General features: G+C 45.3%; 4 protein-coding genes across 8 annotated transcripts in view; 1 reads left to right on the forward strand and 3 right to left on the reverse strand.

Moving 5' to 3' along the window:
- Positions 1 to 23,424: 23,424 nt before the first annotated feature.
- LOC115129198 (potassium channel subfamily K member 4-like) lies at positions 23,425 to 43,425 on the forward strand. The gene is made up of 8 exons (XM_029659300.2): positions 23,425 to 23,758; positions 24,893 to 25,012; positions 32,778 to 33,061; positions 33,782 to 33,899; positions 34,194 to 34,354; positions 34,696 to 34,882; positions 35,072 to 35,208; positions 42,308 to 43,425. Exons 3-8 carry the CDS (start codon positions 32,873 to 32,875, stop codon positions 43,310 to 43,312), a joined length of 1,797 nt encoding a protein of 598 aa, XP_029515160.1. The 5' UTR covers positions 23,425 to 23,758; positions 24,893 to 25,012; positions 32,778 to 32,872; the 3' UTR covers positions 43,313 to 43,425.
- Positions 43,426 to 45,918: 2,493 nt separating this feature from the next.
- LOC115129220 (transforming growth factor beta-2 proprotein-like) lies at positions 45,919 to 62,971 on the reverse strand. Of its 4 annotated transcripts, none has more exons than XM_065018451.1 (5): positions 59,547 to 59,650; positions 59,315 to 59,407; positions 56,087 to 58,721; positions 48,115 to 48,687; positions 45,919 to 46,369 (listed from the first exon to the last, which is right to left on the reverse strand). In XM_065018451.1, the coding sequence occupies exons 4-5, from the start codon at positions 48,316 to 48,318 to the stop codon at positions 46,211 to 46,213; spliced, it is 363 nt and encodes a 120-aa protein (XP_064874523.1). In that variant the 5' UTR covers positions 48,319 to 48,687; positions 56,087 to 58,721; positions 59,315 to 59,407; positions 59,547 to 59,650; the 3' UTR covers positions 45,919 to 46,210. The 4 variants fall into 4 exon arrangements, with proteins under 4 accessions (XP_064874523.1, XP_064874524.1, XP_029515195.2 ...); XM_065018452.1 differs by lacking the exon at positions 45,919 to 46,369 and having other exon boundaries at positions 48,319 to 48,687; positions 56,087 to 56,214; positions 58,679 to 58,721; positions 59,547 to 62,971; XM_029659335.2 differs by lacking the exon at positions 45,919 to 46,369 and having other exon boundaries at positions 48,319 to 48,687; positions 56,087 to 56,214; positions 57,248 to 58,721; positions 59,547 to 60,488.
- A 94-nt stretch (positions 62,972 to 63,065) lies between these two features.
- Positions 63,066 to 107,944, reverse strand: LOC115129192 (autophagy-related protein 2 homolog A-like). Of its 2 annotated transcripts, XM_029659286.2 has the most exons (40): positions 107,360 to 107,939; positions 106,782 to 106,944; positions 106,269 to 106,418; positions 105,932 to 106,034; positions 105,485 to 105,623; positions 105,024 to 105,218; positions 104,781 to 104,880; positions 102,691 to 102,861; positions 102,333 to 102,524; positions 101,978 to 102,221; positions 101,729 to 101,870; positions 101,502 to 101,600; positions 101,207 to 101,365; positions 100,011 to 100,284; positions 99,848 to 99,920; positions 99,518 to 99,686; positions 95,499 to 95,641; positions 92,212 to 92,336; positions 91,822 to 91,976; positions 91,416 to 91,566; positions 91,055 to 91,239; positions 90,843 to 90,923; positions 90,615 to 90,721; positions 90,409 to 90,501; positions 87,008 to 87,078; positions 86,823 to 86,899; positions 81,156 to 81,326; positions 80,833 to 80,959; positions 80,428 to 80,654; positions 71,173 to 71,405; positions 70,893 to 71,028; positions 67,837 to 68,061; positions 67,491 to 67,677; positions 67,153 to 67,318; positions 66,991 to 67,060; positions 66,804 to 66,886; positions 66,597 to 66,718; positions 66,261 to 66,415; positions 65,824 to 65,979; positions 63,066 to 65,685 (listed from the first exon to the last, which is right to left on the reverse strand). In XM_029659286.2, the coding sequence occupies exons 1-40, from the start codon at positions 107,528 to 107,530 to the stop codon at positions 65,449 to 65,451; spliced, it is 6,027 nt and encodes a 2,008-aa protein (XP_029515146.2). In that variant the 5' UTR covers positions 107,531 to 107,939; the 3' UTR covers positions 63,066 to 65,448. The 2 variants fall into 2 exon arrangements, with proteins under 2 accessions (XP_029515146.2, XP_029515148.2); XM_029659288.2 differs by lacking the exons at positions 63,066 to 65,685; positions 65,824 to 65,979; positions 66,261 to 66,415; positions 66,991 to 67,060 and having other exon boundaries at positions 66,629 to 66,718; positions 107,360 to 107,944.
- A 23,008-nt stretch (positions 107,945 to 130,952) lies between these two features.
- The window catches only part of LOC115129209 (inositol-trisphosphate 3-kinase B-like), a 4,093-nt gene continuing 1,541 nt past the window's right edge, over positions 130,953 to 133,504 (reverse strand). Inside the window, exons 3-5 of the mRNA XM_029659317.2 lie at positions 131,733 to 131,831; positions 131,571 to 131,642; positions 130,953 to 131,463 (exon numbers count right to left, since the gene is read on the reverse strand). Coding sequence (XP_029515177.1) covers positions 131,125 to 131,463; positions 131,571 to 131,642; positions 131,733 to 131,831 — 510 coding nt within the window. The 3' untranslated portion in view covers positions 130,953 to 131,124. The remainder of the gene's footprint in view (positions 131,464 to 131,570; positions 131,643 to 131,732; positions 131,832 to 133,504) is intronic.

Genomic DNA, 133,504 nt, shown 5'->3' on the forward strand with positions numbered 1-133,504 from the left:
CAGCGTCAGGCAGGGACAGGAACTGCAGCACTGTAGAGATGAACTGGCCTTGCTCAGAGAGGAGAAGGAGAGACTGGAGGAAGAGAGACAGAAGGAGGGCAGGGACAGGAACTGCAGCACTGTAGAGATGAACTGGCCTTGCTCAGAGAGGAGAAGGAGAGCCTGGAGGAAGAGAGACAGAAGGAGGGCAGCGGCGTCAGACAGGGACAGGAACTGCAGCACTGTAGAGATGAACTGGCCTTGCTCAGAGAGGAGAAGGAGAGACTGGAGGAAGAGAGACAGAAGGAGGGCAGGGACAGGAACTGCAGCACTGTAGAGATGAACTGGCCATGCTCAGGAAGAGAGGAGGGCAGGGACAGGAACTGCAGCACTGTAGAGATGAACTGGCCATGCTCAGAGAGAAAGGGCAGCGGCGTCAGAGAGACTGGAGGAAGAGAGACAGAAGGAGGGCAGCGGCGTCAGACAGGGACAGGACTGCAGCACTGTAGAGATGAACTGGCCTTGCTCAGAGAGGAGAAGGAGAGACTGGAGGAAGAGAGACAGAAGGAGGGCAGCAGCATCAGACAGGGACAGGAACTGCAGCACTGTAGAGATGAACTGGCCTTGCTCAGAGAGGAGAAGGAGAGACTGGAGGAAGAGAGACAGAAGGAGGGCAGCGGCGTCAGACAGGGACAGGAACTGCAGCACTGTAGAGATGAACTGGCCTTGCTCAGAGAGGAGAAGGGGAGACTGGAGGAAGAGAGACAGAAGGAGGGCAGCGGCGTCAGACAGGGACAGGAACTGCAGCACTGTAGAGATGAACTGGCCTTGCTCAGAGAGGAGAAGGAGAGACTGGAGGAAGAGAGACAGAAGGAGGGCAGCAGCGTCAGACAGGGACAGGAACTGCAGCACTGTAGAGATGAACTGGCCTTGCTCAGAGAGGAGAAAGAGAGACTGGAGGAAGAGAGACAGAAGGAGGGCAGCGGCGTCAGGCAGGGACAGGAACTGCAGCACTGTAGAGATGAACTGGCCTTTTTTATTTATTTATTTTTATTTCACCTTTATTTAACCAGGTAGGCTAGTTGAGAACAAGTTCTCATTTGCAACTGCGACCTGGCCAAGATAAAGCATAGCAGTGTGAACAGACAACACAGAGTTACACATGGAGTAAGCAATTAACAAGTCAATAACACAGTAGAAAAAAAATGGGCAGTCTATATACAATGTGTGCAAAAGGCATGAGGAGGTAGGCGAATAATACAATTTTGCAGATTAACACTGGGGTGATAAATGATCAGATGGTCATGTACAGGTAGAGATATTGGTGTGCAAAAGAGCAGAAAAGTAAATAAATAAATAAAAAAAACAGTATAAAAACAGTATGGGGATGAGGTAGGTGAAAATGGGTGGGCTATTTACCAATAGACTATGTACAGCTGCAGCGATCGGTTAGCTGCTCGGATAGCTGATGTTTGAAGTTGGTGAGGGAGATAAAAGTCTCCAACTTCAGCGATTTTTGCAGTTCGTTCCAGTCACAGGCAGCAGAGTACTGGAACGAAAGGCGGCCAAATGAGGTGTTGGCTTTAGGGATGATCAGTGAGATACACCTGCTGGAGCGTGTGCTACGGATGGGTGTTGCCATCGTGACCAGTGAACTGAGATAAGGCGGAGCTTTACCTAGCATGGACTTGTAGATGACCTGGAGCCAGTGGGTCTGGCGACGAATATGTAGCGAGGGCCAGCCGACTAGAGCATACAAGTCGCAGTGGTGGGTGGTATAAGGTGCTTTGGTGACAAAACGGATGGCACTATGATAGACTGCATCCAGTTTGCTGAGTAGAGTGTTGGAAGCCATTTTGTAGATGACATCGCCGAAATCGAGGATCGGTAGGATAGTCAGTTTTACTAGGGTAAGCTTGGCGGCGTGAGTGAAGGAGGCTTTGTTGCGGAATAGAAAGCCGACTCTTGATTTGATTTTCGATTGGAGATGTTTGATGTGAGTCTGGAAGGAGAGTTTGCAGTCTAGCCAGACACCTAGGTACTTATAGATGTCCACATATTCAAGGTCGGAACCATCCAGGGTGGTGATGCTAGTCGGGCATGCGGGTGCAGGCAGCGATCGGTTGAAAAGCATGCATTTGGTTTTACTCGCGTTTAAGAGCAGTTGGAGGCCACGGAAGGAGTGCTGTATGGCATTGAAGCTCGTTTGGAGGTTAGATAGCACAGTGTCCAATGACGGGCCGAAAGTATATAGAATGGTGTCGTCTGCGTAGAGGTGGATCAGGGAATCGCCCGCAGCAAGAGCAACATCATTGATATATACAGAGAAAAGAGTCGGCCCGAGAATTGAACCCTGTGGCACCCCCATAGAGACTGCCAGAGGACCGGACAGCATGCCCTCCGATTTGACACACTGAACTCTGTCTGCAAAGTAATTGGTGAACCAGGCAAGGCAGTCATCCGAGAAACCGAGGCTATTGAGTCTGCCGATAAGAATATGGTGATTGACAGAGTCGAAAGCCTTGGCGAGGTCGATGAAGACGGCTGCACAGTACTGTCTTTTATCGATGGCGGTTATGATATCGTTTAGTACCTTGAGCGTGGCTGAGGTGCACCCGTGACCGGCTCGGAAACCAGATTGCACAGCGGAGAAGGTACGGTGGGATTCGAGATGGTCATTGACCTGTTTGTTGACTTGGCTTTCAAGACCTTAGATAGGCAGGGCAGGATGGATATAGGTCTATAGCAGTTTGGGTCCAGGGTGTCTCCCCCTTTGAAGAGGGGGATGACTGCGGCAGCTTTCAATCCTTGGGGATCTCAGACGATATGAAAGAGAGGTTGAACAGGCTGGTAATAGGGGTTGCGACAATGGCGGCAGATAGTTTCAGAAATAGAGGGTCCAGATTGTCAAGCCCAGCTGATTTGTACGGGTCTAGGTTTTGCAGCTCTTTCAGAACATCTGCTATCTGGATTTGGGGAAAGGAGAACCTGGAGAGGCTTGGGCGAGGAGCTGCGGGGGGCGGAGCTGTTGGCCGAGGTTGGAGTAGCCAGGCGGAAGGCATGGCCAGCCGTTGAGAAGTGCTTATTGAAGCTTTCGATAATCGTGGATTTATCGGTGGAGACCGTGTTACCTAGCCTCAGTGCAGTGGGCAGCTGGGAGGAGGTACTCTTGTTCTCCATGGACTTCACAGTGTCCCAGAACTTTTTGGAGTTGGAGCTACAGGATGCAAACTTCTGCCTGAAGAAGCTGGCCTTAGCTTTCCTGACTGACTGCGTGTATTGGTTCCTGACTTCCCTGAACAGTTGCATATCACGGGGGCTATTCGATGCTATTGCAGTCCGCCACAGGATGTTTTTGTGCTGGTCGAGGGCAGTCAGGTCTGGAGTGAACCAAGGGCTGTATCTGTTCTTGGTTCTGCATTTTTGAACGGAGCATGCTTATCTAAAATGGTGAGGAAGTTACTTTTAAAGAATGACCAGGCATCCTCAACTGACGGGATGAGGTCAATGTCCTTCCAGGATACCCGGGCCAGGTCGATTAGAAAGGCCTGCTCACAGAAGTGTTTTAGGGAGCGTTTGACAGTGATGAGGGGTGGTCGTTTGACTGCGGCTCCGTAGCGGATACAGGCAATGAGGCAGTGATCGCTGAGATCCTGGTTGAAGACAGCGGAGGTGTATTTGGAGGGCCAGTTGGTCAGGATGACGTCTATGAGGGTGCCCTTGTTTACAGAGTTAGGGTTGTACCTGGTGGGTTCCTTGATGATTTGAGTGAGATTGAGGGCATCTAGCTTACATTGTAGGACTGCCGGGGTGTTAAGCATATCCCAGTTTAGGTCACCTAACAGAACAAACTCTGAAGCTAGATGGGGGGCGATCAATTCACAAATGGTGTCCAGGGCACAGCTGGGAGCTGAGGGTGGCCGGTAGCAGGCGGCAACAGTGAGAGACTTATTTCTGGAGAGGGTAATTTTCAAAATTAGTAGTTCGAACTGTTTGGGTATGGACCTGGAAAGTATGACATTACTTTGCAGGCTATCTCTGCAGTAGACTGCAACTCCGCCCCCTTTGGTAGTTCTATCTTGACGGAAGATATAGTTGGGTATGGAAATCTCTGAATTTTTGGTGGCCTTCCTGAGCCAGGATTCAGACACGGCAAGGACATCAGGGTTAGCAGAGTGTGCTAAAGCAGTGAGTAAAACAAACTTAGGGAGGAGGCTTCTGATGTTGACATGCATAAAACCAAGGCCTTGCTCAGAGAGGAGAAGGAGAGACTGGAGGAAGAGAGACAGAAGGAGGAGCTCAAGGAAAGTAGGGTCACAATAACCCCTCAGCAGGTTGACCATTACACAGATGTACATCAGATCCCCCATAACACTCAGAATGAGTCTGCCTTTGGGATAGAAGAGAGTACAGACATAACAATAAAACCACTGAACACTACCCAGGCTTCCTCTGCACTTTGTGATGAGGGAGGTCAGCTGCCCACTCCACAGAAAAATTGTGTCACATAATTATATCATGTAAATGACAGCACTACCACTCTGAGCAACCATCCTGTTGAAAATGAGGCCGCGAAGATGGTGGATTCTAAGGCTTCTGCTCAGCCAAGCAGGAGTGAAGAGAGAGTTGAAAACACAGAGAAATTCAAATCGGACCATTTAACTGTCACACGTTCTGAGGAGCAGCTGGAACATCCTAAGGTTTCTGGGCTCCAACAGCAACACGTCCGTAGTGACTGACACACCATGTACAGCCCTGCCTTCAGGAGAGCTACTGAAGAGTTCCAGCTATCCCAGAGAGACCTGAGTCTAACCAGGACTGAGAACACACATCTTACTGTAGAGCTGGAGAAAGCTTCCGGTCCTACCAACAAACGACAGTACACCAGTGGACAGGGTCGAGAAGAGAGTCTGGCTGAAGAGCTGCGGTCTCTAAAACAGAAGAACGAACAACTGGAACTCAAACTTCAAGATGTTGCAACCACAGACAGAGAAATTAGTTTTGTTAGTAACACAACACTACCAGCCACCTGTGAAGACCAGGCTGAAAGAGAAGGAAAAGAAAGACCCAGAGAGGAGGACAGGAAGTTATCTCCACCTCTGGAGAGCTAGAGCAAATCAGTGACATCATCACCTCAGGACTGGAGGCCACACTGCAGGATGGAGGGAAACCCAAAGACGAGGAGAGAGGGGAAGTAAAGTCTGAAGGAAAGAGAGGAGCTAGGGATGAGGGGAGAGGGGAAGGAGAGGGTGAGAGAGGAGCTAGGGGTGATGGGAGCGGGGGAGTAGAGAGGGAGAGAGGAGCTGGATATGAGACTCTATTAGACACTACTCCACTGGCTCCACTGCAGATCACCTGCCTAGAGAAGCAGGTAGGTTTCTATACTCTACATCTTACTGTGAATGTAGTTATCAAAGTTACCATAAATACTTGAACAATTTCCCCCCATATCTTAAGCATGTGGTTGTTCAAAAACCCTACTACAGAAGGCTTTATTCGAGCTAGCTATTTTGAATAAATGTATTTTGAAAAAATCCTGAATGTTATTTTGTCTCTCTCGCTCTCTCTCCTCCTGTCCAGGTGGTGGCGCTGCAGGCTGAACTGCAGTCTCTCTCTGAGGAGAACCAGAGACGGGCTGAGGAGCTGGCAGTGTGGAGGCTGACGGCCCAGAACCCCTGTCTGGACCCAGAGGACCCCATCGCTGCTACCCTCAGCCCTGCTCCCCTCAGCCTGGTACACAACACTGCTCCCCTCAGGCCTGGACACAACACTGCTCCCCTCAGCCCTGGACACAACACTGCTCCCCTCAGGCCTGGACACAACACTGCTCCCCTCAGCCCTGGACACAACACTGCTCCCCTCAGGCCTGGACACAACACTGCTCCCCTCAGGCCTGAACACAACACTGCTCCCCTCAGCCCTGGACACAACACTGCTCCCCTCAGCCCTGGACACAACACTGCTCCCCTCAGGCCTGAACACAACACTGCTCCCCTCAGGCCTGGACACAACACTGCTCCCCTCAGGCCTGGACACAACACTGCTCCCCTCAGGCCTGGACACAACACTGCTCCCCTCAGGCCTGAACACAACACTGCTCCCCTCAGGCCTGGACACAACACTGCTCCCCTCAGCCCTGGACACAACACTGCTCCCCTCAGCCCTGGACACAACACTGCTCCCCTCAGGCCTGGACACAACACTGCTCCCCTCAGGCCTGAACACAACACTGCTCCCCTCAGCCCTGGACACAACACTGCTCCCCTCAGCCCTGGACACAACACTGCTCCCCTCAGCCCTGGACACAACACTGCTCCCCTCAGCCCTGGACACAACACTGCTCCCCTCAGCCCTGGACACAACACTGCTCCCCTCAGCCCTGGACACAACACTGCTCCCCTCAGCCCTGGACACAACACTGCTCCCCTCAGCCCTGGACACAACACTGCTCCCCTCAGGCCTGGACACAACACTGCTCCCCTCAGCCCTGTACACAACACTGCTCTCCTCAGGCCCGGACACAACACTGCTCCCCTCAGGCCCGGACACAACACTGCTCCCCTCAGGCCTGGACACAACACTGCTCCCCTCAGCCCTGTACACAACACTGCTCTCCTCAGGCCTGGACACAACACTGCTCCCCTCAGGCCTGAACACAACACTGCTCCCCTCAGGCCTGGACACAACACTGCTCCCCTCAGGCCTGGACACAACACTGCTCCCCTCAGGCCTGGACACAACACTGCTCCCCTCAGGCCTGGACACAACACTGCTCCCCTCAGGCCTGGACACAACACTGCTCTCCTCAGCCCTGGACACAACACTGCTCCCCTCAGCCCGGTACACAACACTGCTCTCCTCAGCCCGGTACACAACACTGCTCCCCTCAGCCCTGGACACAACACTGCTCTCCTCAGCCCGGTACACAACACTGCTCTCCTCAGCCCGGTACACAACACTGCTCTCCTCAGCCCGGTACACAACACTGCTCCCCTCAGGCCTGGACACAACACTGCTCCCCTCAGGCCTGGACACAACACTGCTCTCCTCAGCCCGGTACACAACACTGCTCTCCTCAGCCCTGGACACAACACTGCTCCCCTCAGCCCGGTACACAACACTGCTCCCCTCAGCCCGGTACACAACACTGCTCCCCTCAGGCCTGGACACAACACTGCTCCCCTCAGGCCTGGACACAGGCCTGGACACAACACTGCTCTCCTCAGCCCGGTACACAACACTGCTCTCCTCAGCCCTGGACACAACACTGCTCCCCTCAGCCCTGGACACAACACTGCTCCCCTCAGCCCTGGCTCCCCTCACACAACACTGCTCCCCTCAGGCCTGGACACCCCTCAGGCCTGGACACTGCTCCCCTCAGGCCTGGACACAACACTGCTCCCCTCAGGCCTGGACACAACACTGCTCCCCTCAGGCCTGGACACAACACTGCTCTCCCTGGACACAACACAGCCCTGGACACAACACTGCTCCCCTCAGGCCTGGACACAACACTGGCCTGGACACAACACTGCTCCCCTCAGGCCTGAACACAACACTGCTCCCCTCAGGCCTGGACACAACACTGCTCCCCTCAGGCCTGGACACAACACTGCTCCCCTCAGGCCTGGACACAACACTGCTCCCCTCAGGCCTGGACACAACACTGCTCCCCTCAGGCCTGGACACAACACTGCTCCCCTCAGGCCTGGACACAACACTGCTCCCCTCAGGCCTGGACACAACACTGCTCCCCTCAGGCCTGGACACAACACTGCTCCCCTCAGGCCTGGATGCCCTGTACACAACACTGCTCCCCTCAGGCCTGGACACAACACTGCTCCCCTCAGGCCTGGACACAACACTGCTCCCCTCAGGCCTGGACACAACACTGCTCCCCTCAGGCCTGGACACAACACTGCTCCCCTCAGGCCTGGACACAACACTGCTCCCCTCAGGCCTGGACACAACACTGCTCCCCTCAGGCCTGGACACAACACTGCTCCCCTCAGGCCTGGACACAACACTGTGACTGTGATCAGGGAGGATGAGCTGCTTCTCCTATAGACTCTATGGGAGGACCCTGGCCTCAAAGTAATGGTACACTTAACACTTGTAGGAAACATGTGGTGACAATAATGCTTTTCATATGCTGCTTATATATAAAATATAAACAGTGCATTCGGAAAGTATTCAGACCCCTTGACTTTTTCCACATTTTGTTACGTTACAGTCTTATTCTAAAATGGATTAAATAAAAAAGTCCTCATTAATCTACACACAATAGCCCATAATAACAAAGTCAACAGGTTTTTATAAATGTTTGCAACTGTATTAAAAATGAAAAACCGATGTCTTATTTACATAACTATTCAGACCCTTTATGAGACTCGAAATTGAGTTCAAGTACATCCTGTTTCCATTGACCGTCCTTAATATGTTTCTACAACTTGATTGGAGTCCACCTGTGGTAAACTCAATTGATTGGACATGATTCGGAAAAGCACATACCTGTTTGTATAAGGTCCCACAGATGATAGTGCATGTCAGAGCAGAAACCAAGCCATGAGGTCGAAGGAATTGTCCATAGAGACAGGATTGTGTCGAGGCACAGATCTGGGGAAGGGTACCAATCATTTTCTGCAGCATTGAAGGTCCCCAAGAACACAGTGGCCTCCATCATTCTTAAATGGAAGATGTTTGGAACCACCAAGACTCTTCCTGTAGCGTCATACCCAAGAAGACTTGGCTGTAATTGCTGCCAAAGGTGCGGAGGCAGGTGGCCTAGTGGTTAGAGTGTATAGGCGGCAGGTAGCCTAGTGGTTAGAGTGTAGAGGCGGCAGGTATCCTGGTGGTTAGAGCGTTGGGCCAGTAACCGGAAGATTTCTGGATCGAATCCCTGAGCTGACAAGGTAAAAATCTGTCTTTCTGCCCCTGAGCAAGGCAGTTAACCCACTGTTCACCGGGCCTCGAAGACATTGATGTCGATTAAAGGCAGCCCCCCGCATCGGTCTGATTCAGAGGGGTGGGTTAAATGCCCTCAGCCCGTATTCAGTTGAATACATTGTTGGACAACTGACAACTTCGTTCACTGGACTTTATCCCCTTTCCCTTTTCAACAAAGTACTGAATGCCTAATGTAAAATGTGGTGGGTACTCTCTTCGTTCACTGGACTTTATCCTGCTAACTGTTCCAAATGTCCGAACTGAATTTGGTAAAAGGGCATTTATGTACTCTGCGCCATCGTCTTGGAACACCTTACAAAATACTTTTAAACTGGAAGAACTTGTCCCGATTGGTGTTTTTAAATCACCGATGAAGGATTTTGAGGCTGATTGCCTGACCTGTCAATGTTTTTAATTGATGTTCTTGTGAATTCAATGGTTTTTACTAGATTACTTGTAGTTTTTCATGTTGTCTGTCTGTAATTTTTTTGTATTGACTTGGTGCTGCCTATCTTGACCAGGGCGCTCTTGAAAAATAGATTTTAATCTCAATGAGCCCTTCCTGGTTAAATAAAGGTTATATAAAATAATGGGGGTTGTTACTGTTGGCCAGAGGTAAAGCCAATGTCTTTTATGATCCTAAAATACTGTTACAATCATTTCATCATTCAAATAAAAATGTTTTGATCGTTTACATATACACTGCTCAAAAAAATAAAGGGAACACTAAAATAACACATCCTAGATCTGAATGAATGAAATATTCTTATGAAATACTTTTTTCTTTACATAGTTGAATGTGCTGACAACAAAATCACACAAAAATTATCAATGGAAATAAAATTTATCAACCCATGGAGGTCTGGATTTGGAGTCGCACTCAAAATTAAAGTGGAAAAACACACTACAGGCTGATCCAACTTTGATGTAATGTCCTTAAAACAAGTCCAAATGAGGCTCAGTAGTGTGTGTGGCCTCCACGTGCCTGTATGACCTCCCTACAACGCCTGGGCATGCTCCTGATGAGGTGGCGGATGGTCTCCTGAGGGATCTCCTCCCAGACCTAGACTAAAGCATCCGCCAACTCCTGGACAGTCTGTGGTGCAACGTGGCGTTGGTGGATGGAGCGAGACATGATGTCCCAGATGTGCTCAATTGGATTCAGGTCTGGGGAACGGGCGGGCCAGTCCATAGCATCAATGCCTTACTCTTGCAGGAACTGCTGACATACTCCAGCCACATGAGGTCTAGCATTGTCTTGCATTAGGAGGAACCCAGGGCCAACCGCACCAGCATATGGTCTCACAAGGGGTCTGAGGATCTCATCTCGGTACCTAATGGCAGTCAGGCTACTTCTGGCGAGCACATGGAGGGCTGTGCGGCCCCCCAAAGAAATGCCACCCCACACCATGACTGATCCACCGCCAAACCGGTCATGCTGGAGTATGTTGCAGCCAGCAGAACGCTCTCCACGGCATCTCCAGACTCTGTCACGTCTGTCACATGTGCTCAGTGTGAACCTGCTTTCATCTGTGAAGAGCACAGGGCGCCAGTGGCGAATTTGCCAATCTTGGTGTTCTCTGGCAAATGCCAAACGTCCTGCACGGTGTTGGGCTGTAAGCACAACCCCCACCTGTGGACGTCGTGCCCTCATACATACCCTCATGGAGTCTGTTTCTGAACGTTTGAGCAGACACATGCACATTTGTGGCCTGCTGGAGGTCATTTTGCAGGACTCTGGCAGTGCTCCTCCTGCTCCTCCTTGCACAAAGGTGGAGGTAGGGGTCCTGCTGCTGGATTGTTGCACTCCTACGGCCTCCTCCACGTCTCTGATGTACTGGCCTGTCTCCTGGTAGCGCCTCCATGCTCTGGACACTACGCTGACAGACACAGCAAACCTTCTTGCCACAGCTCGCATTGATGTTTCATCCTGGATGAGCTGCGCTACCTGAGCCATTTGTGTGGGTTGTAGACTCCGTCTCATGCTACCACTAGAGTGAAAGCATTCTAAAGTGACCAAAACATCAGCCAGGAAGCATAGGAACTGACAAGTGGTCTGTGGCCACCACCTGCAGAACCACTCCTTTATTGAGGGTGTCTTGCTAATTGCCTATAATTTCCACCTGTTGTCTATTCCATTTGCACAACAGCATGTGAAATTTATTGTCAATCAGTGTTGCTTCCTAAGTGGACAGTTTGATTTCACAGAAGTGGGAGTTACATTGTGTTGTTTAAGTGTTCCCTTTATTTTTTTGAGCAGTGTATTTTGCAGATGTTATGCTACTGTGAAATAACAGTAATACCTAACATTACAAAGCAATACATACAAATCCAAAGAAATTAAAAGAAAGAAATTCAGGAATATCAGTTCGGAGTATGAATACAGTGCCTTCGGAAAGTGTTCAGACCCCTTGACTTTTTCCACATTTTGTTATGTTACAGCCTTATTCTAAAATGGATTTTAAAAATTCCCCTCATCAATCTACACACAATACCCCATAGTGACAAAATAACGTTTTATTTTATTTTTTATTTTCACATATGTATAAAAAAATTACAAACGGAAATATTACATTTACATAAGTATTCAGACCCTTAACTCAGTACTTTGTTGAAGCACCTTTGTCAGTGATTACAGCCTCGAGTCTTCTTGCGTATGACGCCACAAGCTAAGCACACCTGTATGTGGCGAGTTTCTCCCATTCTTCTCTGCAGATCCTTTCAAGCTCTGTCAGGTTGGATGAGGAGCGTCACTGCATCGCTATTTTCAAGTCTCTTCCAAGATGTTCAGGTTCAAGTCTGGGCTCTGGCTGGGCCACTCAAGGACATTCAGAGACTTTTCCGAAAGCCACTCCTGCGTCTTGTCTTGGTTGTGTGCTTAGGGTCGTTTTCCTGTTGGAAGGTGAACCTTAGCCCCAGTCTGAGGATCTGAGCGCTCTCGAGCAGGTTTTCATCAAGAATCTCATTCATTTTTGCTTCGATCCTGACTAGTCTCCCCTTCCCTGCCACTGAAAAACATCCCCACAGCATTAACCTGCCACCACCATGCTTCACCGTAGGGATGGTGCCAGGTTTCCTCCAGACCTGGCACCATTCCTCCAGTTGGTTTCATCAGACCAGAGAATCGTGTTTCTCATGGTCTGAGAGTCTTTATGTCTGGTCACTCTTCCATAAAGGCCTGATTGGTGGAGTGCTGCAGAGTTGGTTGTGCTTCTGGAAGGTTCTCCAATCTCCACAGCGGAACTCCAGAGCTCTGTCAGAGTGACCAATGGGTTCTTGGTCACCTCCCTGATCAAGGCCCTTCTCTCCTGATTGCTCAGTTTGTCTGGGCGGCCAGCTCTAGGAAGAGTCTTGATGGTTCCCAGCTTCTTCCATTTAGGAATGATGGAGGCCACTGTGTTCTTGTGGATCTTCAATGCTGGAGACATTTTTTGGTACCCTTCCCCAGATCTGCCTCGACACCATCCTGTCTCGTAGCTCTACGGACAATTCCTTTGCCCTCATGGCTTGGTTTTTGCTCTGACATGCACTGTCAACTGTGGGACCTTATATAGACAGGTGTGTGCCTTTCCAAGTCATGTCCAATCAATTGAATTTACCACAGGCTGACTCCAATCAAGTTGTAGAAACATCTCAAGGATGATAAATGAAAACAGGATGCACCTGAGATCAATTTTGAGTCTCGTAGCAAAGAGTCAGAATACTTGTGTAAATAAACTATTTCTGTTTTCATTTTTAATACATTTGCAAAAATGTCTAAATCTGTTTTTGCTTTATCATTATGGGCTATTGTCTGTAGATAGTTCAGGATTTTTTTCATTGTATCCATTTTAGAATAAGGCTGTAATGTAACAAAATGTGGAAATAGTCATGGAGTCTTCAACAAAGTACTGAGTAAAGGGTCTGAATACTTACAGTACCAGTCAAAAGTTTGGACACACCTACTCGTTATTTTTCTATTTTCTACATTGTAGAATAGTAGTGAAGACATCAAAACTATGAAATATCACATGTGGAATCATGTAGTAACCAAAAAACTGTTAAACAAATCAAAATATATTATTATATTTGAGATTCTTAAAAGTAGCCACCCTTTGCCTTGATGACAAATTCGCACACTTCATAAGGTAGTCACCTGGAATGCATTTCAATGAACAGGTGTCCCTTGTCAAAAGTATATTTGTGGATTTTGTTTTCTTAATGTGTTTGAGCCAATCATCAGTTCTGTTGTGACAAGGTAAGGGTGGTACACAGAAGATAGCCCCATTTGGTAAAAGACCAAGTCCATATTATGGCAAGAACAGCTCAAATATGCAAAGAGAAACGACAGTCCATCATTACTTTAAGATATGAAGGTCAGTCAGTCTGGAAAATTTCAGGAACTTTGAACGTTTCTTCAAATGCAGTCGCAAAAACCATCAAGCACTTTGATGAAACTGGCTCTCATGAGGACCGTCACAGGAAAGGAAGACCGAGTTACCACTGCTGCAGAGGACAAGTTTATTAGAGTTAACTGCACCTCAGATTGCAGCTCAAATAAATGCTTCACAAAGTTCAAGTAACAGACACATTTCAACATCAACTGTTCAGAGGAGACTGCATGAACCGGGTCTTCATGGTCAAATTCCTGCAAAGAAACCACTACTAAAGGACACCAATAATAAGAAGAGACTTTCTTGGGCCAAGAAACACGACCAATGGACATTAGACCGGTAGAAATCTGTCCTTTGTTCTGATGAGTCCAAACTTTCGATTTTTGTGTCTTTGTGAGACGCAGAGTAGGGGAATGGATGATCTCTGCATGTGTGGTTCCCACCGTGAAGCATGGAGGAGGTGTAATGGCGTGGGGATGCTTTGCTGGTGACACTGTTAGCGATTTATTTAGAATTCAAGGCACACTTAACCAGCATGGCTACCACAGCATTATGCAGTGATACACCATCCCATCTGGTTTGTGCTTAGTGGGACTATCATTTGTTTTTCAACAGGACAATGACCGAGGACACCTCCAGGCTGTGTAAGGCCTATTTGACCAAGAATGAGAGTGATGGAGGGCTGCATCAGATGACCCGGCCTCCGCAATCACCTGACCTCAACCCAATTGAGATGGTTTTGGATGAGTTGGACCGCAGAGTGAAGGAAAAGCAGCCAACAAGTGCTCAGTATATATGGGAGCTCCTTCAGGACTTTTGGAAAAGCATTCCAGGTGAAGCTGGTTGTAAGAATTCCAAGAGTGTGCAAAAATGTCAAGGCAAAAGGTGGCTACTTTGAAGAATCTAAAATAGAAAGAAAAACCCTTGAATGAGTAGGTGTGTCCAAACTTTTCACTGGTACTGTATTTCAAATGTGATCAAATGTTATCAATTTGCCAAAAGTATTGTCAGCCACCAATTGTGCAAGTTCTCCCACTTAAAAAGATGAGAGAGGCCTGTAATTTTCATCATAGGTACACTTCAACTATGACAGACAAAATGAGGGGGGAAAATCCACTATGGCCAAGACCAAAGAGCTGTCAAAGGACACAAGAAACACAATTGTAGACCTGCACCAGGCTGGGAAGACTGAATCTGCAATAGGTAAGCAGCTTGGTTTGAAGAAATCAATTGTGGGAGAAATTATTAGGAAATGGAAGACATACAAGACCACTGATAATCTCCCTCGATCTGGGGCTCCACGCAAGATCTCACCCCGTGGGGTCAAAATGATCACAAGAACGGTGAGCAAAAATCCCAGAACCACACGGGGGCACCTAGTGAATGACCTGCAGAGAGCTGGGACCAAAGTAACAAAGCCTACCATCAGTAACACACTACGCCGCCAGGGACTCAAATCCTGCAGTGCCAGATGTGTCCCCCTGCTTAAGCCAGTACATGTCCAGGCCTGTCTGAAGTTTGCTAGAGAAGAAGATTGGGAGAATGTCATATGGTCAGATGAAACCAAAATATAACTTTTTGGTAAAAACTCAACTCGTCGTGTTTGGAGGACAAAGAATGCTGAGTTGCATCCAAAAAACACCATACCTACTGTGAAGCATGTGGGTGGAAACATCATGCTTTGGGGCTGTTTTTCTGCAAAGGGACCAGGACGACTGATCCGTGTAAAGGAAAGAATGAATGGGGCCATGTATCGTGAGATTTTGAGTGAAAACCTCCTTCCATCAGCAAGGGCATTGAAGATGAAACGTGGCTGGGTCTTTCAGCATGACAATGATCCCAAACACACCGCCTGGGCAACGAAGGAGTGGCTTCGTAAGAAGCATTTCAAGGTCCTGGAGTTGCCTAGCTAGTCTCCAGATCTCAACCCCATAGAAAATCTTTGGAGGGAGTTGAAAGTCCGTGTTGCCCAGCAACAGCCCCAAAACATCACTGCTCTAGAGGAGATCTGCATGGAGGAATGGGCCAAAATACCAGCAACAGTGTGTGAAAACCTTGTGAAGACTTACAGAAAACGTTTGACCTCTGTCATTGCCAACAAAGGGTATATAACGAAGTATTGAGATAAACTTTTGTTATTGACCAAATACTTATTTTCCACCATAATTTGCAAATAAATTCATTAAAAATCCAACGATGTGATTTTCTGGATTTTTCTTTCTCATTTTGTCTGTCCATAGTTGAAGTGTACCTATGTTGAAAATTGCAGGCCTTTCTCATCTTTTTAAGTGGGAGAACTTGCACAATCGGTGGATGACTAAATACTTTTTTGCCCCACTGTATTTGGCTAAGGTGTATGTAAACTTCCGACTTCAACTGTAGGTTAGTATTGTGGAGTAACTACAATGTTGTTGATCCATCTTCAGTTTTCTCCCATCACAGCCATTACACTCTAACTGTTTTAAAGTCACCATTGGCCTCGTGGTGATATCTCTGAGCGGTTTCTTTCCTCTCGGAAACTGAGTTAGGAAGGTCCCTTTGTAGTGACTGAGTGATACACCATCGAAAGTGTAAAAAAGTGTATTGATACGCCATCAAAAGTGTAATTAATAACTTCACCATGCTCAAAGGGATATTCACTGTCTGCTTTTTATTTTTACCCTACCAATAGGTGCCCTTTGCGAGGCATTGGAAAACCTCCCTGGTCTTTGTAGTTGAATCTGTGTTTGAAATTCACTGCTCGACTGAGGGACCTTATGTGTGGGTACATTCAAAAAATAATGTTAAGAACTGTTATTGTCCATACAACTTATTATGTGACTTGTTAAGCAAATATTTACTCCAAAACTTATTTGGGCTTGCCATAGCAAAGGGGTTGAATTCTTATTGACTCAAGACATTTCAGCTTTTCATTTTTCATTAATTAGTAAACATGTCTAAACATAATTCCGCTTTGACATTATGGGGTATTTTGTGTAGGCCAGTGACACATCTCAATCTATTTTAAATTCAGACTGTAACTCAACAAAATGTGGAAAAAGTCAAGGGGTGTGAATACTTTCTGTAGGCTCTGTATGGACAGTAATACAAGTTTACATAGCTTCTTCCCCCCCCACCCATCTTCAGGTTTTGCTGACATCTCCAGTGGTACAGCCTGTCTGTACATCGTGAGGAGGGGGCTCCTGGGTACTGATGCTATGCCCCTCCCTCGGAGAGACCCTGGCCAGAGGGAGGAGGAGGGGGGGGGGGCAGGAGGATTCTGTGTCATCACACACATGACCTCTGCGTCATCACACACATGACCTCTGCGTCATCACACACATGACCTCTGCGTCATCACACACATGACCTCTGCGTCATCACACACATGACCTCTGCATCATCACACACATGACCTCTGCGTCATCGCACACATGACCTCTGCGTCATCACTCACATGACCTCTGCGTCATCGCACACATGACCTCTGCGTCATCACACACATGACCTCTGCGTCATCACACACATGACCTCTGCGTCATCACACACATGACCTCTGCGTCATCACACACATGACCTCTGCGTCATCACACACATGACCGCTGCGTCATCATTACGTTCGGCGCATATTTCACGTCTATCACAGAGTCTGTATAGTCATAATGTATAGTCATATGTAGCTACTGAACGTGATAGTGGATACAAATTCTGTTCCAATTCAGGAGAACAAAAGGACTGTGTCGCCTTAAGGACTTGATTTTATCCTCTTGGCCTCCTTGCGAGCGTAGGGGTCCACAATGGATCTCCACCTTACGCTCTTCTTAATATTCGTTGTGTGTGTGTGTGTGTGTGTGTGTGTGTGTGTGTTTGTACAGATCCACTGGGAGACCGTCAGAGAGAGTCCATTTCACTGGACCTACTGCATACCACCTCCTGACCTGATGTACTGACCCGTGGTACTGGAACATAGAGATCAAACAAAACTCCTTTCATCTCTGTCTACTGAAACACCTAGACCTGAAGAGGGACACCAACTTTCACCTACTGACGTTTCAGAAGAGGCCTTTTATTGAGTTTAACCACGGGTCATTGGTTTCTCAGCACCTACCACAGTACTGTTCTTAACAAATCTGTTTAACCACGGGTCATTGGTTTCTCAGCACCTACCACAGTACTGTTCTTAACAAATCTGTTTAACCACGGGTCATTGGTTTCTCAGCACCTACCACAGTACTGTTCTTAACAAATCTGTTTAACCACGGGTCATTGGTTTCTCAGCACCTACCACAGTACTGTTCTTAACAAATCTATTTAACCACGGGTCATTGGTTTCTCAGCACCTACCACAGTACTGTTCTTAACAAATCTGTTTAACCACGGGTCATTGGTTTCTCAGCACCTACCACAGTACTGTTCTTAACAAATCTGTGTAACCACGGGTCATTGGTTTCTCAGCACCTACCACAGTACTGTTCTTAACAAATCTGTTTAACCACGGGTCATTGGTTTCTCAGCACCTACCACAGTACTGTTCTTAACAAATCTGTTTAACCACGGGTCATTGGTTTCTCAGCACCTACCACAGTACTGTTCTTAACAAATCTGTTTAACCACGGGTCATTGGTTTCTCAGCACCTACCACAGTACTGTTCTTAACAAATCTGTGTAACCACGGGTCATTGGTTTCTCAGCACCTACCACAGTACTGTTCTTAACAAATCTGTTTAACCACGGGTCATTGGTTTCTCAGCACCTACCACAGTACTGTTCTTAACAAATCTGTTTAACCACGGGTCATTGGTTTCTCAGCACCTACAGTACTGTTCTTAACAAATCTGTGTAACCACGGGTCATTGGTTTCTCAGCACCTACCACAGTACTGTTCTTAACAAATCTGTTTAACCACGGGTCATTGGTTTCTCAGCACCTACCACAGTACTGTTCTTAACAAATCTGTGTAACCACGGGTCATTGGTTTCTCAGCACCTACCACAGTACTGTTCTTAACAAATCTGTTTAACCACGGGTCATTGGTTTCTCAGCACCTACCACAGTACTGTTCTTAACAAATCTGTTTAACCACGGGTCATTGGTTTCTCAGCACCTACCACAGTACTGTTCTTAACAAATCTACTGATAAAGATTTCCTTGATGTGCTGTTAATTAGAAATAGTGCTTGACGCCAAGGTTATGAGTTATGTTATGGGTTACGCCATGGTCAGTGGTAAGTTGTAAAAAAAAACTAAAAACATGAATTTTTGTTTGAGTTGCCTTATTTATAGTCTGTTGAATGTGTCAGTGTGTATGTGCTGCTTTTATAAGCAGTGGGTGTGTTGGTTTGTACAAAACTGTGTGTACAAGGCTGAGTACGTACTGCATGTGTAGGATGATGTGTGGGTCGTTATGTTTTCTCAATGTTAGCGTGTGCCTGTGTATGACTCAACCTAACCTGAGCTTGTTTCCTCTCCTTGTATGGCAATCCACTGGGAGCGCTCCCTCTCTTCCCCTTCCTCCCTTCCCCTCCCTTTCTCCCTCCCCTTTTCTTTCCTTCCACTTAGAAACCTTTTAAAACTCGCACCCTCACACCGTGTTCTTAAATTTACGCAAGTGCCAGACACTTATGAGGGCTATTTTCTTTTGTTGATACGCTTTATTTAAATTGTGCAGTTTTAGTCTTTAAAAAGAAAAATGTTTTTATATTTGAACTTTTTGATAGATATTTTTGCACACGTTAATTATTGTGCCTTAGGCTTCTAGATTTTCAGTTGGAACAAACTGCCCTGGTTTGAAACAATATTCAGTTAAGAGATTGTGTATCAGAACAATTTATAACATCTTAAATGTATTTCTGGTTCTGCCACCCTCGATGTACAAGTGTGTACTTGTATATGTGAGTGTTTAGTGTGAATGAAACCTTCCTCCATTACAAATCCACTATACTCCAACCACCTTTCAGAGCTGAGGTTTATTACAATGTTACTTAGATCAATCTGAGTTGTCATTTGTTTTTGTTGTGATCTAAAAATCTCAAAACCACTCCTGTTTGTTTTTAACACAGCTAAATAAATTAACAGGCATTGGAGCTGATAGAAGTAGATTCATTAGTTGTGGAATTATTTTTAATTTCTCTCACATTTTGAACTTGATGTACACTGCATTTGGAAAGTATTCAGACCCCTTTAATTTTTTCCACATTTTGTTCTGGAAGGTTCTCCCATCTCCACAGAGGGACTCTGGAGCTTCCTCTGGAGCTTCCATTTTAAGAATGCTGCAGACATTTTTTGGTGCCCTTCCCCAGATCTGTGCCTCGACACAATCCTGTCTCGGAGCTCTACAGACAATTCCTTCGACCTCATGGCTTGGTTTTTGCTCTGTCAATTACTGCCAACTTTGGGACCTTATATAGACAGGTGTGTACCTTTCCAAATCATGTCCAATCAATTGAATTTACCACAGGTGGACTCCAATCAAGTTGTAGAAACATCTCAATGATAATCAATGGAAACAGGATGCACCTGAGCTCAATTTTGAGTCTCATAGCAAAGTGTCTGAATAGTTAAGTAAAAATGTAACCTGTTTTCGCTTTGTCATAATGGGGTATTGTGTGTCGATTGATGAGGAAAAAATGTATTTAATCTATTTTAGAATAAGGATGTAACGTAACAAAATGTGGAAAAAGTCAAGAGGGGTCTGAATACGTTCCGAATGCACTGTACATAGTTAGCTACACGTGCTTTCTGTCACTACAGACATAATACATGTAGCCTCTTTCAATAGCCATGTCTTTAGATTCTAGAAGCCTGGCGTGTGTTCTAGAACACACATAACTATATGGGCTGTTACAGTACCATCAGTGCTTAACTCGGAATGTAATAGGTGCTGGTATTCATTTTGGGTGCCGGGTACTGTTTATATTTTGGAGCTCCACAATACTTTTGAGCTAATATTTTATGAGGAACACAGCTGTATTTATTTCCATCTCTCTCTTTATTCTCTCTCTAGGTTGGAGTTGCATTCCAAATAGTACCCTCTAGTCTAGAGGTCACTAATGGGGTACCCAGTAAGGTAACTGGCAAGACATCAGTCCTGACATCAGAGTCCAACTGAAATCATTTTTTCCATTCACCGCTTACTTGAAAGTAGCCTGGTCCCAGATCTCTTTGTGCTCTTGCCAATTCGCTTGCTCATTGTTAAGCCAGACATGGTTGGCATGACAATGAGTGGCATGATGGCACATACAGACGGGTATACAGGGTAACATGAAAGGACTGGGAAAGTGAATTCAATGTCTCAGGTACTCATCCTAGTGTAGTAGTTAGATCTCCTGTTTCTGATACACCACAGTCTACCTTCCAGTCACCTCGAGAGACTTGAGTTTGATGACTGGATGAATATGAGTGGATTACATTGTGATAATTTAACATTGCTCAAGACACCTCTGTCTGTATTCTCATTCAAACTCAGTGTAGTTAGGAATGTATGGGTTTAAAAAGCCCCTCTAAATGGACATCAGGAAACAGACAGGGGCTATGCTCTTACTCCAGCCCATAGCTTTCTCATGCTTTCTCACAGTAATGACTACGGTATAGGGCCAGGCATTTTGGGGCACTGTGCTTCTACCTGTATTTCCAGCATTATCCACTAGTGTTGCTGCAGGTAGGAAGTGTTCTATTATTGATGCAAGCTGTGTCCAATCAATCATTTGGGGGGAGGGGGGAGATTGCCTAAGCCAAATATCAAATCAACGTTTATTGGTCGCGTACACAGATTTGCAGATCGCACTGAAATGCTTGTTTCTAGCGCCAACAGTGTAGTAATACCTAACAATACAAAAAGTTAAATCAGTACGAACAATGTCAGAGTCCGGAATATATATACACAAACACACCCACTCAAGGGTTTTTATTTTTTACTATTTTCTACATTGTAGAATAATAGTGAAGACATCAAAATTATGAAATAACACATGGAATCATGTAACCCCAAAAATATTAAACAATCAAAATAAATGTTAGATTCTTCAAAGTAGCCACCCTTCATTTTGCACACACTTGGCATTCTCTCAACCAGCTTCATGAGGTAGTCACCTGGAATACATTGCAATTAACAGTGATTCTACAAGTCAAGATGATCCTCAGACTAGGAAGTTGTAATTAAAAATAGGCTAATTAGGGGCAGTGTCAATGAAACCATCCATTGAAGTATATTGTAAAGAATTTGGGGGTAGCCCCACCTGGGACTCGAACCCAGTTCCAACAACTGTCAAGCCAACACCTTAACCATTACGCCAAGAGGTCCAGGCCTACAGTGGGAAGGAAAAGTATGTGAAACGTTTAGAATTACCTGGATTTCTGCGTAAGTTGATCATACAATTTTCTCTGATCTTCATCTGTCACCACAATAGACAGTCTGCTTAAACTAATAACAAACAATTGTTTCATGTCTTTATTGAACACAGTGTAAACATTCACAGTACAGGTTGAAATAGGGACGTGAACCCTTGGATTTAATAACAGGTTTACCCTCCTTTGGCAGCAATAACCCCAAACAAATGTTTTCTGTAGTTGTGGATCAGACCTGCACAATGGTCAGGAGGAATGTTGGACCATTCCTCTTTACAAAACTTTCAGTTCCACAATATTATTGGTGTCTGATGTGACTCGCTTTCTTGAGGTCATGCCACAGCATCTCAATCAGGTGGTGATCAGGACTGACTGGGCCACTCCAGAAGGTGTATTGTCTTCTGTTCAAGCCATTCTGTTGATTTACTTCTGTCTAATGGGTTGGTGTCCTGTTGCATCTCACCTAACTTCTGTTGAGCTTCAATTGGCGGACAGCCTTACATTCTCCTGCAAAATGTCTTGATAAACTTGGGAATTCATTTTTCCGTCGATGATAGCAAGCTGTCCAGGCCCTGAGGCGCAAAGCAGCCCCAAACCATAATGCTCCCTCCACCATACTTTACAGTTGGGATGAGGTTTTGATGTTGGTGTGCTGTGCCTTTTTTCCTCCACACATAGTGTTGTGTTTTCCTTCCAAACAACACACCTTTAGTTTCATCTGTCCACAGAATATTTTGCCAGTAGTGCTGTGGAATATCCAGGTGCTCTTTTGTGAACTTCAGACGTGCAGCAATGGGTTTTTTTGGACAGCAGTGGCTTCTTCCATGGTGTTCTCCCATGAACACCATGATTGTTTCGTGTTTTACATATTGTAGGCTCATCAGCAGAGATGTTAGCATCTTCCAGACATTTCTGTAAGTCTTTAGCTGACACTCTAGGATTCTTCTTAACCTCATTGAGCATTCTGCGCTGTGCTCTTGCAGTCATCTTTGCAGTACGGCCACTCCTAGGGAGAGTAGCAACAGTGCTGAACTTTCTCCATTTATAGACAATTTGTCTTACCGTCGACCGATGAACATCAAGGCTTTTAGAGATACTTTTGTAACCCTTTCCAGCTTTATGCAAGTCAAAAAGTCTTAGATCTTCTGGGATCTCTTTATGTTTGAGGCAATGCTTCTTGTGAATAGCGAACTCAAAATGTGTGAGTGTTTCTTATAGGGCAAGGCAGCTCTAACCAACATCTCCAATCTCATCTCATTGATTGGACTCCGGGTTAGCTGACTCCTGACTCCAATGATCTTTTGGAGAAGTCATTAGCCTAGGGGTTCACATACTTTCCCAACCTAAACTGTGAATGTTTAAATTATGTATTCAATATAGAGAAGAAAATACAATCATTTGTGTGTTATTAGTTTAAGTACACTGTGTTTGTCTATTGTTGTGACTTAGATGAACATCAGATCAAATGTTATGTCAAATCTATGCAGAAATCCAGGTAATTCCAAAGGGTTCACATACTTTTTCTTGCCACTATATGACCTATTTTTAGCTACAACTTCTGAGTCTGTTGGAGAGGCTTGAGCAAATTGAGGTGTAGAAACACTAATCTACAAGTAGTATTCCTTGCCAAATAATAGGTTTTGTGCGATTAAGATTCGCAGAGCTAGGCCTCCCATGGATTAGGAAATTCCCTCTGCTAAACACACGCACAACCAGACATTGATTGATTGATTGGAGACAGCTTGTGTCAATTACAGAATATTTCCTAGAATTTCCTACCTGCAGCAACTAATGGACAATGCTGGGAATACTGGTAAAAGCACAGTGCTGCTTGCTTGGCTGACTCCACAGCAAGCTTTGGAGAGGCTAGTGTCACACCACAGTGCTTAAAAAGTGCCCCAAAACTCCTGGCCCTAAGATACACATGCACACACACACTCCTCCTAGAATCCCCCCTCTCCTCCATCACAGTGCTGTAGAGTCCTGAGCATGGGGAAACACCTTCTCACCACTGGACACACACTCTTCTACTCTTTGAGCATGTGGACGTACACACTCCTACTCACAGAGCGTTTGATGGTGAGAAGAGCCTTGACACCGTGAAGCGCATACCGGTACTTCAGTTTCTCCTGAAATCAGGTAGGACTTAAAGTTACTTGCTTTGGAAATACTTTGTTCAGATGTTTGTTTAACATTTAGTCATATACAGTACTGTCTGAATATATTTATATACTTGTTTGTGTAGATTGCAAGGGACAACTAACCAGCATCGTTGTATGGATAAAATGTTTTTCTGTTCTCAAGTGTTGGTTCTGGTGGGGTCATCCGTATCTGTTTTTGTGAATTATTGTTTCATTGAATTATTTACTTACTTGCTTGACTGTGTGCTCGATTGTGTTTTTCTCCTCAAATACAGTTTCATAGCTTTCAGTCATTGATTTGGGCAATATCAAATGCTGAGGGAAATGTTGGAAACATTCTTTGATTTAACTTTAATCCCTCAATATAAATTACTCATAACATTACATTTTATTTAATGACCAATGTATCTTAAAATGAATTGTTAGACAAATATAAACTTGGCCATATCTGCAGTAATCTTATGAGCTAGGTGGAGACTTGTTCCAAAGCCAAATCTCTCCTTGGCAGTTCGGTACTCCTTTTTGTTTTTAATTGCAATATTTTGGAAACATGATGATTTATTACAACATATGTCAGACTGTTTGAGCTGGGATATTTCACAACACATCAAACACATGTTTGCTTTTTTGGGGTTAGGTCAGTCATGTCTTACAAAAATATCAAAATATGTCAAGATCGGTTTAGACAACGATAACAAATAATACATTTTCAGCCAAGGCAGAGGGCGAGAACGTCCATACAAACCAATGCAGTCCATTAGATCAGAATGCTAACAGAGAACTCTGGGAAATATCAGAACGTTGACACAAGTTCTTTGGAACACCATGGCCATCTTCTGGTTCTCTTCCCCAATTGGCTGCCTTTGAACCGACACTCTCATGACACAGTACCTGTGTAGATGGGAGGTGAATATCATTTAATTAAAGAAAACCTTTTACACTAAATAAAGATAAGCACCCTAAACATACTTCGATGAACAGGGAGACGTATGTTTAGCAGGTTGGCAGAGGTTAATCGTTTAAACTTTAGCCAGCTGATATCCAGGGTAGTCTGGTGTGTGTCTCCATGTGTTATTATGACTAGCCCTAACGTGGACGCTGGTCTGAACCCTCCTACTATTCCCCCTTTTAGCCCTGGGCCTGGTAGAGAGGAGAGAGAGAGAGAGATCGAGGAGAGATCTCTCCATCACCAGATCTTCAGGATGAATAAAACGTGGACGAGTGAGGTGGCTTAGAGCACAATGTCTTAACGGTAGTAAGGTCATAGGTTCCTCTATCTATTTGAATTCACTTTTTGACTGCACCCCTTTTGATTTGAATAAAACCTTCCATACATATTTGCCTACTATAGAAGTGCTCCGAAAATGACTTTTTGGACCTGAATGCCGAAACATTCAAGAGATGGTACTCCTAGACTGACCGTTTCATATTATCCTGTACATACAGTGGGGCAAAAAAGTATTTAGTCAGCCACCAATTGTGCAAGTTCTCCCACTTAAAAATATGAGGCCTGTAATTTTCATCATAGGTACACTTCAACTATGACAGACAAAATGAGGGGGAAAAATCCAGAAAATCACATTGTAGGATTTTTAATGAATTTATTTGCAAATTATGGTGGAAAATAAGTATTTGGTCACCTACAAACAAGCAAGATTTCTGGCTCTCACAGACCTGTATACTTATTTTCCACCATAATTTGCAAATAAATTCATTAAAAATCCTACAAAGTGATTTTCTGGTATTTTTTTCTCATTTTGTCTGTCATAGTTGAAGTGTACCTATGATGAAAATTACAGGCCTCGTCTTTTTAAGTGGGAGAACTTGCACAATTGGTGGCTGACTAAATACTTTTTTGCCCCACTGTAAATCTGATACACCATTTAGTATGATATGTTAAGTTTCGCATGGTATGTATTAATTTGTGGATATCATACGAAACGGATGGACATGTTATGAATTTGTGAAACGTACAATGTGTTTGCGAATTTGCAAAATGTATGTTACGAATTCCAACTTGTTATAATGTTAGCTAGGCTAAGGGTTAAGGTTCGGAGTTAGGGTTAGCAAAAAGGGTTAGGTAACGTGCTAAGTAGTTAAAGTAGCAAAAATGTAGATGAAAAGTTGCTAACTAGCTAAAATGCTACAGTTGTCCATGATGAGATTCAAACACACAACCTTTGGGTTGCTAGACATCCTCATTATATGCCCACCCATTCACCGACCAAGCACCCTCTTGCTAATTTGAGTCTCGGATTTATTTACTATGTTATGTCTGAGACCAGGCTGTGTGTTACCAGGCTGTGTGTTACCAGGCTGTGTGCTACCAGGCTGTGTGCTACCATTTTCTTTTTTAACTCTGCATTGTTGGGAAAGGGCTCATAAGTATTCCACGGTAAAGTCTACACCTGTTGTATTAGACTTATGTGACAAATAAAATTAGATTTGATTTAAAATGTGACCTTTTTTTGCATAACGTGAGACATCCAGGTCTTCACTGGAAAATATACAGTTGAGAATATAATTCAAAAAGTTTACGAACAAGTTTGTCAAACTATTTTATAATTGTTTATAAATAAAAGTACTATTACTTTTTTAAACTTTTCTTTTACCTTAAACGTCAGATTTTCAGATTTTTTTCACATCGGCATATGTTGTTGCTTAGACCCTATTTTACGTCATCTGACATTGTTGTGACCGCCATCGTTTGAGCAAAACTGCTCTTGAATAAAGAATGGCTGTTAATTGGAATTAAATGTATATTTAACTTTCAAATGGTACCGCAAAGATTGTTGGAGGTCCGCACAGTATGTTGACTTGAATATCTGTTTTAAATTATACTGTCAATCCTCCATAGGAAACCTATTGAAATATAGATACATTAGCATTTAATTTTACATTCGACGGCAGGTGTACCGGCGACCATCGTTGTGGTAATAATTATTAAGTATGTGTAGAGTTCGAAAGGTATTCGCACTCATAACCATGAAAAATAATATGCCAAAGAGACAGAGATTAAAAATAATGTACTTAATTTAATACAAACTCAACATAATACAAAAGGGGAAAGGTGCTATAAAACGGAGCATATGTTTCGGCCTCGTCTTCATCCGTGCACTACAAACAAATTAGGAAGATACGTATTTAAAGAGACACCTGCTGTCCATATCAGGCGCAAGCAAATAGTCGATTAGATAGGCATGGACTGCACATTCGCCAGTAGGCTATTAGCAAGGAATATGTACAATAATAATATAATAATAATAAAACAATAACAATTGACCAAATAAAACGTCTAGGCTACATAACTATCAGAAGCAATATATATATGAAATACTCAAATATGCTAAAAAGCTCAGAGTGCCGTGGGAGAGAGACCGCACAGAATGTAAGATCAGTCACAGCATGATTAGCCTCAGGAAATATCTAGCCACTGGTGATTTCGGGTCATTTCTTTGGATGGCACTGCGGTGTTCGTTGATGCGTAACCGTAGTTCTCTTCGCGTAATGCCAGTGTATTGCAAGCCACGTGGGCAAGAGCATAGATACACTACATTGCTAGATCCACAGTTAAGGAATATATTGGTGTATTCTTTATTTGTGACGAAAGATCTGAAACTGTTGCACTTTAGAATACCTGTACAGGCCGCACAATTGCGGCAGGGGAAGAAATCATCCGCTTCATCCAGACGTTCAATACGTCATAAATGTCTGCGCGAACCAGCATGTCCCAGGCAGCCGGACGTGGAGTGAGTGAACAGGGGAACATCATGAAACGCATCTGAGCCCAAAGTTTGCAATACATGTTGTCTAATAATATTTTTAATGTCAGGTCCGTAATGAGTGTGTGGTACAGCACACCACAGAAAAGTATTTTTGTTGTTGTGTTTGCCTTGTAATGTGTCACGTTTGTCCATAGCCTTTATTGAGAGCAGATTCCAAACTTTCTGTGAAGTAACCTGACGGAAATTCGAGTACAATTTGATTAAATAATAAAATTCAAATTTCGAGTGCAGCAAGTGAGCGTCTGATAAATCAGAATTGGCTGTACGGCAAGCCCCTACTCAGAGTCAGATGTTAACTTGATGCGTGAAGAAGGCTTTTGGTTTGACAGACGGTAGAACGAATTGTCAAATCATTTGTCTATAAAATGTATACTAATGGAACGAGTCCAGTTCCGTTTTTGGTGCATGTTCGTGTGATAAAAACATAAATATAGCGTTTTGTAGAACAGTGTTATCAGAAAAAGGATGATTAGAATTGGAATTTAACATGAGGCCCATACGTGTTGGCATACTCAGGGGCCCATCGAAGTGCCTCGGGATTACAGATAATCCTCTCCAAACAAAACACAGTTCTTTGTACCAACTCAGCCATTTGGGTTGGAGTAGAAGAGCCCGCGCTGGAGTCTAAAGAGCAACGTAAAGCCTCCAGTCCAATGTTGTGGGGAATGTTGGTGTACAAACTAGTTGTCCATAGTTACAAGAAAGGTAGGCCTATCATAGTTCAGTTAATTGAAGTCGCCTGTGTCTCTTCATTAGGATGGTAGTTTAGTAAAGAGGTCTGATATGGAAATTAGACAAAGACTTGGATAGTCATTATTTGCCCCAATCGTTCAACTGGGGAAACTTCTGGTAATCATTGTGCGTTTTTGGTGAAAATATACATAACGGCTGTGGTGGGCTGCTTGTTGAGGAGGTAGCCCCGCTCCTTGTCAGTCAGGTAAACTGCCTCAGCTGAGAAAAGTACATTTCAGTTTTATACACAGGTAGGGTTACCTTTGAGTTTGCAGTAGGAGTCTGTCAGACAATTGTCTATGAATTTATATCATAAATTATCAATATCTCTCGCCACAAGCTTGCAAAGCGTGTCAATCGCTGCGTTATTTACAAGGGGGCAGAATGTGCTCTTAGATCTGAATCCTCGACGATTATCCTCATTGGCATCACACACCTCGAGGTAGACTAGTTCCTGAATGAGAAAACGTTCTCTCTTGGTTTGGAAGGGGTTGGGTCTCGGTGTAGGGAAAAAGGAAAGTCCCTTGTTAAACACAGCTGCTTCATCCTCATTGTATCCTCATCATATTAGCATATATGTATTTCATATCTATTGCTTCTGATATTGCTATATATTTTTTTAACCTTTATTTAACTAGGCAAGTCAGTTAAGAACAACTTATTTACAATGACTGCCTAGAAACAGGGGGTTATTACCTTGTCAGTTCGGGGATTCGATCTTGCTACCTTTCGGTTACTGGCCCAACGCTCTAACCGCAAGGCTATCTGTCGCAGCCTAGATCGTTTTTTTTCTTCAATTAAGTGCGACATTTGAATTGCACATTTCTTAAATATTTTTCTACATATTCCTTGATAATATGCATTGACTCCCTATTCACCAGAGTCTAATCAACTAGCTGCTTGCGCCTGTTAAGCACATGTTTCCCAAAGGCGCTTCATGGTCAATCTGAATTCTGCATTGGCCGTGCAGCATTTACGGTGATATAGCCTCTGCAGAAGTCGGGCCATTCATACTTGGCCGAGCAGCGCAGAGCTGTTGTGAAGGAGTTTTCAAGGAAGTGAGTTTGTGTTTATACAGGACCTCCCGTCCTCACCTACCGTCAACCAATTATGTCAATGCGGGGCCCTCCACATTGTTACAAAACCTGAGGCGCATGGCGATGCAGTACAGAGCTCAATTTGGCTGTGTGCCTCCAGAGGCTTCGCAATTGCGTCACACCATGCATACGGCGTCTCCGATCACATTTTCAGATCAAGCATAAATTGGCTCTTAAAGTACGTGTCTTCCTAATTTGTTTGTACAGTACTGATGAAGACAAGGCCGAAACGTATGGGCTGTCTTTGCACTTTCACTTTTTGTGTTCTTTTTGAGCATGAATTACATTAAGTACATTATTTGTTTTGCATATTGGCCTCTTATTCATTTTCATGGTTTTGTGTGCAGTATCTTTTGAAATCTACAATAATTAGAAGTTAAAATGTCAATACAATGTCAATGGTGTACCAGCTAATTTGCAGTGGTCTGAAGGGAAAGGTCCATTCTATGAATTTCTATGACACTCACCATGTTATGTCTCAACCTCTGGCTGGCTGGCTGCTGCTCAACCTCTGGCTGGCTGGCTGCTGCTCAACCTCTGGCTGACTGGCTGCTGCTCAACCTCTGGCTGGCTGGCTGCTGCTCAACCTCTGGCTGGCTGGCTGCTGCTCAACCTCTGGCTGGCTGGCTGCTGCTCAACCTCTGGCTGGCTGGCTGCTGCTCAACCTCTGGTTGGCTGGCTGCTGCTCAACCTCTGGCTGGCTGGCTGCTGCTCAACCTCTGGCTGGCTGGCTGCTGCTCAACCTCTGGCTGGCTGGCTGCTGCTCAACCTCTGGTTGACTGGCTGCTGCTCAACCGATGGCTGCTGCTCAACCGATGGCTGGCTGGCTGCTGCTCAACCGATGGCTGGCTGGCTGGCTGGCTGCTGCTCAACCGATGGCTGGCTGGCTGGCTGGCTGCTGCTCAACCGATGGCTGGCTGGCTGCTGCTCAACCGATGGCTGGCTGGCTGGCTGCTGCTCAACCGATGGCTGGCTGGCTGGCTGCTGCTCAACCGATGGCTGGCTGGCTGGCTGCTGCTCAACCGATGGCTGGCTGGCTGGCTGCTGCTCAACCGATGGCTGGCTGGCTGGCTGCTGCTCAACCGATGGCTGGCTGGCTGGCTGCTGCTCAACCGATGGCAGATACAAAAATCTCAAATATAGAGTACTTTTCCCCCCCAAGAAATGATCAAGTAGTTTGACAACCCTGTTAGTAAGCGTTTAAATTATATCAAACTCAACTGCTTATCTTTCCCAGTAATGAAGACTTGTTGCAGGGTATGCAAAATGGGTCAACTTTGAGCACCTTTTATCTCTTGAATGTTTGTGAATTCCAGTCCAAAAAGTCCCGTTCTGCCCTCTTCTTCCACGGGCAAACATATGGAAAGTGTTGTTTAAATCAAAAGGGATGCTGTCAAAAAGTGATTCAATTCCTATTGGAGATGAGCTTCATATCTTGTCTCACACTTACTTTCATGTTCTGGAATTGACCAGAGAACGACCCAGCTCTGTGCTGTTTCCTTGATGTAAATAATCCCCATTATCAACGTTGTTGCTGCGATCTCATTTCCATAAAGGGATCATCATCATTGAATATACACACACGTTAGTGCTGAGCAATTAGTGCTTTTTGAGGTCTGTTCGGTTTTGTTTAAATTATTAATAAAATAATCATGGTTTTGTAAAAAAATAGTTTTGACAATCAATGCACTAACCCATTAATGTGGGTTGAATGCTGTAATAACACTGAATAAAATAAGAAATACAAGCCCAATGATGGTAGTGATTGGAGCGTGGATCAGAAAACCAGTCACTATCTGGTGTGACCACCATTTGACTCATGCAGCACGACACATCTCCGTCACATAGAGTTGATTAAGCTGTTGATTGTGGCCTGTGGAATGTTGTTCCACTCCTCTTCAATTTCGGTGCGAAGTTGTTGACTATTGGCTGGAACTGGAACACGCTGTGCTACACATTGATCCAGAGCATCCCAAACATGTTCCAATGGGTGACATGTCTGGTGAGTATGCAGGCCATGGAAGAACTGGGACATTTTCAGCTTCCAGGAACTGTGTACAGATCCTTGCGTCATGGGACTGTGCTTTATCGTGCTGAAACATGAGGTGATGACAGCGGATGAATGGCACAACAACAGGCCTCAGGATGTCGTCATGGTTTCTCTGTGCATTCAAATTGCCATCCATAAAATGCAATTGTTCAATGTCCGTAGATTATGCCTGCCCATACCATAACCCCATCGCCACCATGGGGCACTCTGTTCACAACGTTGACATCAGCACACCACTCGCCAACACCATACACTCTATCTGTCCGGTATAGTTGAAACTGTGATTCCTCCGTGAAGAAAACCCTTCCCCAGCATGGCAGTGGCCATCGACGGTGAGCATTTTCCCACTGAAATCGGTTCCGACGTCGAACTGCAGTCAGGTCAAGACCCTGGTGAGGACAACGAGCACACAGATGACCTTCCCTAAGACTGTTTCTGACAGTGTATGCAGAAATTATTTGTTGTGCAAACCCACAGTTTCATCAGCTGTCCAGTTGGCTGGTCTCGGACGATCCCACAGGTGAAGAAGTCGGATGTGGTGGTCCTGGGCTGGCATGGTTATACGTGGCCTGTGGTTGTGTGACCGGTTGGATGTACTGCCAAATTCTCTAAAACGACATTGGAGGCAGTTTATGGTAGAGAAATGAACATTAAATTCTCTGGCAACGGCTCTGGTGGACATTCCTGCAGTCAGTATGCCAATTGCACGCTCCCTCAACTTGAGACTTCTCTGGCATTGTGTTGTGGGAAAAAAACTGCACATTTGAGTGGCCTTTTTATTGTCCCCAGTACAAGGTCATGCTGTTTAATCAGCTTCTTGATATGCCTGTCAAGTGAATGGATTATCTTGGCAAAGGAGAAATGCTCACTAACAGGAATGTGAATACAATCTGAGATAAATAACCTTTTTGTGCACATGGAACATTTCTGGTATCTTTTATTTCAGTTCATGAAACATGTGACCAACACTACATGTTGCGTATATATTTTCGTTCAGTGTACATCACACAGTTCAGGCTTGATCTGATTTATCTCTTCAGAAACTGCATAGCGAGCTCGCAGGGGGGAAAAAATTATGAAATGGAATTCAAATAATTGAACGGATGTTGGTAATTTCGGTTAATCGCTCAGCACTAACACACATTCAAAATCCTATTTTACCTAAACGTAACCCTAATTCTAACCATAATCCTAACCCCTAAAATAGCCTATTTCCTTGTGGGGACTGGCGAAATGTCCCGACTTGTCTGAATGTTCCTTGTTTTACTATCCTTATGGGGACTTCTGGTCCCCACAATGATAGCAAAAGCCCATACACACATACAGTTCTAAGAATGGTGCCTGTGTGTCTAGCTGTGCCACCGTGTGTATCGTGGAAGAGGTCGTAGAGCAGATTCTGGCGAACCCTAACCCCTGACCCCTGTGGTGTGGGGGGTGAGTTCGGGGCAATGCGCTGCCCCACCCTGCTGGCCCTGCTGGCGGGGGTCATGCTGTACCTGGTGATGGGGGCGTTGGTGTTCCGGTACTTGGAAAGCCCCAAGGAGAGCAAGGAGCATGAGAAGCTGCTCTGCACCACACGTGACTTCCTCGGAAACCACTCATGTGTCACTGCACAGAACCTCAGCGACCTCATAAAGGTAACCCACACCATAGCACACACACATTTCACAGACCGGGAAAGCATACACTTGAATAGAAATATGAGTTTAAACACATCTGAGAAGAATCTAAACAGACTAAGATCGGTGTAGAGCCCCACCTGAGAAAGTGTAGCCAGCGGTAGGCAACTAGATTCAGCAGCAGCAGCAGCAGCAGCAACTTTTGTCGACGCGGATGGTAATTTGTAAATTAACCAAAACTAAGCACCAAAAGGGCTTTGAAAATTACATTACACGATCACGTCAGTTATTTTTTTGTTTTTTTGTTGAATACTTAGCAGACTTCCTGGTGATTTGAGTCTTTTTTGACCAAAAACTAAAATCCTAAAAAGAACACACCTCAGATGTAGACCCAGCCTAAGACGGGTAATGAGCAGGTGTAGATGGAACCAGCCTAAGACGGGTAATGAGCAGGTGTAGACCCAGCCTAAGACGGGTAATGAACAGGTGTAGATGGACCCAGCCTAAGACGGGTAGTGAGCAGGTGTAGACCCAGCCTAAGACGGGTAATGAGCAGGTGTAGACCCAGCCTAAGACTGGTAATGAGCAGGTGAAGACCCAGCCTAAGACTGGTAATGAGCAGGTGTAGATGGAACCAGCCTAAGACGGGTAATGAGCAGGTGTAGATGGAACCAGCCTAAGACGGGTAATGAGCAGGTGTAGATAAAGCCAACCTCTGTTCTGTCTCTGTAATGTCAGAGTGTGGTGAAGGCGGTGGAGGCAGGCCTGGACGTAAAACACAGCTCCACCAACTTCACTAGCAGGTGGGACCTGGCCAGCGCCTTCTTCTTCTGTGGTACCATCATCACCACCATTGGTGAGCCTTTGTTCATTTTTTCCCCTCCTGCAAACCCTTTGGTAACAACCTAATCAGACAGATGTGCATTTGGAATTTGACAGAAAATAAATAATCCCATCTTGGAAAATACAGTAAACCTCAAGAGCACACACTGGTTGAATCAACGTTGTTTCAATGAAATTACGTTGCACCAACATAGAATAGACGTTGAATTGACGTCTGTGCCCAGTGGGTTGCTGGTGAAATGGATAAAAAAATAAAAAAAATAGATTAACATATAGGTGAATGTGTATGGTTTCCCTTTGTCCTCAGGGTTTGGTAACCTTTCTCCCAGGACCAAAGGGGGCCAGCTGTTCTGTGTGTGTTATGCCCTGGTAGGGATTCCCATGTTTGGTTTCCTGCTGGCTGGTGTCGGGGACCACATGGGGACGGGGCTGAGGAAGGCCGTGTGGAAGATGGAGACGCTCTTCCTGGTGAGACTGTCTTGTCTCAGGGCTGCTTCATTTTTAGGATGTCATCTCATTGTACTTGCCTATCTCAGGGGCTGCTTAAGTGATGTCACTGTGCTGTAAACAGAAGAGGCTGCTGTCTTGGACTCTAGCACTTGAAACATGTTTATACACAAGTAGAATAGAATCTGACATTCAGTCAGCTGTTAGCTACTTCCCAATGAAACTTTGCAATAATTTTTTTTGTATTACTGTTTATCAAAGAAAAGGCACATTATTAAAGTCTTGAGGAAGATCTTACCCTCTCCATCCACCTCACTCTTTCCCTTATTTTGTGTCCCTCTCACTCTCTGCCCCTCTCTCAGAAGCGGCGGGTCAGTCCCACCTATGTACGGATCATGTCTGCTGTTCTGTCCATCCTGATTGGCTGTCTGATCTTCCTCGCCGTGCCAACGCTGGTGTTTAAGGAAGTGGAGGACTGGTCCTTTCTGGAGGCGCTCTACTTTGTGGTCATCACCCTCACCACGGTCGGCTTTGGAGACTACGTAGCAGGTGTGAAGTGAACTGTACACACTTTGGACAGTATAGAATCTGGAGAGTACATACTCTACACATCCCTTTCAGGATACACGCTATGAAAGATTAAAAAAAAAATTATTCATATTTCATGGGTACCTATCGAAGGTCCTTTGTTTGTGTGAGCACGTGCATGCATCAATGCGTAAATGTCCCTGTGCTTAGGTGCTAACCGGAGGGACGGAGATCTGTTTAAGCCCCTGGTGTGGCTCTGGATAGTGTTTGGCCTGGCTTACTTTGCCTCCATACTCACCATGATCGGGAACTGGCTGCGGGTGCTGTCCAAGAAAACACGTGCTGAGGTGAGTGGTAGTGAGTGGGACACAAACCAAGTGAAGGGCTGGACAAGGATTTACTGGGGGCACTTTGGATTTTAACTGTCAATATTTACTTGTCCTTTATCCCTCTGTCTTTCTCTCGGTCTCTGGGTTTCTTTCACTCTGTCTCTCACCTCTTTCTTTCTCTCTCTCACCTTTCTCTCTCTCTAAATTCAATTCAAGGGCTTTTATTGGCATGGGAAACGTATGTATACATTGCCAAAGCAAGTGAAATGGATAAAGAAAAGTGAAATAAACTAAATGTGAACAGTAAATATTACTCAAACAAGTTCCAAAATAATAGACATGTCAAATGTAATATCATGTCTATACAGTGTTGCAAATTAGTTAAAGTACAAAAGGGAAAATAAACAATTATAGGTTGTATTTACAATGGTGTTTGTTATTCTGTGGCAAAAGGTCACAAATCTTGCTGCTGTGATATTTTACCCAACAGATATGGGAGTTTATTAAAATTAGATTTGTTTTCAAATTCTTTCTGTCTGTGTAATCTGAGGGAAATATGTGTCTCTAATATGGTCATACATTTGGCAGGAGGTTAGGAAGTGCAGCTCAGTTTCCACCACATTTTGTGGGCAGTGAGCACATAGCCTGTCTTCTCTCTTTTTATTTATTTTTGTAATGTATTTATTTAACCTTTTATTTAACTAGGCAAGTCGGTTAAGAACAAATTCTTATTTACAATGACTGCCTACCCCGGCCAAACCTGGACGGCGCTGGGCCAATTGTGTGCCGCCCTATGAGACTCCCAATCACAGCCGGATGTGATAGAGCCTGGATTTGAACCAGGGACTGTAGTGACACCTCTTGCACTGAGATGCAGTGCTTTAGAGTGCTGCACCACTCTTGAGAGCCAGGTCTGCCCATGGTGACCTTTCTCAATAGTCTGTAAATAGTCAAAGCTTTCCTTAATTTTGGGTCAGTCACAGTGGTCAGGTATTCTTCCACTGTCTCCTCTCTGTTTAGGGCCAAATAGCATTCTAGTTTTTTTGTTAATTCTTTCCAATGTGTCTTTTTGTTTTCTCATGGTTTGGTTGGGTCTAATTGTGTTGCTGTCCTGGGGCTGTGTGGGGTCTGTGATACAGCCTGGATTTTCACCAGGGACTGTAGTGATGCCTCTTGCACTGAGATGCAGTGCTTTAGACCGCTGCACCACTCTTGAGCCCCAGGACCAGTTTGCTTAGGGGACTCTTCTCCAGGTTCATCTCTCTGTAGGTGATGGCTTTGTTATGGAAGGTTTGGGAATCGCTTCCTTTTAGGTGGTTGTAGAATTTAACATCTCTTTTCTGGATTTAGATAATTAGCGGGTATCGGTATAATTCTCGTAAACAAAGGATATTTTTGCAGAATTCTGCATGCAGTCTCAATTTCATGTTTGTTCCATTTGGTGAATTCTTGGTTGGTGAGCGGACTGTAGACCTCACAACCATAAAGGGCAATGGGTTCTATAACTGGTTCAAGTATTTTTAGCCAGATCCTAATTGGTATGTTGAATTTTATGTTCCTTTTGATGGCATAGAAGGCCCTTCTTGTCTCTCAGATCGTTCACAGCTTTGTGGAAGTTAACTGTGGCGCTGATGTTTAAGCTGATGTATGTATAGTGTTTTGTGTGCTCTCGGGCAACGGTGTTTAGATGGAATATGTATTGTGGTCCTGGCAACTGGACCTTTTTTGGAACACCATTCATTTTGGCTTACTGAGATTTACTGTCAGGGCCCAGGTCTGACAGAATCTTTGCAGAAGATCTAGGTGCTGCTATAGGCTCTCCTTGGTTGGGGACAGAAGCACCAGATCATCAGCAAACAGTCCATTTGATTTCAGATTCTAGTAGGGTGAGGCTGGGTGCTGCAGACTGTTATAGTGCCTTTGCCAATTTGTTGATATATATCTTGAAGTGGGTGTTTTTTGTGCCAGTTTTAACAGCACCCTTGTTGTTTGTGTACATAGATTTTGTCATGTATGTTTTTCCCCCAACACCACTTTCCATCAATTTGTATAGCAGACCTTCATGCCAAATTGAGTCAAAAGCTTGTTTGAATTCAACAAAGCACAAGAAGACTTTGTCTTTGTTTTGGTTTGTTTGTCAATTATCGTGTGCAGGAGGAATACGTGGTCTGTCTGGTAATTTGGTAAAAAGCCAATTTGACATTTGCTCAGTACATTGCTTTCACAAGTCTGCTATTAATGATAATGCAGAGGATTTTCTCAAGGTTGCTGTTGACGCATATCCCACGGTAGTTATTGGGGTCAAATTTGTCTCCACTTTTGTGGTTTGGGGTGATCAGTCCTTGATTCCAAATATTGGAGAAGATGCCAGAGCTGAGAATTATGTTAAAAAGTTTAAGTATAGCCAATTGGAATTTGTGGACTGTATTTTTTATCATTTCATGTAGGATACCATCAAAACCACAGGCTTTTTTGGGGTGGAGGGTTTGTATTTTGTCCTGTAGTTCATTCAATGTCATTGGATAATCCAGTGAGTTCTGGTAGCCTTTAATCGATTATTCTAAGACATGTAATTGATCATGAATATGTTTTTGCTGTTTGTTCTTTGTTATAGAGCCAAAAAGATTGGAGAAGTGGTTTATCCATAAATCTCCATTCTGGATAGATACCTTTTCGTGTTTGTTTCGTGTGTTCCAATTTTCCCAGAAGTGGTTAGATTATTTTGGCTTTGATGCCTCATGATTGAGTGTTGCTCTGTTCAAGTAGACTGTGATTTTGCTGTGATCTGATAGGGTTGTCAGTGGGCTGACTGTGAACATGCTGAGAGACTCTGTGTTGAGGTCAGTGATAAAGTAGTGTACAGTACTACTGCCAAGAGATGAGCTATAGGTGTACCTACCATAGGAGTCCCCTCGAAGCCTACCATTGACTAGAGTGAGCTGCAGGAGTTGTGACCCATTTTTGGTGGTTATGTTCTCGTAGTTGTGTCTAGGGGGACATATGGGGGAGGGAATGCTGTCACCTCCAGGTAGGTGTTTGTTCACCTGTGTGCTGAGGGTGTCAGGTTATTGTCCAGTTCTGGCATTTACAATGGGTTGCCACAGACTAGTACATGTTCCTGGGCCTGAAAAGGATTGATTTCCCCTTCCAGGATGGAGAAGATGTCTTCATTAAATGATGGGGTTTTCTGGTGGGGGATATAGGTAGTGCATGGAGTGTGTATTGATCTGTTGCTCCTGTGTGAAGGGTTAGGGCTGTGTTTGAGGGCGATGTCTTTTAGAGTCCGGGCGAAGATGGGCTGCCTTGTATAGGTGGACCTGGTCATAAAGGCTGTTCAATTCCACGGTGGAGTGGTGGGCAGGTAAGCATTTGGTTTTGATGGACAGTCATGGGAAGTACTTCCGTTTACCTGCTGTATGGTAGCAGGGTGGAAGTCGTTCGTGGTAGCAAGGTGGAGATGGCTACTTGTGCGTTGGAAAGTAGAATCCGTTTTTTAATCACTCCCTTGAGTGCTGTAGCCACCCTTTCCTGCTGTGTTCTCAGGTCTGTGTGTATTATGTGACTGGGTGACTCTAGTTGGTCTAGGGCACCAGAGTTTAGGCACTGTTTCGGAAAAAGCTTATTTTCTTGTATATATTTCCTGTTTGAGTCCATAAGGAGTACAATCTGTGGCGCGTGTGTGTGTGTGTTGTGTGTGTGTGTGTGTGTGTGTGTGTGTGGCTGACGGGGGGTGCTCAGAGTGGGTGGGGATCCCCTGGGCTTGGGGTTCTATATTTGTCTGTCCTGCTGTGATGTCGACGCTATGGTCAGTGTCTGGGATTGACTGTTCTCCTGTGGTGTCAAGACTTTTGTCGGGGAATGAGATGGGTTGTTCTGCTGTCTTCTCTGCTGTGTTGGCCACCTCCTTTAATGGGTTGTTCTCTTTCACACGCCATCACCCTCTCCTCCAACATTCTGGTCCTCTCCTAGTGCTATGTTCTGCTCCTGCTCTTTCTCCTGTTCATGTTGTCTCACCACAGCCCAGATGTCTCTCTCCACCTCCAGCTCCCCGTGTCTGGTTGAGGAGGTGTTGAGCTGGACTATTTTGTTGTTGTTGTGCTGACTGGAGTATGTTCCAGCTCCACCTGCCTTACCTCCAGCTGGGTGAATTTATCCTTAACTTCAACGAGGGAGTAGTACTCTGTGCTGGGAGGTTGACTTTCCTGTCAACCTTTACGGGTTGCTCATCTGTGGGGTTGTATAATGAAGAGGTCTGGTCTGACACGCTCGGGGTATCTTTCTCAAGAGAGAGCTCAGCAGGATAAGATATCTCTCTGATGTGAAAGTTGAGCTGAAATTGTTTGCCCTGTACCATTACTGTACAAATCTGGAACAGTAAAAGTTCACATTGGTTGACTCAGTCTTCATTGTCTAATATCCTGAGTTTCCACCCATCGCTACCCCCCTCTTAACAGAGGGGCAGTGTGTTAATATAGCATTGGATATTCTGTGTGGAAGATTAAGTTGCTTATATTCCCATTTTTATAATAGTCAGCAAAAAGTGTTTCTTGATTTTCCATAAGGAGCTTCATTTTGTACTCTTTTCATGCCTTATATATTTTTTATTGTAATTACCTCTGAGCAGCAGGAGGGGGCTTCTAAGGCCTCTGCGACTCTCCTGCCATTGTTGGGCTCAAGGCCTTTGACACCTCTCACTTCACACCTCAGTGCTAATTGAAGTTGTATCTGTTCTGTCCTAGCAAGCTTGGTAGCCTTAACTTAGCATTCAGTCAAATATATTTATTTACCTTTATTTAACTAGGCAAGTCAGTTAAGAACAAATTCTTATTTTCATTGACGGCCTAGGAACAGTGGGTTAACTGCCTGTTCAGGGGCAGAACGACAGATTTGTACCTTGTCAGCTCGGGGGTTTGAACTTGCAACCTTCCGGTTACTAGTCCAACGCTCTAACCACTAGGCTACCCTGCCACCCCAAATATATCATTGTAATCTATTTTTCTTGGCTTTTGAAAATAAAAAGTAGCTTCAGACTAAACATGACCCTCAGTTCCAGGTTGGATGGTGTTTTCAGGTTTCTGTTGTTTTCCAGAGCATTTGCTGTATAGCTTGGAAATAATCATCTTCGGTAGTAGGAATCCTTCCAGGTAATTCCATCCAGAACCAGGTTGTAGGTTAGGAGTTTTGATTTGGAGTGAAGGTTATGTTGTGGTGGGTAGTATCCTGTATATGTCCCTGCCAAAAAAATCTGTTTATCTAACTCTAAATCTACTTTTTAGTAAAAACATGCTGAAAAACATGGAAGCTCGCATGCAGCTGTGTCTCTCTCACACATCTCTCTTTGCCTCTCACACGCCTCTCTCACACCTCTTTGCCCTCTCTCACACCTCTTTGCCTCTCTCTCTCACACCTCTTTGCCCCTCTCTCACACACCTCTTTGCCCCTCTCTCACACACCTCTTTGTCCCTCTCTCACACACCTCTTTGCCCCTCTCTCACACACCTCTTTGCCCCTCTCTCACACACCTCTTTGCCCCTCTCTCACACACCTCTTTGCCCCTCTCTCACACACCTCTTTGCCCCTCTCTCACACCTCTCTTTGCCCCTCTCTCTCACACATCTCTCTTTGCCTCTCACACGCCTCTCTCTCACCTCTTTGCCCCTCTCTCTCACCCTCTTTGCCCCTCTCACACACACACTCTTTGCCTCTCTCTCACACACACCTCTTTGCCTCTCTCTCTCACACACCTCTTTGCCCCTCTCTCTCACACCTCTCTTTGCCCCTCTCTCTCACACCTCTCTTTGCCCCTCTCTCTCACACCTCTCTTTGCCTCTCTCTCTCACACCTCTCTTTGCCTCTCTCTCTCACACCCTCTTTGCCTCTCTCTCTCACACACCTCTTTGCCCCTCTCTCACACCCCTCTTTGTCCCTCTCTCACACACCTCTTTGCCCCTCTCTCACACACCTCTTTGCCCCTCTCACACACCCTCTTTGCCCCTCTCTCACACACCTCTTTGCCCTCTCTCACACACCTCTTTGCCCCTCTCTCACACCTCTCTTTGCCCCTCTCTCACACATCTCTCTTTGCCTCTCACACGCCTCTCTCACACCTCTTTGCCCCTCTCTCTCACACCTCTTTGCCCCTCTCTCTCACACCTCTTTGCCCCTCACACACACACCTCTTTGCCTCTCTCTCACACACCTCTTTGCCCCTCTCTCTCACACACCTCTTTGCCCCTCTCTCTCACACCTCTCTTTGCCCCTCTCTCTCACACCTCTCTTTGCCCCTCTCTCTCACACCTCTCTTTGCCTCTCTCTCTCACACCTCTCTTTGCCTCTCTCTCTCACACCTCTTGCCTCTCTCTCTCACACCTCTTTGCCCCTCTCTCTCACACACCTCTTTGCCCCTCTCTCTCACACCTCTCTTTGCCCCTCTCTCTCACACCTCTCTTTGCCCCTCTCTCTCACACCTCTCTTTGCCTCTCTCTCTCACACCTCTCTTTGCCTCTCTCTCTCACACCTCTCTTTGCCTCTCTCTCTCACACCTCTCTTTGCCTCTCTCTCTCACACCTCTCTTTGCCTCTCTCTCTCACACCTCTTTGCCTCTCTCTCTCACACCTCTTGCCTCTCTCTCACACCTCTCTTTCTCTCTCTCACACCTCTCTTTGCCTCTCTCTCTCACCTCTTTGCCTCTCTCTCTCACACCTCTCTTTGCCTCTCTCTCTCACACCCTCTCTTTGCCTCTCTCTCTCACACCTCTCTTTGCCTCTCTCTCTCACACCTCTCTTTGCCTCTCTCTCTCACACCTCTCTTTGCCTCTCTCTCACACCTCTCTTTGCCTCTCTCTCTCACCTCTCTTTGCCTCTCTCTCTCTCACCTCTCTTTGCCTCTCTCTCTCACCTCTCTTTGCCTCTCTCTCTCACACCTCTCTTTGCCCCTCTCTCTCACACCTCTCTTTGCCCCTCTCTCTCACACCTCTCTTTGCCCCTCTCTCTCACACCTCTCTTTGCCCCTCTCTCTCACACCTCTCTTTGCCCCTCTCTCTCACACCTCTCTTTGCCCCTCTCTCTCACACCTCTCTTTGCCTCTCACCCTTTTCCCGTCTCCCCCTGTCTCTCAGATGGAGGAGTTGAGGGCCCATGCTACAGACTGGACCCAGAACATCCAGAATATGTCCATGGACTTCCGGATCCCCAACCCTCTGGACCTCAACGACCCCTTCCTGCTGCAGCGGCGCCGCTGGAAACGCAGCACCCGGCGGCGGGTCCGCAGGGGGGCGCTGGGGCACCACGGCAGGCAGGGCGTCATAGGGGAGAACGGACATCTGCCCAATAGGTGGGTCTCCCACACCCGCTCCATGACCCGTCTGGAGGTCGTGAGGTTAGGGGGGGGCGAGGTTAGGAATGAGGGGACGAGGTTAGGACCAGATTCCAGAGTCCGTGCGAGGTCAGAGGGCAGGTCGTTGGGCCGGACGGTGGCGAGGTCGCTGTCGATGCCTGCGGCGCGCTCTGTGATGGAGTTAGATTATGTCCGTGATCCTGTTGCTATGATGATGCTGCAAGGGGAGTCTGCGTTTGAGTCTAAGTCGCTGTCCGAGTCTCCAGAGTCTGACTCCAGATCAGAAGTCTCCTCCTCTGACTCTCACACCTCTGACATGTGTACAGCAGGGCAGGGGATAACTTTTGCCAGTTTTGACGCCAGTGGGTCTCTCTGTACTGGGGAGAGGGGAAGCCAGGGAGGATCCAGACAGGTATTTTTCCAGGAGGATGTCCGGTTCCCTGTGCCTCTCCAGCAGCTCCCCAAGTCCCACAACCCCACCAAGCCCATCCCCATGTTGCCCATATTCTCTGTGAAACCCATGCCGCTCCCCATGCCCAACCCACCAGGCTGCAAAATGCTAGATTTCTTCGGGGAGAACTTGGCCTACATTGACGAGTCGTCGGACACGTTGAGTGACAGGAACCAGCCCGTTGAGGGGGCTGTCAGTCCTCGCCCCCGTAAGCCCCGCAGGAGGAGCGTAAGGAGGCAGCTGCCCCACCGGAGCACCCTGAAGGAGAGGGACAGTGACATGCAGCCCCCCTCCAACCCCCCGACACCTCCCCCTCTTTCCCATCTCAGAGACTGACACAGTGACATGCAGTCCCCCTCCAACCCCCCCAACACCTCCCCCTCTCTCCCATCTCAGAGACTGATGAACAGTCTGACAGGCACAGGTCATGAAGGGGGAGAGTAAGGCTGGTCTTTATTACTAGTGTTCACAGGAGAAGCAGACCTCAAAGCTCAGATGTACTTATATTATGTACTCTGGATAAAGGCCAACAATATTCTAGATCTCACTGACTGAGGACCATAGTCGCCATTGAGATATATTTGTATGAAAACTAATGCATGTATTCAGCAGCACAGATATGGAATATATCAACTGTCTAAGCTCAGTCAAGTCAGACTCACTGTGTTGAGAAATAGCACCATCTACTGGCTGGTAAGTGTAGTACAACATCTCCTCTGCGAAGGTGTAGCCTGCTGTGCTGTCCGCTACTGGAGCTCAGCCCAAACCTCAGTCATGGTTTTTAAATCCCTGACTAAAGGACTTTTTTGAATAACCATGTTAGATCTGGCTTCAGACATCCATTTCTCTGTATATCCCAGTGTCCTTCAGCATGTGGGATATATAGTGCTCTGGTTGAATAAGGGCCGTTCCACAACAGGAATCCCTTTTGGGAAGTGTCATTTGGTGCAAAACATTTTACTTTACATTATTTTAACATTCTGTCATAAAAAGCAGAGTTCAACTTAATAAAAACCATGATTTTTAAGAGGTTAAATAAAAAAAATACTTTAAGTGCCAAATAAAGTAACAGGGTTGACCATTTCATCTTAAATAACTGTAAATCCTCACTGACTGGATTAGGTATGTAAGTTGTGTGCAGCAGGCAGGGGCAATTGAATAGAAACTTCCCAAAAAGTTGTATAGATATTTCCACACTAACATGATGATAATGCCCTTTTAGTGTTAGAGCTGTTTGAAAATAAATGTGACATTTTTGCCTGTTGACAACACCAGTCGGTAAATTGGTTAATAGACCAATAAAAAAGTTCCAAACCTTTCTACCAATAACGGCTAGTTTTCCCCTCCCCACTCAGACCACTCTGACAGTCCTAGCAAAATTCTTGCTAGCAAAATTGCTCTTTGCTAAAAAGCTGTTTGTTGTCAATCAAAATGGTAAAAAAAAACAATCACAATAAGGTACGTAATTGTTACACAGAAATGATTTGATATTGAGAAAAGCAGCTGCATTGGGCCTTTTTAAAATATCAAAGGGATTCAGTTCGTGGACCCATACATTTTGTTTTGCCGGCACTCTGTTTCTCTGAATATAAAGGGAAGTCCCATCAAACCTACCTGAGATGACATAATACTTGGAGAGGCCTTGGGGAGACGTGGGGTGGAAGGGATGTCAGATCGTACGTTTACAGCGCACACACACAGCAAACAAACTACAAAAGCACACACACACTACACATGCTCTCAATGTCACTGAGTCAGACACACACACACTACACATGCTCTCAATGTCACGGAGTCAGACACACACACACTACACATGCTCTCAATGTCACTGAGTCAGACACACACACACACTACACATGCTCTCAATGTCACTGAGTCAGACACACTCAGACACCCAGAGGAGTGTTACTTTGGGATAAGTGCAGGTTGAATATAGTAAGGGGTGGTTAGGACTAACAGATGCTGGGGGGGAGGGGGACCTCACTGCAGCACCCCTAACGTCCTCCTCCCCCTACAGAGGCCACACGTCCTTTCCCCAGAAAGGCTGAGGGACTGGGGGAGGAGGATGAGAGGATTCATGGAAGCCCAGATTGGTTACTTTTTCAAACTCCATGTCCAACTCTCTAGGCATTATCTTATTTTCATCACCTTTCTGTGTTTGGCACATAAAACGGACCGACTTGGTGGCCGACAGCCGACCCACTCTGTTTCTCACTAGGTTCAGTGTCAACCAATCAAATATAAGTTGAGCCTCAGGGTGGACTTATTTTGAATGGAGCCCTCTTATCAAAAGTGATTAACGTGGCCAAACTTCGAAGACTGGATCAATGTTAACACGATCTAACACATTGTACATGCAACAGCAATCAAGTAAATGTACATGACAGATACGTGTGGTTATAGCTGTGAAAAGACCAATTACGACAGACCTGATTGTTACAAATTTGCTAAGGCTGCAAAATAGCTATCCCCGCCCAAAGCTGATGTGTTCCAAATTGGGCCTATGAGCCCACGTCTCTCCCTTCAAAGTATCTTTCTGTTTTATTCCCTCTCTCTTCTGCTCCCACCACAAATGGGTTTAAAGTTGGCGTGAGTGGTCGCTGTCTGGAAATCTTTCTCATCCTGTTTACGGTGGCAGATGTCAGCCCTCGACCACAGAGCTGGCTGGAGGCCCTTACTGCCTGGACACACAACCTCACATACTACCCTACTTTCTCCTCTTTCTCTCAGCCTCCTCTCTCAGCCTCTCTTCTACTCCTTCCTCTCCCTCCCTCCCAGACCCTTCTCTCCCTCTGCTTCTCTTTCTTTCAGACCAAAGGAAATCTAGTTCAAATCAAAATCATCTCCCTTCAGTATATATGCACAGATCTTAAGTAACAGAGTTACTGGGCCCTTCAGTCAACTTGGTAGAGATCAGTCTTATGCAACAAGAACACATATTTCCAATCGAAAAACTTTAATATCCGATTTAAAGCTAAGGAATTCAATATTTACAATATTCTCGACCTTATGAAAGTGGGGAAAAGACCCAATGCTGACGATGATTTTCAGAGTTTCATGCGTGTGAGAAAACAAATAATCTGTGCCAGACTGTGTAAAATGTGTCATAGTGAAATGAAGGGTTGAATATCTAGAGATGGTCAGTCTGTCCTTTTTGTTTGAGGACCAAAAGTGGTAGTTTGTTGTAGTTTTGGTCCAAAGTCCCTCCTGGCCCGCCCCTGGGCTCCTGCGTCAGCGGCACCTGCAGGACTTGACCACCATGTTGGAGAGCTGCTCTACCTTAGGCGTTCGGCCCATGAAGTAAACGATGGTCAGAGGCTCCAGGTCCTGAGGTACGCAGCACGGAGATGCCGACGCCTCAGGGTTCAGCTTGTTAAACAGTGACAGGATCTGTGTGTGAGGACAAGAGAAAGTACCACATGAAATATCACATAAAAAACAATGATAAGTACTGAAAACACTACTTAAAGGAATAGCTTAAACAAATTACAGTGGTTTCCTTTCCATTGTATGCTGTAGCGTTAAAGATTTCCCATCACTGGAACTAAGGGGCCTGGCCCGAACCATGAAAAACTCCTGTCATCCGCCAAAGCCAGATTCATCAATTGGACTGCCAGATGGTGAAGCGTGATTCAACACTCCAGAGAACACGTTTCCACTGCTCCAGAGTCCAATGGCGGCGAGCTTTACACCACTCCAACCGACACTTGGCATTGTGCATGGTGATCTTAGGCTTGTGTGTGGCTGCTCGGCCATGGAAACCCATTTCATGAAGCTGCCGATGAACAGTTCTTGTGCTGACGTTGCTTGCAGAGGCAGTTTGGAACTCTGTAGTGAGGTTTGCAACAGAGAACAGACCATTTTTATGCACTTCAGTACTTGGTAGTCCCGTTCTGTGAGCTTATGTGTGGCCTAACACTTCGCAGGTGAGTCATTGTTGCTCCTAGACATTTCAACTTCACAATAACAGCACTTACAGTTGACCGGGGCAGCTCTAGCAGGGCAAACATTTGATGAACTGACTTGTTGGAAAGCTGGCATCCTATGACGGTGCCACGTTGAGCTCTTCAGTAAGGCCATTCTACTGCCAATGTTTGTTTATGGAGATTGCATGGCGGTGTGCTCGATTTTATACATCTGTCAGCAACAGGTGTGGCTCAAATAGCTGAATCCACTCATTTGAAGGGGTGTCCACATACGTGTGTGTGTGTGTGTGTGTGTGTGTGTGTGTGTGTGTATATGTGTATATATATATATATATCTTGAAAAATACAGCCAGAATGATGCTGTGTTTTGCAAGTTATAAATCTTAAACTTGACTGCCGAATGCAAAACATTTTGGGACTATATAAACAATGGACTAACGAAACAAATACCAACATGTTTTTTAGGGTGGAGTTTTCCTTTAACCATACTGTGAGTGTGGTAATAAAGACATAAGACCTGAATGTGACATAATGTGATATAATATTTATGCCACTGTAGTGGTTGGGGGTTAACTATCCATGTTGTAGTGGTTGGGGGTTAACTAACCATGTTGTAGTGGTTGGGGGTTAACTAACCATGTTGTAGTGGTTGGGGGTTAACTAACCATGTTGTAGTGGTTGGGGGTTAACTAACCATGTTGTAGTGGTTGGGGTTAACTAACCATGTTGTAGTGGTTGGGGGTTAACTAACCATGTTGTAGTGGTTGGGGTTAACTAACCATGTTGTAGTGGTTGGGGGTTAACTAACCATGTTGTAGTGGTTGGGGTTAACTAACCATGTTGTAGTGGTTGGGGTTAACTAACCATGTTGTAGTGGTTGGGGTTAACTAACCATGTTGTAGTGGTTGGGGTTAACTAACCATGTTGTAGTGGTTGGGGGTTAACTAACCATGTTGTAGTGGTTGGGGGTTAACTAACCATGTTGTAGTGGTTGGGGTTAACTAACCATGTTGTAGTGGTTGGGGGTTAACTAACCATGTTGTAGTGGTTGGGGGTTAACTAACCATGTTGTAGTGGTTGGGGGTTAACTAACCATGTTGTAGTGGTTGGGGGTTAACTAACCATGTTGTAGTGGTTGGGGGTTAACTAACCATGTTGTAGTGGTTGGGGGTTAACTAACCCTGTTGTAGTGGTTGGGGGTTAACTAACCATGTTGTAGTGGTTGTCAGCGCTCCAGAGGTATGGGCAGCCCTTGTAGCCCTTCGGCTCGTGGATCCACTTCCAGTCCAGGTCCCGGCGGAAGTCGATGTAGAGAGATCGCAGACAGCAGTCCACGTCAGAGTTTATAAAACAGTTGGAAGACATGGAGAGAAAACACTCTCTCATTCTGATCCACACAGGCACTTTATCCATTTCAGGACTATAAGCCTCCAATAGATTGATTGCAACATTATTGATGATTGTAATATTGTTATGAACAAATGTGTAGTAATTATGTATATCAAAGACCAAAATAAAGAGAAACCTCTAAGTATCTTGTATGGTTGTAGATAACATTAAGTTTTTGATATCTGGATCTGAGGTGCTTACCCTACCTGGAGCAGGTGGTGGTGTCTGCGGTGGCCCTCTTCTTGCGGGTCATCTTGCCTGGGTTGTCGACCCTGTCGCTGGGCCTTAAGGTGAGGATGAGGTGGGGGGTCTTGGTACTAAAATCTACCTGGCCCTTAGCCAGCCCTGACCCTGGCCTCCGCAACTGCTGCTGAAGCAGCTCATCACCCAGACCTGAGGAAGAACAGAGTAGGACATGGAGGGAGAGGGAAGGGAGCGGAAGTGGGGGGAGAGGAGGAGGGAGAGCGGTCGAGGAGGGAGAGAGAAGGGAGCGGAAGTGGGGGGAGAGGAGGAGGGAGAGCGGTCGAGGAGGGAGAGGGAAGGGAGCGGAAGTGGGGGGAGAGGAGGAGGGAGAGCGGTCGAGGAGGGAGAGAGAAGGGAGCGGAAGTGGGGGGAGAGGAGGAGGGAGAGCGGTCGAGGAGGGAGAGAGAAAGGGACAGTGTTTTTTTGCAGTGGATGGGAAAATTGATCTAATGGAGACACATAATGGGAACATTTGTCAGACAGAATGCTGTGTCATGACGTTGCCCTGTTGGGTGAGGTTTATGATCCCCCATAAATACCTTTCCCCCTTTTCTCTCCACTCTACAGAATGGACTCTTGGAAAGCCCTTTGTTAACATAGAGAGAGTATGGTAACATCAATGGAACAATACTTCCCTTTCTCAACCAGCTGAAAGTGTCTGTTTGTACTTAAAGAATAGGATGTCAGATCAGTTGTTGTCTGGGACATTATATCTGATGATAGGATGACATAAATTGTATCTTGGAAAGTCTACTCATTCTAGTTAACAGATTCACATGGAATAGTTGTGCAATTTAAATGTTTAAATATGAAAGTATTTGTGAAAAGTTAATTTAATTTTAGCATCTAAATGAAATAATTGTTTTCATAAGTAAACTTTGCTCACTCAGTGGTCACGCCCAAGTGAACAGACATTGGTTGAGAACTATGAAACACACCCTTCTCTCCCCCAGTACAAAAGCCCGTTGACAGAAGTCAACTCAGTTCCCGATGACGTGAGGACTGGTGTCCATACGTTTAAAAGGGCTAATTTCAACTACAACCTAATGAAATTAACATTTACTTCCAGAAATGTTAGGACTGCTGTCCAAATGTTTAAAAGGGTGAATTTTAACGTGGAGGTGATGATCACCATGCTGGAATGGTGAATTTTAACGTGGAGCTGATGATCACCACGCTGGAATGGTGAATTTTAACGTGGAGGTGATGATCACCACGCTGGAATGGTGAATTTTAACGTGGAGGTGATGATCACCACGCTGGAATGGTGAATTTTAACGTGGAGGTGATGATCACCACGCTGGAATGGTGAATTTTAACGTGGAGGTGATGATCACCACGCTGGAATGGTGAATTTTAACGTGGAGCTGATGATCACCACGCTGGAATGGTGAATTTTAACGTGGAGCTGATGATCACCACGCTGGAATGGTGAATTTTAACGTGGAGCTGATGATCACCACGCTGGAATGGTGAATTTTAACGTGGAGGTGATCACCACGCTGGAATGGTGAATTTTAACGTGGAGCTGATGATCACCACGCTGGAATGGTGAATTTTAACGTGGAGCTGATGATCACCACGCTGGAATGGTGAATTTTAACGTGGAGCTGATGATCACCACGCTGGAATGGTGAATTTTAACGTGGAGCTGATGATCACCACGCTGGAATGGTGAATTTTAACGTGGAGCTGATGATCACCACGCTGGAATGGTGAATTTTAACGTGGAGGTGATGATCACCACGCTGGAATGGTGAATTTTAACGTGGAGGTGATGATCACCACGCTGGAATGGTGAATTTTAACGTGGAGCTGATGATCACCACGCTGGAATGGTGAATTTTAACGTGGAGCTGATGATCACCACGCTGGAATGGTGAATTTTAACGTGGAGGTGATGATCACCACGCTGGAATGGTGAATTTTAACGTGGAGCTGATGATCACCACGCTGGAATGGTGAATTTTAACGTGGAGCTGATGATCACCACGCTGGAATGGTGAATTTTAACGTGGAGCTGATGATCACCACGCTGGAATGGTGAATTTTAACGTGGAGCTGATGATCACCACGCTGGAATGGTGAATTTTAACGTGGAGGTGATGATCACCACGCTGGAATGGTGAATTTTAACGTGGAGCTGATGAGTCTCTCACCGTTGCCGCCTGCTATAGACCACCCTCTGCTCCCAGCTGTGCTCTGGACACCATATGTGAACTGATTGCCCCCCATCTATCTTCAGAGCTCGTGCTGCTAGGCGACCTAAACTGGAACATGCTTAACACCCCAGCCATCCTACAATCTAAACTTGATGCCCTCAATCTCACACAAATTATCAATGAACCTACCAGGTACCCCCCCAAAGCCTTAAACACGGGCACCCTCATAGATATCATCCTAACCAACTTCCCCTCTAAATACACCTCTGCTGTCTTCAACCAAGATCTCAGCGATCACTGCCTCATTGCCTGCATCCGTAATGGGTCAGCGGTCAAACGACCTCCACTCATCACTGTAAAACGCTCCCTGAAACACTTCAGCGAGCAGGCCTTTCTAATCGACCTGGCCGGGGTGTCCTGGAAGGATATTGATCTCATCCCGTCAGTAGAGGATGCCTGGATATTTTTTTAAAATGCCTTCCTAACAATGTTAAATAAACATGCCCCATTCAAGAAAATTAGAACCAGGAACAGATATAGCCCTTGGTTCTCCCAGACCTGACTGCCCTTAACCAACACAAAAACATCCTATGGCGTACTGCATTAGCATCCAACAGCCCCGTGATATGCAGCTGTTCAGGAAGCTAGAAACCGTTATACACAGGCAGTTAGAAAAGCCAAGGCTAGCTTTTTCAAGCAGAAATTTGCTTCCTGCAACACTAACTCTAAAAAGTTCTGGGACACTGTAAAGTCCATGGAGAATAAGAACACCTCCTCCCAGCTGCCCACTGCACTGAAGATAGGAAACACTGTCACCACTGATAAATCCACCATAATTGAGAATTTCAATAAGCATTTTTCTACGGCTGGCCATGCTTTCCACCTGGCAACTCCTACCCCGGTCAACAGCACTGCACCCCCAACAGCAACTCGCCCAAGCCTTCCCCATTTCTCCTTCTCCCAAATCCATTCAGCTGAAGTTCTGAAAGAGCTGAAAAATCTGGACCCCTACAAATCAGCCGGGCTAGACAATCTGGACCCTTTCTTTCGGCAGACTCGACAGCCTTGGTTTCTCAAATGATTGCCTCGCCTGGTTCACCAACTACTTCTCTGATAGAGTTCAGTGTGTCAAATCGGAGGGTCTGCTGTCCGGACCTCTGGCAGTCTCTATGGGGGTGCCACAGGGTTCAATTCTTGGACCGACTCTCTTCTCTGTATACATCAATGAGGTCGCTCTTGCTGCTGGTGAGTCTCTGATCCACCTCTACGCAGACGACGCCATTCTGTATACTTCCGGCCCTTCTTTGGACACTGTGTTAACAACCATCCAGGCAAGCTTCAATGCCATACAACTCTCCTTCCGTGGCCTCCAATTGCTCTTAAATACAAGTAAAACTAAATGCATGCTCTTCAACCGATCGCTACCTGCACCTACCCGCCTGTCCAACATCACTACTCTGGACGGCTCTGACTTAGAATACGTGGACAACTACAAATACTTAGGTGTCTGGTTAGACTGTAAACTCTCCTTCCAGACCCATATCAAACATCTCCAATCCAAAGTTAAATCTAGAATTGGCTTCCTATTTCGCAACAAAGCATCCTTCACTCATGCTGCCAAACATACCCTTGTAAAATTGACCATCCTACCAATCCTCGACTTTGGCGATGTCATTTACAAAATAGCCTCCAATACCCTACTCAACAAATTGGATGCAGTCTATCACAGTGCTATCCGTTTTGTCACCAAAACCCCATATACTACCCACCATTGCGACCTGTACGCTCTCGTTGGCTGGCCCTCGCTTCATACTCGTCGCCAAACCCACTGGCTCCATGTCATCTACAAGACCCTGCTAGGTAAAGTCCCCCTTATCTCAGCTCGCTGGTCACCATAGCATCTCCCACCTGTAGCACACGCTCCAGCAGGTATATCTCTCTAGTCACCCCCAAAACCAATTCTTTCTTTGGCCGCCTCTCCTTCCAGTTCTCTGCTGCCAATGACTGGAACGAACTACAAAAATCTCTTAAATTGGAAACACTTATCTCCCTCACTAGCTTTAAGCACCAACTGTCAGAGCAGCTTACAGATTACTGCACCTGTACATAGCCCACCTATAATTTAGCCCAAACAACTACCTCTTTCCCAACTGTATTTAATTTATTTATTTATTTTGCTCCTTTGCACCCCATTATTTTTATTTCTACCTTGCACATTCTTCCATTGCAATACTACCATTCCAGTGTTTTACTTGCTACATTGTATTTACTTTGCCACCATGGCCTTTTTTGCCTTTACCTCCCTTCTCACCTAATTTGCTCACATTGTATATAGACTTGTTTTTTTTTTTTTTTTTTTTTTTTACTGTATTATTGACTGTATGTTTGTTTTACTCCATGTGTAACTCTGTGTCGTTGTATGTGTCGAACTGCTTTGCTTTATCTTGGCCAGGTCGCAATTGTAAATGAGAACTTGTTCTCAACTTGCTTACCTGGTTAAATAAAGGTGAAATAAAAAATTAAAAAATCACCACGCTGGAATGGTGAATTTTAACGTGGAGCTGATGATCACCACGCTGGAATGGTGAATTTTAACGTGGAGCTGATGATCACCACGCTGGAATGGTGAATTTTAACGTGGAGCTGATGATCACCACGCTGGAATGGTGAATTTTAACGTGGAGCTGATGATCACCACGCTGGAATGGTGAATTTTAACGTGGAGGTGATGATCACCACGCTGGAATGGTGAATTCCGACCTGACCAGCCAGCGCGAGCTGGCTGATTATGGCAACTTGGTATGAACTTTGAACGACTTTTCACTAAAGAAGAAGTGAAACCTCCTAGACGTGGAGTTATCAACAGCAGCTGTAAACGCACGTGGCTTAGAAAAGGACAGCTAATCTCAGAAGAACGACAGGGTACTTTAATGTATTCGCTCTGCAACACTACGACCAGAAAGATTCTTCAAATGACAATGGCAATCACTGCTGGGTAAACCAGTCTTCCATCTTTGACCCATGTATCGAAGTGCAGCTCAGTGTAAAAATACAGTTGAAGTCAGAAGTTTACATACACCTTAGCCAAATACATTTAAACTCAGTTTATCACAATTCCTGACATTTAAACCTAGTAAAAATTCCCTGTTTTAGGTCAGTTAGGATCACCACTTTATTTTAAGAATGTGAAATGTCAGAATAATAGTAGAGGGAATTATTTATTTCAACTTGTATTTCTTTCTTCACATTCCCAGGGGGTCAGAAGTTTACATGCTACCAAATACTAATGGAGTGTTTTGCCTTTAAATTGTTTAACTTGGGTCAAACATTTCGAGTAGCCTTCCACGTGCTACCCACAATAAGTTGGGTGAATTTTGGCCCATTCCTCCTGACAGAGCTGGTGTAACCGAGTCAGGTTTGTAGGCCTCCTTGCTCGCACACGCTTTTTCAGTTCTGCCAACAAATGTTCAATGGGATTGAGGTCAGGGCTTAAGCCATTTTGACACAACTTTGGAAGTATGCTTGGGGTCATTGTCCATTTGGAAGACCCATTTGCGACCAAACTTTAACTTCCTGACTGATGTCTTGAGATATTGCTTCAATATATCCACATCCTTTTCCACCCTCATGATGCCATCTAATTTGTGAAGTGCACCAGTCCATCCTGCAGCAAAGCAGATGCAAACCGTAGTCTGGCTTTTTATGGCGGTTTTGGAGCAGTGGCTTCTTCCTTGCTGAGTGGCCTTTCCGGTTATGTCGATTATAGGACTTGTTATAGGACTTGTTTTACTGTGGATATAGATACTTTTATACCTGCTTCCTCCAGCATCTTCACAGGGTCCTTTGCTGTTGTTCTGGGATTGATTTGCACTTTTCGCACAAAAGTACGTTCATCTCGAGGAGACAGAACGCGTCTCCTTCCTGAGCGGTATGATGGCTGCGTGGTCCCATGGTGTTTATACTTGCATTGTTTGTACAGATGAACGTGGTACCTTCAGGCGTTTGGAAATTGCTCCCAAGGATGAACTAGACTTGTGTAGGTCTGCAATTTTTTCTGAGGGCTTGGCTGATTTCCCCATGATGTCAAGCAGAGGCACTGAGATTGAAGGTAGGCCTTGAAATACATCCGAAGGTACACCTCCAATTGACTCAAATGATGTCAATTAGCCCATCAGAAGCTTCTAAAGCCATGACATGATTTTCTGGAATTTTCCAAGCTGTTTAAAGGCACAGTCAACTTAGTGTATGTAAACTTCTGACCCACTGGAATTGTGATACAGTGAAATAATCTGGCTATAAACATTTGTTGGAAAAATGACTTGTGTTATGCACAAAGTAGCTGTCCTAACCGAATTGCCAAAACCTTAGTTTGCTAACAAGAAATTTGTGGAGTGGTTGAAAAACGAGTTTTAATGACTCCAACCTATATCTTGCATTTTTCTTTTCCGAATGGGCGGTTATTAGAATGCATACCTTCTCAAGGTCCGATAGACTCAATCCCTTTGTCCCTCAGTCTTCCCGCTCTTTCATTCAAACCCAACCCCCTTCCTTTATGTAACCAGCCGTCATATCTGGTTAGCCCACTAGGGGCTTTTGATGACATGATTAGTAACCGATGTGTGATCTATCCTGTGTATGTGTGTGTGTGTGTGTGTGTGTGTATATATGTGTTTTTGTAATTCTGTGTGAATATTTAGGTATTTAGTAAATAAATAAAGCCAAATTGTGTATTGCTGATTCAACTTATTAGCTAGGGTTCGTGCAGATAACTAAGTACCTACGACAATCAGAATGAGACCGATCGAGGTGACGATTAATAATTGACTGCTATTGATATTAAAGATCTTCAGATCTTTAAGAGAGTGGATTCGGAAGATAACTGCTATATATAAATGAAGGCTTCCGTGGTGCCCCAGCTTATTAATGGTTTAATTGTTGCATGGTTTAATTCAATCACGTCATTAACTAAGTTAGGTAATCAAATTGATAAAATAGCATGTCATAATTTTATAATAGTCAGAGACACGACAGCTGTGTGTGAGTTGAGAAGTTCAATCATTAATTAAAAGGAGGTATGCGTCTGTTACATAACATAAACAGCATCCAGCTCCTCGCTCTTATTGAACACCATGCTGTTGGTGGAGGGAACGAAGGTGCAGCACGGACAGTGAACACCCAGCTTCAAACCCAGGTTCCTCTCTGAAAGAGTGATATGGAGGATGAGATGACGGAGTAGGGGTAGAGAGACGGTGAGAGGAGAAAACAGATACAGTATAACCTCTAAATCATGTGTAGAGCAAAATCTGAAACATTCATCCAATTTACACCTCAAATGCTGTGAAGTAGATAAAGGGTTACAGAGCCGTGTGATGGGCTTGTCAACTTACCTCTATGAGCCAGCCAGTCTGTCACAGTGTCTGTGACATCCACCGAGAGCCACGGCCCCTTGGTCTGTGGGCGAACCGTTCTGGAGTTGATGTATCTCCAGTTGCCTCTTCTGGACCAGTTGCCTCTTCTGGGAGAACCGGAGAGAAGCATCAGTTCACAACTCCAGCAAACTGTGATACCAGTGAAGTTCTGAGATATTGTAACAACAAATTGATTGATTCTGACATTGGTTCATGAAGTATATGATGTTGTTGTAACCCTTTGTACAGGAAAGTAATATTGTAATACCTGGCACAGGCAATGTAATAGTGTAATATGATATACCATACAGTATCGGTGGGTGGGTTAAATCACTGGGGAAGCCAATCCAGAAAAAAAGGCCATATTACAACCTATATGTTCTGACAATTGCTCTATTTGCTTCATATGCTTTGAAACTGTGATATATACAGTGCATTCGGAAACTATTCAGACCCCTAGACTTTTTCCACATTTTGTTAGGTTACAACCTTATTCTAAAATTGATTGAAATCATTTCCCCCCCCCTCATCTACACACAATAACCCACAATGCGAAAGTAAAAACAGTTTAGAAAATGTTGCACATTTGTTACAAATAAATATGGATATCAGAGGGAAAAACGTCCACTATAGCAAAAAGGTCTGATGCCATTCTTTCATTCCTTGGCAAGAAAAATATTATCCAGAGCTGTGTGACAGTAACTTCAGTGTGCAATGCAATGTGTGTGTGTGTGTGTGTGTGTGTGAGAGAGAGGTGGCATGTGAGAGCTAGTGGGTGGTGTGCCACCAAAGTGATCGATGTGTGTTATTGGACATCTCCCTCATCAATTCAGTACACACACGTACACACACACGAATACATATTTCTGGAGATTTTCCCCACCACAAAAATGTTTGCACAGGCCTCCCTTCTATCCTCAGGTAAGTATCCTGTTCAAACATATTAAACCACCGTTTCATACCCAGTCGCTATTGAAAAGCAAAAAAGTGATAGATGGAGTTTGCTAATTCCTTGGCTTGTCATATTTGACTGACATGGTCTCATTTGTCTTCCCTTTAGTTATTTCTATAACTGTGACATGTCTCCTAAGTGTGTGTCCTACATAAATGTAACCCACTTGTCCCACTCCTAGAGCTTACTGAAATGTTTTCATTCAGTTATAAGAAATGAGTAGCCCAGTTATCCAGTCCCACCATGTCTCGGTCTTTCTCTCTCCCTCTTCCTGACAGTTTCATTGTTAATTACAGTTCAGAAGCCCGGGATTGTTAATCTGTCAGCGGAGGCTTTTATTGCAGTTTCCTCATCCCATTATGCTGTTATTATAGTTTCGGCTCCAAGGCTGTAATTGCAGTAAGTAGAAGGGATAGGTACGAGCGAGAGAGGGGGGAGGGGGGGTTTGGACAGAGAGAGAGAGGGATGGAGGTAGAGAGAGAGGGAGAATGAGACACAATCAGCCCAAAAGCTTGTGGCGGGCGGACAGGCTTTTTTTCTCTCCTGGCAAGGTTTCTGAAAATGATAACACTGCATAGGAAGATTGGGAACACTTTGTTGTTTCAACATGAACGTTACTGCTGTGCCCCAAAGCTTCAGACTGTGTGCCCCCCCATAGCCGCTCAGAGCAAATTTTTCCTATGTGGATCTAGGGTTGCTTGGCAACAGCCAGTGCTTCTGACTGTCTGACCTGGGGGTGAATGGATCAAATGGGCCTAGTGGTTAGTTGTGGTATTGCAATGCGTGGGTAGAAAAATACTTCCTCTAAAACAACTTATCCCTGGCTGGAGCTTTTTCTCTTTCCCTCAGTCCAAAATATAGTCATGGATTGCCACGTCATCTAGCTCTCAGCAGTTCTCCTGACCTGCAACAACAAACTCAAGGACATGGTTTGGTGATTTATCACAATTTGACATTACCTTTCATTCATGAGTGGATATACTACCGGTATGCATGTTTAACTGTATTGTAGGTCTGAACCTGGATTTATTTATCTGTGTAACTTAATTACAAGGGAAAGTATTTTAGGGTGTCAAGGAAACCAAGGAATTATACTTTGTATTAAATGAATAAATTAAACAAAATGATCTCCCAGATATTGGACAGCATAGAAGCATTCAGATCCGTTCTGTGGTTTTCTGGGGGCAGCGGTGTATTCACATCCCATTGCCACATGTACTATATAACCACTTCAACATATATTTCTTCCTATACAGTCTTGAACTGGATTCCATTTTTTCCCCCTCACTTCTAATGCCAGCAGTCCCATACAATGAATGGTTGGTGTGAGATGGTGAGATGGGCGAATGGGGGGTTACCGTATGGATAAGTGGTGTATTTCTCTCTGTACATCTAAGAGCCCATGTTGGGGGTAACCAATCCCCCCTACCACTCTCCTCTATGTCTCATCCTCATTCAGCAGCATGTTGAGGGTAACCAACCCCCCCAACCACTCTCCTCTATGTCTCATCCTCATTCAGCAGCATGTTGGGGGTAACCAACCCCCCCAACCACTCTCCTCTATGCCTCATCCTCATTCAGCAGCATGTTGGGGACCCCCCGGGAGATGGGGAACTCACGGCCAGAATCTGGGCACTGCAGACAGCCCTCCAGCACCTTCACCTGGACAGACAGATACACTTCACATCACCTGTGGTTACTCTTTGTGTGTGTGTGTGTGCCAATTAGGGCCAGGAAGATATTTGTTAGTATCATGGCAAGGAAACAAAACACAAAGCGGATTTAACTTCTTTAGGAAAACAGCCCTAATGTTGGAAACAAACATCATTATGTCGTCATCTAGAGTCACATGTATTTATTTCCAAGCTATAGCACACACTATTTTACATACAGCAGGTTTTTAAAGGACCAAAGAGTTTGGTCTGCTTCATGTTTTTATTTTTGCCATGGAAAACATCTTGCGATACTGGTAGTGTCACAGCCCTAGTGACAATAGGGTTATAGGTTACACAATACACTGTGTTTACATAGGAAAAGAATGGAAACCTACAATCACACAACCTACAATTTATCAAGCAGACTGAAACAGCCAGAGAGAATGTGACTGGGACTCTACCTAACATGACCACTAGATGTCCTCATATTCCCCTTGTAATAAAAGCAGTGTGCAGCCGATTCACCAAAATAGGAGTTGATAGAACTATGACTCAAGTAATGAAGACCAATATCAGGTTATTATTTATGGTGAACCTCACCTCCAGCAAAACCCTGTGTATTTTACACAGGAAGTCTTCATTCTTCTCATAGTCTGTGACCAGTTCTGCAGGTGAGCCCTGGAGAAGACCCAGCTGGAGAAAGACCACAGTTAGGAATTAGTATAAGACAGTAATATTGCCATACAACCACAATCACGAGAACAATTTTTGGTAAAACCTATCTGTATTAGTTAGACCAAAGAATAGCTGTAAGACTAGTTAACTATTCTACCTCTGTTGGATACAGTAGCTTTAAATGACTCAGTTTAAGAACCAAACGGTAGTAAACAGAGCAAACAACAAAACAGGAAGGGACCATAGAGAATGATAGATACCTCTAGTGGCCAAAAGGCTGTCTTAGCATAGACAAAACAATTGAGGGCATCCAACATTTTAATGAAGTAAACTGGGTGGGACTTCCAATTTCATTGGCTAATCCCTCCTGTTGTAGTCATGTCCAACTGGGTCATCAGGAGGAATCATCCAATAGTGAAGAATAAAATGGACTACTTTACAATGGAGATAGCCTCAATGGCACTGCCCATGCTGTCACCACTGAGGTATAATAATAACTGGAGACTGCATCAAAGATGTCTGACCATTGTTTAAAAGGTGATCTACTCATGTTTGCATACGCCGATTCATTGAACATCTCTATCCGGTTTATTACGGACCAAAATTACACGCGCAATAGCACTCAGTGTGCACAGGGAGCATCGTGAGCAGTGATGACATCACGTCATCTTAAAACATGGCAGATATTCGATGAATATAAAATGTTAGTATCTGCGGCTGTAAGTGATGGAGAAAACAAAATCAGCCTAAGCGACAATTATTTGAATTATTCAATGGATGTTTTGAGGACAATGTTTTATTTGGAATGTTCAAATCTGACTTCTCCATGTGGCAATGTATGAACATTGTCTTTCTGGGCCGTGTCAGGTAAACTGCAGTACTGAAGCAAAACTGTAGGAGCAGTAAACTGTGCTTCTAGACCAGAACATTGCCCCCTTGTGGACTACAGGAAAAGGAGCACCGAGCAAGCCCACATTCTCATCGACGGGGCTGTAGTGGAGCAGTTTGAGTGTCAAGTTCCTTGGCATCCACATCACCAACAAACTAACATGGTCCAAGCACATCAAGACAGTCATGAAGAGGGCACGACAAAACCTATTCCCCCTCAGGAGACTGAAAAGATTTGGCATGGATCCTCAAAAGGTTTTACAGCTGCAGCATCGGGAGCATCCTGACGGGTTGCATCACTGCCTGGTATGGCAACAGCTCGGCCTCTGACTGCAAGGCAGAACAGAGGGTAGTGTGTACGGCCCAGTACATCACCGGTCAGAGGAAGGCCCTAAAAATTGTCAAAGACTCCAGCCACCCTAGTGATAGACCGTTCTCTCTGCTACCGCACGGCAAGCGGTACCGGAGCGCCAAGTCTAGGTCCAAGAGGCTTCTAAACAGCATCTACCCCCAGGCCTGAACAGTTAATCAAATGGCCACCCCAGACTATTTGCATTGACCCCCCCTCTACACTGCTGCCACTCTCTGTTATTATCTATGCATAACTCTGCCTACATGTACAGTTGAAGTCGGAAGTTTACATACACCTTAGCCAAATACATTTAAACTCAGTTTTTCACAATTCCTGACATTTAATCCTAGTAAAGAATCCCTGTCTTAGGTCAGTTAGTATCACCACCTTATTTTAAGAATGTGAAATGTCAGAATAATAGTAGAGACAATTATTTATTTCATCTTTTATTTCTTTCATCACATTCCCAGTGGGTCAGAAGTTTACATACACTCAATTAGTATTTGGCAGCATTGACTTTAAGTTGTTTAACTTGGGTCAAATGTTTCAGGTAGCCTTCCACAAGCTTCCCACAATAATTTGAGTGAATTTTGGCCCCTTCCTCCTGACAGAACTGGTGTGTAAGACCTCCTTGCTCACACATGCTTTTTCTGACCACAAATTTTCTATGGGATTGAGGTCAGGGCTTTGTGATGGCCACTCCAATAGCTTGACTGTTGTCATTAAGCCATTTTGCCACAACTTTGGAAGTATGCTTAGGGTCTTTGTCCATTTGGAAGACCCATTTGCGACCAAGCTTTAACTTTCTTCCTTGCTGAGCGGCCTTTCAGGTTATGTCGATATAGGACTTGTTTTACTGTGGATGTAGATACTTTTGTACCTGTTTCCTCCAGCATCTCCACAAGGTCCTTTGCTGTTGTTCTGGGATTTATTTGCACTTTTCCCACCAAAGTACGTTCATCTCTAGGAGACAGAACGCGTGTCCTTCCTGAACGGTATGACGGCTGCTTGGTCCCATGGTGTTTATACTTGCGTACAATTGTTTGTACAGATGAATGTTGTACATTCAGGCGTTTGGAAATTGCTTCCAATGATGAACCAGACCTGTGGATGCCTACAATCGTTAATTTCTTTTGATTTTCCCATGATGTCAAGCAAAGAGGCACTGAGTTTGAAGGTAGGCCTTGAAATACATCCACAGGTACACCTCCAATTGACTCAAATTATGTAAATTCGCCTATCAGAAGCATCTATAGCCATGACATGATTTTCTGGAATTTCCCAAGCAGTTTAAAGGCAGTCAACTTAGTGTATGTAAACTTCTGACCCACTGTAATTGTGATGTAGTGAATTATAAGGGAAATAATGTCTGTAAAGAATTGTTAGAAAAATTACTTGTCATGCATGAAGTAGATGTCCTAACCGACTTGCCAAAACTATAGTTTGTCAACAAGAAATTTGTGGAGTGGTTGAAAAACGTGTTTTAATGACTTCAACCTAAGTGTATGTAAACATCTGACTTCAACTGTACATGTTACCTTGACACCGGTACCCCCTGTATATAGCCATGCTATTGTTATTTACTGCTGCTCTTGAATTATTTGTTATTCTTATTTCTTACAACTGCATTGTTGGTTACAAGCTTGTAAGTAAGCATTTCACTGTAAGGTCTACTACGCCTGTTGTATTCGGCGCATGTAACAAATAACATTTGATTTGATACATGAGCTATAAAATGGCACAGATACAAAGATGAGTCCTCTGTCTCTCTATGGAGCTACCTGAATCTGTCCAATAGAAACTCTGGCATTCCAGATAGTCGTAGTCATACGGAGACACTCACCCCATCAGCCGCCTGAAACAGTGTGCTCCAATCCAATTTGGGGATCATTCGACTCACGAAAATGGGATTGAATTCCACCTCACTCTCACCCCCATTGCCTGGGATCCGCAAAAAAATTGATTTTTTAAAAAAGCCTAAAAGAGCACTAGCTCTTTCCATGATAAACTGACCAGATGAAAGCTATCATCCCTTATTGATGACACTTATTAAATCCACTTTAAATCGGTGTAGATGAAGGGGAGGAGACAGGTTAAAGTGATTTTAAAGTCTTGAGACAATTAAAACATCCAGCCAATTTGACAACCATTGGGAGTCAACATGAGCCAGCATCCCTGTGAAACACTTTTGACGAATCTGCTTCCTGAGGGGGAAAGTGAGAAAACTAATTTTGTCAATATATATATGTATTTATCTACAATATCTATGATTCTCTACTGTGCAAACTAAAAACAATGCGTTTACATGTGGATCGCAAATGTCGATGCTACAACAGTGAATAGTTTCCCCCAAACATCAATAATCCTAAAACATCTTCCTAGCAGTACAAACTATTTTGTAAACTGTCCCCTCCAAAAATCACTAAAACCGAGAAGTTACGTTTTTTATATTGTTTTATTTTTTGTATATATTTTTCTGTACTTTTTTGTTGTTGTGAATTTGACCCCTTTTTCTCCGTATCCAACTCTCTTGTCTCATCGCTACAACACCCGTACGGGGCTCGGGAGAGACGAAGGTTGAAAGATCTTGTCTCATCGCTACAACACCCGTACGGGGCTCGGGAGAGACGAAGGTTGAAAGTCATGCGTCCTCCGATACACAACCAAGCCGCACTGCTTCTTAACCAAGCCGCACTGCTTCTTAACACAGCGCGCACCGTGCAACCTTGGTTAGCGCGCCACAGGAGTCCCTGGTGCGCGATGAGACAAGGATATCCCTACGCTGCAGTACAGCGCCCTTTACCACTGCGCCACCCGGGAGGCCCCATACACGTCATTCTTACAGGTAAATGGTAATTACAGACCTGTGACCAATACAACCCACGGGTCACCCTCACAAGAAACCACTAACCCACAAACATGCATTACACACACACAATTTAAACGTATTGAACAAAAAATAATGTTAAATGTTTTACCACAACCCGCCCCCGCCCCCGCCCATCTTAACCCTCTAGACACATCCCACCAACACTTATTTTGACAAATAATATGATAATACTAGTGTTTAACATAATTAGAAAATACAAAATAAAAAATGAAGGAAGGCAACTAATGAGACGAGTCAAGCAATTGTTCTGTTGAGAGGAAGGAACCAGACTGGCGATAAGGTCCAAGGCCCTGAGGGCGACCTCCTTGCTCTGACAAAAGAAAGTACAAATCAGATGACCAAGCGCTGGCAAGCATTAAACTCAAGCGAAGCCATTTGACAGAGAGGAAAGGACGTTTCTCTAGTTCATTCAGTTCATCGTCCAAATTCTCCCATGACTGCATTTAGTTAACACAACCAGGCCCGGGTCATTTAATTAACACAACCAGGCCCGGGTCATTTAGTTAACACAACCAGGCCCGGGTCATTTAGTTAACACAACCAGGCCCGGGTCATTTAGTTAACACAACCAGGCCCGGGTCATATTGTTAACACAACCAGGCCCGGGTCATATTGTTAACACAACCAGGCCCGGGTCATATTGTTAACACAACCAGGCCCGGGTCATATTGTTAACACAACCAGGCCCGGGTCATTTGTTAACACAATCAGGCCCGGGTCATTGTTAACACAGCCAGGCCCGGGTCATTGTTAACACAGCCAGGCCCAGGTCATTGTTAACACAGCCAGGCCCGGGTCATTGTTAACACAGCCAGGCCCGGGTCATTGTTAACACAGCCAGGCCCGGGTCATTGTTAGCACAGCCAGGCCCGGGTCATTGTTAGCACAGCCAGGCCCCGTCATTGTTAACACAGCCAGGCCCAGGTCATTGTTAACACAACCAGGCCCAGGTCATTGTTAACACAGCCAGGCCCAGGTCATTGTTAACACAACCAGGCCCAGGTCATTGTTAACACAACCAGGCCCAGGTCATTGTTAACACAGGTCAAATATGAACAAGTAAGCATACAGAGAGATAAGTATATTGTTTCAGGAAGGTGATCAAACTAAAAACAAACTGGTTTAAAACCAAAAGGAGGAGAGGCCAGGGAACCCATCATTGAACAAACTTATGGCACAAACAACGCTGGGGATGTGTGCTGGCTAGGATGGAACAATCCCAGAATTGTTTTTTAGGTTTTGATTAACAGCTATCTGTAAGGATCTCAGCTATCTGTAAGGATCTCAGCTAAGGCCACTATATCAGTCTTTCAGTCTCCATGACTACAGGAGAGACGGATATTACCAACCAATCCATGTGGACACTGATTTGGGCTCAATAGAATGATTTCCCAGACTCAGATTAAGCCTACTCCTAAAAATGCATGCTCAATTAAGGATCGCCATTCAAGGTGCTTCTTAGTCCAGGAATAGGTGTAATCTCAAACTGGGAAACCGGCCCATAGTCTGATCGACAGAAGATTGCGAGAGCTACTGATTAACATGTTTAATCCCACCTACCACGACAACAGACCTTATGCTAGACTAGAGCCCTGTATGCCCTTTGACAGCGTTGACATCTAAAGATGTAGACAACCCAGAGTGACTGTGATATGTTGACATACTAAGAAAGGGAGAGTATCCTCATCATGTACGCACTGCTGCAAGGATAGTGAACTGAACTGAGCTCTATTTGATTGCATTGAAGAAAGAGATACAATTGTTTTATCTTGATCCATATGGAACCACATAAAATACTGGGTGTCAATCACTCTGCAGTAGTTCTTTTTTTAAATTAAAACTCACGTTTTCACACATTCACTCCTTTCATCTGTTCACACACATAACAATTTCACCCCCATATCTTTAACCTTTCATCCCCCAGAATCATCATTCTTGGCCTTCTTCAGAGCGCCATTTTAAGAAGTCCTCCTTCCGTGCATCTGGCTTGATCTGGTTCCGGATGCCCCCCAGTAGGTTGGACGTTGCTTCAGAGGCCACTATTAGGGGACGGACCACGGTGGGCGGGATCTGCCGCAGGACACCGCCCACAGCACCAGGCAGGCCTTTCTGCTCATGCCCGCGAGACGCCACATCACATAGCGTCTGAGCTGTGTCCATCATGCCCTTGGAAACAGGCAGACAGAGGTAAGGAAGATACGTTTTCAAATGAAAGTGCTAAGCCTTTTGTTGTTGCTATTATCCTAAAGGGGTTGACTTCAATTAACTTTTATTGATTGATTTGTTGATCAGTAGAACACGTACTTCTCTGACGGTGTCATAGGCCTTAGCTACGCCCTCTCTGAGGTCGGCAGGCTGGTGGGCGCGGCGGGACCGGTTGGAGGGCGGTCGGCCCTCTGTGATGTAACGGTTCAGGGGGGGCGTTGGGGACAGGATGTCGTACACCGTCTCCGCTGTGGCCTAGAGGAGAAACCGCAGGAATATTACAACACTTCAGGAGAGTAAGGCACATCATAGCAATGGAGGAACCTGTATTACTTGTCCCAGTGGCTTCTACCCATACGGTTGATACTAGTCATTCAGTTCTTTCCTACATGAGGTAGGTATGCTAACCTTTTGGCCGCAATCTATGACATGTGACTGTAAGGTTAGTGTATAGGGTGTGGTACATAGGATGCATCGTTTCAACAGTTTGTAGCCAGCTGATCTGTCTGTGGTTAGAGTTCAGAGGTCAGTAGTACCTGTATGGCCTGCACCAGTCTGTTGCTGAGCTCCAGAGCAGCAGAAGCAGTGGAGGTGCCAAAGGACGCTGCCCCCCGCTGGAGGCCCCGGATAATGCGGCCGTCCCGCCTGTACTGCTCTATGGGCATCCAGAACAAGTCCCTCACTCCATGGACTAGAGAGAGAAAGTTACACAAAACAAATGAGATCAACACTAAATGAGGTTGTGAGAGTATGCTAGCTATAACCACACTGCAAGAGAACAATTCTATTACTAAGGTTATCACTCAGGAACAATAGCAAAGAAGCCAAGAAACAAAGATCACCAAACAAGTGACGTCCTGTCCTGTACTTACACAGCTGAACTACAGAGTGCATGGGGCCTAGACCTCCCAGAATGCCCGGCAGCTGGTTCTTCCTGATGTCTGTCAGCCACTCAGTGACAGCGTACTGAACCACCTTATCTACGCCTAGAAGTCTGTAAGGAAGAGATATTAGAGAAAAGAGTTATGAAAAAGACACTTGCTTCAGACTACAGAGAAATAGAGTTTGTGTTGTTGTACCCGTGTCGGCAGCAGAGTCTCTTCAGCTTCAGCTCAGAGCAGTTCAGCTGGGCCAGACCAATAAGAATCCCAGCAAACGTCCCCTAGGAAACAATCACATAGCAAATGTCACGTGTGTGACATAACAAAATATAACCACAGAGATGAGTTCACTGTGTTCGTAGTTAAATGTTCTTTGTCCTTTCACCTGCTCAATGACCACATGCTTGCCCTGGTAGTCCAGCCAGATGGGCACTTCAGAGGTGAAACGGAACTCCCTTCCAAAGAGAAGGAAAGACAACGTATACATAATGTCCACACATTCTAAATAGACTGTAGATTTACTCTTTGGGAGGATGAAGTTAATTACCGGAAGTAGATTGGCTGATCAGTGGAAGAGGTGGAGCCAGCGAACGAGGATCTCTGCTCGCTATAGGTGGTTTCTACAGAAGTGGTGAGGTCAGGACCCAGACCAGCAGTGGTCTCCGTGCCACTGACCCCATCCTCAGCGGGCTTCTGGGAAGGGTCTGTCTTCACTGTGAGAGGAAAGAGAGAAAAGAGAAAATGAAGAAAACAGGAGAAAGTATCAAGTGGGTGAGGAGGAGATACATGACACAGAGCACCATGTATGCTATGTATGATGTTCTTCCTGATCCATGTGACTCTACTTATTATGTAGCGTACAGAGAACACAGTGAAGGTGCTCACTCTCAGCTACAGGGTCCACAGGCAGGTAGGGGTTAACTCCAGCAGCCAGACTACTGAAGAAATCCTTCAGGAAGAACAAGGCATCCTGGTCGATGTTGAGTCGGAGGGGGAGGAGGCTCACTCTTAAACAAGACTCTGGACCACCTACACCAGAGTCTGGACACACCTGCAGGGCCTTCACTGTTAACTGGGACACACAGACATAGACAACACATTAGATAGGATTACAACAAACCAATCTCATAGAAAACTTTAGAATTCCCTTGGAAATGAGAATCATTAATAAGAACAGATTTTCACAACGGAAAGGAAATGATAAATGGCTTTAAAAAGCCTCTTCTCTCACCATGTTGGAGTGTGTCCTGCGTGGCATGCTCTCGCTGGTGTACAGGTAGAGGAACTTGTTAAGCTGGGACGAAGCCAGGCGGTCGCGTACCTCCAGCTCCTGAACAATGAACACCTGGCGGGACAGAAGCTGCTCCCCCACAGCCCCGACCCCAGGCCCCTCTCCCTCCAGAACCGGACCAGACGCAGACACCACCACTGGGTAGGACTCGTGTTGGAAGCTCACCTGGAACAGGAATGACATATTTAACTAAATGGTTGGAAACAACTACTGGAGCTTTTTGCTTTTGTTATGTAGCTTTTTGCAGTCTCCACAAAAGGACTGGTTGACACTTATGCTACACTGAACTGAACATATCCTTATGATGGGGGAAATGAATTAGCTTTCTAGTTTGTACGGAGAAAATAATCAAAGGCAAGTACTGTAAGGACGGACACACCTTGCACACACATACTTTTGTATATATAGGACATCCCTTCAAATGAGTGGATTCGGCTATTTCAGCCACACCCGTTGCTGACAGGTGTATAAAATCGAGCACACAGCCATGCAATCTCCAAAGACAAACATTGGCAGTAGAATGGCCTTACTGAAGAGCTCAATGACTCTCAAGGTGGCACCGTCATCCTTACTGAAAAGCTCAGTGACTTTCAAGGTGGCACCGTCATCCTTACTGAAAAGCTCAGTGACTTTCAAGGTGGCACCGTCATCCTTACTGAAAAGCTCAGTGACTTTCAAGGTGGCACCGTCATCCTTACTGAAAAGCTCAGTGACTTTCAAGGTGGCACCGTCATAGAATGCAAGTGCTTCTACACCTGCATTGTTGCTGTTTGGGGTTTTAGGCTGGGTTTCTGTACAGGACTTTGAGATATCAGCTGATGTAGGAAGGGCTTCATAAATACATTAGATTTGATGCCACTTTTCCAACAAGTCAGTTTGTCAAATTTCTGCACTGCTAGATCTAACATGGTTAGTTAACCCCCAACCGCTACAACATGGTTAGTTAACCCTCAACCGCTACAACATGGTTAGTTAACCCCAACCACTACAACATGGTTAGTTAACCCCCAACCACTACAACATGGTTAGTTAACCCCCAACCACTACAACATGGTTAGTTAACCCCCAACCACTACAACATGGTTAGTTAACCCCCAACCACTACAACATGGTTAGTTAACCCCCAACCACTACAACATGGTTAGTTAACCCCCAACCACTACAACCACTATGGTTAGTTAACCCCAACCACTACAACATGGTTAGTTAAACCCCCAACCACTACAACATGGTTAGTTAACCCCAACCACTACAACATGGTTAGTTAACCCTCAACCACTACAACATGGTTAGTTAACCCTCAACCACTACAACATGGTTAGTTAACCCCATGGTTAGTTAACCCCAACCACTAAACATGGTTAGTTAACCCCCCACTACAACATGGTTAGTTAACCCCCAACCACTACAACATGGTTAGTTAACCCCCAACCACTACAACATGGATAGTTAACCCCCAACCACTACAACATGGTTAGTTAACCCCAACCACTACAACATGGATAGTTAACCCCAACCACTACAACATGGTTAGTTAACCCCCAACCACTACAACATGGATAGTTAACCCCAACCACTACAACATGGTTAGTTAACCCCCAACCACTACAACATGGTTAGTTAACCCCCAACCACTACAACATGGTTAGTTAACCCCCAACCACTACAACATGGTTAGTTAACCCCCAACCACTACAACATGGATAGTTAACCCCCAACCACTACAGTGGCATAAATATTATATCACATTATGTCACATTCAGGTCTTATGTCTTTATTACCACACTCACAGTATGGTTAAAGGAAAACTCCACCCTAAAAAACATGTTGGTATTTGTTTCGTTAGTCCATTGTTTATATAGTCCCAAAATGTTTTGCATGTCGGCAGTCAAGTTTAAGATTTATAATTTTCAGAATACAGAAATACAGCTGGTATGATGCAAAACACAGCATCATTATGGCTGTATTTTTCAAGTGATCTACACTATATACACACAAGTATGTGGACACCCCATCAAATGAGTGGATTCGGCTATTTGAGCCACACCTGTTGTTGACAGGTGTATAAAATCGTGCAGACAGCCATGCAATCTCCATACTCAAACATTGGCAGTAGAATGTCCTTACTGAAGAGCTCAGTGACTTAAACGTGGCACTGTCATAGGATGCAACCTTTCCAACAAGTCAGTTCATCAAATTTTTTGCCCTGCTAGAACTGCCCAAATCAACTGTAAGTGCTGTTATTGTGAAGTGGAAATGTCTAGGAGCAACAACGGCTCAGCCGCGAAGTGGTAGGCCACATAAGCTCACAGAACACCATGCACAATGCTAAAGCTCGCCGCCATTGGATTCTGGAGCAGTGGAAATGCGTTCTCTGGAGTGATGAATCACGTTTGGACGAATCTGGGTTTGGTGAATGCCAGGTAAACACTACCTGCCCAAATGAATAGTGCCAACTGCAAAGTTTGGTGGAGGAGGAATAATAGTTTGGGGCTGTTTTTCATGGTTCAGCCTAGAACCCTTAGTTCCAGTGAAGGGAAATCTTAATGCTACAGCATACAATGACATTCAAGACGATTCTGTGCTTCCAACTTTGTGGCAACAGTTTGAGGCAGGCCCTTTCCTGTTTCAGCGTGACAATGCCCCCGTGAACAAAGTGAGGTCCGTACAGAAATGGTTTGTCGAGATCGGTGTGGAAGAACTTGACTGGCCTGCACAGAGCCCTGACCTCAATCCCAACAAACATCTTTGGGATTAATTGTAACGCTGACTGCGAGCCTGGCCTAATCGCCCAACATCAGTGCCCGACCTCACTAATGCTCATGGCTGAATGGAAGAAAGTCCCCGCAGCAATGTTCCAACATCTAGTGGAAAGCCTTCCCAGAAGAGTGGAGGCTGTTATAGCCCAACTATTAATGCCCATGATTTTAGAATGAGATGTTCGATGAGCAGGTGTCTACATACTTTCAGTTATGTAGAGTACATACTCTCCCTACCTTGGTGAGCTGGATCTCCATGAGCAAGTTGTGTTGACGTCCACCGCCTCCAGCCCAGCGCCACGAGTTCTGAGGCCGGGACGGAGCAGTGGAGCGGGACGGGGATCCACGCATCCCAGAGGGGGCAGAGCGACCCCTAGAGAGCGAGAGGGTAGGGGAGGAGAGAGCGATAGAGAGGGAGGGAGAAAGGAGCTTGATGATCAGTAAGAGAGAAATCTTCCAAATTCAAGTGCCTGTTGCTGGGTTGTGTGTACATGTGTGTACATGTGTGCATAGGGACCTGTTTCCATGCACATGAGTGTGTGTAGACATGGCCTTGCCCCCGAAGTCTCTTCCTCCGTACAGATGCCAGACAACAGACACCTCTCGTAGCACCACCCTGCTCTCGGGGACAGGGAAGCGGCTGGGGGCCCGCAGCAGGTCAGAGCTGCCCCGCGGCCGGGAGAAGTGGCCCTCCCTAACCCTGATAGGACCCTCAGCTAGCACTGTCACAAGAGGCTCCCCGTCTCTGGGCTGGGGAGGGGGTGAATTAATGAACAGGTTTAGTACTTAATGTCACAATTAAATTCCATGTGAACTACGACTAATAGGAACACTGGGACAGGAAGTTAAAAGTGAGATACAGAGGAAGGAAAAATATCAAATAAAAAGCAAGAGTAGAGAGAATATAGAAAGAGTATAAAGAGGGTATAGAGAGAGTATAAAGAAAGAGAGCGAGTATAGAGAGTGTAGAGAGGTAGAGGGGGAGAGTGTATTAAGAGAGTGTAGGAGAGAGTAGAGAAAGTATAGAGAGAGTAGAGAAAGAGTACAAAGAAAGAGTATAGAGGGAGGGTATTAGGAGAGAGTGTAGAGAGTATAGAGGGAGAGTGCATATAAAAAAGAGCATATAGAGAGTAGAGGGAGATAAAGAAGAGAGTTTGTAGAAATCTGTTGTTCTGCCCCTGAACAGGCAGTTAACCCACTGTTCCTAGGCCGTCATTGAAAATAAGAATTTGTTCTTAACTGACTTGCCTAGTTAAATAAAGGTAAAATTAAAAAAATAGAGAGAGTATATACAGTATCAGTCAAAAGTTTGGACAAACCTACTTATTCAATGGTTTATTTTTTACTATTTTCTACATTGTAAACTCAGCAAAAAAAAAAAAAAAAATGTTCAGCACCCTGTCTTTCAAAGATAATTCGTAAAAATCCAAATAACTTCACAGATCTTCATTGTAAAGGGTTTAAACACCGTTTCCCATGCTTCAATGAACCATAAACAATGAATGAACATGCACCTGTGGAACGGTCATTAAGACACTAACAGCTTACAGACGGTAGGCAATTAAGGTCACAGTTATGAAAACTTAGGACACTAAAGAGGCCTTTCTACTGACCCTCAAAAACACCAAAAGAAAGATGCCAAGGGTCCCTGCTCATCTGCGTGAACGTGCCTTAGGCATGAGGACTGCAGATGTGGCCAGGACAATAAATTGCAATGTCTGTACTGTGAGACGCCTAAGACGGCTCTACAGGGAGACAGGACGGAGAGCTGATCGTCCTCGCAGTGGCAGACCACGTGTAACAACACCTGCACAGGATTGGTACATACGAACATCACACCTGCGGGACAGGTACAGGATAGCAACAACTACCCAAGTTACACCAGGAACACACAATCCCTCCATCAGTGCTCAGACTGTCCGCAATAGGCTGAGAGAGGCTGGACTGAGGGCTTGTAGGCCTGTTGTAAGGCAGGTCCTCATCAGACAACACTAGTAACAACGTGGCCTATGGGCACAAACCCACCGTCGCTGGACCAGACAGGACTGGCAAAAAGTGCTCTTCACTGACGAGTCGCTGTTTTGTCTCACAAGGGGCGATGGTCAGATTTGCGTTTATCGTCGAAGGAATGAGGCCTGTACTCTGGAGCGGGATTGATTTGGAGATGGAGGGTACGTCATGGTCTGGGACGGTGTGTCACAACGTCATCAGACTGAGCTTATTGTCATTGCCGGCAATCTTAAAACTGTGCGTTACAGGAAAGACATCCTCCCCCCTCATGTGGTACCTTTCCTGCGGGTTCATCTTGACATGACCCTCCAGCATGACAATGCCACCAGCCATACTGCTCTTTCTGTGTGTGAATTCCTGCAAGACAGGAATGTCAGTGTTCCGCCATGGCCAGCGAAAAGCCCGGATCGAAATCCCATTGAGCACGTCTGGGAACTGTTGGATCGAAGGGTGAGGGCTAGGGCCATTCCCCCCAGAAATGTCTGGGAACTTGCAGGTGCCTTGTTGGAAGAGTGGGGTATGTTTATTCCATGTGTAACTCTGAGAGTTACACATGGAGTGGGGTATATATACAGTCAATAATACAGTAGAACAAAAGAAAACAAAAAAGTCTATATACAGTGAGTGAAAATGAGGTAAGATAAGGGAGTTAAGGCAATAAAAAAGTAATTACAATATAGCAATTAAACACTGGAATGGTAGATGTGCAGAAGATGAATGTGCAAGTAGAGATACTGGAGTGCAAAGGAGCAAGATAAATAAATAAATACAGTATGGGGATGCGATAGGTAGATAGATGGGCTTGTTTACAGATGGGCTATGTACAGGTGCAGTGATCTGTGAGCTGCTCTGACAGCTGATGCTTAAAGCTAGTGAGGGAGATATGAGTCTCCAGCTTCAGAGATTTTTGCAGTTCGTTCCAGTCATTGGCAGCAGAGAACTGGAAGGGAAGACGACCAAAGAGGAGTTGGCTTTGGGGGTGACCAGTTAAATATACCTGCTGGAGCACGTGCTACGGGTGGGTGCTGCTATGGTGACCAGTAAGCTGAGATAAGGCTGGGATTTACCTAGCAGAGACTTATAGATAACCTGTAGCCAGTGGGTTTGGCGACGAGTATGACGCAAGGGCCAACCAACGAGAGCGTACAGGTCGCAATGGTGGGTAGTGTATGGGGCTTTGGTGACAAAACGGATGGCACTGTGATAGACTGCATCCAGTCTGTTGAGTAGAGTGTGGTAGGCTATTTTATAGATGACATCACCGAAGTCGAGGATCGGTAGGATGGTCAGTTTTACGAGGGTATGTTTGGCAGCATGAGTGAAGGATGCTTTGTTGCGAAATAGGATGCCGATTCTAGATTTAATTTTGGATTGGAGATGCTTAATATCTGGAAGGAGAGTTTACAGTCTAACCAGACACCTAGGTATTTGTAGTTGTCCACGTATTCTAAGTCTAAGCCGTCCAGAGTAGTGATGCTGGACGGGCGAGCAGGTGGAGGCAGTGATCGGTTGAATAGCATGCATTTAGTTGTACTTGCATTTAAGAGCAGTTGGAGGCCACGGAAGGAGAGTTGTATGGCATTGAAGCTAGTCTGGAGGTTAGTTAACACAGGGTCCAGAAAGGGGCCAGAAGTATACAGAATGGTGTAGTCTGCGTAGAGGTGTATCAGAGAATCACCAGCAGCAAGAGCGACATCATTGATGTATACAGAGAAAAGAGTCGGCCCGAGTATTGAACCCTGTGGCACCCCCATAGAGACTGCCAGAGGTCCGGACAACAGGCCCTCTGATTTGACACACTGAACTCTATCAGAGAAGTAGTTGGTAAACCAGGCGAGGCAATCATTTGAGAAACCAAGGCTGTCGAGTCTGCCAATAAGAATGTGGTGATTGACAGAGGAGTCGAAAGCCTTGGCCAGGTCGATGAATACGGCTGCACAGTAATGTCTCTTATCGATGACGGTTATGATGTCGATTAGGACCTTGAGCGTGGCTGAGGTGCACCCATGACCAGATCTGAAACCAGATTGCATAGCGGAGAAGGTACGGTGGGATTCGAAATGGTCGGTAATCTGTTTGTTAACTTGGCTTTCGAAGACCTTAGAAAAACAGGGTGGGATAGATATAGGTCTGTAGCAGTTTGGGTCTAGAGTCACCTCCTTTGAAGAGGGGGATGACCGCGGCAGCTTTCCAATCTTTGGGAATCTCAGACGATATGAAAGAGAGGTTGAACAGGCTAGTAATAGGGGTTGCAACAATTTCTGCAGATAATTTTAGAAAGAGAGGGCCCAGATTGTCTAGCCCGGCTCATTTGTAGAGGTCCAGATTTTGCAGCTCTTTCAGAACATCAGCTATCTGGATTTGGGTGAAGGAGAAATGGTGGGGGCTTTGGCGGGTTGCTGTGGAGGGTGCCGGGCAGTTGACCGGGGTAGGGGTAGCCAGGTGGAAAGCATGGCCAGTCGTAGAGAAATGCTTATTGAAATTCTCAATTATAGTGGATTTATCGGTGGTGACAGTGTTTCCTAGCCTCGGAGCAGTGGGCAGCTGGGAGGAGGTGCTCTTATTCTCCATGTACTTTAGTGTCCCAGAACTTTTTCGAGTTAGTACTACAGGATGCAAATTTCTGTTTGAAAAAGCTAGCCTTAGCTTTCCTAACTGCCTGTGTATATTTGTTCCTAACTTCCCTGAAAAGTTGCATATCACAGGGGCTATTCGATGCGAATGCAGAATGCCACAGGATGTTTTTGTGCTGGTCAAGGGCAGACAGGTCTGGAGTGAACCAAGGACTATATCTGTTCCTAGTTCTACATTTTTTTAATGGGGCATGCTTATTTAAGATGGTGAGGAAGGCACTTTTAAAGAATAGCCAGGCATCATCTACTGACGGGATGAGGTCAATGTCATTCCAGGATACCCCAGCCAGGTGGATTAGAAAGGCCTGCTCGCAGAAGTGTTTTAGGGAGCATTTGACAGTGATGAGGGGTGGTCGTTTGGTCGCAGACCCATTACGGATGCAAGTGTAACCGATGTGAAATGGCTAGTTAGTTAGCGGTGGTGCACGGTAATAGCGTTTCAATCGGTGACGTCACATGCTCTGAGACCTTGAAGTAGTGGTTCCCCTTGCTCTGCAAGGGCCGCGGCTTTTGTGGAGCGATGGGTAACGATGCTTCGTGGGTGACTGTTGTCTGTGTGCAGAGGGTCCCTGGTTCGAGCCCAGGTAGGGGCGAGGGGACGGACTAAAGTTATAAAGTGATCGCTGAGATCTTGATTGAAAACAGCAGATGTGTATTTGGAGGGCAAGTTAGTTAGGATGACATGTGTTTACGGATTTGGAGTTGTACCTGGTAGGTTCATTGATAATTTGTGTGAGATTGAGGTCATCAAACTTGGATTGTAGGATGGCCAGGGTGTTAAGCATGTCCCAGTTTAGGTCATCTAGTAGCACGAGCTCAGAAGATAGATGGGGGGCAATCAATTCACATATGGTATCGAGGGCACAGCTGGGGGCAGAGGGAGGTCTATAGCAAGTGGCAACAGTGAGAGACTTGTTTCTGGAAAGGTGAATTTTTAGAAGTAGAAGCTCAAATTGTTTGGGTACAGACTTGGATAGTAAAACAGAACTCTGCAGGCTACCTTTGCAGTAGATAGAACTGCCAAAGGGGGCGGTGTTGCAATCTTGGCAGAAAATGTTATAGTTAGCGATTTCAGGGTTTTTGGTGGTTTTCCTAAGCCAGGATTCAGACACAGCCAAGACATCCGGGTTGGCAGAGTGTGCTAAAGCAGTGAGTAATACAAACTTAGGGAGTAGGCTTCTAATGTTAACATGCATGAAACCAAGGCTTTTACGGTTACAGAAGTCAACAAATGGGAGCACCTGGGGAGTGGAGCTAGGCACTGCAGGACCTGGATTAACCTCTACATCACCAGAGTAACAGAGGAGAACTGACCGTCTAGCACGTTTGGAACAGAGGGTAAAAGGAGCAGGTTTCTGGGCACGATAGCATGGATTCAAGGCATAGTGTACAGACAAAGGTAAGGTGGGATGTGAGTACATTGGAGGTAAACCTAGACATTGAGTAATGATGAGAGAGGTATAGTCTCTAGAGACGTTTAAACCAGTTGATGTCATCGCATATGTAGGAGGTGGAACATGGTTGGTTAAGGCATATTGAGCAGGGCTAGAGACTCTACAGGGAAATAAGACAGTAATCACTAACCAGGACAGTAATGGACAAGGCATATTGATATTAGAGAGAGGCATGCGTAGCCAAGTGAACATATGGGTCCAGTGAGTGGTTGGGCTGACTGAGGACATGAAGATTCAGACAGTTAGCAGGCCGATGCGAACACGCTAACAATTAGTAGGCCGGGGCTAAAGAAGCTAGCAGTTAGCAGAATGGGGCAGGCAAGCTAGCAGTTAGCAGACCGGGGCAGGCAAGCTAGCAGTTAGCAGACCGGGGCAGGCAAGCTAGCAGTTAGCAGACCGGGGCAGGCAAGCTAGCAGTTAGCAGACCGGGGCAGGCAAGCTAGCAGTTAGCAGACCGGGGCAGGCAAGCTAGCAGTTAGCAGACCGGGGCAGGCAAGCTAGCAGTTAGCAGACCGGGGCAGGCAAGCTAGCAGTTAGCAGACCGGGGCAGGCAAGCTAGCAGTTAGCAGACCGGGGGCAGGCAAGCTAGCAGTTAGCAGACCGGGGCAGGCAAGCTAGCAGTTAGCAGACCGGGGGCAGGCAAGCTAGCAGTTAGCAGACCGGGGCAGGCAAGCTAGCAGTTAGAAGACCGGGGCAGGCAAGCTAGCAGTTAGCAGACCGGGGCAGGCAAGCAAGCAGTTAGCAGACCGGGGCTAGCAAGTTAGCCTTTGCGGGACGTCGCGATGGGGGTAAGTCTGTTTTTGCCTCTTCGTGCAGTGACGGCAATAGACCAGTCGTGGATTAGTGGGGTTCCAAGTAGCTCTAAGTAGCTAGCAGGCCTAGCAGGTTAGCAGAATGGGCCTTCAGCGGGCGTCACGCCTGAGGGGCTTGTTGGAATCCTCAGGCAGATTATGTTGGTATTCCAGTCGTAGAGGATCGGCGGGGTTCCGTGCCACGTACCGGCAGTAGAAGGGGTCTGGATATTGTAGCCCAGGATTGGGCTTCGGTGGTAGCACAGGAGCCCTGGCCGGGCTAGCTTCAGGCTAATTGGTGCTTGCTCCGGAGTGGTCACCCGGGATTGCGGTTAGCTAGTTGCGAAGATCCAGATGAAAATGTTCAGAGTTTGCGGTAGGAATCCGGGATATGGGGAGAAATAGGTCCGTTATGCTCTGGTTTGAGTCACGTTGTTCAAACTGGCGAGAGCTTTCAGAGCAAAAGGTTAGCTAATGACCGCTAGCAATGGTTTGCTAACTGATAGCTGGTAGGTAGTTAGCTGGCTAGCTTCAGTTGAGGGATTCCAGATCCGAAGTAAATAGAAATACTTTAGAAAAAAGCAGATCCACGCCACATTGGGTGAGGCGGGTTGCAGGAGAGTATTTAGAAGTTGGTTTTATTTCATTTAAATATTTTTTTTAAGATATGCGAAGAAAAATATGTATAAAGATATATACAAGGGACAGGACAAAGACGCCTAACTGCTACGCCATCTTGGAAGAATGGTACTCTGAAGTATACATTCTAACCACGAAAGACTTCTGGAAAGCAGAGAGAGATGCGCAGATGAACTTTCCAACAGAAAGACGGACGATTCCAACAGAGATCACGACGACACACTGGGCGTAAATATATATTGATTGCAAATATTCCCAAATGAGTGAGCGTTCATGTGCAAAGGATTAGAATTTAAATTAATATAATTATCAACTGTGTAGTGACTGCAATTGCACCCTTCTCAGTCCACACCCACTTCACTTTGTCCACCAAGCCGTTATATCGGTTTAGCCCACTAGGGAACCCCCCCTATCATTTCCTTGTAACCATATCTACTGTTTGTTTGTTTATGCATTTCTGTCATAATTTAGTTAGTTAGTAAATAAATGATTAAGACAATTGGTGTATGGATGATTCATAGTAAAGGCTGGGTTCGTGCAGATAACCAACCATTTACGACGTTTGGAATGAGACTAACGTAAGGTAAAGAATAATTATTCATTAGAAGACTAACTGATCATATTAAAATATCTGAAGAGTTATATTAGGAAAATTATAACTTTGTAATCTGAAGATTTTCCTTGGTGCCCCAACTTCCTAGTTAATTACATTTACATGATTAGTTTAATCACGTAATAATGAGAATTGATTTGATAAAATAACAGTCATCAAATTAATGATGCCAAAGACATGACATTAAATACACTTAATTAGTATTTGGTAGCATTGCCTTTAAATTGTTTAACTTTCGAGTAGCCTTCCACAAGCTTCCCACAATACGTTGGGTGAATTTTGGCCCATTCCTCCTGACAGAGCTGGTGTAACAGAGTCAGGTTTGTAGGCCTCCTTGCTCACACACGCTTTTTCAGTTCTGCCAACAAATGTTCAATAGGATTGAGGTCAGGGCTTTGTGGTGGCCACTCCAATACCTTGAATTTGTTGTCGTTAAGAAATTTTGACACAACTTTGGAAGTATGCTTGGGGTCATTGTCCATTTGGAAGACCTATTTGCGACCAAGCTTTAACTTCCTGACTGATGTCTTGAGATGTTGCTTCAATATACCCACATCATTTTACTCCCTCATGATGCCATCTATTTTGTGAAGTACACCAGTCCCTCCTGCAGCAAAGCACCCCCACAACATGATGCTGCCGCCTCTGTGCTTCACGGTTGGGATGGTGTTCTTCGGCTTGCAAGGCTCCCACTTTTTTCCTCCAAACATAACGATAGTCATTATTGCCGAACAGTTCTATTTTTGTTTCATCAGACCAGAGGACATCTCTCCAAAAAGTACAATCTTTGTCCCCATGTGCAGTTGCAAACCGTAGTCTGGCTTTTTTATGGCAGTTTTGGAGCAGTGGCTTCTTCCTTGCTGAGCAGCCTTTCAGGTTATTTTGATATAGGACTCGTTGTACTGTGGATATTGAAACGTTTGTACCGGTTTCATTCAGCATTTTCAGAAGGTCCTTTGCTGTTGTTCTGGGATTGATTTGCACTTTTCACACCAAAGTACATTCATTTCTAGGAGACAGAACGCGATATGACGGCTGCGTGGTCCCATGGTGTTTACACTTGCGTACTATTGTTTGTACAGATGAACGTGGTACCTTCAGGCGTTTGGAAATTGCTTCCAATTATGAACCAGACTTGTGGAGGTCTACAATTTTTTTTCTGAGGTCTTGGCTGATTTCTTTTGATTTTCCCATGATGTCAAACAAAAGAGGCACTGGGATTGAAGGTAGGCCTGGAAATACATCCACAGGTACACCTCCAATTGACTCAAATGATGTAAATTAGCAGAAGCTTCCAAAGCATTGACATAATTTTCTGGAATTGTCCAAGCTGTTTAAAGGCACAGTCAACTTAGTGTATGTATGTAAACTTCTGACCCACTGGAATTGTGATACAGTGAATTTTAAGTGAAATAATCTGTCTAAACAATTGTTGTTGATATATACATATATACACACACACACACACACACAAATATATACACATATATAGAGTGAGAGTATAGAGGGGGAATAGAGAGTATAGAGAGTAGAACGAGAGAGTACAGAGCGAGAGAGTACAGAGCGTAGAGAGTACAGAGCGTAGAGAGAGAGAAAGTATAGAGACATAATGAAATAAAGAAACAGACTCACAGGTATACCCATCCCAGGAGCCTCTAGGATACAGAAGTCCTCATTGTCCTCTGAACCATCAGAGCCCTCCTCTGACATCATATCCACCTGCACCTCAGTGGCTGTCGCTACCAGTCTGTCAAGCTTTGACTCTTCCCCCTCAATGACAACTGGTGGGCGGAGCTTAGGGTCCTCCCCAGGAAACAGGTAGACTGAAACAGGTGAGCCCCGCGGGACAGTGGGAGATCCTAGATATAGAAATGTTCATTTAGAAGACTCCATTTTTACAGTGAAAAGTAATATGCACTAGAAATAGGAAACACACACAGGAATAGCTAATGGCATCCATTTCATCTATCAAATGTACAGAAGGGATTTATAATTGGAGATATTGAACTACACTATCATTTAATACCCCCGTTTTACCTGAGTCCATATCCTCATCTGGATGGCTCCTCTCTGTGTCAATCAAAGCATCAAGGAGATCATACTGGTTGATCTCAGCAGTCTCAGCTGGAAGGCAGGGTGGCAAGGAGGCGGGACTTTCTGACAACTAAAACAAGTCACATATAGACAGAAAACAGATAGTTGAGAGGTTCAGATAGGCTCCTTTCCAGTCGCTCCACAGTTTCATTTTCTTCAGTTGTTCTCACACAACGTTTATCTGAACAAACATAAAACATCTGTTCCAGACCTTAAAGAAGGTAATATTATACTAGTTTACTAGTCTATTGGTCTGTCTGTCTTACTGGCAGCTTCTGTCCAGCGATCTCAGTGGGTGATGTGTGTCGGGGGGGCGGGTGCAGGTCTCCCTGGGACACCAGGTACTGCAGCATGTTGACCAGGGCAGCACAGGAGTCAGCACAGGTGTGGAGGTGGACCACGTTGTTGGAGCAACGCAGCTCAAACAGAGGTTGGGACTAGGCGAAGAGACCGAAAGAAGGTGAGGGGATTGGAATAGAAATCAAATAACAATTTTTGTCACATGTGCCAAAAACAACTGGTGGACACTTTACCGTGAAATACTTTTTTTACACGCAGTTGTGGTAAAAGTACCCGATTGTCATAATTGAGTAAAAGTAAAGATACCTTAAAAGAAATTGACTCAAGTAAAAGTCCCCCAGTAAAATACTACTGGAGTAAAAGTAAAATAATTTTGTTTTAAATATACTTAAGTATCAAAAGAAAAAGTATTAATAATTTCAAATTGCTTATATTGAGCAAACCAGACGGCACACTACAGCACACAGACATCATTTACAAACAAAGCATGTGTTTAGTAAGTCCTCCAGAAGCAGTAATAAGTACGTGTATTGGACCATTTCCCTGTCCTGCTAAGCATTCAAAATGTAACGAGTACTTTGGGTGTCAGGGAAAATGTATGGAGTAAAAAGTACATTACTTTCTTTAGCAATGTAGTGAAGTAAAAGTAGTCAAAAATATAAATAGTAAATGAAAGTACAGATACACCAAAAAACTACTTAAGTACTTTACACCACTGCTTACGGGCCCTTTCCAATTATGCAGTTCATTAATAATGATACAAGCAAAATAGTAACATGAGGAATAAAATGCTCATAAATGGAGCTATATACAGGAAGTACTAGATCAATGTGGAGCTACAGTAGGGAGAACAAGTATTTGATACACTGCCGATTTTGCAGGTTTTCCTACTTACAAAGCATGTAGAGGTCTGTCATTTTAAAATGCAAATTAATTACTTAAAAATCATACAATGTGATTTTCTGGATTTTTGTTTTAGATTCCGTCACTCACAGTTGAAGTGTACCTATGATAAAAAATGACAGACCTCTACATGCTTTGTAAGTAGGAAAACCTGCAAAATCGGCAGTGTATCAAATACTTGTTCTCCCCTCTATACATGAAGACAGGGTAAAGTGACTAGGCATCAGGATAGATAATAAGGTATTTGAGGTAGATATGTACATAAAGGTAGGGTAAAGTGACTAGGCATCAGGATAGATAACAATAAGAGTATGTTAAGAACAGAGCAGCACCAGCAAATGATGAGTGTAAAAAAGTGTGTGTGTGTAATATGTATGTATGCATGTATGTATAGTAGAAGTCGGAAGTTTACATACACCTCAGCCAAATACATTTAAACTCAGTTTTTTTTTGAATTCCTCACATTTAATCCTAGTAGAAATGCCCTGTCTTAGGTCAGTTAGGATCACCACTTTATTTTAAGAATGTGGAATGTCAGAATAATAGTAGAGAGAATGATTTATTTCAGCTTTTATTTCTTTCATCACATTCTCAGTGGGTCAGAAGTTTACATACAATCAATTAGTATTTGGTAGCATTGCCTTTAAATTGTTTAACTTGGGTCAAACGTTCCTGGTAGCCTTCCACAAGCTTCCCACAATAAGTTGGGTGAATTTTGGCCCATCCTCCTGACGGAGCTGGTATAACAGTCAGGTTTGTTGGTCCCCTTGCTCGCACATGCATTTTTAGTTCTGCCAACAAATGTTTTATAGGATTGAGGTCAGGACTTTGTGTTGGCCACGCCAATACCTTTACTTTGTTGTCCTTAAGCCATTTCGCCATAACTTTGGAAGTATGCTTGGGGTCATTGTCCATTTGGAAGACCCATTTGCTGTTGTTCTGGGATTGATTTGCACTTTTCACACCAAAGTACGTTCATCTCTAGGAGACAGAACGCGTCTCCTTCCTGAGCGGTATGACGGCAGAGTGGTTCCAATTGTTTGTACAGATGAACGTGGTACCTTCAGGATTTTGAAAATTGCTCCCAAGGATGAACCAATATTGTATCAGAGGTCTTGGCTGATTTCACCATGTCAAGAAAAGAGGCACTGAGTTTGAATGTAGGCCTTCAAATACAAAAATACATCCACAGGTACACCTCCAATTAGCTGAAATGATGTAAATTAGCCTGTCAGAAGCTTCTAAAGCCATGACATCATTTTCTGGAATTTTTCAAGCTGTTTAAAAGGCACAGTCAACTTAGTGTATCTAAACTTCTGACCCACTGCAATTGTGATACAGTGAATTATAAGGGAAATAATCGGTCTGTAAACAATTGTTAGAAAAATTACTTGTGTCATGCACAAAGTAGATGTCCTAAACGACTTGCCAAAACTATAGTTTGTTAACGAGACATTTGTAGAGTGGTTGAAAAACTAGTTTTAATGACGCCAACCTAAGTGTATGTAAACTTCCGACTTCAACTGTATGTGTATTTGTGTTGTATCGGATGGCAGGGAGCTTGGCCCCAGTGATGTACTGGGCTGTCCGCATCACCCTCTGTAGCTCTTTGCAGTCATGGGCGGTGCATTTTCCATACCAAGCGGTGATAGAGCCAGTCAAGATGCTCTTGATGGTGCAGCTGTAGAACCTTTTGAGAATCCGAGTACCCACCCCAAATCCTTTTCAGCCTCCAGTGGGGGATGAGGCACTGCCGTGCCCTCTCCACGACTGTGGAGAGGTTCTTAGTGATGTGGACGCCAAGGAACTCAAGCTCTTGACCTGCTCCACAACAGCCCTGTCGATGGGGTTCTCCCCTCTTTTTCCTGTAGTCCACGTTCAGCTCCTTGGTCTTGCTGACGTCGAGGGAGGTTTTGTTGTCCCAGCACCAAACTGCAAAGTCTCTGACCTCCTCCCTGTAGGCTGTCTCATCGCCATCGCTGATCAGGCCTAGTACCTTTGTGTTGTTAGCAAACTTGATGGTGTTGGAGTTCTACGTAGCCACACAGTCATGGGTGAACAGGGAGTACAGAAGGGGACTAAGTACACACCCCTGAGGGGCCTCCGTGTTGAGGGTCAGCGTGGCAGAGGTGTTGTTGCCTACCCGCACCACCTGGGTGGTCGGGAAGTCCAGGATCCAGTTGCAGAGGGAGGGGTTCAGTTCCAGTTCCAAAAACTCAGCAATCTCCGACTTCAGGTCCCACACCCTTTTAAGCACCTTCGCCATCTCACGTTTGTGTTGTAGGGGAGATCTGCATGACCCGACTCGGTCTCACTGTTAGAAGAGACAAACTGCCTGTGGTTTAAAGGTTTCTCTTATGAAGTTTACCACTTTAGTGACTGTATCCACAACATGGCTCATTTTCAGAACACATTTACAGAGAACCTGCTCATGAATAATGCAATGCAGGAAAATAATTTTCTGATCCTGGTTCGGCTCATCTACTTGATATTGTATCCTTTTCAAAAGGACAATATTTTTTCCTGCCGAGTTTGGGCACCCATCAGTGGTCCCACTGGATAACTTTTCAAAACTCAGTCCCAACTTTGCCACACACTTATTAACCTCCTCCAATGAATCTTCCCCTGTGGTTGTGCTCTTCATTGACTGCACTGAAGCAAGCTCCTCTGTAATTTCAAAGTCTGGGGTTATGTCTCGTAAGAATATCAACAACTGCACCACTGCTCTCATCCAGGGCCAAGGCCGGGCGCCTGCAGGCTGACTCCTTGGTGCGGATTCCACCTTCCTCCTACTGTATATTTAATGGCCCCATACAGCTCACATATATCATTGCACCTGTAAATAGCCCATCCAACTACCTCATCCGCATATTGTTATTATTTTTTTCTCCTTTGCACCCCAGTATCTCTACTTGCACATCTTCTGCACATCCATCACACCAGTGTTTAATTGCTAAATTGTAATTACTTCGCCACTACGGCCTATTAATTGCCTTACCACACGGCCTATTAATTGCCTCATTTGCACACACTGTATTTTTCTATTGTGTTATTGACTGTCCGTTTGTTTAATCCATGTGTAACTCTGTTGTTTGCGTCACAGTAGTATTTTCATTTATTTTTTTACCACTTATCTCTCCAATTTCGTGGTATCCATCGCTGCAACTCCCGCACGGACTCGGGTGAGGAGAAGGTCGAGGGTCATGCGTCCTCCGAAACACAACCCAACCGCACTGCTTCTTGACACAACACACATCCAACCCGGAAGCCAGCCGCACCAATGTGTCGGAGGAAACACCGTACACCTGGCAACCTGGTCAGCGTGCACTGCACCCGGCCCGCCACGGGAGTCGCTAGTGCACGATGAGACAAGGATATCCCTGCCAGCCAAAACATCCCTAACACGGAACAAGCTGGGCCAATTGTACGTTGCCCCATGGACCTCCCCGTCGCGGCTGGCTGTGACAGAGCCTGGGCTCGAACACAGAATCTCTGCGTTCTTATAGTCACTGTGGCCTGTGACTGTTGTTGTAAACTCCTCAATGCTATCCAATCACTTCTATATTGAGCGCATCACTGATATCACTGGAATGGAGTCATGGTCAGATTTACCAAAGGGATGACGAGGGAGGGTCATGTATGCATTTCTCTGGGTAGAATAAAAGTGGTCTGGAGTTTTAGCGCCCCTTGGTAGAAGCGAAGTAGGACGGTTTTAATTCTAAAGTCTCCACCCACCAGAAACGCTGCCTCTGGGTGAGCGGTTTCTTGTTTGTTTATGGCCCCATACAGTTTGTTGAGGGCCAGAGTGGTGTTTGCTTGGGGCATGATGTCGACAGCCGTGGTAATTACGAATGAGAACTCTCTTGGTAGATAAAAGGGTCTGCAGCTTACCATGAGGTATTCTATATCAAGTGAACAAAAGTTTGAGATTTCCTTCCCACTGGAAGCAGTACACAAGTTGTTATTTATGGAGAAAAAAAAAATCTCCTTTCGACTTCCCTGAAGGGGCCGTCCGATCCTTCCGCTGCATGGAGAATCCACAGAGTACTACGTGCATTGCGTCATCATCCAGCTACATTTCAGTAAGACATAATATTGCAGCTTTTCAAGTCTCTCTGACTGGAGACTCTCTGTCTGACTCTGACTGGAGACTCTCTGCTCTGACTGGAGACTCTCTGCTCTGACTGGAGACTCTCTGCTCTGACTGGAGACTCTCTGCTCTGACTGGAGACTCTCTGCTCTGACTGGAGACTCTCGAAAAAAAGCTCATACGTCTTATTCTCGAGTGACTGGACATTTGCCAATAGAATGGAGGGGAGCGCCATTCGGTTCTCTCTTCACCTTAATTTCACCAGGACTCCTGCATTGTTTTGGTGGCTCATGGAACAGGGTCTGGTATGAACAGTGGAACAGCTGTTGAAGTTGTATTTGAAATCGAGGTTACTAACTGTCGATCTGATGTCAACAAGCATTTCGGTACACCCGCAAGAACATCTGCTAAAAGGTGTATGTAAATATTAACATTTGATATGTGATAGTATGAACTTTTTGTACAAAATAAAAGTAACTAATTAGCTAAGTTTGGTTAGAACTTGCAAGATGTCACCCTTCTCCGTCGTGCGTCATCTCGCTGGCGAGGAGAAGAGGTAAGAAGAACTAAAGAGACCGTAGATTTGAGTTACACACCGACAGATGTGTAATCACATAAAATTGTCAGGCTAAGAACTTACCAGTTTCCCTATATCACTGCCTTTCCATGTGGTGATGGCCAGCTCTAGCAGATCAATATCCAGAACACACACATAGTCTGAGGAGAGAAAGAGCGAGAGAGAGAAAGAGAGAGCATTAGAACTGCAAACACACTCAGATGTAGATGTACACACGCACACACGGTACAGTTAATTATGTGTCATACCTCGTCTCAGGTCCACTACGTCACTTTCACACTTATCAGAGAGAAACAAGGCAGAATCATCCAGGATAAACCTGGAGGAGGAAATACCATCAAACTTCAATAGCCAACTATGAGGTTACTACCCCCCCCCCCGTCCCCGTCCTGCAATTCTACACATTTCTAATCAAACATTATTTTGTCACATGCGCAAAGTACTGTGAAATGCTTTACTTTACAAGCCCTTAACCAACAATGCAGTTCAAGAAAGAGTTTAGAAAATATTTACTAAGTAAAAAATGAAATAAAAAGTAACAATAAAATAACGAGGCTATATGCGGGGGATACAGGTCAGTCGAGGTCATTTGTACATGTAGGTAGGAGTAAAGTGACTTTGCATAGATAATAAAAACAGTGAGTAGCAGCAGTGTAATGTAAATAGTCCGGGTAGCCATTTGATTAGCTGTTCAGGAGACTTATGGCTTGGGAGTAGCTGTTGTTAAGGAGCCTTTTGGACCTAGAATTGACGCTCTATTAACGCTTCCCGTGCGGTAGCAAAGAGAACAGTCTCTAACTTGGGTAACTGGAGTCTTTGACAATATTTTGGGCCTTCCTCTGACACCGCCTTGTATATAGGTCCTGTGCTTGGCCCCAGTGATGTACTGGGCCATATGCACTACCCTCTGTAACACCTTACGGTCAGATGCCGAGCAGTTGCCATACCAGGTGATGCAACCTGTCAGATGCTCTCGATGGTGCAGCTGTAGAACTTTGAGGACCTGGGGACCCATGCCAAATATTTTTTTTTCTCCTGAGGGGGCAAATGTGTTGTCGTGCCGTCTTCATGACTGTCTTGGTGTTTGGACCACGAACTTGAAACTCTTGACCTGCCCCACTACAGCACCGTCGATGTGAATGGGGGCATGTTCAGCCCTCCTTTTCCTGTAGTCCACGATCAGCTCCTTTGACTTGCTCAAGTTGAGGGAGAGGTTGTTCTCCTGGCACCACACTGCCAGGTCTTTGACCTCCTCCCTATAGGCCGTCTCATCATTGTCGGTGATCAGGATTACCACTGTTGTGTCGTCAGCAAACATAAAGATGGTGTTGGAATTGTGCTTGGCCACGCAGTCGTGGGTAAACAGGGTGTACAGGAGGGAACTAAGCACACACTCCTGAGGACCCCGTGTTGAGGATCAGCGCGCGCAGATGTGTGTTGTTGCCTACCCTTACCACCTGGGGGCGGCCCATCAAGAAGTCCAGGATCCAGTTGCAGAGGGAGGAGTTTACCTTAGTTTTCTTGGGCACAGGGACTATGGTGGTCTGCTTGAAACATGTAGGTATTTCAGACTCGGGTCAGGGAGAGGTTGAAAATATCAGTGAAGACACTTACCAATTGGTCCGCGCACGTCTGAGTACACGTCCCGGTATTCCGTCTGGCCGGTGTAGTAGGATTCAATCTTAGTCCTGTATTGACGCTATGCCTGTTTGATGGTTCGTCTGAGGGCATCGCGGGATTTCTTATAAGCATCCGGATTAGTGTCTCAGTCATTGAAAGCGGCAGCTCTAGCCTTTAATTCGTTGCGGATGCTGCCTGTAACCCATTAATTCTGGTTGGGATATGTACGTATGATCACTGTCGATGCACTTATTGATGAAACCAGTGACTGAGGTGGTATACTCAATGCCATTGGATGAATCCCGGAACATATTAAAACAGTCCTGTAGCGTAGCATCTGTCATCTGACAACGTCCGTATTGAGCGAGTCACTGTTACTTCCTGCTTTAGTTTTTGCTTGTAAGCAGATGGTCAAGAGTTTTTTTCCCCCTCTGGCTACACGTGACATGCTGGTACAAATGAGGTAAAACTAATATAAGTTTGCCTGCATTAACCTGTTGCGACTCTAGGGGCAGTATTTTCATTTTTGGAAAAAAGAACATTCCCATTTTAAACAGGATATTTTGTAAGGACAAGATGCTAGAATATGCATATAATTGACAGCTTTGGATAGAAAACACTAACGTTTCCAAAACTGTAAAGATATTGTCTGTGTGTATAACAGAACTGATATTGCAGGCGAAAGCCTGAGAAAAATCCAATCCGGAAGTGCCCCATATTTTGAAAGCTCTGCGTTCCAATGAGTCCCTATTGAGCTGTGAATGTGCCATCAACCAGCTTACACTTTCTACGTATTCCCCAAGGTGTCTACAGCATTGTGACATAGTTTTACACATTTATGTTGAAGAATGCCCATAGGGGGCTACATTGCGCAAGTGGTCACATGATGCTCCCGGAGAAAATCTTGCGTAAAGTACAGAGGTAGCCATTATTCCAATCGCTTCTACTGAGAAACCAATTGTCCCGGTATCGAATAGATATTTGAAAAACACCTTGAGGATTGATTCTAAACAACGTTTGCCATGTTTCTGTCGATATTATGGAGCTAATTTGGAAAATTTCGTCGTTGTCGTGACCGCAATTTCCGGTCGATTTCTCAGCCAAACGTGAAGAACAAACGGAGCTATTTCACCTACAAAAATAATCTTTTGGGAAAAAAATGAACTTTGGCTATCTACCTGAGAGTCTCGTGAGTGAAAACATCCGAAGTTCATCAAAGATAAACGATTTAATTTGATTGTTTTTCTGATTTTCGTGACAAGGTTGCCTGCTGCTAGCAGGGCATAATGCTATCCTAGGCTATTGATAAACTTACACAAATGCTTGTCTAGCTTTGGCTGTAAAGCATATTTTGAAAATCTGAGATGACAGGGTGATTACCAAAAGGCTAAGCTGTGTTCCAATATATTTCACTTGTGATTTTCATGAATAGGAAGATTTTCAAGGAAGATTTATGTCCGTTGCGTTATGCTAATTAGTGTCAGATGATGACAACGGTCCCGTTCACGGGATGGGGTGTCACTAGAGGTTTAAAGTCCACGGCCACTAGGAGCACCGCTTCTGGATGAGCATTTTCTTGTGTGCTTATGGCCCTAAACAGCTCGTTGAGTGCGATCTTAGTGCCAGCATCGGTTTGTGGTGGTAAATAGATAGGAAAACTTTGGATAAACTCTTGGTAGATGGCGTGGTCTACAGCTTTTCATCAAGTACTCTACCTCAGGCTAGCAATACCATTTTTGCTACTAACTGATGATCAATGGGTCCCAACCCGATCAGTAATTCAAGCATGCTTACTCCAAGTTTAGATAGCTGGCTGCTAGACTAACTGATGGCCTAATTAAGTGACTGCTGATGCACAACCAAATTTCGAAATTGCACCTTGTGTATTCTATTATTCTAACTCTCAACAGTAGGTTGAGACCCCGACTGAGTTCCAAAAAAATATAGATTATTTATTTTAATTGGGCTTACCAGTTGGCCATTAATGAACTAAAGGAAGAACATATTTTGAGGTACACTGCTACTGTACCTGAGGTGAAAGGTGGCAGTGTCTACTATGATGTTACTGGAGAGAGAGAAGGATTCTGCTGTGAACAACACCCTCAATGGAAGATACAGGGGCCTGAAAGACAGAAAGAGACAAAGGGGAGAGAAGGGAGAAGTGAAAAATTATTATGTTAATAATGCATTATCTTCCTTTGTCCACATATGTAAATCTGGTGTGTGTGTGTGTACCTGTAGTCCACGACGCAGGTAGCCAGGTGTGTGTGTAGGACGGTAATAATTACAGGAGATGTGTAGCCCAGGATCGGGTCATCAATGACATCCAAAAAATCAACCAGCTGTCATGAAGAAAAACAGACTAATCAACAAGACTCACGAACCAAACACACACCCAAACAGTCAAATCATGTTAGGTGCCTGAAGCATCTCAGATTTAGTATTTATTAGGATCCCCCATACCTGTTCGTGCCAGCTGTGATTGGTCTGTGCCATGCGATGTCGCATAGTGGCACCATGGAGACGAAGGGCAACCAGAAACTCCTGTAAAATACACAGAGAATTAAGTTAATGATATTTCTTAAGCTTTCTTCATCATAAGCACAGCTAACCTACAAGCACAATCAAAAGGTGATATTTCATTCAAAGAATAATTGAGAAGATATGCGTGTTACCTTGACATTCTTCTGAGGGTCCAGGGTGATTTTGATGGCTGTGGATAACATCTGGACCTCAGTCTCCCTGCCACTCACACTGCTCAGCCCCATCTCTGTGGGGTAAATGGTAAGGTCTAGATGCCCTGGGGGAGTGAAGCTGGGCATTTCCAACAGCCTGGGGACAGGGGAGTCCTTCACTACAGCTGTGAGAGGTAGGAAAAGGGTTAGTGGCCAGAAAGGAAAGGGCTGTCAGTCATTTAGAAGAGATTAGCTCATGACTAAAATCTACATGATAACACATGGATTATCACACTACTACACATGATTAGGTAGGTACTACCAGACCTAAAGCCTGATATCACACGGTCATTCCATTCACCTTTGTGGTAGAGATCCACCCTCTTGCTCTCCAGGCACAGGAAGCTGAGATGGGGGTTGTTCTGATGCTGCACCACACTGAACATCTTCCCCCCTTCCAGGTCCAATAGGAGCTCACCATGACACCGGTCCTCCGGACTTCCCGTCTCTCCCTGTAGGAGAGGAGAAACAGAAAACAATGTATTTAAGCAAGTGTCTTCTTTAGAAGCGTCATAGTATATATACATTCAATCATTCCATTTTTGTAATTCAAATTCCAAGCTATCGAATTCAAATTACATTTATGTTTGCTCTAATATCGCTCATTATGTAAGGTCCAGTCAAGAACTGAACCAGGATCCAAAATCTCTCCAGTCTCTATCCCTAGTTAACCATTGTAAGATGTAGCTGGTTCATCAATGGCTCACCTTGCTGTCCGTCAATGCTTGGAGGCGGCCCTTTCCTATGACAATGGTGAGAGAGAGCAGGCTGAGGGTGTGGTTAGGGCGGGGCTCTGACTGCCTGCGTCTGGTTGATTCACCGGCTGTGTAGAACTGAGCATCTTCCTCCTCGGAATCCGAGTCTGAGAGACCAGAAACGTCACAGTTATAGAACTGCTGAGCAACAACACATTTCAGATGGTCTGCAGGTGTGCCGACTAAAGAGATGCTCAACTCATACTACTTGGCAAGCCATCTTAAATCAGAGATTTAAATAAACTAAAGATGTCAACAAGTTGCTACCCAGGGATTACCCAATTCTGAATGAGTGTCTGACCAGTCTGAAGTGGTTTACAAGTCTCAGTATGGGGGTCTCACCTAGTCTGAAGGCAGACTTGCAAAGCTGGAAGTTGTCATCGTCTTGGCGACGGTGTAGGGGGCTGTGGTCGCTCTTAGAACCTAAGGGGGGAGGGGCTTCCCACATTAACAGGTCATTATTGATCCTACAGGGATGGAGAGAGGAGGACAGAGGGAAAGGACAGAAAAGGAGAATGAGAGATAGTAAAATGTTCACATTGACTCGTTAGTCATTTAGCAGACCACTCTTCTCCAGAGAGATTTACAGTAGTGAGTGCATACAGTGGAAGTAGGAAGTTTACATACTCCTTAGCCAAATACATTTAAACTCAGTTTTTCACAATTCCTGACATTTAATCCTAGTAAAAAATACCTGTCTTAGGTCAGTTAGGATCACCACTTTATTTTAAGAATGTGAAATGTCAGAATAATAGCAGAGAGAATGATTTATTTCAGCTTTTATTTCTTTCATTACATTCCCAGTGGGTCAGAAGTTCATACACTCAATTTGTATTTGGTAGCATTGCCTTTAAATTGTTTAACTTGGGTCAAACGTTCTTGGTAGCCTTCTACAAGCTTCCCACAATAAGTTGGGTAAATTTTGGCCCATTCCTCCTGACAGAGCTGATGTAACTGAGACAGGCTTGTAAGGCCTCCTTGCTCGCACACACTTTTTCAGTTCTGCCAAAATACCTAGACTTTGTTGTCCTTAAGCCATTTTGACACAACTTTGGAAGTATGCTTGGGGTCATTGTCCATTTGGAAGACCCATTTGCGACCAAGCTTTTAACTTCCTGGCTGATGTCTTGAGATGTTACTTCAATATATCCACATCATTTTACTCCCTCATACGCCATCTATTTTGTGAAGTGCACCAGTCCCTCCTGCAGCAAAGCACCCCCACAATGTGATGCTGCCACCTCTGTGCTTCACGGTTGGGATGGTGTTCTTCGGCTTGCCTTTTTCATCCAAACATAACAATGGTCATTATGGCCAAACAGTTCTATTTTTGTTTCATCAGACCAAAGTACAATCTTTGTCCCCATGTGCAGTTGCAAACCGTAGTCTGGCTTGTTTATGGCAGTTTGAGCAGTGGCTTCTTCCTTGCTGAGCGGCCTTTCAGGTTATGTCAATATAGGACTGGTTTTACTGTGCATATAGATACTTTTGTACCCGTTTCCTCCAGCATCTTCACAGGGTCCTTTGCTGTTGTTCTGGGATTGATCTGAACTTTCCCCACCAAAGTACATTCACCTCTAGGAGACTGAACGAGTCTCCTTCCTAAGCGGTATGACGGCTGCTTGGTCCCATGGTGGTTATACTTGCGTACTATTGTTCGTACAGATGAACGTGGTACCTTGAGGCATTTGGAAATTTCTCCCAAGGATGAACCAGACTTTTTTTTCTGAGGTCTTGGCTTATTTCTTTTGATTTTCCCATGGTGTAAAGCAAAGAGGCACTGAGATTGAAGGTAGGCCTTGAAATACATCCACAGGTACACTCAAATGATGTCAATTAGCCTATCAGAAGCTTCTATAGCCATGACATCATTTTCTGGAATTTTCCAAACTGTTTAAAGGCACAGTCAACTTACTGCATGTAAACTTCTGACCCACTGTAATTGAGATGTAGTGAATTATAAGGGAAATAATCTGTCTGTAAAGAATTGTTGGAAAAATGACTTGCCATGCATAAAGTAGATGTCCTAACCGACTTGCCAAAACTATAGTTTGTTAACAAGAAATTTGTGGAGTGGTTGAAAAACAAGTTTTAATGACTCCAATCTAAGTGTATGTAAACTTCCGACTTCAACTGTACATCAACACTAATGAGCGAGTTGTTCTATAGCTTTTGGGTTTTGCTCAGTATAATCCTTGTTTTAAAGTCATGAGTTATGTTTATTCTTGTCTTCAAATAGGCCTACTGACCTTAGTTATCACGTTTTTGGCAGAATATTAGGATAGTCAATAACTGTTATTAGATTTTTATAAACAGCTGACTCAGTAAATATTTCAGCTATTCATTTCTTAATAATGTATGATTTCTTAGTCTGTTTATAAATGAGGTATAATATATGTAAATACAATTTACTGTCTGCTTACAAACCATTTGTAGATGGCGTTGGTCAAATGCATTATTGAAGTTATGAAGAAATAGATCCCTCAACTCCTCTGAAACAAATGACTGTATCAACCTTTACTGTGCATTATCAGTAGAATTCCCAGTATAATACCCTGTACATTGTAATGATTGTATCAACCTTTACTGTGCATTATCAGTAGAATTCTCAGTATAATACCCTGTACATTGTAATGATTGTTGCATTATCAGTAGAATTCTCAGTATAATACCCTGTACATTGTAATGATTGTATCAACCTTTACTGTGCATTATCAGTAGAATTCTCAGTATAATACCCTGTACATTGTAATGATTGTCCTTTACTGTGCATTATCAGTAGAATTCTCAGTATAATACCCTGTACATTGTAATGATTGTATCAACCTTTACTGTGCATTATCAGTAGAATTCTCAGTATAATACCCTGTACATTGTAATGATTGTATCTACCTTTACTGTGCATTATCAGTAGAATTCCCAGTATAATACCCTGTACATTGTAATGATTGTATCAACCTTTACTGTGCATTATCAGTAGAATTCTCAGTATAATACCTGTACATTGTAATGATTGTATCAACCTTTACTGTGCATTAAAAATTCTCAGTATAATACCCTGTACATTGTAATGATTGTATCTACATGCATTATCAAGAATTCTCAGAATAATACCCTGACATTGTAATGATTGTATCAACCTTTACTGTGCATTATCAGTACTCAGTATAATACCCTGTACATTGTAATGATTGTATCTACCTTTACTGTGCATTATCAGTAGAATTCCCAGTATACTACCCTGTAATTGTAATGATTGTATGTGTGCATTATCAGTAGAATTCTCAGAATAATACCCTGTACATTGTAATGACTGTATCAACCTTTACTGTGCATTATCAGTAGAATTCTCAGTATAATATATATAAGTATAATTCCGGAGACACCTGAAACCCCACCTCTTTCAGGAATACCTAGGATAGGATAAAGTAATCCTTCTCACCCCCCTTAAAAGATTTAGATGCACTATTGTAAAGTGGCTGTTCCACTGGATGTCTTAAGGTGAACGCACCAATTTGTAAGTCGCTCTGGATAAGAGCGTCTGCTAAATGACTTAAATGTAAAATGTAAATGTACATTGATTTTTTTTGTACAAATAAGCAAACTAGCAGAAAAAGAGACCCACAGACCTGTTGTAGATGCTCTGGAAGGCCTGTTTGCTGGGCAGGAAGATGTAGGCCAGGGGCAGAAAGACATCTACTACACACTGACACTGAGAAACACACTGAGACTGGAACTGTTGCATCCCCTCTGGGTCTGCTGGGATTACCATCTGAGAGGGGGGGGGGGGCAATGAAAGTAGACAGAAGGATGAAGAGGAGAGGGAGAATGAGAAAAGATTAGACTGCGACTTTTGGAAAATGGGTCAAATAAAAACCCAATATCTTCAGGAAGTGTGAGATTATGTGAGAGAGCGGGATGGTCAGGTGATTGAGTGAGCGGGATGGTCAGGCAAGGAATAATTAACTACATCATCTCCACCACTCAACCAGTATTCTAAAAGAGCACAGACACAAGGGACAACAGACACACTGGTCTCTACATTGCATATGAGCTGAAGGCAGTCATCAATGACCTTGGACCACAGAAGGTATTTGCACTGGTGACAGACAATGCTGCGAACATGAAGGCTGCTTGGTCTAAAGTGGAGGAGTCCTACCCTCACATCACACCTATTGGCTGTGCTGCTCATGCAATGGATACACTCTACAAGAGAGCCAAGGAAATGGTTAGGTATGTGAAGGGCCATCAAGTTATAGCAGCAATCTACCTCACCAAAGTGAGAAGAATAAGAGCACCACATTGAAGCTGCCCAGCAACACCCATCGGGATGGTGTTGTCATCATGTTTGACAATCTCCTGGAGGGGAATGAGTCTCTCCAAGAAATGGCCATATCACAGTCTGCCGATATGGACAGTGCCATCAAGAGGATCCTCCTGGATGATGCATTTTGGGAGAGCGTGGTAAGCAGCCTGAAACTCCCGAAACCTATAGCAGTGGCCATTGGGGCAGCAGGGTAGCCTAGTGGTTAGTGTTGGACTAGTAACTGAAAGGTTGCAAGATCGAATCCTCGAGCTGACACGGTAAACATCGGTTGTTCTGCCCCTGAACAAGGCAGTTAACCCAGTGTTCCTAGGCCATAATTGAAAATAAGAATTTGTTCTTAACTGACTTGCCTAGTTAATTAAAAGTTTAAACATTATTTTTTATTTTTTTTATTGCACAGATTGATGCCATCCTGTCTGATGTTCAGACTCTGCTTGAAGATGTGAGAAGAAATGTGTACTGCCCTGCCCACATCACTGTTGCTCCAAGCAGAGGAAACTGCAGTTCTGAAATACATCAAAAAGCGTGAAGACTTCTGCCTGAAGCCCATCCATGCCGCAGTGTACATGTTGGACCCCAAGTATGCTGGCAAGAACATCCTGTCTGGTGCACAGATCAACAAGGCCTATGGTGTCATCACTACCATGTCTCGCCACCTTGGCCTGGATGAGGGCAAGGTTCTTGGCAGTCTGGCGAAGTACACTTTCAAGCAAGGGCCTTGGGATGGAGATGCAATATGGCAGTCGTGCCAACATATCTCATCAGCCATCTGGTGGAAGGGACTTTGTGGATCTGAGGCTCTTTCCCTTGTTGCCTTCATCATCCTCCAAATCCCACCAACATCAGCCACCTCAGAGCACAACTGGTCCTTGTTTAGAACACAAACACACACACACACACACACACACACACACCAGGCTGACCAATACAAGGGTTGAAAAATTGGTGGCCATATGGGCAAACTTGAGGCTTTTTGAGCCTGACAACGAGCCATCCTCAACAGGGTTGGAAAGGAACTTTTTGAGCCTGAAAACGAGCCATCCTCAACAGGGTTGGAAAGGGACTTTTTGAGCCTGAAAACGAGCCATCCTCAACAGGGTTGGAAAGGGACTTTTTGAGCCTGAAAACGAGCCATCTTCAACAGGGTTGGAAAGGGACTTTTTGAGCCTGAAAACGAGCCATCTTCAACAGGGTTGGACAGGGACTTTTTGAGAGATGCGATGGATCACTGGGGATTGTTCAATATTCCTTTTAGTTGTTCTGTTCAGTGAAATCCTCCCATACGAAGAGTCAACTCATTTAATTAAAAGTTCAATTTGTAAGTTAAATATTTAAAAAATATATATATATATATTGGAAGGATAATAATTTGCAATTATGTCTACTTATGATAAGGTAAAAGGTTTGTTTCTGTCTCCATATGGTATGGTAAATATATCCAATGCAAAAAACATCTACATTTAAATGGTAGTCATATTAATTCCCATATATTCCAATAGAAAGTTTCCATCTCTGAATATTCCCCAAAATGTGCAACCCTAGGGGTGGTATACAGAAGATAGCCCTATTTGGTAAAAGACCAAGTCCATATTATGGCAACAACAGCTCAAATAAGCAAAGAGAAACAACAGTCCATCATTACTTTAAGACATGAAGGTCAGTCAATTCAGGAAAATCTCAAGAACTTTGAAAGTTTCTTCAAGTGCAGTTGCAAAAAACATCAAGAGCCACAGAAAAGGAAGACCTAGAGTTACCTCTTCTGCAGAGGATAAGTTCATTAGAGTTAACCCCACCTCAGATTACAGCTCAAATAAATGTAGCAACAAACACAACTGTTCAGAGGAGACTGCATGAATCAGGCCTTCGTGGTCCAATTGCTGCAAAGAAACCACTACTAAAGGACACCAATAATAAGAAGAAACTTGCTTGGGCCAAAAAACATGAACAATGGATATTAGACCGATGGAAATCTGTCCTTTGGTCTGAGTCCAAATGTGCCATTTTTGGTTCCAACCGCAGTGTCTTTGTGAGATGCAGAGTAGGTGAACGGATGATCTCTGCATGTGTGGTTCCCACTGTGAAGCATTAAGGTGGTGGTGTGTGGGGGCTTTGCTTGTGACACTGTCGGTGATTTATTTAAGAATTCAAGACACACTTAACCAGCATGGCTATCACAGCATTCTGCAGTGATACACCATCCCATCTGGTTTGCACTTAGGTTTTGCACTTATCATTTGTTTTTCAACAGGACAATGACCCAACACACCTCCAGGCTGTGTAAGGGCTATTTGAGCAAGAAGGAGAGTGATGAAGTGCTGCATCAGATGACCTGGCCTCCAATCACCCAACCTCAATCCAATTGAGATGGTTTGGGATGGGTTGGACCGCAGAGTGAAGCAAAAGCAGCCAACATGTCTTCAGCACGTGGGAACTCCTTCTAGACTGTTGGAAAAGCGTTCCAGGTTTGATTTTTGATTTGATTTTGATTTGGTAAAGCTGGTTGAGCGAATGCCAAGTTTGCAAAGCTGTCAAGGCAAAGGGTGGCTACTTTGAAGAATCTAAAATATATTTTGATTACTACATGATTCCATATTTCCATACATGTTTATATGATGATTCCATATATGATTCCATATTTGTTATTTCATCATGTTGATGTCTTCACTATTATTTTACTAAAAATAAAGAAAAACCCTTGAATGAGTAGGTGTGTCCAAACATTTGACAGGTACTGTTACGTGTGTGTGTGTGTGTGTGTGTGTGTGTGCGCGCGCATATATGTCTCTTCACAGACACTGCTGTTCCATAAGGTGTATTTTTATCCGTTTTTTTTATATGATTCTACTGCTTATATCAGTTACCTGATGTGGAATAGTTGTGGAAAAGTACCTGATGTGGAAAAGTTCAATGTAGCCATGGCTCTATGTAGTACTGTGAAGAGACCTTTGTTGGCATTTCTTGTGGGGTATGCATGAGTGTCCGAGCTGTGTGCTAGTAGTTTAAGCATACAGCTCGGTGCATTCAGCTTGTCAACACTTCTTACAAAAACAAGTATGGATGAAGTCAATCTCTTCCACTTTAAGCCATGAGAGATTTACATGCAAAGGGATGGCCAGTTGTGAGAGAGGGATGGCCAGTTGTGAGAGAGGGATGGCCAGTTGTGAGAGAGGGATGGCCAGTTGTGAGAGAGGGATGGCCAGTTGTGAGAGAGGGATGGCCAGTTGTGAGAGAGGGATGGCCAGTTGTGAGAGAGGGATGGCCAGTTGTGAGAGAGGGATGGCCAGTTGTGAGAGAGGTGTTTGTGATGGGATGGTGCGGTACCTCCTCAGTCTCGAACATGGTGCGGTTGGAGGAGAAGGGAGAGCTGGTCTTCTCTCGGAGTTCACAGGGGTTCTCAAACGACATGGACCCCAGGTCCCTCATCAGACCCACCCCTACCCCCCCTAACGCTGACCCTAGACCCTCTCCTCCACTCACACGCACTGACAATCTGGAGAGAGGGAGGGAGGTAGACAAAGAAAGACAGGGAGATGTATACTATACAGCTGTGGAATTGGTGTACAGTAGGTGTTTGATGAAAGACATTCAATTCAAGTGACACAGCAAGTGAAACAAACTCTCCTAAAACAAATGTTCCAGAAACACACTCACTTGGCCATGGAGTCTTGACTCTTCTTGACTCTGATACAGGGGAAGGAGCCTCCCTCCCAGCCCTCATACGTTCCTGAGAGAGACAATGAACAAACAATTGCTCAAAATGTGACCGTTACTGTGTGTGTATGTATATTCGACTGTGTGTGTGTGTGTTCCTCACCGTGCAGGTCACTGAAGCTGGCCTCCAATAGCTGTGTGAGGGAGCTGTGGGAGGGGCCAGGGGGTGCATGGTGATCTGGCTGGAGGTCAAGGCCCTCCTGGGAGCAGATATCCAGGTCACACAGCTCCAGTACCAGGGTCTCCTGCCGCATGGCTCTCTGGGAAGGCGGGCGTCGGAAGGGGAGCGGCCGGAGGTCTGGGATGGGGAAGCGGAGCTTGAGGATGGCGTGGGGCGAGAGGAGGGAGAGAGAGGAGTGCAGCTCACTGCTCTGGGTCTGAGAGAGGGATGGGAGAAGAGTTGGAGGAAAAAGAGGGGAGAATATTCAAATAAAAAAATCGAAACAAAGAAAACCTGCAATTTAACTTCAATTGTGAGGCAGGCATATCAAAATCCTTATCAACCATTATCAACTGGCTCATCTTAGTGGCTAGTGGCTTTCTGACGGGTCCTCTTAGTGGCTGGTGGCTTGCTAAGTGTTTACCTGTGTGGACGGGTCCTCTTAGTGGCTGGTGGCTTGCTAAGTGTTTACCTGTGTGTGGACGGACGGGTCCTCTTAGTGGCTGGTGGCTTGCTAAGTGTTTACCTGTGTGTGGACGGGTCCTCTTAGTGGCTGGTGGTCTGCTAAGTGTTTACCTGTGTGTGGACGGACGGGTCCTCTTAGTGGCTGGTGGCTTGCTAAGTGTTTACCTGTGTGGACGGGTCCTCTTAGTGGCTGGTGGCTTGCTAAGTGTTTACCTGTGTGGACGGGTCCTCTTAGTGGCTGGTGGCTTGCTAAGTGTTTACCTGTGTGGACGGGTCCTCTTAGTGGCTGGTGGCTTGCTAAGTGTTTACCTGTGTGTGGACGGACGGGTCCTCTTAGTGGCTGGTGGCTTGCTAAGTGTTTACCTGTGTGGGACGGGTCCTCTTAGTGGCTGGTGGTCTGCTAAGTGTTTACCTGTGTGGACGACTGGTGGTCTGCTACGGGTGGACCTCTTAGTGGCTGGTGGCTTGCTAAGTGTTTATCTGTGTGGACGGGTCCTCTTAGTGGCTGGTGGCTTGCTAAGTGTTTACCTGTGTGTGGACGGGTCCTCTTAGTGGCTGGTGGCTTGCTAAGTGTTTACCTGTGTGGACGGGTCCTCTTAGTGGCTGGTGGCTTGCTAAGTGTTTACCTGTGTGGACGGGTCCTCTTAGTGGCTGGTGGCTTGCTAAGTGTTTACCTGTGTGTGGACGGGTCCTCCTCCGGCCTGTGTGGGACAGTGGCTGCAGGCTCTGCTCAGAGGCTCCAGTCGACTCAGTATGTCCAGGTCCAACTCAGCACTCAGCTCTCCCAACTCTACCCTCACTACACTGTCTCTACGCTGCACACGCTGCCTCCCCTGCAATACAGAGACATTGATATATCAGGAGGAGGGGGTAGCAGGTTAACAGAGGAAACCAAAACAGACTGAATTAATGATATATTAGCTTTTGAACATGACGCCAACACACAACATGGACACTGTCCTGGTTTACCTTGCGCAGGTGTTTCTCTGTGAGACTGTAGTGTAGCTGTGCACAGGGTCTGGCTGTATCTCCCACTGTGAACATCCCAGCACGCTGGAACTGGAGCAACTAGAGGAGGAGGAAAGAGGAGTGAGGAGTTATATCCTGGGCAATGCTAGCCCATGCTGTAGCACACTGTTATGTTGAATGGTGTGTATAAATCCTCAGATGATCTCAAATAACAGCCCCTGTCCTACCTCAGTGTATTGGGGCTTTCCTGGCTCCCAGAGACACTCAAGCAGCTCTAGCCTACTGAAGGATAGGTCAGAGGTCACAGCACGGGAGTGGCGACCCGCACTGCGCATCTCACACGCCACCTGTACCGCTGCTCCAGTCATCCTGAGAGATAGAGCAAGTGATTATTTATGGGTATGTAGGGCAGGCAGGTTTGTTGGTATATCTGAGGAGTGGTGGCCAATGTTGAAGAGACTATTGTGTGTTTGTACCTTAGGTGTGAGTGCGGGCATGCTTTAGCGAAGCTAGCTCTGAGGTGGTGGAAGTCTCTCTCGCTGAACATGCTGTCTTTGAAGAAGGCCAGCTCCCGGAAGAACACCTGAGACACCTGGGTCAATGAGGACACTCCGTCCGGCCCGGGGTGTGGTTCCTGCTCCAGTAGGGTTAGGGTGAGCCCACCAAGCGAGAGGCGAAGCAATGCCTCTGGTTTCAGGGGCTCAGATTGGCTACTTCGCCCTGGACGAGGAGGGGTTAATAAGATGAATCAGGAAGATAGGTTGTATAATATAGTTTTTGTTATCTGTGAAATGTGTACAAAACAATGTAGTAAGATGCTGTGAGAGTTACCTGGTATTCTGCTACACTGGGGCAGGCTGGATAGTGATCCTGGTACAGGATAACACCTGGGACCCTGTGGAAGGCCCTGGGCGTAGCTAGCCTGGCTGTGTGTAGACGACGCCATGCTGTCGGAGAGAGAGCTGCCAGAGAGAGCTGACGTCGCACTGCTAGTCATACCAGGACCCATGGAGAAGAACATATCTGAAAGACAGAGAGTGTAAACAGAGAAAAGGTGCATTATGCTTCACATGTCTAGTTCAACTAATCTCTCACAGAAATGCCAAGCAAACAAAAGCTAATGTGACCACAAATTCACTAGCCTCCATATTGCATTCCAACTATAGCTTCCCTCCACTAACCCACGTACCCCCGTTCTCCAGACCGGTGAGGTAGGGCTCCATGTCAGGCTCTTCATCCCAGTCCGGATCTCTGTCTCCGGGGCTGGAGCTCAACTGTTTGCTCAAGTCCTCCTCTATCAGACGCAGGTCCTCTGAGTCCAGGGGACGGCTGTGAACCCCAGCACCACTGGCTTCAGGCTCTGGTAGGATAGACAGGGAGGAATCATACAGGCTCTGGTAGGATAGACAGGGAGGAATCATACAGGCTCTGGTAGGTTAGACAGGGAGGAATCATACAGGCTCTGGTAGGATAGACAGGGAGGAATCATACAGGCTCTGGTAGGTTAGACAGGGAGGAATCATACAGGCTCTGGTAGGATAGACAGGGAGGAATCATACAGGCTCTGGTAGGATAGACAGGGAGGAATCATACAGGCTCTGGTAGGATAGACAGGGAGGAATCATACAGGCTCTGGTAGGATAGACAGGGAGGAATCATCAGGCTCTGGTAGGATAGACAGGGAGGAATCATACAGGCTCTGGTAGGATAGACAGGGAGGAATCATACAGGCTCTGGTAGGATAGACAGGGAGGAATCATACAGGCTCTGGTAGGATAGACAGGGAGGAATCATACAGGCTCTGGTAGTATAGACAGGGAGGAATCATACAGGCTCTGGTAGGATAGACAGGGAGGAATCATACAGGCTCTGGTAGGTTAGACAGGGAGGAATCATACAGGCTCTGGTAGGATAGACAGGGAGGAATCATACAGGCTCTGGTAGGTTAGACAGGGAGGAATCATACAGGCTCTGGTAGGATAGACAGGGAGGAATCATACATGCTCTGGTAGGATAGACTCATGGCTCTGGTAGGATAGACAGGAAGGAATCATACAGGCTCTGGTAGGATAGACAGGAAGGAATCATACAGGCTCTGGTAGGATAGACAGGGAGGAATCATACAGGCTCTGGTAGGTTAGACAGGGAGGAATCATACAGGCTCTGGTAGGATAGACAGGGAGGAATCATACAGGCTCTGGTAGGTTAGACAGGAAGGAATCATACAGGCTCTGGTAGGATAGACAGGAAGGAATCATACAGGCTCTGGTAGGATAGACAGGGAGGAATCATACAGGCTCTGGTAGGATAGACAGGGAGGAATCATACAGGCTCTGGTAGGATAGACAGGAAGGAATCATACAGGCTCTGGTAGGATAGACAGGAAGGAATCATACAGGCTCTGGTAGGATAGACAGGAAGGAATCATACAGGCTCTGGTAGGATAGACAGGGAGGAATCATACAGGCTCTGGTAGGATAGACAGGAAGGAATCATACAGGCTCTGGTAGGATAGACAGGGAGGAATCATACAGGCTCTGGTAGGATAGACAGGAAGGAATCATACAGGCTCTGGTAGGATAGACAGGAAGGAAACATAGGCTCTGCAGTACACAGTGTGGATGAAGATGTGCATGGTTAAAAGGCAGAGTTTTGTTCCACTGTTAATGACATTAGGATGTGGAACTAAGACACATACACTAACTGTATAAAACATTAAGAACACCTTCCTAATATTATGTTTCACCCCTCCTCAGAACAGCCTCTATTCATCAGAGCATGGACTCTACAAGGTGTCGAAAGTGTTCCACAGGGATGTTGGCCCATGTTGACTCCAATGCTTCCCACAGTTGTGTCAAGTTGGCTGGATGTCATTTGGGTGGTGGACCATTCTTTGATACACATGGAAACTGTTGAGCATGAAAAACCCAGCAGCGTTGCAGTTCTTGACACAAACCACTGCGTCTGGCACCTACTACCAAACCCAGTTCAAAGACACTTCAAATATTTTATCTTACCCATTCACCGTCTGAATGGCACATACACAATCCATGTCTCAATTGTCTCAAGGCTTAAAAATCCTTCTTTAACCGGTCTCCTCCCCTTCATCTACATTGATTGAAGTGGATTTAACAAGGGGCATCAATAAGGGATCATAGCTCTCACCTGAATTGACATGGTCAGTCTATGTCATGAAAAGAACAGTTCCTAATGTTTTGTATACTCAGTGTAGGTGGAATGCAGGTGGGGAGATACAAGTAAACCAGTGTCTTTCCTCACCTGTGTCGATGCAGAGGGCAGACAGAAGGTCGGTCAGGTGAGTGATCTGGTCTGGAGAGAGCAGCAGGTGGAGGCAACCCACCTTCCCATCCAGCTCCAACTGAAAGATAAGGAGAAACAATTGGCTGTAATAACAGAGACAGAACAAGACAAAAGCAAAACTGTGTTCTTAAAAACTAGGTTAAGCACACAGGAAGTGAACCAACCCCATGCAAACACACTGACAGACAGACACACACACACCTTAGGTCCAGGCAGCATGTCGTTCTGTTTGATCTTGACCATGGTCTCCATGAAGCCAGAGCAGCTGCCGAAGAGGAGGGGCCGTTGGGTGGCCGGAGGGAGGGAGGTGGGGGCAGCTGGAGGGTCAGTCTCCTCCTCCTCAACTTCCTCGTCGCTGGCTGAGGCTGAGCCAGGGGTGTCAGCTCTTAAAGGACCCTGAGGAGAGAAAGATTACCAGGGTTAACCCTTAGCACCACTGCTTGATAGTCTGTCAGCCCCAAGTCTCATATTGCCTCTCACACTAGAAGGAGAGCGAGAGGAAATACTGTATGAGTGTATGTGAGTAGTTTCTAAGTGAATATTTAGTCTATATAAGAGGTGTGTGTTATATTGGGACCCAATGTGAGTATATGCATGTGAGAGTGATAGTGTACAATGAGGGGGTTGATAAGTGCCATGGTCAATGTGAAACTGTATGATACCTGGGGCCCTCCGGTGGTCTCGTACAGCAGTTGAACAGAGCTGAGCTGGAGGATCTTGTGCAGGAAGGCAGGGGGCTGGTGGATGTCCACAGGCACCGTCTGGCTGGGGTCCCTTACCGCCTCGTCACAGTACTCCAGCCTACAGCGCACCACACAGCCACCGGGGGCAGAGATGAGCACTCAGCACAATAACGCTATATACCTTCAACCTCAGCCAAATCACCCACCACACACACATTCACCATACAAGCTCTACCAAAGATAGTGAAGTTTCTCCAAGGTTCAAAGGTTCTCTTTGGATCTACAGACAAATCCAGTGACTGTTTGGCATTGCAAGTTTGAATCAAGTGTTTCCTTATCTCCTTTCCATCCTGACTTCTAAACCGGTCAAAGGTGAACAGATCACCACAGGAAGTGTGAGTGTCAGTGTGGTGAGAACCAACATACCGTTTGATGTGCACCTCTAAGGCAATGCCCGTCTCCATGTCCAGGGGCTGGTGCTCGATTCGGACGATGGTGTCCAGGAGGGTGACTTTTATCCGACGCAGGACTGCAACACAACACAAAAATGGGACATCCATTATCACTAAGCATATTGGTCACAAAGACACTAACAAGGGACACCAGTGATGTGATATGAGTCCTTATTTCACAAGCTTGGACTTGATGGTACACAACTGACTCAGCAGTTTGAAAACAACTGAACAAATATGTTATCTTCAAAAAGGCACAGTGCTTTTCACTGCCATGCACACGTGCAAACAAGGCCTACACATTGACTCACCAGTCTCAATAGTTTGTGCAAACATCTCCAAGCCCTCCAGTGGAGCGGGCGGCTCCTCGGACGCCTCAGGGGGGTCCTTTAGGCACTCCTGGGCCAGCTGCATGCTGGAGGTCATGCATGTGGACCAGCCCTGGGAGTCCAAACCCCCACCTACACGTCAACGGGAAAAACGAGGCATAATTCAGTGACTGTAATCAATGCTAAGTGATGACTCATGGACATACTGTACTGTATGACTGAGCAACAGTCATTTTGTTAATTGGTTTGTAGCTGGCTCTGAAAAATGTTGGGCCTGGGATAGTGCAACATCTTCTCTTGAGCTCTGACATTGGTTTACAACAAAGAGTTAGCTAGTACTAGACAACTGTATTTGTCTTAGTTGACAATGACATTCTAAAGGTAGCTAGCTAATCAATGGTTACCACAACTTCCTTCCTGAACCTGATAGGCCTGAGGCAGTGACAGGAACAGGAGCAATAACAAGGTAAGACTGGCTGTCAGACTGAGACTTACTGGTCCTGTACTTGGGTCTGCATGTTATCTGAAGGCCTGAGATGACGAGGGTGCAGTGGTCAGTGACAAGAGCTGACCAGGGAATTGTCACCTCTATGCTGCTCACAAACCCATCCACAATCTCAAGTGGAGCCCCAAGAGACTCCAAGAGCTCGTTGACCGCCTGGGGGGAGGGAAGGAAAGAAATGGGTGATGAGATATGAATAGAGATGAGTGGAAGATGTTGGAAAAAGAAACACCTTGTCCTACAATAAACAGCTGGTGGAAATGGCATCGGGCAATGGTTTTGTCTGATGTGCAGATTGAAAGTGAGTGAGTTGGTGAGACCTAAGTCATATACAGTATATTTCAACTGAACTGCAGGGACACTGGATGAGGAGAGTTATTTTCCAATCAGATGCTGACAAAAATATTTATCGGAACTGCTGTTCCTTGAACTCACGAGAGGCGTTGATACTGTTGTTATACTCAAGTCCTGAAATTGCAAAAAAGTTGAGGGTCGGAGTGCATGGGAACACACAAAAGGGACCAGTTGTTCCTTGACAGTTAAAACTGCCTTACTACATTGACTAACTCACCCAAACATCGATGTTGATTTCTTTGATGACACCACTACCATTGTACAGGTCCAAACTCAGCTGTTCCAAACTCAGTCGTTCTTGAAAGAAGTGACCGAGGTAATGCTGTAAGAGGTATCGACAGGCCCGCTTCTTGATTGAGCCTGACCAGGGGAAAAGCCAGCGAGACATAGGGCCAGCGAGTTCAGGGTGAGGGGGCGATGAGGCGATGGAGGGAAACGAATGCGAAAATAGTCCTCCGACAACTGCATAACAAATCAAACAAAGTGTACTAACGAGGAACGAGCTACAGGACTGGCTAGCTAGCTAACGTTAGAGCCTAGTAGGTGGCTAAGGAAGGGGGTAACCCGTATCTCGGAAACCCTTTGTGTCAGGACCGATGAGTCCAACGTCGTTTTACAAGACGTTATACTTGTTGTTTCAGTTCCTCTTTTATCGGTATTTCTGTCTAAACTTGGCGACAGGTCCTCTTGCATATCTCGCGTTTCACCGTTTCTCAGGGTTGTTTATTGTTTTCATACGCGAATTGATTGTACGGTGGGGGACGTCATTGCGTCAATTGCAAAGGCCGAAATTATAAATACGCCATCTTTGGAAGGTCAAAACCAAACTGCGTTCCTCTGCCCAGGCGTTGCTGTTACATGCCATATCTTAGCTACAACGCTTGGATAGTTATTTTACGTATCAGCTAACCACATTAGTCTTCAAAACAATTGGGAACTCGGAAATTTCCGATTATCAATTAAATCAATATAAGGGGCTTTAGTGTCATGGGAAACATGTTTACATTGGCAAAGCAAGGGAAATAGATAATAAACAAAAGTGAAATTATCAATAAAAATGTAACAGCGTTACACTCACAAAAGTTCCAAAATAATAAAGATGTCATATTATGTCTATATACAGTGTTGTAACGATGTGCAAATAGTTTGAGTACAAAAAGGAAAATAAAAAAACATAAAAATGGGTTGTATTTACAATACTGTTTGTTCTTCACTGGTTGCCCTTTTCTTGTGGCAACAGGTCTGCTGTGATTGCACACGGGTATTTCCCCCAATTGATATGAGAGTTTGTCAAAATTGGATTTGTTGGGTCTGTATAATCAGAAGGAAATATGTCTTTAATATGGTCATACATTTGGCAGGAGGTTATGAAGTGCACCTCAGTTTTCACCTCATTTTCTGACTTACTTGACAGCCAGATCTGCCTATGGCAGCCTTTCTCGATAGCAAGGCTATGTTCAGAGTCTGTACATAGTCAAAGCTTTCCCTATTTTTGTGTCAGTCACAGTGGTCAGGTATTCTGCCACTGTGCACTCAGTGTTTAGGGCCAAATAGCATTCTAGTTTGCTCAGATTTTTTGTTAATTCTTTCCAATGTCTCAAGTATTTGTTTACTCATGATTTGGTTGGGTCTAATTGTGTTGCTGTCCTGGGGCTCTGTAGGGTCTGTTTGTGTTTGTGAACAGAGCACCAGGACCAGATTTCTTAGGGGACTCTTCTCCAGGTTCATCTCTCTGTAGGTGATGGCTTTGTTATGCCGTGTCTGAATCCTGGCTCAGGAAGGCCACCAAAAATTCTGAGATTTCCATACCCAACTATAACATCTTCCGTCAAGATAGAACTGCCAAAGGGGGAGGAGTTGCAGTCTACTGAAGAGATAGCCTGCAAAGTAATGTCATACTTTCCAGGTCCATACCCAAACAGTTCGAACTACTAATCTTGAAAATGACTCTCTCCAGAAATAAGTCTCTCACTGTTGCCGCCTGCTACCGACCCCCCTCAGCACCCAGCTGTGCCCTGGACACCATTTGTGAATTGATTGCCCCCCATCTAGCTTCAGAGTTTGTTCTGTTAGGTGACCTAAACTGGGATATGCTTAACACCCCGGCAGTCCTACAATCTAAGCTAGATGCCCTCAATCTCACACAAATCATCAAGGAACCCACTAGGTACAACCCTAAATCTGTAAACAAGGGCACCCTCATAGACGTCATCCTGACCAACTGGCCCTCCAAATACACCTCCGCTGTCTTCAACCAGGATCTCAGCGATCACTGCCTCATTGCCTGTATCTGCTACGGAGCCGCAGTCAAACGACCACCCCTCATCACTGTCAAACGCTCCCTAAAACACTTCTGTGAGCAGGCCTTTCTAATCGACCTGGCCCGGGTATCCTGGAAGGACATTGACCTCATCCCGTCAGTTGAGGATGCCTGGTCATTCTTTAAAAGTAACTTCCTCACCATTCTAGATAAGCATGCTCCGTTCAAAAAATGCAGAACTAAGAACAGATATAGCCCTTGGTTCACTCCAGACCTGACTGCCCTCGACCAGCTCAAAAACATCCTGTGGCGGACTGCAATAGCATCGAACAGTCCCCGCGATATGCAACTGTTCAGGGAAGTCAGGAACCAATACACGCAGTCAGTCAGGAAAGCTAAGGCCAGCTTCTTCAGGCAGAAGTTTGCATCCTGTAGCTCCAACTCCAAAAAGTTCTGGGACACTGTGAAGTCCATGGAGAACAAGAGCACCTCCTCCCAGCTGCCCACTGCACTGAGGCTAGGTAACACGGTCACCACCGATAAATCCATGATTATCGAAAACTTCAACAAGCATTTCTCAACGGCTGGCCATGCCTTCCGCCTGGCTACTCCAACCTCGGCCAACAGCTCCGCCCCCCGCAGCTACTCGCCCAAGCCTCTCCAGGTTCTCCTTTACCCAAATCCAGATAGCAGATGTTCTGAAAGAGCTGCAAAACCTGGACCCGTACAAATCAGCTGGGCTTGACAATCTGGACCCTCTATTTCTGAAACTATCCGCCGCCATTGTCGCAACCCCTATTACCAGCCTGTTCAACCTCTCTTTCATATCGTCTGAGATCCCCAAGGACTGGAAAGCTGCCGCCGTCATCCCCCTCTTCAAAGGGGGAGACACCCTGGACCCAAACTGTTACAGACCTATATCCATCCTGCCCTGCCTATCTAAGGTCTTCGAAAGCCAAGTCAACAAACAGGTCACTGACCATCTCGAATCCCACCGTACCTTCTCCGCTGTGCAATCTGGTTTCCGAGCCGGTCACGGGTGCACCTCAGCCACGCTCAAGGTACTAAACGATATCATAACCGCCATCGATAAAAGACAGTACTGTGCAGCCGTCTTCATCGACCTTGCCAAGGCTTTCGACTCGGTCAATCACCATATTCTTATCGGCAGACTCAGCAGCCTTGGTTTTTCAGATGACTGCCTTGCCTGGTTCACCAATTACTTTGCAGACAGAGTTCAGTGTGTCAAATCGGAGGGCATGCTGTCCGGTCCTCTGGAAGTCTCTATGGGGGTGCCACAGGGTTCAATCCTCGGGCCGACTCTTTTTTCTGTATATATCAATGATGTTGCTCTTGCTGCGGGCGATTCCCTGATCCACCTCTATGCAGACGACACCATTCTATATACTTCCGGCCCGTCCTTGGACACTGTGCTATCTAACCTCCAAACGAGCTTCAATGCCATACAACACTCCTTCCATGGCCTCCAACTGCTCTTAAACGCTAGTAAAACCAAATGCATGCTTTTCAACCGTTCGCTGCCTGCACCCGCACGCGTGACCAGCATCACCACCCTGGATGGTTCCAACCTTGAATATGTGGACATCTATAAGTACCTAGGTGTCTGGCTAGACTGTAAACTCTCCTTCCAGACTCATATCAAACATCTCCAATCGAAAATCAAATCAAGAGTCGGCTTTCTATTCCGCAACAAAGCCTCCTTCACTCACGCCGCCAAACTTACCCTAGTAAAACTGACTATCCTACCGATCCTCGACTTCGGCGATGTCATCTACAAAATTGCTTCCAACACTCTACTCAGCAAACTGGATGCAGTTTATCACAGTGCCATCCGTTTTGTCACTAAAGCACCTTATACCACCCACCACTGCGACTTGTACGCTCTAGTCGGCTGGCCCTCGCTACATATTCGTCGCCAGACCCACTGGCTCCAGGTCATCTAGAAGTCCATGCTAGGTAAAGCTCCGCCTTATCTCAGTTTACTGGTCACGATGGCAACACCCATCCGTAGCACGCGCTCCAGCAGGTGTATCTCACTGATCATCCCTAAAGCCAACACCTCATTTGGCCGCCTTTCGTCCCAGTTCTCTGCTGCCTGTGACTGGAACGAATTGCAAAAATCGCTGAAGTTGGAGACTTTTATCTCCCTCACCAACTTCAAACATCTGCTATCTGAGCAGCTAACCGATCGCTGCAGCTGTACATAGTCTATCTGCAAATAGCCCACCCATTTTTACCTACCTCATCCCCATACTGTTTTTATTTATTTACTTTTCTGCTCTTTTGCACACCAATATCTCTACCTGTACATGACCATCTGATCATTTATCACTCCAGTGTTAATCTGCAAAATTGTAATTATTCGCCTACATCATGCCTTTTGCACACAATGTATATAGACTCCCCTTTTTTTTCTTCCTATTGTGTTATTGACTTGTTAATTGTTTACTCCATGTGTAACTCTGTGTTGTCTGCTCACACTGCTATGCTTTATCTTGGCCAGGTCGCAGTTGCAAACAAGAACTTGTTCTCAACTAGCCTACCTCGTTAAATAAAGGTGAAATAAAAAAATGGAAGGTTTGGGAATCGCTTCCTTTTAGGTGGTTGTAGAATTTAACGACTCTTTTCTGGTTTTTGATAATTAGCGGGTATCGGCCTAATTCTGCATGATTTGATTGATTTGATTGAGTTTAACACGCTTAAATGTCCTTGGCGCCGGTGGCACTGTGTTATCATCAACGCTGGCAAAGAAGGTGTTTAGCTTGTCTGGAAGCAAGACGTTGGTGTCCGCAATGTGGCTGGTCATCCTTTTGTAGTCTGTGATTGTCTGTAGACCCTGCCACAGATGTCTCGTGTCTGAGCCATTGAATTGCGACTCCACTTTGTCTCTATACTGATGTTCACAATCCTTATATTATGGAATGATTTTATTAATACAAAAATAAATGTACAAGTAGCCAGGGCACACTCCAACACTTAGACATATTTTACTAACAAAACATTTGTACTTAGTGTGTCTGCCAGATCAAAGGCAGTAGGGATGACCAGGGATGCGTGTGAGTGTATGAATTGGACAAATTTGAACAAATTGGACAAATTTCTTGTACTACTAAGCATTTGAAATTTAAGAACTACTTTTGTCAGGGAAAATTTATGGAGTAATAAGTACATTATTTTCTTAAGGAATGTAGTGGAGTAAAAGTAAAAGTTGTCAAAAATATAAATAGTAAAGTACAGACACCACCAAAAAATGACTTTTTACTTAATTAAGTACTTTACACCACTGAACAACGCAAGCCTTTCGGGAACCAGGCCAAGGTTTGAGAAGTCAATGAGAGAAGGGAAGAATTCTTCCTTAGTTGTTAATTTTCTCTGAATCTAAAGGCACAACCTATATTCGAGCCAATGTCTTATGTAGTTGAACATGTTATTACTCCAACCTTGCGAATGTGACAAACTGACACATTTTCATTTTCGTCAAAAACAACTTTATATTGAAGGAGTGCCTTTGATTTGATGGCCTAGCTCGGCGCTACACTACTGTTAGACACAATGACGTATTTCTACACTTGAGCTTATGGTGTGTTCTAGACCACTAGGAACTCTGAAAAATACGTGGTCAATCATGATGTCAGAGAGGCCAGAGTTCCCGAGTTTGATGACCTTTTAAAACTATTTTCCCCAGTCGGAGGGGTTAGTTTTTTTTCTCCGAGTTCCCAGTTATCTTGAAGGCACTGAAGTCTGAGATTTCCAAGTTCCCAGTTGTTTTGAGCATTAGCTAGCCAACATTGCCATGATATCGCCCACAAGTGTGATCAGGGATTTCTATTGGAAAAGCAGTTTTAGCCCATCTTCATACTGTACTCTCTTTACTAAAACTGTTATTGTAGAAGTGCTGTGTTGCCTGTTGGCTAGCGAAACTGCTCGTCTGAGATTACTAAAGATTAGAAAGCTGCCGCCGTCATCCCCCTCTTCAAAGGGGGAGACACCCTGGACCCAAACTGTTACAGACCTACATCCATCCTATTCTGCCTTTCTAAAGTCTTCGAAAGCCAAGTTAACAAACAGATCATCGATCATTTAGAATCCCACTGTACCTTCTCCGCTATGCAATCTGGTTTCAGAGCTGGTCACAGGTGCACCTCAGCCACGCTCAAGGTCCTAAACGATATCATAATCGCCATCGATAAAAGACAGTACTGTGCAGCCGTCTTCATCGACCTGGCCAAGGCTTTCGACTCTGTCAATCACCGTATTCTTATCGGCAGACTCAACAGCCTTGGTTTCTCTAATGACTGCCTCGCCTGGTTCACTAACTACTTCTCAGGTAGAGTTTAGTGTGTCAAATTGTAGGGCCTGTTGTCCGGACCTCTAGCAGTCTCTATGGGGGTGCCACAGGGTTCAATTCTCGGGCCGAATCTTTTCTCTGTATATATCAATGATGTCGCTCTGATTCTTTGATCCACCTCTACGCAGAAGACACCATTCTGTATACATCTGGCACCTCTTTGGACACTGTGTTAACAAACCTCCAAACAAGCTTCAATGCCATACAACACTTCTTCGGTGGCCTCCAACTGCTCTTAAATGCTAGTAAAACTAAATGCATGCTCTTCAACCGATCGCTGCCCGCACCCGCCCGCCCGACTAGCATCACTACTCTGGACGGTTCTGACTTAAAATGCCATTATAGGTTCTGACTCCGGTGCAATTATACACGTTATCAACATTTAAAACATGAGCATGCCTCATTCTGACCAAAGGTCACCAGTGTTTCCAATTGGGTGACTTTGGATTGATTTCAGACCCCTCCAGCGACTTTATTTGGTAGAGGCAAGCGACAAATGCATCTACTTTTCAGTGCCTTTGTGGAGTTTTGACACCGATTATTGCTATTGCTTTGGTAGCATTTAGCGACTTTTCCCACTCAATTGTGCCATAAATGAGAGTGGGGAAGCTGTCTCTGCAACAGAAGTCACAGCAAAGGTGCACACACAGGCAGGAGTGGGTGTAGGAGAGGAGGTGAAAAAGCAGTCTCCAGGGTGTACTTGAGAAAATGTTCTAAAATGTGAAGAAACAAAATATTTTGAAAAATATTACTGCAAACAATATATTCAATTTAATTCAATTTTAATAGTCAGGAAAACATTTACTGAGGGCACTCGTGTAAAATCTGTAGTTATTTTATATTTATAGGCCTACTTTTTTACTTTAGTCTTGGTCTGTGCGCATTGCTCTGTCTATCTGGCCTCTGCGCAGGCGCCCGTTGGCTCAATGTTTGATCCTCTGCTTCTGCCAAGTGCACAAGTGATGCTTTGCTCCGGGCGCTTGAGTGCCTGCTGTTGTTATCCTTATAGAAACTATGAATGATAAGACAGCACCTGATGCACTGCAGACTTGTTCCATTGTCCAATAACACGGTGTGCCATAGGATCGACGTCATGGGCGTTGATATTGTTGATCAATAGGTGGAAAAACAAAAAAAATCAACTGATGTCAGTGGGGAAGCCCAGTTGATTGCGTTTGTGCGATACAGAGACATTTCGCAAATTAATGAACACATTCTGTTCTGCAAGAAGCTAACGGAGAGAACTACAGGTGAAGATGTGTTTCACGTTATTGACTGCTCTTTCTCAGAGTTCAATCAGGATTGGAAATCCTGTGTTCATGTGTGCACCGATCGTGATGCATCAATGCACGGGAGAGTGAAATGATTAATTGCCCACAAAAAGGTCAAACCCACTGTATCATTCACAGAGAGGAATTGGCTGCAAGAGAATGAGTCCTAGGTTACATTAGGTTTTGAATGATGCAGTGGAAGTGATTCACTTTATCTCGTCCAGGCCTCTGAATCACTGACTGTTTGAAAGGCTCTGTGATGACACATTCTGTTCTGCAAGAAGCTAACGGAAAGAACTACAGGTGAAGATGTTTCACGTTATTGACTGCTCTTTCTCAGAGTGGGACTGAGCACCAGCAGTTACTGCTTCACGCCGACGTCCATTGGCTATCAAGAGGGAAAACGCTAAAGAGGCTTTTTGAGCTGCGTGCCAAAATAAGTTATTTTCTGTCTGAGCACTCACACCCCCTTGTGGCTGTGTTTGAGGACACAGATTGGGGAGCCCTCCTTTCCTATCTTGCAGATGTGTTCAGCAAACTGCCTGCTATATTGTGGCTAAAGAGTTACCTGTCTAACAGAACACAGAGGGTGTTCTTTAATGGAAGCCTCTCCAACATAATCCAGATAGAATCAGGAATTCCCCAGAGCAACTGTCTAGGCCCCTTACTTTTTTCAATCTTTACTAACGACATGCCACTGGCATTCAGTAACGCCAGTATGTCTATGTATGCGGATGACTCAACACTATACATGTCAGCTACTACAGCGACTGAAATGACTGCAACACTTAACAAAGACATGCAATTAGGTTTGAATGGGTGGCAAGGAATAAGTTGTTCCTAAATATAAAAATAAAAAATTAAAGCATTGTATTTGGGACAAATTCACTAAACCCTAAACTTCAAGTAAATATTGTAATAAATAATGTGGAAATTGAGCAAGTTGAGGTGACTAAACTGCTTGGAGTAACCCTGGATTGTAAACTGTCATGGTCAAAACATATTGATACAACAGTAGCTAAGATGAATGTCTGTCCATAATAATGCGCTGCTCTACCTTCTTAACAGCACTATCAACAAGGCAGGTCCTACAGGCTCTAGTTTTGTTGCACCTGTACTACTGTTCAGTCATGTGGTCATGTGCCACAAAGAGGGACTTAGGAAAATTGCAATTGACTCAGAACAGGGCAGCATGGCTGGCCCTTGGATGTACACAGAGAGCAAATATTAATAATATGCATGTCAACCTCTCCTGGCTCAAAAGTGAAGGCAGGGTAAAGTGACTAGGCTTCAGGATAGATAAGAGTAAGTTAAGAACAGAGCAGCACCAGCAAATGATGAGTGTAAAAGTGTGTGTAATATATATTTATTTGTTTTGTGTCAGATGGCAGGGAGTTTGGCCCCAGTGATGTACTGGGCTGTCCGCATCACCCTCTGTAGCTCTTTGCAATCAAGGGCGGTGCATTTTCCATACCAAGCGATGATGGAGCCAGTCAAGATGCTCTTGATGGTGCAGCTGTAGAACTTTTTGAGAATCCGAGAATCCATGCTAAATCTTTTTAGCCTCCTGAGGAGGAAGAGGCACTGCCGTGCCCTCTTTACAACTGTGCGGGTGTTTGTGGACCATGTTAAGTCCTTAGTGATGTGGACGCCAAGGAACTTGAACCTCTCGAACCGCTCCACTACAACCCTGTCAATGTGAATGGGGCTCTCCTGTAACGGTTCTCTTGTGGTGAAGGAGAGTCGGACCAAAATGCAGCGTGTAGATTGCGATCCATGTTTATTCAACAAACGTAACACGAATCTAAATACAAACACTACAAAACAAATAACGTAACGAAAACCGAAACAGCCTATACTTGCGTAAACTAACACAGAGACAGGACCAAAGACACTAAGGACAATCACCCACAAAACCCAACACAAAACAGGCTACCTAAATATGGTTCCCAATCAGAGACAATGCCTAACACCTGCCTCTGATTGAGAACCATATCAGGCCAAACATAGAAATAGACAAACCAGACACACAACATAGAATGCCCACCCAGCTCACGTCCTGACCAACACTAAAACAAGGAATACACATACGAACAATGGTCAGACCGTGACAGAACCCCCCCAAGGTGCGGACTCCGAACGCACAACCTAAACCTATAGGGGAGGGTCTGGGTGGGCATCTGTCCGCGGTAGCGGCGCTGGACGTGGACCCCACTCCATAGTTGTCTTAGTCCACCTCCTTAGCGTTCCTTGAGTGGCGACCCTCGCCGCAAACCTTGGCCTAGGAAACCTAACAACGGGCCCCACTGGACTGAGGGGCAGCTCCGGACTGAGGTAGCTCAGGACTGAGGGGTAGCTCGGGACTGAGGGGAAGCTCGGGACTGAGGGGAAGCTCGGGACTGAGGGGAAGCTCAGGAGTGAGAGGAAGCTCAGGAGTGAGAGGAAGCTCAGGCAGGTTGATGGATCTACCAGATCCTGGCTGGCTGGTGGTTTCGGCAGATCCTGGCTGACTGGCAGATCCTGGCTGACTGGCGGATCCTGGCGGATCCTGGCCGACTGGCAGTTCTGGCAGATCCCGGCTGACTGGCGGATCTGGAAGAGTCTGGTTGACTGTCGGATCTGGAAGAGTCTGGTTGACTGTCGGATCTGGAAGAGTCTGGTTGACTAGCAGATCTGGAAGAGTCTGGTTGACTGGCAGATCCTGGCTGACTGGCGGATCCTGGCTGACTGGTGGAGCCTGGCGGATCTTGGCTGACTGGCAGATCCTGGCCGACTGGCAGTTCTGGCAGATCCCGGCTGACTGGCGGTTCTGGAAGAGTCTGGTTGACTGGCGGATCTGGAAGAGTCTGGTTGACTGTCGGATCTGGAAGAGTCTGGTTGACTAGCAGATCTGGAAGAGTCTGGTTGACTGGCAGATCCTGGCTGACTGGCGGATCCTGGCTGACTGGTGGAGCCTGGCGGATCTTGGCTGACTGGCAGATCCTGGCCGACTGGCAGTTCTGGCAGATCCCGGCTGACTGGCGGTTCTGGAAGAGTCTGGTTGACTGGCGGATCTGGAAGAGTCTGGTTGACTGGCGGATCTGGAAGAGTCTGGATGACTGGCGGATCTGGAAGAGTCTGGATGACTGGCGGATCTGGAAGAGTCTGGTTGACTGGCGGATCTGGAAGAGTCTGGTTGACTGGTGGATCTGGAAGAGTCTGGTTGACTGGTGGATCTGGAAGTCTGGTTGACTGGCAGATCTGGAAGAGTCTGGCTGACTGGCGGATCCTGGCAGACTGACGGATCTGGCTGCTCCATGCTGACTGGCGGCTCTGGCTGCTCCACACTCTCTGGCTGCTCCATATAGGCTGACAGCTCTGGCGGCTTCTTACAGACTGGCAGCTCTGGCGGCTCCGTGCAGACTGGCAGCTCCTTGCACACTGGCAGCTCCTTGCAGACTGGCAGCTCCGTGCAGACTGGCAGCTCCGTGCAGACTGGCAGCTCCTTGCAGACTGGCAGCTCCTTGCAGACTGGCAGCTCCTTGCAGACTGGCAGCTCTGGCTGCTCCATGCAGACTGACAGCTCTGGCTGCTCCATGCAGACTGACAGCTCTGGCTGCTCCATGCAGGCTGGCAGCTCTGGCTGCTCCATGCAGGCTGGCAGCTCTGGCTGCTCCATGCAGGCTGGCAGCTCTGGCTGCTCCATGCAGGCTGGCAGCTCAGGCGGGAGACTCCGGCAGCGCAGGAGAGGAGAAAGGCTCCAGCAGCGCTGAACAAGCGGGAGACTCCGGCAGCGCTGGAGAGGCGAGGCGCACTGGAGGCCTGATGCGTGGTGCTGGCACTGGTGGTACTGGACCGAGGACACGCACAGGAAGCCTGGTGCGGGGAGCTGCTACCGGAGGGCTGGGGTGTGGAGGTGGTACTGGATATACCGGACCGTGCAGGCGCACTGGAGCTCTTGAGCACCGAGCCTGCCCAACCTTACCTGGTTGAATGCTCTCGGTTGCCCTGCCAGTGCTTGGCGAGGTGGAATAGACCGCACTGGGCTATGCAGGCGAACCGGAGACACCGAGCGCAAGGCTGGTGCCATGTAAGCCGGCCCAAGGAGACGCACTGGGGACCAGATGCGTAGAGCCGGCTTCATGGCATTTGGCTCAACGCTCAATCTAGCCCGGCCGATACACGGAGCTGGAATATACCGCACCGGGCTATGCACCCGCACTGGGGACACCGTGCGCACCACTGCATAACACGGTGCCTGCCCGGTCTCTCTAGCCCCCCGGTAAGCACAGGGAGTTTGCACAGGTCTCCTACCTGGCGTAGCCATACTCCCTGTGAGACCCCCAAGAAATTTTTGGGGCTGACACTCAGGCTTCCTTGCCAACCGTGTTCGCTCATATCGCCGGCTCCTACCTCCGGCTGCCTCTGCTCTCCTCGCTGCCTCCACCTGTTCCCATGGAAGGCGATCCCTTCCCGCCAGGATCTCCTCCTATGTATAGCGTGGAGACTGGCAGCTCCTTGCAGAGCCATCCAATATATCATCCCATGTCCAATCCTCATTGCGCCGCTGTTGCTGCCTTTGTTGCTTCTCCTGTGGCTCCTGCCTGTTGACACGCTGCTTGGTCCGTTTGTGGTGGGTGATTCTGTAACGGTTCTCTTGTGGTGAAGGAGAGTCGGACCAAAATGCAGCGTGTAGATTGCGATCCATGTTTATTCAACAAACGTAACACGAATCTAAATACAAACACTACAAAACAAATAACGTAACGAAAACCGAAACAGCCTATACTTGCGTAAACTAACACAGAGACAGGACCAAAGACACTAAGGACAATCACCCACAAAACCCAACACAAAACAGGCTACCTAAATATGGTTCCCAATCAGAGACAATGCCTAACACCTGCCTCTGATTGAGAACCATATCAGGCCAAACATAGAAATAGACAAACCAGACACACAACATAGAATGCCCACCCAGCTCACGTCCTGACCAACACTAAAACAAGGAAAACACATACGAACGATGGTCAGACCGTGACATCTCCCCTCCCTGTATATAGCTGCACATTGATCTGGTACTGGTACTCCCTGTTCATAGCTGCACATTGATCTGGTACTGGTACTCCCTGTTTATAGCTGCACATTGATCTGGTACTCCCTGTTTATAGCTCCACATTGATCTGGTACTGGTACTCCCTGTATATAGCTCCACATTGATCTGGTACTGGTACTCCCTGTATGTAGCTGCACATTGATCTGGTACTGGTACTCCCTGTATATAGCTCCACATTAATCTGGTACTGGTACACCCTGTTTATAGCTGCACATTGATCTGGTACTGGTACTCCCTGTATATAGCTGCACATTGATCTGGTACTGGTACTCCCTGTATGTAGCTGCACATTGATCTGGTACTGGTACACCCTGTTTATAGCTGCACATTGATCTGGTACTGGTACTCCCTGTATATAGCTGCACATTGATCTGGTACTGGTACACCCTGTTTATAGCTGCACATTGATCTGGTACTGGTACTCCCTGTATATAGCTGCACATTGATCTGGTACTGGTACTCCCTGTATATAGCTGCACATTGATCTGGTACTGGTACTCCCTGTATATAGCTGCACATTGATCTGGTACTGGTACTCCCTGTATATAGCTGCACATTGATCTGGTACTGGTACTCCCTGTATGTAGCTGCACATTGATCTGGTACTGGTACTCCCTGTATGTAGCTGCACATTGATCTGGTACTGGTACACCCTGTTTATAGCTGCACATTGATCTGGTACTGGTACTCCCTGTATATAGCTCCACATTGATCTGGTACTGGTACTCCCTGTATGTAGCTGCACATTGATCTGGTACTGGTACACCCTGTTTATAGCTGCACATTGATCTGGTACTGGTACTCCCTGTATATAGCTCCACATTGATCTGGTACTGGTACACCCTGTTTATAGCTGCACATTGATCTGGTACTGGTACACCCTGTATGTAGCTGCACATTGATCTGGTACTGGTACACCTTGTTTATAGCTGCACATTGATCTGGTACTGGTACACCCTGTTTATAGCTCCACATTGATCTGGTACTGGTACACCCTGTTTATAGCTGCACATTGATCTGGTACTGGTACTCCCTGTATATAGCTGCACATTGATCTGGTACTGGTACACCCTGTTTATAGCTGCACATTGATCTGGTACTGGTACTCCCTGTATATAGCTGCACATTGATCTGGTACTGGTACTCCCTGTATATAGCTGCACATTGATCTGGTACTGGTACTCCCTGTATATAGCTGCACATTGATCTGGTACTGGTACTCCCTGTATATAGCTGCACATTGATCTGGTACTGGTACTCCATGTATATAGCTCCACATTGATCTGGTACTGGTACTCCCTGTATGTAGCTGCACATTGATCTGGTACTGGTACACCCTGTTTATAGCTGCACATTGATCTGGTACTGGTACTCCCTGTATATAGCTGCACATTGATCTGGTACTGGTACTCCCTGTATATAGCTCCACATTGATCTGGTACTGGTACACCCTGTATATAGCTCCACATTGATCTGGTACTGGTACACCCTGTTTATAGCTGCACATTGATCTGGTACTGGTACACCCTGTTTATAGCTCCACATTGATCTGGTACTGGTACTCCATGTATATAGCTCCACATTGATCTGGTACTGGTACTCCCTGTTTATAGCTCCACATTGATCTGGTACTGGTACTCCATGTATATAGCTGCACATTGATCTGGTACTGGTACACCCTGTTTATAGCTCCACATTGATCTGGTACTGGTACTCCATGTATATAGCTCCACATTGATCTGGTACTGGTACACCCTGTTTATAGCTCCACATTGATCTGGTACTGGTACTCCCTGTATATAGCTGCACATTGATCTGGTACTGGTACACCCTGTTTATAGCTCCACATTGATCTGGTACTGGTACTCCCTGTATATAGCTGCACATTGATCTGGTACTGGTATTCCCTGTATATAGCTCCACATTGATCTGGTACTGGTACACCCTGTTTATAGCTCCACATTGATCTGGTACTGGTACTCCCTGTATATAGCTGCACATTGATCTGGTACTGGTACTCCCTGTATATAGCTGCACATTGATCTGGTACTGGTACTCCCTGTATATAGCTGCACATTGATCTGGTACTGGTACTCCATGTATATAGCTCCACATTGATCTGGTACTGGTACTCCCTGTATGTAGCTGCACATTGATCTGGTACTGGTACACCCTGTTTATAGCTGCACATTGATCTGGTACTGGTACACCCTGTTTATAGCTGCACATTGATCTGGTACTGGTACTCCCTGTATATAGCTCCACATTGATCTGGTACTGGTACACCCTGTTTATAGCTCCACATTGATCTGGTACTGGTACTCCATGTATATAGCTCCACATTGATCTGGTACTGGTACTCCCTGTTTATAGCTCCACATTGATCTGGTACTGGTACTCCATGTATATAGCTGCACATTGATCTGGTACTGGTACACCCTGTTTATAGCTCCACATTGATCTGGTACTGGTACTCCATGTATATAGCTCCACATTGATCTGGTACTGGTACACCCTGTTTATAGCTGCACATTGATCTGGTACTGGTACACCCTGTTTATAGCTCCACATTGATCTGGTACTGGTACTCCCTGTATATAGCTGCACATTGATCTGGTACTGGTATTCCCTGTATATAGCTCCACATTGATCTGGTACTGGTACACCCTGTTTATAGCTCCACATTGATCTGGTACTGGTACTCCCTGTATATAGCTGCACATTGATCTGATACTGGTACACCCTGTTTATAGCTCCACATTGATCTGGTACTGGTACTCCCTGTATATAGCTCCACATTGATCTGGTACTGGCACTCCATGTATATAGCTCCACATTGATCTGGTACTGGTACTCCCTGTATATAGATGCACATTGATCTGGTACTGGTACTCCCTGTTTATAGCTGCACATTGATCTGATACTGGTACTCCCTGTATATAGCTCCACATTGATTTGGTACTGGTACTCCCTGTATATAGCTCCACATTGATCTGGTACTGGTACTCCCTGTATGTAGCTGTTCATTGATCTGGTACTGGTACTCCCTGTTTATAGCTGCACATTGATCTGGTACTGGTACTCCCTGTTTATAGCTGTACATTGATCTGGTACTGGTACTCCCTGTTTATAGCTGTACATTGATCTGGTACTGGTACTCCCTGTATATAGCTGCACATTGATCTGGTACTGGTACTCCCTGTTTATAGCTCCACATTGATCTGGTACTGGTACTCCTGTATGTAGCTCCACATTGATCTGGTACTGGTACACCCTGTTTATAGCTGCACATTGATCCGGTACTGGTACTCCCTGTATATAGCTCCACATTGATCTGGTACTGGTACTCCCTGTATATAGCTGCACATTGATCTGGTACTGGTACACCCTGTTTATAGCTGCACATTGATCTGGTACTGGTACACCCTGTTTATAGCTCCACATTGATCTGGTACTGGTACTCCCTGTTTATAGCTCCACATTGATCTGGTACTGGTACTCCATGTATATAGCTCCACATTGATCTGGTACTGGTACACCCTGTTTATAGCTGCACATTGATCTGGTACTGGTACTCCCTGTATATAGCTCCACATTGATCTGGTACTGGTACTCCCTGTATATAGCTCCACATTGATCTGATACTGGTACTCCCTGTATATAGCTCCACATTGATCTGATACTGGTACTTCCTGTATATAGCTCCACATTGATCTGGTACTGGTACACCCTGTTTATAGCTGCACATTGATCTGGTACTGGTACACCCTGTATATAGCTGCACATTGATCTGGTACTGGTACACCCTGTATATAGCTGCACATTGATCTGGTACTGGTACTCCCTGTATATAGCTCCACATTGATCTGGTACTGGTACACCCTGTATATAGCTGCACATTGATCTGGTACTGGTACTCCCTGTATATAGCTCCACATTGATCTGGTACTGGTACACCCTGTATATAGCTCCACATTGATCTGGTACTGGTACACCCTGTATATAGCTCCACATTGATCTGGTACTGGTACACCCTGTATATAGCTCCACATTGATCTGGTACTGGTACACCCTGTTTATAGCTGCACATTGATCTGGTACTGGTACACCCTGTTTATAGCTCCACATTGATCTGGTACTGGTACTCCCTGTATGTAGCTGCACATTGATCTGGTACTGGTACACCCTGTTTATAGCTGCACATTGATCTGGTACTGGTACTCCCTGTATATAGCTCCACATTGATCTGGTACTGGTACTCCCTGTATATAGCTGCACATTGATCTGGTACTGGTACACCCTGTTTATAGCTGCACATTGATCTGGTACTGGTACACCCTGTTTATAGCTCCACATTGATCTGGTACTGGTACTCCCTGTATATAGCTCCACATTGATCTGGTACTGGTACTCCCTGTATATAGCTCCACATTGATCTGGTACTGGTACACCCTGTATATAGCTGCACATTGATCTGGTACTGGTACTCCCTGTATATAGCTCCACATTGATCTGGTACTGGTACTCCCTGTATATAGCTCCACATTGATCTGATACTGGTACTCCCTGTATATAGCTCCACATTGATCTGATACTGGTACTTCCTGTATATAGATGCAAATTGATCTGGTACTGGTACTCCCTGTATATAGCTCCACATTGATCTGGTACTGGTACACCCTGTATATAGCTGCACATTGATCTGGTACTGGTACTGGTACTCCCTGTATATAGCTCCACATTGATCTGGTACTGGTACACCCTGTATATAGCTCCACATTGATCTGGTACTGGTACACCCTGTATATAGCTGCACATTGATCTGGTACTGGTACTCCCTGTATATAGCTCCACATAGATCTGGTACTGGTACACCCTGTATATAGCTGCACATTGATCTGGTACTGGTACTGGTACTCCCTGTATATAGCTCCACATTGATCTGGTACTGGTACACCCTGTATATAGCTCCACATTGATCTGGTACTGGTACACCCTGTATATAGCTGCACATTGATCTGGTACTGGTACTGGTACTCCCTGTATATAGCTCCACATTGATCTGGTACTGGTACACCCTGGTACACCCTGTATATAGCTCCACATTGATCTGGTACTGGTACACCCTGTATATAGCTCCACATTGATCTGGTACTGGTACTCCCTGTATATAGCTCCACATTGATCTGGTACTGGTACACCCTGTATATAGCTCCACATTGATCTGGTACTGGTACTCCCTGTTTATAGCTCCACATTGATCTGGTACTGGTACTCCATGTATATAGCTGCACATTGATCTGGTACTGGTACACCCTGTTTATAGCTCCACATTGATCTGGTACTGGTACTCCATGTATATAGCTCCACATTGATCTGGTACTGGTACACCCTGTTTATAGCTGCACATTGATCTGGTACTGGTACACCCTGTTTATAGCTCCACATTGATCTGGTACTGGTACTCCCTGTATATAGCTGCACATTGATCTGGTACTGGTATTCCCTGTATATAGCTCCACATTGATCTGGTACTGGTACACCCTGTTTATAGCTCCACATTGATCTGGTACTGGTACTCCCTGTATATAGCTGCACATTGATCTGATACTGGTACACCCTGTTTATAGCTCCACATTGATCTGGTACTGGTACTCCCTGTATATAGCTCCACATTGATCTGGTACTGGCACTCCATGTATATAGCTCCACATTGATCTGGTACTGGTACTCCCTGTATATAGATGCACATTGATCTGGTACTGGTACTCCCTGTTTATAGCTGCACATTGATCTGATACTGGTACTCCCTGTATATAGCTCCACATTGATTTGGTACTGGTACTCCCTGTATATAGCTCCACATTGATCTGGTACTGGTACTCCCTGTATGTAGCTGTACATTGATCTGGTACTGGTACTCCCTGTTTATAGCTGCACATTGATCTGGTACTGGTACTCCCTGTATATAGCTCCACATTGATCTGGTACTGGTACACCCTGTATATAGCTGCACATTGATCTGGTACTGGTACTCCCTGTATATAGATGCACATTGATCTGGTACTGGTACTCCCTGTATATAGCTCCACATTGATCTGGTACTGGTACTCCCTGTATGTAGCTGCACATTGATCTGGTACTGGTACACCCTGTTTATAGCTGCACATTGATCCGGTACTGGTACTCCCTGTATATAGCTCCACATTGATCTGGTACTGGTACTCCCTGTATATAGCTGCACATTGATCTGGTACTGGTACACCCTGTTTATAGCTGCACATTGATCTGGTACTGGTACACCCTGTTTATAGCTCCACATTGATCTGGTACTGGTACTCCCTGTTTATAGCTCCACATTGATCTGGTACTGGTACTCCATGTATATAGCTCCACATTGATCTGGTACTGGTACACCCTGTTTATAGCTGCACATTGATCTGGTACTGGTACTCCCTGTATATAGCTCCACATTGATCTGGTACTGGTACTCCCTGTATATAGCTCCACATTGATCTGATACTGGTACTCCCTGTATATAGCTCCACATTGATCTGATACTGGTACTTCCTGTATATAGCTCCACATTGATCTGGTACTGGTACACTGGTACTGGTACTCCTGTTTATAGCTGCACATTGATCTGGTACTGGTACACCCTGTATATAGCTGCACATTGATCTGGTACTGGTACACCCTGTATATAGCTGCACATTGATCTGGTACTGGTACTCCTGTATATAGCTCCACATTGATCTGGTACTGGTACACCCTGTATATAGCTGCACATTGATCTGGTACTGGTACTCCCTGTATATAGCTCCACATTGATCTGGTACTGGTACACCTGTATGGTAGCTGTTTACATTGATCTGGTACTGGTACACCCTGTATATAGCTCCACATTGATCTGGTACTGGTACACCCTGTATATAGCTCCACATTGATCTGGTACTGGTACACCCTGTTTATAGCTGCACATTGATCTGGTACTGGTACACCCTGTTTATAGCTCCACATTGATCTGGTACTGGTACTCCCTGTATGTAGCTGCACATTGATCTGGTACTGGTACACCTGTTTATAGCTGCACATTGATCTGGTACTGGTACTCCTGTATATAGCTCCACATTGATCTGGTACTGGTACTCCCTGTATATAGCTGCACATTGATCTGGTACTGGTACACCCTGTTTATAGCTGCACATTGATCTGGTACTGGTACACCCTGTTTATAGCTCCACATTGATCTGGTACTGGTACTCCTGTTTATAGCTCCACATTGATCTGGTACTGGTACTCCTGTATATAGCTCCACATTGATCTGGTACTGGTACACCCTGTTTATAGCTGCACATTGATCTGGTACTGGTACTCCTGTATATAGCTCCACATTGATCTGGTACTGGTACTCCCTGTATATAGCTGCACATTGATCTGATACTGGTACTCCTGTATATAGCTCCACATTGATCTGATACTGGTACTTCCTGTATATAGATGCAAATTGATCTGGTACTGGTACTCCCTGTATATAGCTCCACATTGATCTGGTACTGGTACACCCTGTATATAGCTGCACATTGATCTGGTACTGGTACTGGTACTGGTACCTCTGTATATAGCTCCACATTGATCTGGTACTGGTACACCCCTGTATATAGCTCCACATTGATCTGGTACTGGTACACCCTGTATATAGCTCCACATTGATCTGGTACTGGTACTCCCTGTATATAGCTCCACATTGATCTGGTACTGGTACACCCTGTATATAGCTCCACATTGATCTGGTACTGGTACTGGTACTCCCTGTATATAGCTCCACATTGATCTGGTACTGGTACACCCTGTATATAGCTCCACATTGATCTGGTACTGGTACACCCTGTATATAGCTGCACATTGATCTGGTACTGGTACTGGTACTCCCTGTATATAGCTCCACATTGATCTGGTACTGGTACACCCTGTATATAGCTCCACATTGATCTGGTACTGGTACACCCTGTATATAGCTCCACATTGATCTGGTACTGGTACTCCCTGTATATAGCTCCACATTGATCTGGTACTGGTACACCCTGTATATAGCTCCACATTGATCTGGTACTGGTACACCCTGTTTATAGCTGCACATTGATCTGGTACTGGTACACCCTGTATATAGCTGCACATTGATCTGGTACTGGTACTCCCTGTATATAGCTCCACATTGATCTGGTACTGGTACACCCTGTATATAGCTGCACATTGATCTGGTACTGGTACTCCCTGTATATAGCTCCACATTGATCTGGTACTGGTACACCCTGTATATAGCTCCACATTGATCTGGTACTGGTACTCCCTGTATGTAGCTGTACATTGATCTGGTACTGGTACACCCTGTATATAGCTCCACATTGATCTGGTACTGGTACTCCCTGTATGTAGCTGTACATTGATATGGTACTGGTACACCCTGTATATAGCTCCACATTGATCTGGTACTGGTACACCCTGTATATAGCTCCACATTGATCTGGTACTGGTACACCCTGTATATAGCTCCACATTGATCTGGTACTGGTACACCCTGTATATAGCTCCACATTGATCTGGTACTGGTACACCCTGTATATAGCTCCACATTGATCTGGTACTGGTACACCCTGTTTATAGCTGCACATTGATCTGGTACTGGTACACCCTGTTTATAGCTCCACATTGATCTGGTACTGGTACTCCCTGTATGTAGCTGCACATTGATCTGGTACTGGTACACCCTGTTTATAGCTGCACATTGATCTGGTACTGGTACTCCCTGTATATAGCTCCACATTGATCTGGTACTGGTACTCCCTGTATATAGCTGCACATTGATCTGGTACTGGTACACCCTGTTTATAGCTGCACATTGATCTGGTACTGGTACACCCTGTTTATAGCTCCACATTGATCTGGTACTGGTACTCCCTGTTTATAGCTCCACATTGATCTGGTACTGGTACTCCATGTATATAGCTCCACATTGATCTGGTACTGGTACACCCTGTTTATAGCTGCACATTGATCTGGTACTGGTACTCCCTGTATATAGCTCCACATTGATCTGGTACTGGTACTCCCTGTATATAGCTCCACATTGATCTGATACTGGTACTCCCTGTATATAGCTCCACATTGATCTGATACTGGTACTTCCTGTATATAGATGCAAATTGATCTGGTACTGGTACTCCCTGTATATAGCTCCACATTGATCTGGTACTGGTACACCCTGTATATAGCTGCACATTGATCTGGTACTGGTACTGGTACTCCCTGTATATAGCTCCACATTGATCTGGTACTGGTACACCCTGTATATAGCTCCACATTGATCTGGTACTGGTACACCCTGTATATAGCTGCACATTGATCTGGTACTGGTACTCCCTGTATATAGCTCCACATTGATCTGATCTGGTACTTGATCTGTACACACCTGTATATAGCTGCACATTGATCTGGTACTGGTACTCCCTGTATATAGATGCACATTGATCTGGTACTGGTACTCCCTGTATATAGCTCCACATTGATCTGGTACTGGTACTCCCTGTATATAGCTCCACATTGATCTGGTACTGGTACACCCTGTTTATAGCTCCACATTGATCTGGTACTGGTACTCCCTGTATATAGCTCCACATTGATCTGGTACTGGTACACCCTGTTTATAGCTCCACATTGATCTGGTACTCCCTGTATATAGCTCCACATTGATCTGGTACTGGTACACCCTGTATATAGCTCCACATTGATCTGGTACTGGTACTCCCTGTATATAGCTCCACATTGATCTGGTACTGGTACTCCCTGTATATAGCTCCACATTGATCTGGTACTGGTACACCCTGTTTATAGCTCCACATTGATCTGGTACTGGTACTCCCTGTATATAGCTCCACATTGATCTGGTACTGGTACACCCTGTTTATAGCTCCACATTGATCTGGTACTGGTACACCCTGTTTATAGCTGCACATTGATCTGGTACTGGTACACCCTGTATATAGCTCCACATTGATCTGGTACTGGTACTCCCTGTATATAGCTCCACATTGATCTGGTACTGGTACACCCTGTTTATAGCTGCACATTGATCTGATACTGGTACTCCCTGTTTATAGCTCCTCCTATTTTATATTTATTTTCGAACACTGCATCGTTGGGAATGGCTCGTAAGCAAGCATTTAAGGAAAAAGTCTACACCAGTTGTATTTGGTGCTTGGGACAAGTAACATTGGATTTGATTAGATTTTTTTGAGTTAGCGCCCAACTGACTCGCAGTCACTCCTTGAAGGAGAGCTCTCCTTGTCCCGAATTGCTCAGAATGCACCGCGTGACCCATTGACGATGCAGGGCATCGTACACAATGGGCGTTAATAGAATTCCATTGGAGTTTCCCATCTCCTCAAAAGTACAGTATCTCTGATAGGGCACAGGGACATCCATTGAGCAGCAAAGACAATTCCTGTCAACCTTGACCTCATGAACTTTGCCAACGTGTGCCACAGATGTAATGCTGAAGAAATGTGTAATGAAAGAAATGAAAGACCCTGTTTTTGTTGGCTGCGTCTGATGTTGGGTGTTAACCTCCCTCACCTGTCCTGCAGTGATGGTTCAGGAGATAACCACCACCACAAAGCCTGGAGTATCTACTGTGGCTATTCAAATTTCATTTCCTTAATGGCACAAGCAAATGAGACAAACCAGACCATGGTCTATGGTGCAAATTTGAGTTAGAATATATTGATAACTGTCAATATGATGTCTATAGACGAGGAATTTGTACAGTAGGTTGTTTTTATTGTGAAAAATATAAAACTATTGTCCTATTTCTAAACAGTTAAGATAATTCTATCCATTAATAGTGTCTATTGCAATTATCCACAAACATCATCCATGTAAATTAGAGAACACATTCCTGTGAATATTGTCCTGATGTGGCCTCTCTTCTTCAATCAGAAGTATCTTCATTCTGTGCTGCCTCGCCCTGACCACCCTGACTTTTAGTCTGTGTATGTTCCTGTTCCTGCAGGGTGTGTGTGACACTGCCCATCTCCTCTCCATGCTTCTCCTCCTGTCTGCAGGCTGCCTGGCTGATGGCCTGACCCACGAGGGAGGTGAGGGCGGCCAGCCCGATCAGGTACCCATCCTCCCGATTCCCCTCGGCCCACGGGACGTCATGCCTCAGCTGCACAGTGCTGGGCGACGGGGTGGTCTTCCCAAAGTCTATCATCCAGATGCTTGCCTTACTGGTCCAGTCGTGGACGAAGAGGAGCGAGCTGCCAATCACCTGCCCGGTGAACCCAAAACATTACTGCATGACTAGTTCTGAGGCTAAATACGTTATTATGAAGTAGAGGGAGGGGTGACATGTTTAAGTAGCACATATCAACTGACCTCATGGGCTTTGAAAAATGGGGATTCCTTCAGGGCTTCATCCAGAGCCTGAAGTCTGGAATGGTAGGCCTTCTAAGGGTGAGAAACAGGAAGGGAGAGTGCAGGGTGAACAGGAGAAATATTCAGCTACATTATTAGAGCTGTTGATGGTGAATGACTGACCAGGATGTGTAGATGACTCTTGGTGAAGGAGAGGAGGGCCTCGGTGACCTGGACTGGGGTGAGCATCTTAAAGTCCCGCTGTATGCTGCCGTTCTCCATCTAACATGGACACAGAGGGACAGATGCAGACTAAGGCCTAGATTCAATCAGATCAAGTGTTAATTGGCGATAGCTGACATACATAACCCCAGCATACATAACCCCAGCATACATAAACCCAGCATACATAATCCCAGCATACATAATCCCAGCATACATAAACCCAGCATGCATAACCCCAGCATAAAGTAGCCCAGCATACATAACCCCAGCATACATAACCCCAGCATAAAGTAGCCCAGCATACATAACCCCAGAATACATAACCCCAGCATACATAACCCCAGCATACATAAACCCACCATACATAATCCCAGTATACAAAACCCCAGCATAAAGTAGCCCAGCATACAGAAGCCCAGTATACATAATCCCAGCATACATAATCCCAGCATAAAGTAGCCCAGCATACAGAAGCCCAGCATACAGACGCCCAGCATACAGAAGCCTAGTATACATAACTCCAGTACACAGTGCATTCGGAAAGTATTCAGACCCCTTGACTTTTTCTTAATTTTGTTATGTTACAGCCTTATTCTGAAATGGATTAAATCCTTTTTTCCGTCATTAATCTAGATACAATACTCCCTAATGACAAAGCAAAAACAAGTTTTTAGATTTTTTTGCAAACGGAACATTTACATAAGTATTCAGACCCTTTACTCAGTACTTTGTTGAAGCACCTTTGGCAGCGATTACAGCCTTGAGTCTTCTTGGGTGTGATGCTGCAAGTTTGGCACACCTGTATTTGGGGAGTTTCTCCCATTCTTCTCTGCAGATTTTCTCAAGCTCTCTCAGGTTGGATGGGGATCGTTGCTGCACAGCTATTTTCAGGTCTCTCCAGAGATGTTCGATCAGGTTCAAGTCTGTGCTCTGGCTGGGCCACTCAAGGACATTCAGAGACTTGTCCCGAAGCCACTCCTGCGTTGTCTTGGCTGTTGTCCTGTTGAAAGGTGAACCTTCACCCCAGTCTGAGGGCCTGAGCACTCTGGAGCAGGTTTTCATCAATGATCTCCATGTACTTTGCACGGTTCATCTTTCTCTCGATCCTGATTAGTCTCCCAGTCCCTGACACTGAAAACATCCCCACAGCATGATGCTGCCACCACTATGCTTCACAGTAGGGATGGAGCCGGGTTTCCTCCAGACGTGACGCTTGCCATTCAGGCCAAAGAGTTCAATCAGACCAGACAATCTTGTTTCTCATGGTCTGAGAGTCTATGTGCCTTTTGGCAAACTCCAAGCGGGCTGCCTTTTACTGAGGAGTGGCTTTCGTCTGGCCACTCTACCACAAAGGCCTGATTGGTGGAGTGCTGCAGAGATGGTTGTCCTTCTGGAAGGTTCTCCCATCTCCCCAGATGAACTCTGGAGCTCTGTCAGAGTGACCATCACTTTCTTGGTCACCTCCCTGACCAAGGCCCTTCTCTCCCGATTGCTCAGTTTGGCCGTGCGGCCAGCTCTAGGAAGAGTCTTGGTGGTTCCAAACGTCTCCCATTTAAGAATGATGGAGCCAATTGTGTTTTTGGGGACCTTCAATGCTGAAGAAATGTTTAGGTACCCTTCCCCAGATTTGTGCCTCGACACAATCCTTTCTCTGAGCTCTACGGACAATTCCTTCGACCCCAAAGCTTAGTTTATGCTCAAACATGCACTATCAACTGTGGGACCTTATA

This window comes from Oncorhynchus nerka, linkage group LG5 (assembly GCF_034236695.1).
Source record: "Oncorhynchus nerka isolate Pitt River linkage group LG5, Oner_Uvic_2.0, whole genome shotgun sequence".
Lineage (NCBI taxonomy): Eukaryota > Metazoa > Chordata > Actinopteri > Salmoniformes > Salmonidae > Oncorhynchus > Oncorhynchus nerka.

Excerpts from the sequence above, each read along its gene's own strand:
- LOC115129198 (XM_029659300.2), top strand. The coding sequence starts at position 32,873 with ATGCGCTGCCCCACCCTGCTGGCCCTGCTGGCGGGGGTCATGCTGTAC. Across the intron at positions 33,062-33,781 it reads ACCTCAGCGACCTCATAAAG|AGTGTGGTGAAGGCGGTGGA; the intron begins GTAACCCACACC and ends CTGTAATGTCAG. Across the intron at positions 35,209-42,307 it reads CCAAGAAAACACGTGCTGAG|ATGGAGGAGTTGAGGGCCCA; the intron begins GTGAGTGGTAGT and ends CCTGTCTCTCAG.
- LOC115129220 (XM_065018451.1), bottom strand. The coding sequence starts at position 48,318 with ATGGATAAAGTGCCTGTGTGGATCAGAATGAGAGAGTGTTTTCTCTCC. Across the intron at positions 46,370-48,114 it reads CTGACAACCACTACAACATG|ATCCTGTCACTGTTTAACAA; the intron begins GTTAGTTAACCC and ends CCTCACACACAG.
- LOC115129192 (XM_029659286.2), bottom strand. The coding sequence starts at position 107,530 with ATGTCTCGCTGGCTTTTCCCCTGGTCAGGCTCAATCAAGAAGCGGGCC. Across the intron at positions 102,222-102,332 it reads CCAGTGTAGCAGAATACCAG|GGCGAAGTAGCCAATCTGAG; the intron begins GTAACTCTCACA and ends CTCCTCGTCCAG. Across the intron at positions 86,900-87,007 it reads CGTAGTGGACCTGAGACGAG|ACTATGTGTGTGTTCTGGAT; the intron begins GTATGACACATA and ends TTCTCTCCTCAG.